At 42.6% G+C, this 117,751-nt stretch overlaps 4 protein-coding genes and 10 non-coding genes across 19 annotated transcripts; 3 read left to right on the top strand and 11 right to left on the bottom strand.

Moving 5' to 3' along the window:
• Window positions 1–17,921: 17,921 nt before the first annotated feature.
• On the top strand, window positions 17,922–24,694 carry ccn2b (cellular communication network factor 2b). The gene is made up of 5 exons (XM_058618293.1): window positions 17,922–18,175; window positions 20,770–20,986; window positions 21,513–21,764; window positions 21,933–22,189; window positions 23,330–24,694. Exons 1-5 carry the CDS (start codon window positions 18,122–18,124, stop codon window positions 23,630–23,632), a joined length of 1,083 nt encoding a protein of 360 aa, XP_058474276.1. The 5' UTR covers window positions 17,922–18,121; the 3' UTR covers window positions 23,633–24,694.
• Window positions 24,695–28,882: 4,188 nt separating this feature from the next.
• trnaw-cca (transfer RNA tryptophan (anticodon CCA)) lies at window positions 28,883–28,954 on the bottom strand. Its single transcript has one exon. It is a non-coding gene; the product is annotated as a tRNA-Trp (tRNA).
• Window positions 28,955–29,588: 634 nt separating this feature from the next.
• On the bottom strand, window positions 29,589–29,660 carry trnaw-cca (transfer RNA tryptophan (anticodon CCA)). Its single transcript has one exon. It is a non-coding gene; the product is annotated as a tRNA-Trp (tRNA).
• Window positions 29,661–30,293: 633 nt separating this feature from the next.
• On the bottom strand, window positions 30,294–30,365 carry trnaw-cca (transfer RNA tryptophan (anticodon CCA)). The gene has a single exon. It is a non-coding gene; the product is annotated as a tRNA-Trp (tRNA).
• Window positions 30,366–30,999: 634 nt separating this feature from the next.
• trnaw-cca (transfer RNA tryptophan (anticodon CCA)) lies at window positions 31,000–31,071 on the bottom strand. Its single transcript has one exon. It is a non-coding gene; the product is annotated as a tRNA-Trp (tRNA).
• Window positions 31,072–31,705: 634 nt separating this feature from the next.
• Window positions 31,706–31,777, bottom strand: trnaw-cca (transfer RNA tryptophan (anticodon CCA)). Its single transcript has one exon. It is a non-coding gene; the product is annotated as a tRNA-Trp (tRNA).
• A 634-nt stretch (window positions 31,778–32,411) lies between these two features.
• trnaw-cca (transfer RNA tryptophan (anticodon CCA)) lies at window positions 32,412–32,483 on the bottom strand. Its single transcript has one exon. It is a non-coding gene; the product is annotated as a tRNA-Trp (tRNA).
• A 631-nt stretch (window positions 32,484–33,114) lies between these two features.
• trnaw-cca (transfer RNA tryptophan (anticodon CCA)) lies at window positions 33,115–33,186 on the bottom strand. Its single transcript has one exon. It is a non-coding gene; the product is annotated as a tRNA-Trp (tRNA).
• A 634-nt stretch (window positions 33,187–33,820) lies between these two features.
• trnaw-cca (transfer RNA tryptophan (anticodon CCA)) lies at window positions 33,821–33,892 on the bottom strand. The gene has a single exon. It is a non-coding gene; the product is annotated as a tRNA-Trp (tRNA).
• Window positions 33,893–34,525: 633 nt separating this feature from the next.
• Window positions 34,526–34,597, bottom strand: trnaw-cca (transfer RNA tryptophan (anticodon CCA)). The gene has a single exon. It is a non-coding gene; the product is annotated as a tRNA-Trp (tRNA).
• A 634-nt stretch (window positions 34,598–35,231) lies between these two features.
• trnaw-cca (transfer RNA tryptophan (anticodon CCA)) lies at window positions 35,232–35,303 on the bottom strand. Its single transcript has one exon. It is a non-coding gene; the product is annotated as a tRNA-Trp (tRNA).
• Window positions 35,304–44,605: 9,302 nt separating this feature from the next.
• On the top strand, window positions 44,606–56,272 carry LOC131447847 (protein 4.1-like; the record flags this gene model as incomplete). Its single annotated transcript, XM_058619929.1, has 3 exons — window positions 44,606–44,739; window positions 53,619–53,983; window positions 56,138–56,272. Coding segments are annotated over exons 2-3 (492 nt in total), but the record flags the coding sequence as incomplete, so codon positions are not given.
• Window positions 56,227–103,641, top strand: epb41a (erythrocyte membrane protein band 4.1a). 6 transcript variants are annotated; one of them, XM_058618536.1, is made up of 19 exons: window positions 56,227–56,473; window positions 56,669–56,773; window positions 57,632–57,674; window positions 57,744–57,819; window positions 57,913–58,131; window positions 59,052–59,139; window positions 59,765–59,917; window positions 60,045–60,142; window positions 60,729–60,904; window positions 61,980–62,227; window positions 62,617–62,691; window positions 63,858–63,905; window positions 65,008–65,070; window positions 69,680–69,850; window positions 83,398–83,526; window positions 85,322–85,423; window positions 86,628–86,708; window positions 86,956–87,075; window positions 100,843–103,641. In XM_058618536.1, the coding sequence occupies exons 1-18, from the start codon at window positions 56,420–56,422 to the stop codon at window positions 87,052–87,054; spliced, it is 2,028 nt and encodes a 675-aa protein (XP_058474519.1). In that variant the 5' UTR covers window positions 56,227–56,419; the 3' UTR covers window positions 87,055–87,075; window positions 100,843–103,641. The 6 variants fall into 6 exon arrangements, with proteins under 6 accessions (XP_058474519.1, XP_058474514.1, XP_058474516.1 ...); XM_058618531.1 differs by lacking the exon at window positions 63,858–63,905 and having other exon boundaries at window positions 56,314–56,473; window positions 85,307–85,423; window positions 100,843–103,638; XM_058618533.1 differs by lacking the exon at window positions 65,008–65,070 and having other exon boundaries at window positions 56,314–56,473; window positions 85,307–85,423; window positions 100,843–103,638.
• LOC131447846 (uncharacterized) lies at window positions 89,691–92,139 on the bottom strand. Its single transcript, XM_058619928.1, has one exon. It carries the CDS (start codon window positions 92,137–92,139, stop codon window positions 90,079–90,081), a length of 2,061 nt encoding a protein of 686 aa, XP_058475911.1. The 3' UTR covers window positions 89,691–90,078.
• Window positions 103,642–117,751: the final 14,110 nt, after the last annotated feature.

Below are 117,751 nucleotides of genomic sequence, written 5' to 3'. Positions count from 1 at the left end.
CATTTACAGAATTGACATCATGTTTTACCGAAGAAGACTTGAAAGGAGAATTTGAGACCATGAACTCCTCATATCACGTGCTCATCCCTTAGACTTGAGTTATTTTTGCAAGCAGAGAAGTCGCCCCCTGGTGGACGTAAACTATTATTTGTGGCTGGAACCCGAAGACTATTTCCATTCTTGGCGGGCAACCTTTGGAATGAAAAGAGCAATTTTGTTCCTTCTCCACACTAATACAATTAATCTGCCGCTGCAAAAAAACCTATTTGACCCTTAAAAGGAAGATAATATCATGTATAAATACATTATACATATATACTATATTTAAGGAAGTGCAGTTGGTCGCATTTATGAAATTTAAGAACTTTTAAATTAAATAAAACAATAATTGGAAAGTACGTTGATCCAAAGATGGACGGGACTCCACAAATGTGTACTTCTTCATGTACACATTACTTCATTTAAGTGTCGAGATTTTTCAATTTCGCATTTGACGTAGACGTTGGACGTGATGCACGAAACATCAAAACACTTTTATTTACACCTTCATATCTGTGAAAAAGAGTGAAATAAACACTGTTTAGCTTTGAAGACATTCATTCAAAGCTACAAGGAGCAACTGCAGACACGCTGAAGAGCCACGTGAGGCTCTAGAACCGCAGGTTGCACACCCCTGCTCTATGGTTTGTACGAAAGACTGCAAACAAGTGGTTAGCATCGCTACATCACATGCTAACATTGATTAAGTGGTCATGTCGCTATGCTAACCACACGTTGCCTCACAAAACAGAGGCCTCGGGCTGAAATGGGACCGAGCCCAAGTGTTCTCATGTGCTCTTGGATCGGTTCTTCTAAATTTATCACATTAGTCTGACTGTAATGTTTTCGGTCTCCATGCAGAGCAGGTAATTGGGACCACACCCACTGCCACATTCAATCCCCTGCGTGTCCTGTAATCCCGCAGAGGTGCGTGAGAAGGATGAAACACTGGCGGAGACGGAGTTTGACGACCTGGGCGAGCTCACGTCTCTCGGCTGTGACTGGCACAGGATTTTTGGCATGCTGTGTTTTGTTTTTTTTCCCCCGTCCCTCTCACTCTGTGACTTGTTAAATCACAGATATGGATATTTGACTCGGAGCAGAGCGGTGGCAGGAGCTCCCGCTATTAATGTCCACTCTTTTATTAAATCCAGCTGCTGCTGCAGCAACTCAACGGCAGCAATACGGCTGATGATGAGCCTCTGCAGCAACCCAATCATAGACTATACTGTATATGGACACTATCTGGAGATTGAAGCCAACACAGAAGTGTCTGGAAACTGTATTCTCTTAAATGGCCACCAGAGGGCGACTGCAGTGATTGATTTATAACACTCGTCGGTCGGCTGTAGCCACCTCCCATTTCCAAGAAGCGTGACTAACAGACGTAGATCAAAATGCTACTGTGTGCAATTTGTAAGACGTACAATCAATCGGACCAATGACCCGGACGATTTTTACAGAGCGATGGAAAATGTGTCAACAAGAATGCGTGTTGTGCGGCTACCTCGTAATGGTGAATAAGAAAAACGCTTCGACGGCTGCTCTTTAGTTGCCTCTCTGTCGTCATCGTGTGTTGCTGTGTTCACACCAGACGCAATTTGTCACGCCTCTCCACGCCAACCGCGTATACCGCGCCGCGGGATCATTTTGTGACGCGATGGGAGCGTCAATCGCCATCTTTTCACCATCAACCAAAGCATCGTCGCACTCTATGTCTGCAGAGAAGAAACCTGTCTGCTTGTGTGATAGACGTGATGGGTGCTATTTCGTTGCGTCGCTGTGCGTCAATCGCGCCACGCACGAATACCTGCGCATTGACTTTGTATATAAAGTTGTCGCACAATAAATTCGCGTTTTTTTTTTTAATTATCTGAGATTCTGTTGTTCTTGCCAGACAAATCTGCAGAGCGAAAAACCAAATCGCGAGCAGATCCAGCAGGATTTATCCAGGCTATGGTCTTAGTGGACGGGAAGTGGACGAGCTCTCGGTCAGTCAGACCCGCCAATCAAGAATTACAGTTCAAAACCGAAATCGTCCTTTTAAGTTTATACCTGTTTTTCCTATGGACACAGCCAGCAGGCGAGCTGTTCCCTCAGGTTCCAGTCTAAACCACGTCTCGCCTCTAGTTCTGAGATTACAGCACACAGACATGCAGTTGACACAGATGATAAACGACTTTTCCCGAGCTGATACCGTATTAGTTTCAAAATCAGGACACATATGCTGAAGACACGGCTGCGTGAAGGCGAAAGCAGCAGAAAGGGACCGTGTCCGCGGAGGCTGGCGCTGACGACTGTTTTGACTGCTCCTCGCTGGCAGGAGGCGACGTGTCCAGTTGGATTTCAAGTGGAGCAGGTCTGAGAGGAAATGCCGCTGGCACAGAGCGAGGGCAGACATACCTCACCTCTGACAGTCTGGGTAAAACACTTGAGCGAGGCGGCGGCCAGCAGCACGCTGCAGCACGTTGCTGCACGCGCATCGCTGCGAGCTGACAACGCTCAAGGACACGAGGGGGGATTTTCTGCGAGAAATCCCAAAGGCTCTCTCCAGAGTCTGTGGTGGCATATCACATTGCCCTCCTGCCAACCCCATTCTCTGTTTCCTGAGTGCATTCATCCACACCCAGACAGGAGAGGCCCTTGAAGGCCTTCCAGCCTTAACATTCGGCCGTCTGGAAATAATTAAAGAAGGGAAAACGCTCTGGATAAGTCGGTCTGACCAATTTTCCCAGAGTCCACGAGACCCACCCCAACTCTGCACCGTTAGCGCTCACTTCTCTCCCCACAATCCTTCTGTCACGCCGCTCCTCGCTCGTTTGTTTCCCCTCCTCTGCATCACGCCATCTGTCTTGTCACCAGCTCAGGCAGGGTTACCTTTCAGAGAACATGTTGTCCAGAACTCAGCTGTGTGATTGCTCTACCATGCCTCTGCCTCTGCCTCTGCAGAGCACGTTCACATTCAAAGCTCATTCAGAAGACGAGCTTCACGCTGTGTTTCCATCACTGGCTCAGGCTTGTGTTGGTGCGGAGCGTGCGACGACGAACGATGACATCAAACGCGACACATAAGACAACAAAGGAGGACGTCCAGCAGCTCATTTCTCCTGCTCAGTTTGGCGTCAACGCTTTGTTTGAGAATACGTAGTCCAAATGTAATAAATAAACAGACAGACAGACGACTTTATTTAAAATAAATAATGTAGTCCAAAGTTTAGTTTTGACTTTTTGTTTTTTAAAATTTGTTAGTTGTAATTAATTTTTAGGGCGTGTTTGCTATTTTTTATTTTTGTAAATGCTTGGTTTTTTGTTAGTTTGAGTTTTTTTGTAATATGGAGTATATGCCAGGTGGTATTGTGTCATAAACCCCCAACAAAAGATGCCATTTTATGCTGAGTTTATTAGTACACATGAACAGTCTACAAGAAAGTAACCTGAAGTGTGTGACAGGTAAAAGTCAAACAGACAGACAGGCAAGACGTAAATAATAATAAATAACCCTCATGAGACACATCACATTGTTTGTGAGCGAGGAGGCTCAGGAGCTCAATCTGAGGAATAACCTGAGCAAAATGAATAAACCCAATAAAAGACTAAATATTTGATTCACTTAGATGAACAAACTCAACCCAATTAACAAAAACAAATGTTTATTATGAATGAATGAATGAATGAATGAATGAATGAATGAAAAGGCTGCCTCAAATACAACTTTTCAAAGTTGCCGCTTCATATGAACCCAAAAGGATTATGTATGAAATAAATGTACAAAGATCAAAACTAAGCACATTTTCACTACGACTTTACTTAGTTTTATAAACACACAATTCAGTTTCAGTTAGTTATCTGGGTTTTTTAAACTCTAGTTTTTATTTTTATTTATTCTAATGTTAACCTTGGTCAGTGGCATTTTCAGCAACCTAATTTATTTATTTTTTAAATCTGATTTAAACTGAGTTGTTTGTTTTTTTTGACACCTGTGTCACACACATGGAGGCAGCTGAAGGTCAGAACCCTGATTCTCTGTTAGGACTTTAAATCCAGTGCAGATTTATTATTATTTATTCATTCATTTCAGTGTCAATAAAGTACATCTATGTGTGTTTTCTAGTTTCATGAGCATCTAGTTTGGACTCTGTGTTTATTATAGATTCCTCTTTCATGCTGAGTGATGAGCTGCAAGTTTAAACTGGCTGTGGCTTTGGAGGCCGAACAGTTTGTCCACTTTTATTGGGGGGTGGGGGGTGGGGGGGGGATGATGGTTTGATTCCCGGCTCTTGCTTCTCCTCCTCTTTGCATGTCAAGGTAAGTGCAAGTGAAATGACACCAAAACCCCCAGAATTCCTCCCGACAGCTGTGTTCTCGGCGTGAATAGGACGGTGTGAGTGAATTCCCAGCATCCCGGGGCAGAGTTACTGTTGCCGGTACAACCGCAGCTGCACGTCCACAGCAGCTTGTTACAGACGGAGAGGACACACTGACACACATCACTTTTTTTTTCTCTCTCTCTCTCTCTCTCTCACATGGACACACACAGGTCCCTCTCTCTTGTGGAAAAATCATGAGTGCCGCAGTTATTTGCATTCCTGTGGGCTGACTGGCACTTCCTCTCATGAACGAGAATCACGGCTGCAGTGAAGAACATTCCTTCATCCTCATCGTGATTTTTTTTTTGGGAATATTTTCTCCGACTTGTTTTCTCGTAGCGCTGTTGCAGCTAATTAAGATGTGACAGAAAATAAATGAGAACTGCTGTATCACTGTGTGATTAAAGAGACTAGATTTGGCTTAAAAATAATTCCGACCAGAACCAAATAGGGTTCAGTTGAACAGTTTGAGTTAATGTAACGCTGAAATTGTTCCTTTTGAAACTTGAATTGTATTGAAGTCTTTTAGTGTTAAATTTAACACTACTCCATCGGAAATTTGGTGCTAATCTGAACTGGTGTTGCACTCTTATTTAATGCAAACTTCACTGTGTACAGATGTAGATGCGTCCTCTTTATAGAGATCTATTTGTGTGCACACAAGTTTGGTTTCCCCATGCTCAGATGGTTAAATGTAGACTGATTCCTGGACTTAAATAACCCCGAACCTTCAAGGTTTATATATTTTGTACATGCATATTTTTTCCTATCGTAAAAAAAAAAAAAAAGGTCCACTTTCTTTTTTTAAAGGAATCTGGAAGTGGATAAAAAATACAATTCTTTACTTGCAGACATGGTTGGAGGTGGGCCCTTAGTCCAACTGGGTCTCAAACCCAGGTCTAACCACCGCACCAACCATGTGGCCTCATGTGGCCCAATTTATCTTCTGAAAACCTTCATTCCCAGCTCAACACTCACACTTTTCATACTTTTACCTTAACGGTTATCAAACACCACGTGACCTTTCACAAGGAGGCGCTGTAGACTGAGAATGTCACAGAGAACGATTGGTGAAACCATGTCAACAGCTCCCGTCCTGGTGTCTGATTGGCTGAAGTTGGAATTGTGGATGAGAACACTGTAAGGAGACGGAGGAGTGGCTGTTTCTAATAAAGCCCTCCATGCTAAAGGCTCCTGACTCCCTGCATGCATTGCTCCTGCACCCAGAGAGAGGTCGGATGACATGATGAACAGGTCAGGTCTGTTACAGCATCCAACATCCCCCATTTCTGTCATCATGATGACCTTAATACGCTTACAGTACATAACTTTACATTTTTAATTTCCCATCTGGTCTAAGCACAGCAGGAATGTGTGTGTGTGTGTGTGTGTCACAACAATGGAAAAATGGAGAGAATTCTTCAGAGGGAGGATTTTTTTTCATTTTTTCAAGATTAGATCATTAATAGAAGTTTGGGGTCAGTGATAAACACTGACTAATATGTGTTAATCAGTGCAATACGGGAAATTGTTTACTAATGTCATAAATCAAGGGAGAAGTTGGCTCAATTTCTCACAGACTTACATTACAAACCAGTGCAGTCGCCCCCTGGTGGACGCTTTTCGAAGAGAACACAGGTTTCAGGCTCAATACAAACTAAAATGGACCACTGTTTGAAAAACTGAAGTTGCATGTGAATGTGTCTCACCTCATCCTTCCCTTCCGAGCATGTACCAGAACTTAAGGTGTTTTCATTTAAGAAGAATTAATATAAAGGGCTGATTCTGTGGTAATGAAAACTTTTCTCACAACCTGAGAAAAATCCCCTGAAATTCAGGATCATTTTAGTTTCCATTGGTGCCAAAATGGAAATAATTTCACCAAACTAAATCTTTTAACTGCCATGTTGAAATCACACTTTTTCCCAGCCTGAAATTCTGGAGAGCTTAACTCGTTTTTTTGTGGACGTATGAGGCTTTTTTTTTACGGCCTTTAATATTCATCACATCGTAAGAGGAACGTTTTTTTAATCACACGTGGTGATGCATTTACAGCATTGTTCAATACATCAAGCATACACGGACATGTCATAAACACAAGTTCACCAATTGTTTGTAGGAATCTGAGTAAAAACAAAATTTATCGCAGGCCTGTCAGCTAAGACTGCAAAAATATCTTCTTTCTCTGCTTCTTTGGGTGTGTTTTACTGCAGTTTTACTGCAACTTCATCTCCGTGCTGCAAAAAAACATCTGAATGACAGAGATATTTGTAAATGTGAGCAGACGATGCCTCAGAAGCGCTCGGTGCAGCTGGTACGTGTTCTACAGCCATGCGAAGGTGGATGGAAGAAAACAGTGGGAAGGAGGCAAATATGCAGGCTGGCTAAGTGTGTAAGGAATGTACCAGACTCAAACAACATCCTGACTGAGCAGAGAAGGAAGGTTCAGTCCAGGAGCCCTGGCTATTTTTAGCCCCCCCTACCTCACCTCATTAAAGACTAGCTTTTTTTACAGGTGTCCATGAGGACAGACGTTTGAGCACAATAACCCGGGCTGTGTGAGATTAACAGTGCTCCAAAACTCCAATTTCAAACACTCTGACGACAACAATTATGCAATGAAGCCATAGCCCAAGTTCCTCAGGAAAAGGTGGATTTTCTTCTTCTTCTTCTTCTTCTGACTTTGCTTCTTGTTGTTTTTCTTGAAGAAGCTTCTTCATATCCATCCGTCACCACTTTCACGGTGTTTCTGAAGTCTGCATGAGCACACATACTGAGTCCAGAGGACCCCCAGTGGTACGCAAGTTTCCTCTGGTGGTAATAACATAACAAAGCAGCCGAGGATGAAGTTACTTATATCTTCTATATCAGATTTGTGTCACTTCATTATACGGCCTGGATTAGATGTCCCACATGTGGCCATGTAATATGAATAAAAACAGTTGTGTCAGAATCCATACGCACCAGGCCCAGCCCATGCTACACCATTACCATTAGCCACCAGGCCCAGCCCATGTTACACCATTACCATTAGCCACCAGGCCCAGCCCATGTTACACCATTACCATTAGCCACCAGGCCCAACCTATGCTACACCATTAGCTACCAGGCCCAGCCCCAACCCATGCTACACCATTAGCCACCAGCCCAAACCCATACTTCACCATTACCCACCAGGCCCAGCCCAGGCTACACCATTAGCCACCAGGCCCAGCCCCAACCCATGCTACACCATTAGCCACCAGGCCCAGCTCTCGCTACATCATTAGCCACCAGACCCAGCCCCAACCCATGCTACACCATTAGCCTCCAGGCCCAGGCAGCAGCAGGTGAGTTTGCCACCTAAAAGAAGTGTTGTCACTGATGAGGAAGTGGAAGATATAAAAAAAGGTCACTTAACTTCATGTCAGAAGAAATAACAACAATTTCAAAAAGTGATTATGGACTTAATGTGAGAGATTAAAGACCTTTGACTTTAGAGGACACTTTTTGTGTTCAGAAGTGAGACACTTAGTAGTTATGAATGTGAACTGTTCATATCTGATTGTAGCCTACGTGCATACACGTCTCTTTATTAATGAAAGGTCTGAAACTGAAGACAGGCGATGGCAGCTGACTTTATGGTGCAATGACTTGTTAGGAACTGGCAGCAGGAGCAGGGTTCTTAAAAGGTTCTGATTAGATGATCTCCAGGTGTTCTTGATTGAGCAGAGCAGTTTCCTTGCTCCCACACACCTGATTCAAATAAATGGGTCATTATCAGGCTTCTGCAGTGCTCACTGATGAACTGACCATTTGAATCGCACGTGTTGGAGCAAGGAAATACTGCCATAATGAAGGCCTACAGGTAAATAACTTCAATTTCTCTAAAGTACAAAAACAAAAACTGTAATTTCTGCTATTTATTACCACAATCCACCAAAGCTGTGTATCAACTACACATTTAAATGAGATACCACAGTGAGTTCTTTGTGTCCCACAAACTGGGTTTTCATTCAAAACATATTTCTGGTTATTTGTTATTGCTATGGTAACCTCATGAGTACAATACACCCGGGACAAACCAAAGCAGTTGTGGCAGATCCCTGAGTCTGCAGAGGTGTTATAAGTAGATTATTATATTCAATTGCAATTAATTAAGGGCCAAAATTAACAAGTTAAGTTTTTTTTCCCCATTCAGTCATCTGTCCAACCCATTCATAATATAACTTTTTCTTGCATTAATCAAAATCCCAATGAAGAATCAATGGCAAAAGCTGCTTTGAAATATTAATATGGACTTTTGACATTTGACAGCCCTAGTTTTAAATCCTGGCCCTGCTCACTACACTACACTACACTACATGAATCAGTGGCTCACACACCCCCACATAACAAACAGAACTATCCCTTTAAGGACATGAATGATATCTAAGCTAAGTTCCAGTTTATACGACGTTTAGCAGCATCAGCAGAAACATTCCCAGCAGGATCAGCTCACTGGGGCAACACCTTCAGTTCAGACGTGCTGTTTTCACTACTTCATGATGTGCTTTGATGTGTGTTATGAGATGAAGTCATGAAGTGGAGCAGAGGGGGTTAACAGCCCCACACTCCCATTTCACAGACCTGGAAATAATAAATATCAGGATATAATGAGACTGAAGTGCTGAAACCATGTCTCTTCAGAGGGAGGAGGTTCAATCACCTCAGCACGCTCTGAGGCAACTTTTGCTGACAATATTGACATGAATTAGCAGTGGAGGTTCAAAGAACTGGTCCACATCCTAACCAATGAGGTCTGAGAGGCTGAGGTGAAACATGCTGCAGGACAGGGTTGGACAGTTTCTCATTTTTACCCCTGAGACTTGAGGGTTAGTGGTTAAATCTAGTCCTGCACATATGTGACACCACTTCAAGAGGGTGAAAGTCATCACTGAAAAGTCTTCAAAGCCTGGGAAGACTATTTATGGTATGTGCAAGAGACCGCAAACACATTTAGTTGTGGTTAGCATAGCTACACAACCTGATAACCATTTTTGGATTCAGTTAATCCAGGAAAATATCTCATAATCCTCTGTGTCTCTCTATTTTATGTCCGTCTGTCCCAAACACTATCACCGTCACTACCCGACATACTTCCACGCGTCTTTTTTTGTACGGACGTTTACGCAATACTTCCTCGAGAGGGCAGTGCCGAGTCCAAAGTGGCAGCCATCAACAAACATGGCATCCACGAAAGAGGTTATTTTATTATGCTTGTTACGAAAAAGACTGAAACCCAAGTGGATTTCCGATGAGAGAGATTGCATTTTCAGTATTTCCGTATGTCCGCTGCGACTTTTCACGACTTGCTTTACCAGATAGACCCTCGAATCCAACATGCCACGCCCCACAGTGCCAGAGGGTATATTTTACGTAGAGTATATATAGGCCACGCACCACAAACTACATCATCAACGCAGTGCATGCCACCCAGATTTTGGAACTGCTTGGACAGCACATGCGCACACTGAATTTCCGCTCCACCGGTAGGTGGAGTATTAAGCCTCGCTCACCAGGCAGAAAAAAACATTTCGACAACAGAAGAAGTAGTCACCAAGGATAGTCATCCGAGCCTCGACCTGGTGACCCTTGAACCGGTTGACACCCCGAACCCCCTGCCCAATGGTCCTTTCATCTGTGAACCACTCGAACCAGACGTGTCCGAGGGAGCTGTGGCATCATTCTCTTCCTCTTTGGTAGGAATGCATCCTATTCCCTGCGTCCACGCTTGTACTGCCACCCTATGCTTAAGTGGGATACGACAGGACCCTGACGCGTGAGTATACCAGGGTCCGTGCAATGCAACGCGCACTGTGGCATGTGTGCAGAAGTACTCCAGGGCCTTTACACTTCACTCTACACTCTACCTCAACAACAATCGCAACACCCTACGTGAACATGTGAACTCGTGAAATGCAGGCGTATGAGTAAGTGGTTGGGGCAAGGGGTGAAATGGGATTGAGCCCCAGAGATATCAAGGTGCACATGAATGCTGTTGGTAAATTATATGCCGGCACTCACTGAGCTGCCGAAGAGAGAAACCTTTGTTCATCATGACTTTCACTCCACAGTCACTGCGTAGGTGTGCACTGTTAAATCTCAGTGCTCACTGACATGCAGGGAAAAAAAGGGAGACAGCTGCGTGAACCACACATTCCCGTGGCAGCAGAAAGATCTGGTGTTGTGCGCAGACCATTTGGTTTGAGGCAAACAGTCATGTGTGAAATCGAAGCTGTTATTGTCTCAGTTGACAGGTCGGGTAACTCAAAAACAGATGATGAAGTCTGTCTGTGTGTCTTCTTGTATTTGCTCCCTCTTTAGGACATTGTCTGGCATTAAACACCGACCTTGTCGGGACCAGTAGTCCACTTGGAGACCAAAACCTGGTCCTAATGATGCAAGTGTTATGTTTAAGGATAACATTTGAATTGCGGCTAGATTAGGATTAGGCATTAACTGGTATAGGGATAATCCTTTGTTTAGGTGGTAAATGCAATGTCTTAAGAAGAATAGCTGCACAAACGTGTGTGTGTGTGTTGCAGGGAGAATATAGAACATTCTGTCAGGTTTTGTTGTTGCAAGACAACAAAAATGCAGACACCAGCACATTTGGAAGGATGAATTATGTTCATGTCCAAACTTAAAAAGGATGTGAAGTAACAAATCTGTGGGCACGTGCGCTTTTCCCCTGTTCCATGCATACCCACGCTATCACGTTAATCCAGTGTGCAGTATAATGCTTTGGATGGGAAACAGTTCGAAACTGGCTCAGGGCTTGTTGGTATTACACTAATCCTAAAACCTTGGTTCAGGGGAAAACTACAGAGCTCTTCCCTCTTCTGAGGGAAACAGGTGGTAAAAAAACCCACAGTCATGGACCTGCTTTCATTTCCTAATACTTCAGCAGGAAAGTTGCCCAATATAATCAGTTTGTCTGGCCCAGTGACACTTGAGCCCAATCACTCCACCCTCCTGGGTCACGCGCTAATCTAGCTCCAATAACATTAGTCAGCGCATTAACTGTTGAGGTCATCGCACAGAAAAACATCGCACACAAGTCAGCTGAGATAAAAGCGCAACGGATGGAAAGACTGTGACCTGGTCACCAGGATGTTCAGGCGGTGGACGATAAGCCTGTCGGGCCTCACACATTGTGTGTGTGTGTGTGTGTGTGAATCAGTGAAGCGCGAGTGTACGCACGCGTCTGTCAGAAAACATGTGTTCAGACATGGTCTTTGATCGCAGTAGCCTTTAATAGAGGGATGCGTTTACAGAATGTTTAATATCTATATATAACCACCTTAAGGTAAGAATCAAAGGAAAACCTGGCGCGTGTTTGTCTGTAAGCGTTAAAGCCAACGATAGAATACATTTAAATAACTTGGGCCGCAGTCCGACAGGCACAACTTCCAGAGTCTGAGTACATCTGACTCCGCCTCCGTAGGTGGTGCTGTATCAAACTATGGGCTAGCGAGTATTGAATCAGTTTCCTGTTGACCTTTACGTCGCAGAAAAACTAACAGCGAGCGGTGAGATGGATCTCGTCTCTGTAACTTTCGCTCCCGGATTCCAACTCCAGTCTGACTAAGCGTATACATGCAGGAGTAATCAGACTATGCATCACGTTATCCAGGTATGTTAGTCCGACTAAGACTATAGTTCGATTTCAGTCGGCCTAACGTGTTTGCATAACTTTAAAAAAAACAAAATCTTGAGCAATCTTCTCAAGATCTCTTGAACTACTTCATCCGCATATCTGATAAAATCTGTTTCATAGCTAACAATGGGCTTGGTATTTATTGTTCACATGTTCCTTCACCCGCGTCTGCCACCCCAAACAGGGCAGTTAAAGGGTAAGAAGGGATTTCCTGCTTAAAAGCCTGTTTGAAGGAATCAAGTAGATGATGTTTGTAGTTACGGTCATTGAGTGAATAAATGCGTTAAGAGTACCTCGTTATATTTGATAAAGAACAAAAGATTTGCAGCCGGTTTCACAGCCCATCATTGAAACCTCTTATATTGATTGTAAGTCAGTATTAGTGCAAAGTATGGAGACAAATTGAACCCTTTTTTTTCCTCCTGGGAAATCGTAGTATGTTGTGATTATACAGTATTCCTGCAAAGTATGCAGCCCTCTTGAGAGAGAATGGAAGAAAAATATACACAAAGGGGAAAAAACGATACTGTACATGCACACAGATAACTGTACACAGTTACGTATATATATGACAAACTTTAAATAAACTTATATTCCTCAAAAAAGCCCGAAACGACAACGTGAGGTACTAATCCTGAACAACCTGTTCATTGTTTGTAACGCCAAAAATAGAAGCACATCTCTGAATGAATGAATGAATCTCTGAATACCGTTTGTTTTCCTGCCTTGAGAAGAACTTCAGTCAACCGTCTGGAAGTGACTTATTATTGGCCTCAAATATTATTTTGTGGTAAAACAAATAATCACATTTCACAGAATATGGGAGCATCACAATTTGACGTCATGACAGAAATGAGTTCATACGGCGCTACACACGCTACACCCGACTACGCTCCTAACTCGCTGTGAAGGTGATAATATATCATGTATATGAAACTCACTCTCAGTAAGTGGACTAATGTAAAGTCAACAACACTATGTACTCAGGGTCTGGATCTCGCTCCACGGCCGCAGCCAAAAGCACCAAACTGCGCTTTGATTCCGCTCAAACACCTTGACTGACTTCAGCTGTCGTACCGTAACACAGGATGTAATTAACGCTACGTATCCTGCTGTGACTAACAAGCTGTGGAGTCAGGTGGCTTGTTTTTCACTTCCTCTTCACATGAGCAAAGAGTCCACGTTCAAAGCGCTGCTAATCACCAAAGGGAAAGTTATGAAACGACGCACTTGATTACTCGTATGACTGAAGCAGGGCGTTGTTCTGCTCGACTGCAGCCTGGACGAGGATTTACTCCCCAGTTTGAGACTTGTGGTGATAAACACCCAAACACCACCACATCACTGGGATGTGTCTTGAATGAATGATGTTCTGACAGTCCAACTTTTTCAGGGAGTCCCACTGAGGTTCTCAGCATGGTGTCCCAAAACGAAAAAATTCCTGAAAACCATGGGAAATGTTTGTTGATTTCATACAGATTCAGACAGGGGTAATGGTGCAGGAGTGGTAGAGTGAGTTATCCTTCAACTGGAAGGTCAAGGGTTTGATTCCCAGCTCAGTTAGTCTACATGCTGATGTGTGCCTAGGCGAGACACTTAACCCCAAGTTGCTCCTGAAAGCTGTGCTGGCAGCGTGTGACTATGAGTATGAAGGAAAAAGTGATGGAAAAAGCGCTGCACATACACTATATGGACAAAAGTATTCGGCCACACCTGTTTATTATTGAATTCAGGTGATTCAATCAGGCTTTGGCTCCAATGAAGGACGATCCTAACGCTTCAGCAGCGTACCAAGACATTTTGGACAATGCTGTACTTCCAACAACCTTTTATATTCCAGCATGACTACGCCTCAGTGCACAAAGCAAGGACTATAAAGACATATTTGACAATTTTGGTGTGGAAGAACTTGACTGACTCGCGCAGAGCCCTGACCTCAACCGCATCGAGCGCCTTTGGGATGAACTGGAACAGAGATTGTAAGCCAAGCCTTCTCGTCCAACATCAGTGCTTGACCTCTTAAACGCTCGACAGAATGAATGGACACAAATCCACATAGAAACACAAACATAGAAGAAAATGACAAAAACTGTAATTTAAAGTAGCTTTGACTGGTCATCAAGTCTAGAAAAGTGCTATGTGAATACAGAGCATTTGACAAAATCGTATAATATGTGTCATATCAACATATCTATAGCTGTGTAGTTCAAGCATGTGTGGCAAAATGTTCACCGGTAGAAAGAGGAGTTGCTGGTGGTGTGTCATATACCGCAAATATGTCTAAAACAAACCATATCTGCACTCACACACACACACAACTTCAATTCTTGATGGTGGGTGGGCCCGATGCTTGGTAATGGAGGTCGCTATCGCAGGTTAGCTGAGCTGAATCTGTCATGGCTGACTAGAAGAAGTTGGTAATGTTGTTAATGTGATACAGTATATTCATTGTTCATTGAGGTGCACTCTGTCCAACACAAACACCAGCCACAGGAAGAACAATCAGGGGGCGATTCCACAGTTTTGCCCAAGGACTGGAAGAGTAAGGAATCAAACGCAGACAAAGACGACCCGCTATACTCGCTAAACCACACACTGACCCATGTTTGTTTGTGTGTGTTTAGAGATGGAAAAATGAAAGTGATTTAATACACAGGCCAAACATAGTGTGCTGTTCCAGGCCGGTGCAGATCATCCTGCAGGCACCGTTTCACCTGCCGGGACACGACTACTGTGGTCAGTGTTCAGGTTTTTTGTTTTTTTTTTGCAATGTTTTACGTAATGTTTGTGGCAAGAGAGCGAAGACGAATACCAGTTAATTATGTGGTTGCTGGAGAATGGCAGCTGTTTGCCAGTGCCCTTAACAAAGACTCACTGTTTTCATTTACTTAACCAAACCCAATAGTTCCTGTCTTGTTTTAATAAAAACAACCTTTGCAGTGATATAAGATGTTTTCAGATATAAAGAAGCAAGACCTCATTGTACAAATGCTCAGTTCAAGGAAAAGGCACATTATTGTGTTTATGTGTGTGTGTGTGTGTGATGTGCATGCATTAGCTTAACTTATACCTCTTACAGTGGATCCACACGTATGCGTTGCTTTAGCATTTGTCGTACTGGGTGCTGGAGGAGGCTATTAAAGCCCATTCATACTTAGCGTTCATTTCGTCCATCATTGTGCGCTATGTCGCTATGTTAATGCCTGCAACTTGGTATTCGGCACTGCCCTCTAGAGGAGGTATGCGGGGTGGTAACGGCGATAAGCTTTGGGACAGAAGGACGTAAAACCTACAAAAATAGAGTATAAATGGGCCTTTAGAGGTTAGCGGAGCAGTGTCTGTCATGGCTAACTATGTAGCGAGACTTGCTAATGTTGCTAAAGTGATAGTGATGTGAATATTTTCCTACTAAAATCATCAGTAATGATACGAAGAACAACCATATAACAACCATATAACACTTTTTTGATGTATTGAACATTGATGTTTACATTATGTCACATATGCTAACATGGAGGTGGTAGGTTTACCTATACTGAATTTAGCCACCAGGGGCTTAAGACCTGTACATACTCTGCAAGAACACAGAAATTAATTCTCTCTCCATTCTTTTCTCGCAACCCTGGTTTGGGAGTTCTTGCAGCTTCTTCTCGACAAATCATCAGGACAGAACTTTGTGTCCAACAATTATTGTGTGATGGGTCACAAATTTGAAGTGGGCATAGTTAATGTGGAAAACTTCCCTGGAGTTCTGCACTTGAGTTTTCTCATGAAGTATGAAATGTCCTAACCTTGTTCTTGTTCCTTTCCACCTCGAGAGAACAAACACACTGCTATGTTCTAGCTGAGTATGTACAGGCCTTCAGTCGGTCAAACAAAATCATCCTCTCTCTCGTTCCACTGAAACTGAGCTCAGAAGGTTCATGAAAGCTTTTTCGTCTTAAACCATTAACAATGTAATAAGAACTGAGTGGTATGTTAATCCCTGTTTAAGACATTTGCATAATGACAAAGCTAACAACTGCATATGACAAAAACAGCACATGGAGAATACTGAAAGTTGAATTTAGAAGAATTGTGAGAAAGAAAGTGCATCGGTGGGAAACAAACAAACAATGTAAAGTAAGCGTTCCCATCAGAAAATGCAGTATTCACACTGCTGCCTTTGATCGGCCTGCAGTCCGACGTGCACAGATCAAACGCAGATGTGATTCCCTACCACAGTTGTTGCGGCAACGTGGTACAGATTAAAGGCAGATGAGGCCATTGTTCATCTCTGTTCATTTTCAATGGGAAACAATTGCAGAAAAGGCCTAAATATTTTTGTAAACTGAAAGGAATTTCTCTCTCTCTCTCTCAAGCTGAACGAGGTTCTTCAAAAACACCGTAAACACTCTCTCACATGTTTACTCCTGCACTTTCCCTCCTTTTTCACTGGTTTATGCTTCTGTTTAATGTCGTCACTCTTTGTCACCTTCTGCCTCAAAATCCTTAACTGTACACTCTGGCTGCTATAAAAACTTGGCAGTATTAAGATGGCACACATACAACCAAGAAGCAACTGCTAGTGATGTCACATGTAAAAATCTTAACGCCTCAAAAAAACCTTGAAAGTCATGATTGGGTCAGCGTCGTGTTTGGGACTTGCAACTGAAAATGAACAGACACCTGCAACTAGACACCTATTATTGGACGATACCACCCACATGTGCTGTGCTTCACCTCTAAATTGGAACATCATTTCCAAAATTGACACAAGATTTCACTGAAGAAGACCTGAAACTAACTCGACAGTGTTTCCCAATCCTGGTCCTCAGGGACACCCGCCCTGCTTGTTGCCCCCTTTCTCCAACACACCTGATTCAAGTAAATAGGTTTGTTATCAGGCTTTTGCAGAGCTTGTTGACGAGCTGACCATTTGTCAGGTGTCCCTGAGGACCAGGATTGGGAAACACTTAAATGTTTTGTATTGAAGTTTTCCCATAGACTTCCATATTACTCCTGGTTGTCCTCATCCACTATACGGAACATTTTGTCCATTTCTTGTGTAGAGTCTATGAGTTTAACCCTTGCTTACAGTGCATAAAGTGTTGATGATCAAGTATATACAATTCCTGCCAATATAGCCACCTAAAAGCTACACACTGCACCTTTTAATGGTTAGGGTTATATTAGGGTAAGGGGCTGGGGAATGCACTGTCTATGATGTGTCTTTACTAAGACATAACAACATGTTGATGTGAGTTTGTGTGTGTGTTATTGTATGGCATCTTTGTGAGGACATTTGGTACATTCTGGGGAGGAAGCTGGTCCTCACGTTCTGTCACCCATTAAAGTGTTTTTTTGAAGGTTAAGACCTGGTTTTAGGGTAAGGGTTAGGATAAGGCATTTAGTTGTGTTGGTTAAGGTGAGGGTAATGGGCCAGGGGATGCATTATGTCTATATAAGTGTCCTTGCTGTGCAAACGTGTGTGTGTTGCTCTGCAGTCTGTCAGTGTTTGGCTCACATCACCTGCTTATTTTCCACCATCATTACCTCTGCTGTGTGTTCCTCAGATTCCGTGAAAACATTCCCCACATTCAGACTCACACACACTGTCCTGTGTTGAGCTGCTGCTCGTGGCTTTGATACAGTCACACACACACACACACACTGCAAACTGGAAAACTGGCAAATAAAGACTCCAAAATGACCAGACGAGAGCTGCTGTCAGTTACCTCAAAGTCAACACCCTTTGTCCTTTGGCAGTTTGTCCACTCACAGCTCTGTGAAGTGATGTTGTGACGGAGGAGGAGGAGGAGGAGGAGGAGGAGGCTGCCTCTGTGAGAGGTCCGTTTGATTTGGAATATTTTCACCTCACATAGCAGAGTGGTGGCATGGCTCTCGTTTCTCCGGCTACACCCACTGGGCTGGTATTTAAGCCACTCTCTCCTCCCAGGTCTTCATCAGTTTACTGCAGAGAGAAACACAAGAGTGAGCCTCACACCCCCTTTGGAACCGCAACTACTGAGTGAAGTGTCGCCTGCAGAGCAACATGTCTGTGGAAACTTCAGCCACGTTCCTCTTCCTCCTGTTTGTTGTCCCATTGGTGAGTTGGTTGTACTCTTGTTGTGATGCTATGTTTGAAAAGTTGGAAGTTGGACTATGTTTTGTAAGTTCCGCAGCATGTGGATTAGAGCGTCAGAGGGAAATGTCTGGATCTCCTGCTGGTAAACAAACTGGTGAACATGCTGTTCCCTTTTTGTTGAGCTGATGCTTATCATAGGGAGAGAGGCAAAACATGGACAGTGTGCGCTGGCCTGTGGGATCACAGATTGGTGTCGCCATCTTGTGGCAGTCAGTGTAATCTCTACTCGGGACCAAAACAAAGTGTTCGCTGCTGGAAATTGTACTTTCACTTCATACATCACAATGTTTTGGTATTGTTTTAATGGCACATTGGAACAAACTCGTATTCTTCTGCAAAAATGAAGCTCTATGTGTGAAGCTAGTGCTGCAGGTTTGCTTTTATGTGCTATATCTCCATAGAAAGAAAGAAAGAAAAACATATGTAGCTGTACAAATACTGTAAAAGACCAGTCATTCTATTAAGTAGCTGTCTGTCAGAGATTGTAGCCAGATATTAGCGAGCAAACCACGGGAAAAAAAGAAGAAAAAAGACTTGAAAAGTGCAAAATTAACGACAGACAATGACTTCCAGTGTTTTGGGTTGGAGCATTTAAGACATTAGGCTCACAAGTCTTCACTTGGCTCTCCTTAAAGCTGCAGTAGGCAGGGTTGCTGGAAAAAGTAGTTGACTGTTGAGTTTTATCTGTAGGTCGGATAGACCCACTTGTGAGAAAGACTTTCTTTTATTGCACTTTTCACAATTGTATAGTTGTAGCACGGCTCAGAACGGCACGGCACTTGACTCTACTCGGTTTGGGTCGTTTTCCATTACTATAGTACCGCCTGAACGTGGGTGGAGTCATCGTGACCGGAGTACGGCTAAAATACGGCTGTTGTGATTCGGTCGCTAAACACACCAGACTCCTCTGTTAAATATTAACATTTTAGAAAAGAAATGTCTCTCAGACTCTCAGAAATGTCCTTTGCTAAATATTGGAGATTAATGCATTTCTTCAGGATTTTTAAAGTCTTTTTAACCGATCTACAGTCTGGCATTGTTTGGTTTGATCTCTCTGTCGGACGTCGTGCTCATGACTCTTCCAGTGACAACCCTCTCTGGCCAATCAGTAACATCACATTTAGTATCGGCTCAGCTCACTTGGAACCTCGCCAGAGCAGGTACCAAAAAAGTACCATTAGTACTATTGCTAATACAGATTAGTTGTAGTGGAACAGCCAATAGGAGCATATTCTCTTGGTCAAAGCTTCCTGGGATGCTACAGATTTAGTTATGAGGGTGTAAACAGTGTTTTTTTTTAAAAGGTTATAAGGTTATATAATGCCCTAAAGATTCTGCCTACTTCACCTTAAACAACCTCTACCTTATACGTATTTCTGGTGTTGTCACTTCAGCTTCGATGTGCTGTTCGTGTTTCTTTGAAGTGCAGAATCGGTTCAACAGAGTGTTTTAGAGCCTTTTCTGCCAAACTGTGTGTGTGTGTGCGTGCATGCGTCTGTGAAACCATTTGCTCTAAATGGTCAGTTACAGTTACAGTCAAGACTGAACTGTGGTCTCTGAAACCTAAGTGAGACACCATCTGAAGCACCACAATGTCATGTCACTGTCCTTTGTCACATGTTTGTGTGGCGTGGAGACACACAAACCTTCAGAGTTCCTCTCTTACTCAGCAGCTACTTCAGCCAAGTCCTTGTAAACCTTTAAGCCCTGAACCCCTCATGGACTTTGAACATGTCAGCAGCTACGTGACTGAGTACAAGTGGCTGCGACAGTTCAGTGAAGAATAGAAAAAGGAAAGGGAGACACTTTATGCTGTGTATAATTTTACTTTGATCACTTAAAGTCACTTAATTTGGCCAGTTTGGGACTTTTAGTTTTAAGCTCTTTACCTTCTGCTGATTTAAAGGTCATTTAGATTAAAAATCTTTTGGTAATTTTCTGAGACATTGAATTGAGTTTCTTAAACATGGTGAAAAAAAGGCAGCTGCAGATTCATAACTGTCCCTCTTTATGAACATTAAACCACTTTGGTTTACTTTCATTTGTCAGCAACGAGATTGTCCGTAAAGTCTTCAACTCCCTTTCAGCTGTCTATATTTTAACACACCTTCACTGCTGACCCTCGTTCTCCTTCTCCTTTTGCTTGTTGAGACTTTTTGAGAGGGGTACTGAGGCTAACATTGCTGCTACGAGATTGCATTATTGGGTGGGTAGATAAGATAGGTACATAAGGGGTTTATTGCCTGCAAATGTCCATTCAAATCGTGAATAATCGGATGACACCTTTGTTATCGCTGAAGCTATTGCTTAACATGTATCTATAACTTCCTATGACACATCCTATTTTTCGAACATATAGCCCTTTTAAAGAGGGTTATTTAATGTACTTGTCCTCTGTCCTCAGTGACTTACCATGAATGTGGCTCACAGTGTGTGGACATTGGAACTGGGCCATCACAGTGGAAAAAGTGAAACTGACATATTTGCTCTGCGACAACTTACTCTGTGTGATCTTAACGTATGGTTGTGTGTGATGTGTGTGTTTGATGTTGCAGACAGTGGCACACGACTGCTCCCAGTCCTGCGCTTGCCCCTCAGAACCTCAGCGCTGCCCGTTGGGGACCAGCCTGGTCCTGGACGGCTGTGGCTGCTGTAAAGTGTGTGCCAAGCAGCTTGGGGATCCCTGCTCCCTGCACGAGCCCTGCGACCACCACAAGGAGCTGTACTGTGACTACTCTCTGCTGAGTGACACTGAGACTGGCATCTGCATGGGTAATACTTTCTTCCTATTAACACCATATAAGATCAGTATGTTTAAATATATAAACACGTGACTGACAAAACCAGAGGCATGACACTGCACTAGAGACAAGGTCCACAAAACCAAAATCACACACTAGGAAATCAAGGGCTGTGAAGACAAACAAGGGCAAATATGGTGTTTGGTTTCAGGGTGGCGTCCTGTTAGCGTGTGCAGGAGAATGTCTTACAAACGTCATCAGCAGGATGACGTCCATTTAATATCCCGGTGCAAGAATTGTACATTAGTGTTGATCACGCACGACTCCGGGTGTTTTCGACTCAGTGCAAACAGCTTTTGGCTCAGTCTGTGAGTCTGGCATCGCTGCCAGAGAAATGCCCCACGATGACGCTACACAAACGGTTTGCGTCAATTCGTTGGCCAGCGGCGGCGCTCGACTGACCCGTGGTGTAACCTGATCACTGACTGACTCACTCTCACAGGGTGAATCGAAAATGACTAACAGTGCTGCACACTTTGCTTTGTGTCTGTCTCCAGCTCAGGAAGGCCAAACATGTGACCTGGGCGGTGTCATCTACCGCAGTGGGGAGTCATTTCAGCCCAGCTGTAAACATCAGTGTGTGTGTATCAATGGAGAGATTGGATGTGTGCCCATGTGTGCCAGTGACGTCCGGCTGCCCTCCCCCGACTGCCCGTACCCACGCCCCATTCAGATCCCAGGGAAATGCTGCGAGGAGTGGGTGTGTGACCAGACGCCTCCGGACCACCTCTACCAGTCTGTGGTTGCCGGTCAGTGTTACCTCTGTCACTCTCCTTCACACAGAACTTGATATCAGATATGGTAAAGTAGAAACTTCAGGGATAGTTTGTTTCTGACAGATTTGCTGACAAAAGAAAGAGTGAATGATGTTTTACAAATATGCTTTTTAACCATCTCGTCTCTCCTAACCTTTGCAGGGGCGTCTCAGATTCACCCTTTGCCCTCTTCATATCCTATCTCAGTCTCCAGACACGCCATTCCTCACGAGCCGCCGGCCGAGAGTCCCAGAGATAACTGCATCGTCCAGACCACCGAGTGGAGCGAGTGCTCGGCCACCTGCGGCATGGCCGTCTCGTCTCGCATTACCAACGACAACCAGGGCTGCCAGCTGGAGAGGCAGACCAGGATCTGCATGATCCGACCCTGCAACAACCAACTAGAGAAAGAAATCAAGGTCAGATTCCAGAGCAAAACTACAGCACAGCAGTGTTATTGTGAAAGACCAGCCCTAGTTCAGAGGAAGGGTTGGGGCAGTGTTTCTCAATCCTGGTCCTGGATGCCCTGCATGTCTTAGATGTTTTCCTGCTCCAACACACCTGCTTCAAATGGTCATCAAGCTCTGCAGAAGCCTGATAACGAACCATTTATTTGAACCAGGTGTGTTGGAGAAGGAACTTCTAAAACATGCAGGGAAGTGGATCCCCAAGACTAGGGCTGAGAAACACTGGGTTGGGGGACAAATGGATACTGGTTTATAGGATGGGGGAATGAAGGATGGAGGAGGTCATTGTTGGGTGAGGAAGTTTCCCTGTCTGGAAGATGATGGAAGAAGGAATGATGTGAATCAGGAAGTCCATGAGCAAGAAGCTCTGCACCTCAATTTCTGCCTCTTCCAGTCGATGTGCTTAAAAGTTCTGGTTTGTGTAAGGTCTTGTACGTTACAGAAACCTTTCATTAACTTACTGAAATGATAGTGGGACAAGACCACAGTTCACTTCACAGTACAGTTTTGCAGGGTCAAATGGACTTGGTGGAAGATCTAAATGGAAAAGGAATGGCTGAATATGAGGAAGCTATAGAATGCAAGGACAGGGAAGTAAAGTAAAGGTAATGATGGGCCATGGCATGGAAAGCTTCGATGCATTCATCTGCAAAGAAATATACCATACCATTACAATTAAAAAAAACTAACCCCCCCAAAAAATTAAACTTGGTCAAGCACTGAGCCTAGAATCACTTCAAAGCACCAAAAACCAGTGATTTTGGATGTACCCAGTACCTAAATACAAGCTTGTGGGTCACATGGTATGTTCAGTCTTTTAAAAGTCTATCTTAAGTACAGTTTAACCTCAAGTCCTCAGAGGTTTGCCTCACGTAAATGATATCGTCCGCCAGTTTCTGCAACGGTCATGCGTACACGCTCCCTGTAGTATGATACATCTGAAGGGAGCAGAATGTATGGTCAGGTAACCATGCAGGGAACAGTTTATGTTTGACTGGAATGTAAAGGCACAACTGGTATGAACTGGACTCAGCATCCATATGTGTATGACATTGATTCTAAAATTCAATGATGTTTGCCTGTGTCTCACAGAAGGGGAGGAAATGTATCCGCACCCCAAAGGCCCAGCGAGTGATGCGCTTCGAGCTCTCGGGCTGCTCCAGCGCCCGGCTGTACAGACCAAAGTTCTGCGGCGTCTGCACGGACAACCGCTGCTGCACACCGCACACCACCGTCACGGCCGAGGTGGAGTTCCGCTGTCCAGAGGGCGATTTCTTCACGAAGAAGATGATGTTCATCAAGTCCTGCTCCTGCCACTACGACTGTCCTCAAGAGAACGACATCTTCTTGGCGTCCACCGTCCGGAGGATGATCGGGGACTACGATAACATGTGACGGGAGCGCTGTGCGCGCACACTTTGACACTTTTACATCAGGAAAGCACCGCTTGAACAACCGACCCCGTCCTTTTAAATGTGCACTCTCCTCACGGTAACATAGCCCTGCAACAATGGATCCCCCCCTTTTTTTTTTTAATTTTCTAACTGAATTTGTTTGTTGTTTTTATTTTTATATAAGGAAAGGTGATCAGACTAGACCTTTCTCTGAACCACTGAGAGGGGATTCAACTTGAAGATGGACTTTTAAAACAAAGCCATGTTTGATTTTGTAGGGTATCGACAATGTCCACGATGTCACCAGCACAGAACTGTACAAGCAAAATCAACTGTCCTTGCTTCTGCTCGCTCTCACTTAATCCTGCCAAGTTAAGCGATGAGGAAGGAAACAGGAAATAGAGTATTTCACTTTCTTTGGTATAGTCTTTGTTTTGTGGATGTTAAGACACAGACTGATGACACGCTATAGACGAAATATGTGGAAACATTTGAAGTCTATCAAGCAAAATACAAACTGAGCATAGGGCAGCTCTGGTACTCAGGGTAACAACATTGCATTACCGCTAAAATATTCCGTATTATCGTTTCCAGAGACTGAAAAGAATAATTCCCCATGCTCAAAGATTAACACATGTCTATGTTTAATGACAACAGACCTGGATACGGTGCAGCTGTGTGGTGTATGGTATTCTGTTTCATAGGATTTGGTATGTTGACTAAGTAGGCACGGCTGCAGTTATAGATTCTCACAAAATGAAGAGTCAAGAGTCTGTTTTTAAAGATATTTTTCTTCTTTCTAAAGGTTTTTTCACTTTCTGGAGAAAGTAGACATGACCAGCACTGACCATTATTTATGTTGAAACGCTAAGGTTGTGTAGTTGTTATGTAGGAACACATCGACGGCACTATTTTATAGCTTGAAATAACAATATTTCCTTAGTTATTGATGATTAATTAAGAGTGACAGTAGCTGTTTTGCACTTCTGTGGCAATTAGCGGATAGCACGACGTTAGCAATCTGTCTTAGTGTAAAGTCAATGACATTCTTATGAAGTTCTTTTAAAAGGCAATTATGGATTATATATACATTTATGTATATGAACTGCATGTACTTTTCATTTTATTTTTAACAAATGTGTCCTTACTTTAAACTACGGAAGATAATAAGGACCAAATGACCTTTTTCTATGACAAGAATTCTGACCTTTTTCTGACAATTCTGATCTTTTTCTCAGAATTCTGACTTTTTTCTATAACAAAATAGCCAGAATTCTGAGATTAAAGTAAGAATTCTTCATTTTTTTACAGGCTTTAATCTCAGAATTCTGGAGGCTTTTTTTGGGCCCAATCCACTTCTGTATTAAACAAACACGACCAAGTTTGGTTGGTGCATCAGAAAGTGTATCTATGACTGCACAGGTTGACACAACCTTGCTGTAAATTAATAATAATAATTACAAAATCCTGGGGTGAGATCTGATTTCCCGGCGGCGACAGAAACTGCCCACACTCAATGTGTGGGAAACAAAAGGACTTTGTGAAGTTCTGACATTTCTGCGTTGTACTTATTCCTGAGCGTAATGACAGTACGGTTGACCGCTGTGTTTGTATTTTAACACGATATCGTACATTTAGTCTGTCTTTAGTCTATTATGACGTTGGTATGCAGAGGCTGGAGGTTTCTATACAGTAACAGTATGCAGTAGTTTTCCATTGACGCCATGGTCTGAAGACCAGTTGAGGGGAAGAAAAAAACCATGTAACATGACTAAAATGACTGTTATCATTTACTGTGTATTTAAGGATGGACCAATTTAGCATTGGCTAAATGTAACGTGTAAATATTGTAAGACTGTGTACAGTTTTGTACTGTTATTTATGCACCTCTGTAACTGTATCATAATGCATTACCGTTAGCCCGAGTTATTGTCTGTTGCACTTTTGCCTCTTTTCAATAAACACAAAGTATATTTTTTATATAAAAAAAAACAACAAAACTCTGCACACGTTGGTCTCGTCCCTGTCGCTGGAAATAGAACGTGCAGAGTTGCCAGCGTTCTAAAAACAGCAGCTGTGGACTTCTTTTTTCGATGAAACGGCAGCAGCCTCACGCGGCGTTACGTAAGAGCAGCCGGGAATAGAGAGCATGGAGAGCTGCAGGCGAGTGATACAGAGAGCAGGCTCCACTCTGTCTGTTCACACACACACACACACACACACACATCAGTATCCACACCAGATATGTCTGACTGACTGCAACAGCAAAAGTCTTACTAATTGTTTTAAACCGTGTGGATGTAGTATTATTCCTTGTGCCCACTCTTGTGTCTATGTTTAGGCGTGGTTCCAAATAAGACCACATTGGCAGGATGAGTAATGTTACACAGGCGTGTAAGACGTGTAATTCCAAGGGAATCGACTTATATTTCAACACCAAGTCGGTAATGTTTTATTTCTAATTTTATTCACATGTCATTACAATCACAGAGCGTGTCTGCTCCTCCTCCTGGAAGAAAAGCCGTGTGCTCGAGCCAGCCTGGTCTGCCAGTGATGTGTTGCTCTTTTATTCTTCCACAAACCATGGGGGGAATTTTGCATTTTGTACATTCTGTACTTTTATTCTTTATTTTTCTTTGTTTCACACCTTCCTTATCAACATTTTGGAAAATTTCTCACTGAGACTGAGAGGAAAAACACGTCCGTGAGCACAAGACTATAGTTTGAGTTGACTTTACTGATCCCACGTGGAGGAAATTCACTGGTTATAACAGGTGGCAAATATAAATACAGTAATAGGATAATAATATAAGAAATAAGGACATTTAGGTGTATCTTCATGGAGAGGATGTTGACTCTAAGGACAAAACTACCTTTTCTTCATCCCACACGGATGATTTTTATGCATAAATCTAACTACAATCATAAAGAGGAAAGGCCAAAAGTGTCATAAGCAGGTAAAACACTTATCATGTTGGTGTGCACGTCAGTATGTGTACGTTGTGTACGTTGTGGGCGAAGGAGGACCAAAATGCAGAAATAAAACTACACAAAAAAACAACAAAGCAGAGCAGAGCAGAACAGATCTTAGCCTATAGCAGCAAAGAGGAGTCGGAGGAGCACATGTGAAACTCATAAGACAGGTGAAACACATCAGGGGCGCCGCAGACAATCACACACGAGGGGAAAAAAGGGACACAGACAGGAAGTAAACGAGACGAGACCCATTTGGAAGAGACTACAAAATAAAACCGGGAATTGACAAGACGCAAGGAAAACAGAGAGTCGGGGAAAAAAGATCAACAAAATCAGCAGTCAGTGAGTATAGATCAGTTGTCCTCAACTAATTTCTGTTTAAATAACACATAGGTGTTGCTCAAGCTAAGGAACTACATAAAATTGACATGATTCGAACACGCAGCCTTCTGATCTGGAATCAGATGCGCTACCGTTGGGCCACAAGGCCTTGGTTTATGTCTGTCCCTATTTGTTTCTGGTCACCTGGTTGTGACCCGGTTGCAATGTTTAAATAATAACTCTTGACAAAACATGTATGTAACAGTTGAGCATATGTATTATGTAGCTTCATCATGGAGGGGGTGCTACTTTTAAGTATCAGGGATATATAAAGGCATTCAATGACCTTGACATTTGAACATGCAGCGTTGTGATCTGGAGTCAGATGTGCTACTATTGTGCCACAAGGCCCAATGGTGTGGTGCTTGGTCACCGGGTCTAACTCAGTTTCAAAGTACAAATCATTTACTAAAGATGGCTTCATTGACCAGGTGTTTGCGACCCAGTCAGAACAACGGCCCGTATGTGTGTGGGGTTTCTCTGGGTTCTCCGGTAAATTGGACACTCTAAATTGACCTTAGGTGTGAGAGTGGATGGTTGTTTGTCTCTATGTGTGTCCCTGTGATGGACTGGCGGACTGTCCAGGGTGTGACCCCGCCTATCACCCTATGTCAGCTGAGATTGGCCCCCACCGTGGGTGCTTTCTTTGGGTGCAAGTCAGTGTTTTTTTTTTTGTTTTTTTTTTGCATTGATGCTGTTTTGGAAATGGCCCGCACTCCAAACAATCACGTTTGTTCTGTGTGACGTGGAGAGGTGGAGCTGTAAATAGTAGAATTTCGGAGCTTGTTATGGCATTAGAGTTCAAAGTTTTATTGAAAACACAGATGAGAGGAAATGTTGGTGGTTTGAGCTGGCAGAGTGCACACACGCACGCAGTGACTGCTTGAAGAACGCTCTTTTCTTCAGCCAGGGCCTCGTCTAGTTTTACACAGGGACGGCTTCGCAGCAGCGGACTCATTACTCATTTAAATCCCCAGATGCAACGACGGGGATCATCAGGGTCTAACTGTAAGTAAAGTTCTGTGTTTTTCCCCCAGCATTGGACAGAAAAGCTTTTACCTACAGACTTTAAAACATCTGCAGTCATTCGGTAATGAGCTTTGAACTACTCCGCCTAAACTGTCAGGATTACTTGATCAAAGGCTGCACATCCAATCAAAACCATCAGAGTAGTAAAAAGACATATGAACTCATCTTTTCTGGTAGAAACCACCTCACCATGGGGACCAAAAGCCCTGTCCTAATAAGGCAGAACCTGGTTTTGAGTAGGCATACAGGCTGAAGTGACTCATATCCATTTTTCATTCTGTTGATGTGACTCAGATCTGATTGTTTTCAGGCTTGTGTGGTCACAGAAACCTGATTGCCAATTCAGATATTCAGATTTGTGTCACGTCAGTGTGTTTGTTCACTCACTTAACCCTAAGTTACTCCTGACGGACTGGGCCGGCAGAGCGGGAACTGGTATGAAAGTGGTCACGACGAGCAAAACAGTATATGAGTATAAACCATAATACAAGACCCTGACATGAGCTGAACACTCAGATCTGGAGTATGGAGCTGACCACAAGGTTGTTCCTTCCTAGAGGACATGAGGGACAGGACATGATCCGCTGTGTCGACCTATAAAGTGGGAAGCTGAATGAGTTTCTCTAAACAGTATCACTTTTTGAAGTATGAGATATTTAATATGTTTCTATAGTAAAGGATTTACATGATTAATCTGGACATCAGGTCTCAGGAAGTTCTGCTAGGTTCTTGTTGCTGGATATGACTCAATATTTGAATAATTAGGTATCAGAAAATCCAACATTAAGTGTTAATGCATCACATACCTATCAGTCTGGCATGGGAAGGAATACATGTGTTTAAAGTGTCAAACATATCAATTATTTGACCTTGACGTGATTTGAACACGCAACCTTCTGATCTGGAGTCAGACGCGCTACCATTGCGCCACAAGGTCCTTGCTGGAGTACTCCTAGAATCAAGCATGAGGGTATGAGATATACTACATAGATTCACGAGGGCATTTCTTTTTAATGTTTTAGATATGGCCAGTTGGTGTAACAGAGGAGGACATAAGGGATAGGACAAGATGGAGGGAGATGAAAGAAGAAGAAGCCTTCTGATCTGGAGTAGATCTGCACTACCATTGCTCCACAAGGTCTTGATAGCCAGGTCTAACTCAGTTTCTAAGTTCAAATAATTTGGTAAGGATGGCTTCTCTGAACTACCCAAGTATTAGAATATACTATGAAGCTTCACAAGGGACCTGCTCTTTGAAGTAAGTGGACACGAGGGACAGGACATGATCCGCTGTGTCGACCTATAAAGTGGGAAGCTGAAAGAGTTTCTCTAAACAGTATCACTTTTTGAAGTATGAGATATATAATATGTTTCTATAGTCGAGGACTTACATGACTAATGTGGACATCAGGTCCTCGGAAGTTCTGCTAGGTTCTTGTTGCTGGATATGACTCAATATTTGAAAAGTTAGGTATTAGAATACCCAACATTAGGTGTTAATGCATCACATATCTATCAACTTGGCATGGGAAGGATTACACGTGTTTAAAGTGTCAAACATATTAATTACTTGACCTTGACGTGATTTGAACACGCAACCTTCTGATCTGGAGTCAGACGCGCTACCATTGCGCCACAAGGTCCTTGCTGGAATGCTCCTAGAATCAAGCATGAGCGTATGAGATATACTACATAGTTCACGAGGGCATTTCTTTTTAATGTTTTAGTTATGGCCAGTTGGTGTAACAGAGGAGGACACAAGGGATAGGACAAGATGGAGGGAGATGAAAGAAGAAGAAGCCTTCTGATCTGGAGTAGATCTGCACTACCATTGCTCCACAAGGTCTTGATAGCCAGGTCTAACTCAGTTTCTAAGTTCAAATAATTTGGTAAGGATGGCTTCTCTGAACTACCCAATTATTAGAATATACTTTGAAGCTTCACAAGGGACCTGCTCTTTGAAGTAAGAAGACACGAGGGACAGGACATGATCCGCTGTGTCGACCTATAAAGTGGGAAGCTGAAAGAGTTTCTCTAAACAGTTACACTTTTTGAAGTATGAGATATATAATATGTTTCTATAGTAAAGGACTTTCATGACTAATCTGGACATCAGGTCTTTGGAAGTTCTGCTAGGTTCTTGTTGCTGGATATGACTCAATATTTGAATAATTAGGTATCAGAATATCCAACATTAGGTGTTAATGCATCACATACCTATCAATCTGGCATGGGAAGGAATACATGTGTTTAAAGTGTCAAACATATCAATTATTTGACCTTGACGTGATTTGAACACGCAACCTTCTGATCTGGAGTCAGACGCGCTACCATTGCGCCACAAGGTCCTTGCTGGAGTACTCCTAGAATCAAGCATGAGGGTATGAGATATACTACATAGATTCACGAGGGCATTTCTTTTTAATGTTTTAGATATGGCCAGTTGGTGTAACAGAGGAGGACACAAGGGATAGGACAAGATGGAGGGGGATGAAAGAAGAAGAAGCCTTCTGATCTGGAGTAGATCTGCACTACCATTGCTCCACAAGGTCTTGATAGCCAGGTCTAACTCAGTTTCTAAGTTCAAATAATTTGGTAAGGATGGCTTCTCTGAACTACCCAATTATTAGAATATACTTTGAAGCTTCACAAGGGACCTGCTCTTTGAAGTAAGAAGACACGAGGGACAGGACATGATCCGCTGTGTCGACCTATAAAGTGGGAAGCTGAAAGAGTTTCTCTAAACAGTTACACTTTTTGAAGTATGAGATATATAATATGTTTCTATAGTAAAGGACTTTCATGACTAATCTGGACATCAGGTCTTTGGAAGTTCTGCTAGGTTCTTGTTGCTGGATATGACTCAATATTTGAATAATTAGGTATCAGAATATCCAACATTAGGTGTTAATGCATCACATACCTATCAATCTGGCATGGGAAGGAATACATGTGTTTAAAGTGTCAAACATATCAATTATTTGACCTTGACGTGACTTGAACACGCAACCTTCTGATCTGGAGTCAGACACGCTACCATTGCGCCACAAGGTCCTTGCTGGAGTACTCCTAGAATCAAGCATGAGGGTATGAGATATACTACATAGATTCACAAGGGCATTTCTTTTTAATGTTTTAGATATGGCCAGTTGGTGTAACAGAGGAGGACATAAGGGATAGGACAAGATGGAGGGAGATGAAAGAAGAAGAAGCCTTCTGATCTGGAGTAGATCTGCACTACCATTGCTCCACAAGGTCTTGATAGCCAGGTCTAACTCAGTTTCTAAGTTCAAATAATTTGGTAAGGATGGCTTCTCTGAACTACCAAAGTATTAGAATATACTATGAAGCTTCACAAGGGACCTGCTCTTTGAAGTAAGTGGACACGAGGGACAGGACATGATCCGCTGTGTCGACCTATAAAGTGGGAAGCTGAAAGAGTTTCTCTAAACAGTATCACTTTTTGAAGTATGAGATATATAATATGTTTCTATAGTCGAGGACTTACATGACTAATCTGGACATCAGGTCCTCGGAAGTTCTGCTAGGTTCTTGTTGCTGGATATGACTCAATATTTGAATAGTTAGGTATTAGAATACCCAACAATAGGTGTTAATGCATCACATATCTATCAACTTGGCATGGGAAGGATTACATGTGTTTAAAGTGTCAAACATATTAATTACTTGACCTTGACGTGATTTGAACACGCAACCTTCTGATCTGGAGTCAGACGCACTACCATTGCGCCACAAGATCCTTGCTGGAGTACTATTAGAATCAAGCATGAGAGTATGAGATATACTACATAGCTTCACGAGGGCATTTCTTTTTAATGTTTTAGATATGGCCAGTTGGTGTAACAGAGGAGGACACAAGGGATAGGACAAGATGGAGGGAGATGAAAGAAGAAGAAGCCTTCAGATCTGGAGTAGATCTGCACTACCCTTGCTCCACAAGGTCTTGATAGCCAGGTCTAACTCAGTTTCTAAGTTCAAATAATTTGGTAAGGATGGCTTCTCTGAACTACCCAATTATTAGAATATACTATGAAGCTTCACAGGGGACCTGCTCTTTGAAGTAAGAGGGCACGAGGGACAGGACATGATCTGCTGTGTCGACCTATAAAGTGGGAAGCTGAAAGAGTTTCTCTAAACAGTATCACTTTTTGAGGTATGAGATATATAATATGTTTCTATAGTAAAGGAATTAGATGACAAATCTGGACATCAGGTCTTTGGAAGTTCTGCTAGGTTCTTGTTGCTGGATATGACTCAATATTTGAATAATTAAGTATCAGAATATCCAACATTAGGTGTTAATGCATCACATATCTATCAACCTGGCATGGGAAGGATTACATGTGTTTAAAGTGTCAAATATATTAATTACTTGACCTTGACGTGATTTGAACACGCAACCTTCTGATCTGGAGTCAGACGCGCTACCATTGCGCCACAAGGTCCTTGCTGGTATACTCCTAGAATCAAGCATGAGCGTATGAGATATACTACATAGTTCACGAGGGCATTTCTTTTTAATGTTTTAGATATGGCCAGTTGGTGTAACAGAGGAGGACACAAGGGATAGGACAAGATGGAGGGAGATGAAAGAAGAAGAAGCCTTCTGATCTGGAGTAGATCTGCACTACCATTGCTCCACAAGGTCTTGATAGCCAGGTCTAACTCAGTTTCTAAGTTCAAATAATTTGGTAAGGATGGCTTCTCTGAACTACCCAATTATTAGAATATACTATGAAGCTTCACAAGGGACCTGCTCTTTGAAGTAAGAAGACACGAGGTACAGGACATGATCCGCTGTGTCGACCTATAAAGTGGGAAGCTGAAAGAGTTTATCTAAACAGTTACACTTTTTGAAGTATGAGATATATAATATGTTTCTATAGTAAAGGACTTTCATGGCTAATCTGGACATCAGGTCTTTGGAAGTTCTGCTAGGTTCTTGTTGCTGGATATGACTCAATATTTGAATAATTAGGTATCAGAATATCCAACATTAGGTGTTAATGCATCACATACCTATCAATCTGGCTTGGGAAGGAATACATGTGTTTAAAGTGTCAAACATCAATTATTTGACCTTGACGTGATTTGAACACGCAACCTTCTGATCTGGAGTCAGACGCGCTACCATTGCGCCACAAGGTCCTTGCTGGAGTACTCCTAGAATCAAGCATGAGGGTATGAGATATACTACATAGATTCACGAGGGCATTTCTTTTTAATGTTTTAGATATGGCCAGTTGGTGTAACAGAGGAGGACATAAGGGATAGGACAAGATGGAGGGAGATGAAAGAAGAAGAAGCCTTCTGATCTGGAGTAGATCTGCACTACCATTGCTCCACAAGGTCTTGATAGCCAGGTCTAACTCAGTTTCTAAGTTCAAATAATTTAGTAAGGATGGCTTCTCTGAACTACCCAAGTATTAGAATATACTATGAAGCTTCACAAGGGACCTGCTCTTTGAAGTAAGTGGACACGAGGGACAGGACATGATCCGCTGTGTCGACCTATAAAGTGGGAAGCTGAAAGAGTTTCTCTAAACAGTATCACTTTTTGAAGTATGAGATATATAATATGTTTCTATAGTCGAGGACTTACATGACTAATCTGGACATCAGGTCCTCGGAAGTTCTGCTAGGTTCTTGTTGCTGGATATGACTCAATATTTGAATAATTAAGTATCAGAACATCCAACATTAGGTGTTAATGCATCACATATCTATCAACCTGGCATGGGTAGGATTACATGTGTTTAAAGTGTCAAATATATTAATTACTTGACCTTGACATGATTTGAACACGCAACCTTCTAATCTGGAGTCAGACGCGCTACCATTGCGCCACAAGGTCCTTGCTGGAATACTCCTAGAATCAAGAATGAGCGTATGAGATATACTACATAGTTCACGAGGGCATTTCTTTTTAATGTTTTAGATATGGCCAGTTGGTGTAACAGAGGAGGACACAAGGGATAGGACAAGATGGAGGGAGATGAAAGAAGAAGAAGCCTTCTGATCTGGAGTAGATCTGCACTACCATTGCTCCACAAGGTCTTGATAGCCAGGTCTAACTCAGTTTCTAAGTTCAAATAATTTGGTAAGGATGGCTTCTCTGAACTACCCAATTATTAGAATATACTATGAAGCTTCACAAGGGACCTGCTCTTTGAAGTAAGAAGACACGAGGTACAGGACATGATCCGCTGTGTCGACCTATAAAGTGGGAAGCTGAAAGAGTTTCTCTAAACAGTTACACTTTTTGAAGTATGAGATATATAATATGTTTCTATAGTAAAGGACTTTCATGACTAATCTGGACATCAGGTCTTTGGAAGTTCTGCTAGGTTCTTGTTGCTGGATATGACTCAATATTTGAATAATTAGGTATCAGAATATCCAACATTAGGTGTTAATGCATCACATACCTATAAATCTGGCATGGGAAGGAATACATGTGTTTAAAGTGTCAAACATATCAATTGTTTGACCTTGACGTGATTTGAACACGCAACCTTCTGATGTGGAGTCAGACGCGCTACCATTGCGCCACAAGGTCCTTGCTGGAGTACTCCTAGAATCAAGCATGAGGGTATGAGATATACTACATAGATTCACGAGGGCATTTCTTTTTAATGTTTTAGATATGGCCAGTTGGTGTAACAGAGGAGGACACAAGGGATAGGACAAGATGGAGGGAGATGAAAGGAGAAGAAGCCTTCAGATCTGGAGTAGATCTGCACTACCATTGCTCCACAAGGTCTTGATAGCCAGGTCTAACTCAGTTTCTAAGTTCAAATAATTTGGTAAGGATGGCTTCTCTGAACTACCCAATTATTAGAATATACTATGAAGCTTCACAAGGGACCTGCTCTTTGAAGTAAGAGGACACGAGGGACAGGACATGATCTGCTGTGTCGACCTATAAAGTGGGAAGCTGAAAGAGTTTCTCTAAACAGTATCACTTTTTGAAGTATGAGATATATAATATGTTTCTATAGTAAAGGACTTACATGACTAATCTGGACATCAGGTCTTTGGAAGTTCTGCTAGGTTCTTGTTGCTGGATATGACTCAATATTTGAATAATAAGGTATCAGAATATCCAACATTAAGTGTTAATGCATCACATATCTATCAATCTGGCATGGGAAGGATTAAATGTGTTTAAAGTGTCAAACATAATAGTTACTTGACCTTGACGTGATTTGAACACGCAGCCTTCTGATCTGGAGTCAGACGCGCTACCGTTGCGCCACAAGGTCTTGACAAATGACAGTATGGTCAGTGGTTCTGAATCGATTTTAAGGTACAAATTGTGGCTTTTTTTTTAAAACATGTGCAAACATGTATGCATGAATTAGATACTCTGGCCCTGCATGTTTCAGATGTTCCAACACACCTGATTCATGTGGCCTGCTCGTCACTGAGCTCTGATAACGAGCCATTCGTTTGAATCAGGTGCGGTGTAGAGGGCCAACTCAATCTAAAACATGCAGGGCTCGGGGTTCCTGAGGACAGGGATTGGGGAAACACTGACTGAGATATACTAATGTTGCTTAAATTCAGGATTTACACAACCCTTCCCTGACATGATTTGATCACTCGTTCTTGGTCGCTGGTTTCTCACGAGAGGAATCGACCTTGAGAGAATGATTAGAACGTCCATAGGTTCACCAATGTTCTGCGTTGTTGTCAAATTTAAGAATTTAATGAACCATAAAATGTTCTTTTGTACCTACACCTTCCTGGATGTACTGTATGTGTGTATTTATATATATATACACACACACACATATACATATGATGACCCATTTCCTGCATCTGTAATCACCATCATTTCCCCACCTCCTGCACAAACAGCACTGTTGTGTGCAGTGTGAGGCGCACACGCGGGCGACTTGTCTGCTGTAACTACTCGGGGACTACAGCAGTTCGTGGGTATGTGAGGAGGACTGCGCTCATCATGTTTCCGGTGTAACGGTGGCAGCTTGACGCAGCGTTTTCCTGAGCCCCGGGGTGCCACTCCTCCGCGGCTCCGCGGTGCTGCCTCCTCGCCTTGGCCGACCCCCCCGGCAGCAGACGCGACGATGCGCTGTTGCTGCTGCAGGTGATAACGTTGTCGGCGACATCCACACCAGCTGAGGCGGATGGAAAGACGCGACGCCTGTCAGCGGAGAAGCGGTGCAGAGCCACTGTCGCGCTCCCAGGTGCTGTAAAACTTGCTCAGCCTGAAAACTGCTCCATGATGTGGTGCTGTGTCATATTCTGCTGGGTCTTACTGTACATATGCAAGTGGTGCAGTGCTTTTGAAGGCAGCCAACAGAATGATCTACCTCAGGCAGGGGGAATAGATCTTTTTTTTTTTTAAACAAACAAACAAAAAAACATGATATAAATACACATGTAGAATATAATTATGCCTTAAAGCTGCGTCAAATTTTTTGTCAATATTGTGTTATTTGGCTTAGGAGCATACACTTAGTAGTGAATGCATATTTTATGAACGTTCCACAGCTTAATGATCCAGGGAGGACTTGTTGTTATAAACTTTGAACCAAATTCCATTGAAAATGTTGCTAAAAATAATTCGAATTGCCTTTTTAGCAAACCCCACATAAGAATACAATTTCAAATACTTGCATTTAAGTATGATACATGTGTTCTGGTGAATTCGGCGCAGTTTTGATAACAGTGGTTTATGTGTTTCCCCCACAGATGCTGTCATATCAGTGTTGACATGGTGTTCTGTGATTGTGGGGCATCACAATGAGCTTTAATGGCCGCGTATGAGCGCACACACAAGGCGTTAGACTCTGGGTTTTCCATTGAAACAAAACTGATATGATGTGTGTGTGTGTGTGTGTGTGTTTTTTTTGGTGAACAGCAGATGATAAATGCTGAGTTGTCATCCACTCACAGTTTGGACAGATCTCCATCATATCCAGAATATCCCCCCTCCCTTCCCCTCCCCTCCCACCCTGCACCTCCATGATCTGTGTCTGCAGACCCAGAGCCTGGCGTTTGTGTGGCTTGTGCAGATGTTAGCACTGCAGACATCACAAGTGGAAAATCTGTAGCCCCGAGACTCAGCAGAAATTATTTTTATTGTCGGTGATTGTGACAGAAAGAAAAAACTCGGTGCTGATTACGTTATTTGCAAAGACTTGAGTTCCAGTCACTGTGCTGCTGCTGCTGCTGCTGGTGTACAGTAAACACAAAACACAAGTCATCTGAATTAAGATGTGTCCCAGTTAGAGCCTCACTCTGGTGACGTACACACTGAAGCTCCTCCTGAAATGAGAAGGTGTGGCCTACAACCTCACTGTCAACTTAGAATAAGACACTAAGAATGTGTCCTGAATAGGTCTCAATACAGAAAATGACAGATACAGGTCGTCGAGGTACTCGTCACCAAGCTGTGCGTCCCATGTCTGACCCAACTAAATTCCTATATCGTATGAATACATTTGCCACTTTATCTCACCAGGAGACAGCCAATGTTTTACGATTATGTATGTTTTCGGCTTTATTTTGCTCACTGACAGCCTGCAAAAATGAAGTTTGTGTTACTTTGTAGACCCGAGTCAGGAGAGACATTCGACTGCTGCCTCTATCACTAATTTCGAACGTGTTACTTTGTCATTTTGGTGTTTTAAAATCCCATTTTTTCTAATGGGGAGATAAAGTTTAATTAGGCGAGTCTGTTATAATACGTGTCCCCACTGGTTTTCCACTGAGAGCGAGTCTGTCTCATGTCTCACAGCAGCGGGGACAAACACTTTTTGACACTTTAGCAATGATCATGATGTACCTCCAATAACAGTGGCTCTATGTTGGGTATGAGCAGCATTGTTATGGCATTATTTGTCCATTAGGGGACACTGTGAGTCCAGTGGCAGCACACATGCAGCTGAGCTGACTGCTGCTGCTGCAGAGCAGAATGCAGCAAGCGTTCATGGATCTGTGGCTTTTAGATCATCCGCCGTGGCTGAAACTGAGGTGAAGCCAGTCGATAACTTTATGTTTTATTAAACGCGTTTGATTGTAATCAAAGTTGTGTCAGTTTGGCCCAAGACGCTGTCGTTTCAGACCCTTGTGATATCTTGTTGGAAATAGAGAGTAAAATAATGAAAGCAGACTTCAGATGCTGTACTGACCATGTGTGTTTGATTTAATCTCTTCATGCTCCACAACCTGGACCCACGCCCCTCCTCTGAACTTTGGTTCTGCTGTGACGTCACATCACGGTGAGTCTCTCTCTCTCTGTGCTTTGGAGTTTGCTGGTGTGTGTGTGTGTGTGTGTGTGGCCTGCATGTGTGCGTGTGTCCACCAGAGCGCAGCAGAGAGCAGAGCAGCGGAAACGAACAAACAGGTGGTCGATGACTCAGGGCGGATTATCATCATCATCATCATCATCATCATCCAGCGTCTGCGTGCTGATCCAGAGGAGAGAGCAGAGTGTTTTGCTCTCATTCACATGTGAAGGCAAACACAGTCGTGATGGACGTTGTTTGTGTCACAGAGGAGAAGATGACGTGTTTATGAGCTCACAGTCGTCTACAGCATCTTCTCCTTTATGGTACACACACATAATGTGGATGTATTTTTCCAGTTCTCCAGAGGAAGCCAATGCGGAAGTAAAAATATATTGACTTGCCACTGGGGGGGCGACCTCTTTAAATGAAGTGTAATGCTGTGTTTCCATCATGGTACAGTTAAGTTTGGTAGAGTACGATATGGTTTGGAATGGTAAAGTCCTGGTTCAGGCTTGCGTTTGGACTGACAGCAGTACCTTTACTCTGTAGACGACAACGGACAACAGCAAACCTGTCTCAACGAGAAGTCACGCTGACTGTCGTGGTGGAGCCGGGCTAGCTTCACCCATGAGAATAAAGTCATCATTTCACAAGAATAAGTCATAATTTTACAAGAATAAAGTCATCATTTTACGAGAATAAAGTCATAATTTTATGAGAATAAAGTCATGATTTTACAAGAATAATAGTCATAATTTTACGAGAATAAAGTCGGAATTTTACGAGAATAAAGTCGGAATTTTACGAGAATAAAGTCAGAATTTTACGAGAATAAAGTATTAATTTTTCAAGAATAAAGTCGTAATTTTACAAGAATAAAGTTGGAATTTTATGAGAATAAAGTTGGAATTTTATGAGAATAAAGTCATAATTTTATGAATAAAGTCATAATTTTATGAGAATAAAGTCATAATTTTACAAGAATAAAGTCATAATGTTATGAGAATAAAGTCATAATTTTACAAGAATAAAGTCATAATTTTACAAGAATAAAGTCGTAATTTTACGAGAATAAAGTCGCAATTTTACGAGAATAAAGTCATATTTTTAGAAGAATAAAGTCATAATTTTACAAGAATAAAGTCATAATTTTATCAGAATAGTCGGAATATTATGAGATTGTTTTTTGCCATTATCTAATGTATTATCATCAAATAGCAACAGAACGCAGATGTATCCTTACAGTCGACCTCTACCAGCTATTTCCTCCTCCAGTCCACAAGTCCATGATGTGTGATTCTTTCTTCCAAACAACGTTTCTTTCACAATCTTTTCAAACTCCTGATGATAAAGATAATGCGGTGCTGATGTGACAAAAAGATGAAGTATTTCTTTATTTGTAACTTCACAAAATGCTCTTATCTTGACGCAGGTTTGTAGCTGATTATTTGAGATTTTGTTTGAATAATAATTACGGCTTTATTCTCATAATATTACGACTTTATTCTTCTAGTTTGGCCCTAATACTCGTAATTGTACCAAAGAGTGGAATGGAAATGGAAAAAGTATGTACTGTACCGTACCAAACCAAACTAAACCATTCCACTTGAAACGCGACATTAGAGAAAATAATTTGTGACTTTTCAGTCTGATATAATGACTTAGGGCACACATGTTGGTCCAGTGGGTAGCATTGTTGCCTAACAGCGAAAAAGGTTGTCGGTTCAGATCTGGGGTTTGACGAACTGCCTTTTTTTGTGTGTGTGTGTGTGTGTGTGTGTGTGTGTGTGTGGAGTCGGCACATTCTTCCCATGTGTGCTTGGGTTCTCTTCAGGTACTCTGGGTTCCTCCCACAGTCCCAAAAACATCCCATCAGTCCATCCTCTACCACTGTGTCATCCACATGAGGGTCACAGGGGGCGATAGGCGGGGTCACACCATCCACTCTAAGTGTCCAATTTACCTAATCCCCATATTACATGTTTTTGGACTGTGGGAGGAAACTGGAAAACCCGGAGAAAACCCCAAAACATACCCATTATGGATGGTCCTGTGATGGACTGGTGAACTGTCAGGATGTCCCCTGCAACCCTCATGTGGAGGACAAAGTTGTGAATAAATGACTGAATGAATGACTTATGCTCTTTTACCTAATTCACTTGTTTTTGGAGTGGATTTTATTGTCTAGAGAAAATGGTTTAATTCATAAAGTGGCTTTTTGCTGATGCATTGTGGGATTGACGGCAGCAGATTTCCTCTTTTTTTTGCAACAAAATTAGTGACAGAATCGGGGGTATTATGGCTTATGTAATGAGGTCATGGCACATTTAATTAAGATTTGACATTTTTTAATATTCTTTTATTGACACACGACTTTAACGTGACAAAGATTTCGATCAAATAAAGCATCAATCCGTCCCAATACGAGCAGTGTCACAATGAAAGTCTCATTTCTGGATTATATGTGAATGATAAAAGCCTCTGAGGTGATTTGTCTTCACAGAAACACACTGGCAGAGCTTGTTGTGCCCGCGGTGTTGTGACCGGGTTGGTGACCATTGTTACTTTGGCACTGAGGTAATTGAGTGGAAGTCAAGGAGGCAATTAGAGAGCACATGCTCAGCTGGAGGCCACGGAGCAGATGTCAGTCAGAAAGAAGGAGAGAGAGAGTGTGATAGAGCGGTGTCTTTGTTCACTTTACATTCATCTCGGTTACAAGGGAAAAACCTGGCGGCACAGTCACGGTAATTGACAAAAAAACCCCCATAATTTCACATATAATTTGCTCATATAAAACACTTGAATGCCGAGAACCTGGACTCCAAAATCTTTACATTTGATCAAGGTTACTAGGTTATGAATTTGGAGATCAAGTGTCAGACAGCTACTGAAAACCTAAACAAGTTCTTTTTCACTTCAGTTTGAACAAATCGCATAAAAGTGAAATTTATCTAGAAGGAATTTTGACCGTGTATGGTTCTGTGGATAAACACGCAGCAGTCACTGAGGTGAAAGGAAAAGAAAAAATCTCAAAACCAGATGAGTCGTTTTCAGAGACTCCTGGAGAGTCCACAACCAAGGAACGGAGTGGTTTTTGTGTGCGTGTTCCTGTATTTTCTTGCTGTTTCTTAATAAAGAGACGGAATATCTTTGCTGAAGACTCCTGCGCAGTCCTGCTGTCGTCATGTTCTCTCTCTCATTATTTATATATGAGGCGTTTTGTCTGAACACAGGTGGTAAACGTCAGGGAGGGACACAGTGCTCACGTGCTCGTGTTAGTTTTGGATCGCGCTGTTCCCTCTGCTCCTCTCCGGGGGGGGGGGGGGGGGGGTAGAGCCTCCACGCCGTGTCTTCACCTCAGCAGACAGTCTGGCTCAGCACCTGCTCCTCACACTGGGGGGAGGGGGCGCCCTCTGTTAGTGATAGTGTGATGGAGAGAGGAGGGGAGGGGAAGGGGGAGGCGGGGCCGTGCGAGGGCAAAGGGCGGCCTTTTGTGTAGTGATGGAAGGGGGGAGTGTGTGAGTGACTGTACAGGGAGCTCTGTGCCGAGCACACCCCTCCCAAAACACAAAAGCTCTCAAAAGTGGCTTAGATATGCCGATTATAAACATGATGACGCTGTATTCATGGAGAACCACGCGATGTAGCTGCGGGTTGAGACTAACTGCTGAAGATTCTCTGGTGGTGTTTTGTTTTCCACTGAATAGAAAAACTCAGAGACGTAGAGAAACGGAGCTGTGCCTCAGTTACTGTACGACCAACATGTTCACCGTTAAAACGCTTATTAACACATTTAGGTTTGAAATACAGTCGTACATTTAAGTCGTACTTTCTGCATACGCTTGTTATCCAAACATGTCCATGTGGGGACCTTTATGGACAAACGCGACGACGCCGACAGTTTGAGTCGACGTGGACCATAAACACTTTCCCCTTCAAGTCGGTCATGTTTTGGTCAAAAGAGGCAACGAGGAAGACGAGCATCAATCAACAGCAGGACATTAGGGTTATGGACAGTAGGACATTAGGGTTATGGATAGTAGGACTTAGGGGTTATGGACAGTAGGACATTAGGGTTATAGACAGTAGGATTTAGGGGTTATGGACAGTAGGATTTAGGGGTTATGGACTGTAGGACATTGGGGTTATGGACAATAGGACTTAGGGGTTATGGACAGTAGGACATTAGGGTTATAGACAGTAGGACTTAGGGGTTATGGACAGTAGGACATTAGGGTTATAGACAGTAGGACTTAGGGGTTATGGACAGTAGAACATTGGGGTTATGGACAATAGGACTTAGGGGTTATGGACAATAGGACTTAGGGGTTATGGACAATAGGAGTTAGGGGTTATGGACAGTAAGACTTAGGGGTTATGGACAGTAGGACATTGGGGTTATGGACAGTAGGACATAGGAGTTATGTGAAGAGGTCCACTGATACAGAAACAAAGAGACAAGGAAGAAGACAATGATCACCATGGACAGTAGGACATAGGGGTTATGGACAGTAGGACATTGAGGTTATGGACAGTAGGATATTGGGGTTATGGACAGTAGGACATTGGGGTTATGGACAGTAGGACATAGGAGTTATGTGAAGAGGTCCACTGATACAGAAACAAAGAGACAAGGAAGAAGACAATGATCACCATGGACAGTAGGACATAGGGGTTATGGACAGTAGGACATTGAGGTTATGGACAGTAGGATATTGGGGTTATGGACAGTAGGACATTGGGGTTATGGACAGTAGGACATTGAGGTTATGGACAGTAGGACATTGGGGTTATGGACAGTAGGACATTGAGGTTATGGACAGTAGGATATTGGGGTTATGGACAGTAGGACATTGAGGTTATGGACAGTAGGATATTGGGGTTATGGACAGTAGGACATTGAGGTTATGGACAGTAGGACATTGGGGTTATGGACAGTAGGACATTGAGGTTATGGACAGTAGGATATTGGGGTTATGGACAGTAGGACATGTGTGCATGAAGAAAACATTTCCAGAAACTATGTTGTATTTATGGAGATTTTACGCTCACTTTTACTGGGATCTTCAACACAAAAACATGGAGAACTTTCTCAAAACGACAAAGAAAAACGATTATTCACGTTTCCTTGCATGTGAATATTTGCCTCAGGAAACAACTGCAGAGAAGAGAAACCTGTTTATACCAGCGTGTCTTCAGGTGTGTTAGTACGGAGGCAGATTACGTCTACACACGCGCATCTGCACGCAGGTCGTACTGTATGTGTATGAAAATAACACACTGGCTGTTTGTCGTGTTTGTGTGAGAGTGTTATTCATGTTCTCACACTCAGCTCATCACCTGTTGTCTTGTAGCTGACATCCACAGCACCTTTATTACATTATTGTTGTCCCTTATCCTCCGTGTTATTAGTGTTCATTGTTAAAATGTTGTTGTTGCCAGATCTCGTCACACAGAAGCCTCTTTCACAGGCACTTGTGTGGACGTGTGACTACTACACTGTTATGTAAGATGGTGTTGGGTGATTGTAGTCAATAGTCATTCTCATATAAAAAGAAAATGTATTATTACATAAAAACACAGAGCTGAGGCTCTTGTCGGTGTATTTGAATTCAAATAAATCCATTCTCCATCTTTTCTCGCTCATGCACTGTTTTGCAATCGCTGTGTAAAAAATGGAGGCATTGATTTTCTTTTTCTTTTTTTATGGCACAGGGAACCTTGGTTACTGATTGTGGAGGTTTGCCACGAGCAGCAGCTTTGAGGGCTGTGATTGGACGAGGCTGCTGCCTCCACTGCTCCCATTGGTCACTGCCACAAAATACACTTGCCTTATTACATACAAGGCTCCACCCTGCTGTACAAAGAAGGGGGAGCCAAGGGGGAGGAAGGGAGGACGCCTGAACCCTACGTGTTGTCTTACAGGCTGCGTATGTTCAGCCTTGCTGGTTTTTCAATTCAACTTTATTGTTGTCTGGAATATATATGGAAGAGGATAAGGGCCACATGTAAAAAAAAAGAGAAAGAAATAAAAAATTTTAAATGGCATGAATTCTGAGATTAAAGTAAGAATTTGGAAAATCTAAAAAACTTTTTTCAAACAGATAGCGTTTGAAGATAAATGTGGCAAAAAGTACCTCAAACATATATATTTTGTTTCCAAAAATGTGCACACAATCCTCTTCAGTACCTTTACACGCTTTTGCGCCAGCATCATTGCGCACACGACGCAGCCACCGTCACTGCGCCTCCGCTGTCTGCCTGTCAGACCGCGCTGAGGGCACACGGATCCCCGCACGCTCTCCGTTTTGCTCCTGGTACCTAAACACATTGTTAACGTTCGGCCGCCGGAGCTCGCGCTCATCAATGACTGTGTGAGCGGCGGAGAGCGGACAATTATCTGACCCTTGTTTCTTCCGCTGCATGATTTGAGGTGGAGCAGGTGAGTGACTGAATGAAAGAGTGAAAGAGTGAATGAGTGAGTGAGTCACACGTGAAACTGTGTCCACTGGTGTTGACACTTTCACATTCAGCGCCATTTGCAGACAGGTACACCTACCGCCCCTTTATTGTCCCCGCTGGATTCTTCTTTTTTATTATTACTAGTGATATTAGTAGTAGTAGTAGGCTTGTTATTATCATTATTATCATCATTTTTCTTCTTCTTCTTCTTATTGTTGTTGTTGTGGAATAAATGGCTCAGGAAAATCCACATTTTGAGTGTTTACATGAGTAAAAATAGCTGTGATGATGAGAGACAGAGCAGATCTTCTCTGTAAACAGCGCCACTTTGTGTATTTTTTGATCATATTATGGTCGAATAATCGGTCGCAGAATCCTCTGTCAATATTAGCAATGATTAGCACCGTCTTCATGTCTACAGCTGTTGTGTCATCATCATCCACGGCCAGCAGGCTCTAGTCTGTCTGTGTGTGTGTGGACATTTGATTTTCTTACCTCTTTTTGGACCTGACACTGACTTTATCAGCACCTGCAGTCCTCATGAGAACCTAGACCTGGTCCTAATTGGACAGAACATTCTCTCTGAGGCTCTGTAAGGTTTAAGGTCTATGTCTATGTGTTATAATAATAGTGTATATGTCTTTTTAAATCCAAACTTATAACGTATTCATTCAGAGAGGCTTTTAATACCCAGTATCATGGTTCTTGTGTGTTTATAATTGGTACTTTCACGCTTTGATTTATGTTTCATGAATTTGTTTTTTACCGTCTGTTTTTTAATGCTGTGTGTCTGTCGTGCTTTTATTTTGTAAAGCATTTGGCCACCTGTGGGCTATATAAATAAAGTATGTTACATTACATTACATACAGTTTTGCCTCGGGCGTCCATTCATAATCTGGGGTTTCATGATGGCAGCAGATTCATATTTTTTCACTCCCTCTAAGGTCCTTTCAGGACACTTCCCTTTACTGTAGTTGTAGTGGCTCTAGCAGCTCATCGTCATCAGTCATTGCTCTTTTTGTCTTTTTTTCCCTTGTGGTGATGTTGTGTGACACGTGTCATGTGTCCCCCTGAGGTGAGCGGGAAAGTGATCTGATGTGATTCTTCCTCCCGACTGAGCACAGAGATATGACGCAGATGTGAACTGAACGGCAGCATCTTTGACCCGATCGTAGACTAGCGAGTATCAAAAAGGTCCAGTATGTGACATTCATTATGTTTATGGGAAGTAAGTTCCTGTGGGTGTATAATCGCTTTAAAAAAGCAAGGCCCTGGCATGACACAGGCCGCCATGTTTCTACGGCAGCCCAAATGGACAAACCATCCAGAATTAGTATATTTTAAAAAGATTGACATTAGAGTTGTTCCGATTCCGATACCAGTATCGGAAATGCCTCCGATACTGCCAAAAATGTGGGCATCGGTATCGGCGAGTACTGGAGTCCATGCACCGATCCGATACCACGTAATGTATTAGAGCTCTGTTAGCTCTGACGCGGTTCTTCATCGCCGCTCTTGAAACAGTTGCGCTGTGCTGTTTTAGAGATGTGAAGAAGAACTGATCACCCGACACCTGTAGACAAGGAGCTAACGTTAGCTCATCATGTCTGCGGTTTGGCAGTATTTACCAGTTAGCTCCATTGGCGTTGTTAGCTGCGCTAGCTTCGTTAGCGCGCCTACAGTCAAACTGGAGCGGCCCGTTTATTAAACGAAAAGAACAGCACTACAACTAACCAGCGTACTTGTGTCCTGCGTATGTATGCCTTTTTTTTTTTAAAGTTTAGCGTTACTTCAGAGACTCATTTTATCTGGAGTCATGTAAAAAAGATGTCACACGCGTCCTTTCCCGGTCAGTCGTCATGGAAACATGAAGCTCTGCCAGTGCTGCGTTGTTTGGACCAGAGTCAAAACAAACGTACAAGCTGAAAAACGAAATAACATATCACTGGTAAAAATAAATGGTGTCCATTTGCTGTATTCATAATCATATCACAGTCATGCAGGCTGGTTAACCCGCTGTCACTTTTCATCCCAAACTGTGATATATGTGCAAAAACATTTAAACCTTTAAAAACATGATATTAAGCCTAGAAGTACATCATACTGTCTGAAGTAATCACCTTATGCTCCAGCAGAGGGTGCTGTGAGCAGAGGGTGCTGTGAGTTTAGAGAATGAGTTTACAACGAGATAATGGTGGAGAAAGCTACGTTAATAGATGCCCCATCCACCTGCAATACCTAGACTTTATGCACTTTGTTCTCTTGGAAGGACGTTTTGTTTTCGTCAGTTAGACAGATGTTATAGCACTATATTGATTTTCACAGAGTCGTTGTATTGTAGCGATAATATTGGTATCGTGGACCATGTATCGTATATCGTATTGTGAGACAAACTAATCTAAAAGGCGGCTCACGGGAGTAACATTGACGGCAAAGTAACAAATTGACCAACTCACCTGTTTGCTTCACTTGAACAAACATGCAGAGCAACAAAAGTTAAACCTCAGGTGACTTATAGTTAAAAGTCAGTCAGTCATCATCTACCGCTTTATCCTCCACCAGAGGGTCGCAGGGGGTGCTGTGCCAATCTCAGCTACATCGGGCGATAGGCGGGGTAAACCCTGGACAGTTCGCCAGTCCATCGCAGGGCCACACACACATAGAGACAAACAACCATTCACTGTCACACTCACACCTATGGTCAATTTAGGGTGTCCAATTTACCTAATCCCCACATTGCATGTTTTTGGACCGTGGGAGGAAGCCAGAGAACCCAGAGAAAACCCACACAAACACGGGGAGAACATGCAAACTCCATTCAGAAAGGCCCTTGTTTCACACTGAATCTTTTAAATTCATGTGTTGTTTTCCATGAAAATGCTGCTTCGGTGCTGCAGGAGTAGATGTTTGGTACCTGCTGTGCTACCTCTCTCTGCCACTCCTTCTTCATGGCTATATTTATCTCTCTCCCCTCCTGATTTACTTGTGAACGTGTTCGTCGTTTGTTCTTTCTGGTCTTTCTGGTCTCAGGAAAAAAAAAACACCTGTTCACCTCTTGTCTTGTCAACTTGAATAAACATTGACATAAAAGATGTAGAGGAAGAAGAAACAATGACGTAATAATAACTGGAAAGTAAAGGAAAAAATAGTGACTTATTCTTACCTGCAGTTAAAACCACAGTGTGAAGGAATTAGTGACATCTCATGATGAGACTCTAGATTCAGGGAACTATGGTTGCTGTAGAAACATGGCCGCACAAGATGGCTGCCTTCGTAAAGCAAGACCCTTGTCTAAAGGACACGAGTGGATATTAACCCTTAGGTTCGCCTTCAAAAAAGTTACGTTAACACACTTAGAGCACCAAAATGTGTTCATAAAAAATTTATAGTTTAAATTTTTTAACGTTTTAAACCAACATCAGTCCTTTCCTTATCATATATTAACAATTTCTTTGAATTTTCAACCCCAAAGATTTTGTCATGATGCATCAAAAATAGTGATTTGAACGGGTTTCAATGTGCACATTTTTGTACTTAGGTGTGTTAGTGTGAGTATTTTAATTAACGTTGTTTACAATAGACTAAAAAATAAATAAGAAATACATCTTCAACTTTGGTTTATTCGTGACCAAAAATCTATATTACATTTTAAATATTCCAATATATATTTTAATGAAGAAACCTGTTTTTTTTTTTTATTCTTTATGTACAGGAAACAATTCTTAAACGGAGAAACATTTAATACACTTTGAGGCAAAATATTGAAAATAACGATAATCTTCATACGTTTAACCTTTGTTATATCGATAATGAAGAATATTATATCACTGCGTCTAATGTTACAGCATTATTGCTCAGCCTTACTTGCAGAACTGACTCAAAAGTCAATTTGCGATCACTTGAAGGAGCTCAAACATCTCCAGTTCGTCTTCTGTGACATTTGCACAGTTTACAAACACATTGTTAATTTTTTTTTTAGTTTTCACAGCATCTTAAATGTGATTATTTCATCACCGTCTCTGATTCCATGTCTTTACCCTTCGGGTGTCGTTGGCAGAATGACCCTTCACTGCCCTCTTGCCCCCGCACAGATTCTGTGATATGTGGTTTTTTTTCCCTTTAAATATAATTAAATATGCGCCTTCATGTGGGTCAGGCCAATTCTCACTCTCTGGGTAGTTGTCGGAAAAACTTGTGCTAGCAGAGCAGCTGTGTGTGTCCGTGTGTCCAGCAGTGACTGACCGACATCCGGCTTCCTCTGCACAGCAGCACACAGCAGCTTTTAATCCCACACAGGGCCCCGATTAAATTTAAAGCCGCTTTCGAATCCTTAAGCTCACTTTCAGCACAACTGACACAAGACACCACGTAGTCACAAACACAAAATATGCTAAAGTGTGGTTTTTTTTGTTGCATTCCACTCTTAAACTTTTGAACCAGTTCTCAACCTGAACCTTCAAACTGCTCAGGCATGATTTTTGGTTTTTCTATCACAAATGCCAATCTTTTAGAAATCGGGGCAGTGTATGATAATATTAGTGCTGGACAATGAATAATTTACTAAATATGAAACAGCACATTTTAGCAAATTGCAAAATTGGTGATTTAACCTTTAGAACTCAGAGAATTAAGGCTGCTTTTACTCTTACCAAGTTTAAACTTATATGATTGTTATTATACAGTTATATAAGCAGCTGTTTTCTGCTGAGGACAGATGATTGAGAAAGGATAAATAATATTATATTCAGGTTTGCACACTGTATACAGTCATGGCACATGCCAGATGTTCATGTAGCAGCTGGGTAAGTCTGTGACCTTTGACCTCATAGCAGCTCAATGGGGAAATAACATTCTGACCTGTAGAGAATCGTGCAGAGTGAAGCAGCAGAGCTGTGTGTTCTGTTTGGACGGTAAAAAATTACAAATGATTTGTGTTCAGCATCAGCAGAATCTACTCTATGTGAATGTCTTCACACTGTCAATGGATTTATGGTATGGAGTGATGATGTATAGAAGATGATTATTTATGATGTTGGGTAATAATAATAATACATTTTATTTGTAGGTGCCTTTCAAGGTCACTTCAAAATAAACAGACAAAAGTTAAGATAAAGTTACTTTTTTAACAAGATTGGGCTTCTTTCACCTGTCCTCATCATTCATCCGTCCTAGTCATTCACCTGTCCTCATCATTCACCTGTCCTCACCATTCACCTGTCCTCGTCGTTCACCTGCCCTCTTCGTTCACCTGTCCTCGTCGTTCACCTGCCCTCTTCGTTCACCTGCCCTCTTCGTTCACCTGTTCCCATTGTTCACCTGTCCTCGTCGTTCACCAGTCCTCGCCATTCACCTGTCCTCGTCGTTCACCTGTCCTCGTAATTTTAAGGTTATGATATTGTTTTTAAATCAGTGTGATATTTACTTCTGAAGCATAAACATCTCATTCCGCTGACGAGCAAACCTCCAGCTCAGAGCGGTGCTGCTTGGTGCTGGAGTGAAAAGCTGCAGACGCTGGTGTTATCTGTGACACCTGCTTCAAACTGCTGCTCAGAAACATACGGCCACTCAACAATCAGCCACAGGAATGTGAACCACTTTTTGTGTGTGTGTGAGCTGTGGATTTAAAAAAAAAGAAAGAAGCACACCTGGAGCTGTGGAGCCCACGTGTTCACTTTCCCCTGCCCTGTCAGCACTAATGCCGCTGTGCCAGCATCCACGCTGCACCACAGGCTGCCAGTAGCTTTTGGAACTTCACGTGGCGGCAAGCTGTCCACCCCTCAACCTGCCAGCTCACCTGAAAGTGTTGTCATAGGAGACAAATGGTGAAAAAGTGCTTTGAGAAACTTACTTTACACCCTGTCACCTTTTCACGACAGCGTTTGCTCTGGAGCAGATTGTTAAAGTTTCTTAAACCCCTGAAATATCATGAAGACATAAGTCCAGTCTTCTTGGTAATTGATGAGACGGTGTGTCCAAACTGTTCATTTGATTTTCAAAATAAAATTAAAAATTAAAAAACAAAAAGAGATATCAAGCATTTGGTCCAGTTTTGATTTTTTGTCCATCTAACGCAAGTTACGTGACTTATGCAGTAAAGTTTACAGAAAGTTTGATGACACTACACTGTATTATGGTGAAGTCACTGAATGTTTTTTGATATCATTTTTTGGGTGTTGCACTTTGTAGACGGTCCCTTTACTCCGGGCCCTCACTGTTGACTGCACATAGAGATCAATGGAGTTTCTCCAGCTTGATAGAAGGCTCTTTTTCATAAAAACGATGTTGTAGCTTGTTGTCCACGTTTCTATTATTCAAAATATGCCTCACATGTGTTTCACTAATGTTTTGTTTAAATGTTATTGATCGCAGAAGTTCCAATCTGTGATGATCAGGTCACGTAACTTGCGTCAGATAGAAAAAACACAAAACTGGACGAAACAGGAAACGCTCGTTTTTGAAAAACAAATGGAAGGAATGATGCACAGATTGACTGGGTTCACTTTAGGACAACGATAGGTTATGTCGAACAAGGACAATCACAGAATAAACCAAGTCACACTGTACTGTACACACACACACACACACACTTCGATCTGTGATGATCTGTAGGTATGCAGTCATTGTCTTGTTAGAAGCTGAACCTGAAGGTCTGAAGTTCAAAGCCCCATGGATTCAAAGACGTCTATCTTGTAGAACCAGAACCAGAACCTGAAAACCCCACGGATCTCGATTGCGTGCCCAATTGTCCACTTTATAACTACTTATTAAACTCATTTGTGTTTCACTGACACAAGTGGAAGCTTTTTGTTGTTGTAGTAATGTCAGAGTCCCTGTTGTTGCAGAACCTTTTCTTCTTTTTTGTTGTTGAAATAATAGAGCAGCTCAGGACACAATTGACTGTTGTCTGTTTGTCTAATTTCACCTCTGACTGACCATCTGTTGTCATGCTGTCCATGCATCACTCAGACAAACAGTCAGACGTGAGACAAAACTTTCTGTTCCTGCTTGAGTGTAAACGAGATGTCAGTGAAGATAATTTAGCTCTTAAAACTCAAATATGACTACTTCTGGATCCGGGATCCAAACTGGATGAATTCTGTTTTTCCTCTTAGCTTATTATTTTTGCATCCATCTGTAATTTCTTTCTACGATACTTTAACCGTTTAACACCTAAGCCTCAAAATGTCCCAGGGACAGAAAATGTCCTGTGAGTTAAGTTCTTTTGCCCATTTTTCCCAGAATGTCTTCCAGTATTTGGCAGTTCTTTACAATTTACTGCATGTTAAAATAGGGTTTTAACAATTTATTAACTGTAGTTGTACACAAACACCAGATTGTGTGTGTTAATTTTGAAATTTGAACAGTGTAACACATATTTAAAACAACATTTGTTTGAGTCTTAACCATATATGACTTTGACGTGCAACTTCTCAGCTTTCAGAAACTGTTGGAATTTTTACGATAGCACAAACCGTGTTATCGCGCAATTACGGTAATGCAACGTGCGCTGCCTTGCGCGAACGTGCCGTCTTCTGTGCGCTTTTTTTACGGTTTTAATTGTCATGAGAAACTTGGACCTTTGTGTTGGTCTTCAGGTTGTTTATAACACAATTTATAAAACTGAGTACACTGCCTTGTGGGATCCCACAATCAATTTCCCTCACAAAAGACATTGTCCCACCCAGATAAAACTAATTCAATTATGTGTGAGATCATTTTGATGTCATCACATGACATCATTGTTACAAAGGCTCTACAGCCCGTGTATTAATCATATGGACAGTAGGTTAATTAGAAGATCAGCGGTTCAGTGTCCGCTCCTCATGTCCAAGTGTCCTCCTGAACCTTAAATTACCCAGATGGATCTGCCATTAGTGTGTGAGTGGGACATGATAAAGGAGCTCTATTTATATCCACGAGTGACTGTGACTCAGAGTGTAAAGTGCGTCGAGTAGTTGTTAAGACGAGAAGAGAGCTTTTGAAAATCCGGTTCACTTCTATGTTATCTTTACTCGGGGCATGGTTTTTCATTTAAATTTTTGTTTGAATGGAATTGTTTAACTTTACAGAATCGAAGGAATAAATACTTTTAATATTTGAACTTGAGAATAATTTCAACCGGTGTGGCCTCTTTTGAAAAAGACACCACAAAACACTTGACCTTAATCAAACTTGAAGGAGAAATACGATATTTGCACAAGCTACAAGATACAGTAACGATTCAGCAGTTACAGGGGGGGAAAAAAAGCTGCTTATTGTTGCATAGATTTTCCCCACGCTGCCGTCTCGCTTTTCCTTAATCTTCCCCGCTGACGTGGTTGTTGTTGCCGCGGCAACAAGATGTCCGACTGATGTGGTGTTCCAGGTGCCAGCTGATGCAGCTGATGCAGCTCGTGCCGCCACCCACCTTTGCTGCTGCTGCTGTGATGTAGTGAGTGACTGTGTGCAGCAGGCGTGAGGCTGTAAATATCATCAGTCTGCTGCTGCTGCTGCTGCAGGGTGAGGGGCCGCGATGAAGAACAAATGACTCTGACACACAGAAAACATGATGCATGTGTGAGACCAGCGAGAGTCACAGCGGGCTCAGGTGATAAATGTTGCCATCAGCACCTCGTCTCACTGAGACACTGGTGTTTAACCCTGTGGCAGTAAAGACACGAGGGAGACACTGAAGTGTGAATATCTGGCTTGTGCAGCTCAGGCTGCCGTTTAAAGGTACAATAGGCAGGATTTTTTGAAAAAAATATATAATTGCGGGCAAAGGTCCTCCTCATATGTGATCTCTCGCTGTTTTTATAATAGAGAACTGTTTCTTTCTTCTTTCTCCTCAACTTGATCCTGTCCTCTTACCTCCACAGCCGTTGCCATGACAACAGACGAGGCAGAGAGTCACCAGAAGAAGCCGAGGCAGCAGGAGGAAGCCGGCCAGGACGCCCGGCCGCCCTCACCAGAGGAGGAGCAGCAGCAGCCGCAGCAGCAGCCGCAGCAGCAGCCGCAGCCGCAGCTCAGGCCTCGCAACCGCAACTCTGCCAGCCGCGGCCTCTCGCGCCTCTTCTCCTCCCTCCTGAAGAGGCGCTCGCAGTGTGAGAGCGAGGGGGGCGAGAGGGAGGACAAGCAGGACGAAGAGGAGGCCAAAGCGCCCATCGCCGACCCGGAGCCTGAACTGAGGACGGAGGGCGAGGTGGCCCTGGATCAGCACTCAGTAAGCAGTGCTGAGGCTCAGGTCAGCCTGTATGCTCTGTATCTGTGGGCAAAAGCACTTTATCTGGTTTCCTTTCTAATGTTCTACGCTGTATATACGCTAAAAATCTGGCAGTGAGCTTTTTCTTCTGGGTTCAATCCCTGGATGAGCCCGTATTGATGAGCCCCCCCCCCCCCAAAAAAAGGATAATTTAAAGCAGGGGTGTCAAACTCAAATACAGAGTGGGCCAAAATTTAAAACTGAACAAAGCCGCGGGCCAAGGTTGAACAAATTAACCTTTTAATAGGGACCCAAACAAGTTTTGCATTGAATATTGAACAAGCAAGGCTTATAAAACTTTATAGTGACATGCAAAATCGAGTTTCAAATAATAATAATAGTAATTAAAAAATATCAATGGCATATCAAATAAAATTTAAATAAAAATTGAATGCATCCTAAATACAGGATATGCGGTAGATAATGGATGGATAAAAATTGAATGCCTCTTTTCTATTTGCAGCCTTCTGAGGTAAATATCAAAATAAACTTTTTCCACAGGCTAATAATACATTTGAAAATAAAATAACAATAATGAATGAATCAAACATTCAAGCCTTGAAGTAGCAAGAGAAAGTGCATGAAAAAAACGTTAATTATTGCTCAGTTTGCTACACTGATTTGTTTTAACACTGAATATGGAACAAGCAACGCTTATATAACTTAATAGTGAAAAAACTACTTTCAAAAAAAACGAAAAAACATCAATGGCATATTAAATAAAATTTAGATAAAAAATTGAATGCCTCTTTTCTATTTGCAGACTTCTGAGGTAAATATCAACATTAACTTTTTCCACATGCTAATAAATTTGAAAATAAAATAACAATGAATAAATCAACCATTCAGGCCTTTTTACTGCTCAGTTTGCAGTTGGCGGTGCCGCTGTATAATACCGGCGGGCCAGCTCTAATGTTAATTTGATATTGCCTCAAGGGCCAAATGAAATTACACGGCGGGCCAAATTTGGCCCGCGGGCCAGAGTTTGACACCCATGATTTAAAGTCACGTTGCTCTCTGGTGCCACAAGGCGAGAAGGCAAAAATGGAGAAGGAGCGATGCCTGCAGAGCAGAGCACACCGGGCTCCGCACCTGGTGCAGTAAAGCCCGGGACACACCGCCAAGATGGTCAGCGTGAATTCTCATGTGTGGAGGCAAAAAAGAAATTGCTTTTGCACACACACACACACACACACATGGCACGTACAGTATAAAGCTGTCTGTGAGGCTGCTGTCGATGCTGCTCAGTGCCTGCACACACCAGCACCAGCTGACCCTCGAGACCGTGTGTCCCCGGCTTAAAACTCACTCTCATCTGTTCTCTGTTCATTGACTAAACCTCAGCACAGTTTAATATACACACAAAGAAAAGTGCATGATGTTTTTGAAATGTGGTTTTATGAGGCACTCAAACACTGATACAGACAACTTTAAACTTTGACTTCAAGTAAGTGTAGTAGGGTTTTCTTACATCCAGCAGCTCCCTGCGCTCTCTGGAGGAGAGAGGCAGACACGTGCTCAGGGGAAATAGGCATCAGGAAAAACTGATTTAACCACCTATTGACACCATTTAGTTGGCAGCCTTTTTTCCAACAGGAAACTGAAGTTTGTGTGATGCTGCCTCAAATTATAACAGACCAGGAACTCCAGCGTGTGACACTTATTTTCCTCAATGGACTTTGTGGCAGGAAAGTGAAGCGTTAGAGAAAAACAAACTTCTGTTTCCTGTTGGAAAAGGTTTTTTTTATGGAGAGCAAGATCACAAACATATTCTTATGATAGAATTATACTCAAAGGTGCTACTTTTGATTGTTACTCCAGTAAAAATCACAACAAATGTATGCTGGAAACAAAGTCTTCATAGTTTCTTGGTTTATCTCTCCAAGATGCTTACACATGCATTACCCAGAATTCTCCCACGACAGTGAAATATGTGGCTCTGAAAGGTCAGGTGTGTGTGTGTGTGTGTAATAACAGCTGATGAATTTAAACTAAAAATAACCATGTTGCTTCCGTCCCTGTCGCGTATGAAGGCGCTGGAGGAACAAACACAGCGTTTACCTGATCCCAGATTATTATTGCAAACCGCTGCGTAATCTGTGTGATTGTGACGTGTGATTGCACTGTCTCCGTCAGGCTGTCCAGGTAGAGAGGAAAGAAGCCGAGGAGCAGGAGGAGGAGGAGGAGGAGGAGGAGGAGGAAGAGGAGGAGGAGGAGGAACAAGAGAAGGATAAGGAGGAAGGAGAAGAGGCTATCCTGGAGAACGTGGAGGACAAGGAGAAGGAGGGGGAGAGGGAGGAGAAGGAGGAGAAGGAGGAGAAGGAGTCGGGTCCTGAAGGAGGCGGTGAGGTGGAGAAGAAGGAGAAAATCACAGAGGAGGAGGCCAAAGCTCCCAAAGCACCACGTCGACCCAAGACCATGCAGATCAAAGTCACCCTGCTGGACGACACTCTGTTTGAGTGTGAGCTGGACGTAAGAGCACTCTTCACTGAAGTTAACTTAACTTAACAAATCCTCTACTTCTTCTTCTTCTTCTACTTTTACTTTTGGATATTCACTTTATACAAATACAAATGTATATAAGTGATAAACTACCGCCTATGTACGTGACACTGTTAAATGTTTTATTATACTCACCGTGTCATGTCGTCCCTGTCCATGGATCAGAAACATGCCACAGGTCAGGACCTGTTCGCCAAGGTGTGCGACCACCTCAACCTGCTGGAGAAGGACTATTATGGTCTGGCCATCTGTGAGATGCCTGTTGTGAAGGTGAGCTGGGTTCGCGTTGGGTTCATGGACAACACTGTGTGATTGACAGGTAGCACCGTCCGACGCGGGGATGTCAAACTCAAATGAACCTGCGGGCTGATGAGCATCTAGTCTGGTCAAGAGGGGGCGGGTCTAGAGAAACCTACCTTGTTATCCTCCACATGAGGGTCCATCGCAGGGACACGCAGACACAACCAACCGTCCACTCTCTCACATTCACACCTACGGTCATTTTTTAGAGCATGTCTTTGGGCTGTGGTCCACGAACCCTGGTCTTTTTGCTGCACGGGTAACAGCGCGGACCAACACTGCAACCGTGTGACCCCCGGGTGGGCAACACGAGACCTAGACTTATTCAATTATAATGTGATATTCCATCACGGTGTCTTCAAGCCGAGATATTTCACAAAATTTCAAAGTAAAAGTGTTTGTTTTGATATGAAATGACGTAAACTTCACAATAAATCTGTTTATATATAAAAAAAAAAAAACAAAATAAATCTAAAACTAAGTAAATAATAACATAGACAAAAAACCTTTTATATACAGTATATATGTAATTTGATGTTGAATGTATTACATTTAACCAATTACTATGATAAAATCATTGCTCTCTATTCTACCACCACATGTGTTTAAATGAGGAGGAGGTCGCGGCCCATGTTGACATTTAACATCATATTAAATGGTGGGTCGCATGTAATCGACTGGGGGGGGCGCATTCGGCCCGTGGGCCACCAGTTTGACACCTCTGGAGGTGCATGGTTGTAGGTGCATCAAATATGGTTTAAAACAAATGAAAGGAAATAGGAGTTTGCAAACTTGTTGAGTTAATTCGTCTCTCACTCTCTCGATCAGACTTGGTTGGACTTGAACAAAGAAATCCGCCGGCAGGTACAAGGTGAGCTTAACTTCACCCACAAACACACGCTCTCAAGTTATTTCCTCTCACGCTGTTTCTTTCCTTCAGGTGTCATCTACAACTTCACCTTCAACGTGAAGTTCTATCCGCCGGACCCAGCGCAGCTGTCTGAGGACATAACAAGGTATCAGAAAAGAAAAAAAAAGAGTCTTTTCTGAGGGCAAGCGCTCTCCCTGATGTGGAAAGCCTACATGTGACCCCTGTTTGTGCATTGAAGGTACTACCTATGTCTCCAGCTGCGGAAGGACATCCTGCAGGGTCTGCTTCCCTGCTCCTTCGTCACGCTGGCGCTGCTGGGCTCCTACGCCCTGCAGTCGGAGCTGGGCGAGTACGACCCCGAGGTGCACGGCAGCGAGTACGGCAAGGACATGAAAATGGTCCAGGGTCAGACCAAGGAGCTGGAGGACAAGATGATGGAGCTGCATCACACGTACAAGTGAGGGGCGAGACGTTTACTTTCAAAAGACAGATGACGACTATCACTTTATATGGACCTAGAGTGAATCGCATCACCGGTTTCTGAGTCGCACTTTAAAGTCAATACGTGGTTTTTACAATAATTTCACGTGCGTGGTCGCAGGAAGACGGCAAATCAGCGCCTTTGTTGCCATTTGTTGGCCTGTTTTTCAAATTTAACACGCAAAATCTGGCGTTCGTGTACTACAGTGTTTTTGTCTAAATTAAATTGTTAAGATGCTTTTTTAACATGGAGTAAATTGTAAATAACTGCCAGATATTGAACGTTATTCTGGAAAAAAGGGCAAAAACGCGTACAAGATGGTTTCTGGCCCCTTTTACAGTTAAATGTTTTTAACTTGTTTGTTGAGGAACATACTTAAAATGAAGGATTATTTGTGGAGCAACTAAGTCCTGTACTGTATTCTTACTCAGTGTCTGAAATGATATCAGCGATTTATTTTCTTCCAATGTCCACTTAATTTTTCCATCTCCAACATTTAAACAAATCGAAAATGTTCAGTCAGCAACACCTGAGTTTAAGGACAGGTGACCTCAAATAACCCAGCATGACCCCGGGCCCTGGGCATCACCCTCAGGCAGAATATAAGAAATAAAACACAACCCCAGTGGTTGGGGGTAAAATCTCACAAATAAAACAAGACATGGCTCCTACAATTAGATTTTTTTTATTTTTGAATAATTGTCGTGAAATTAAAATTGTGAGCATAAAGTTAACACAACCGGCCAAGTATGAGAATATGAAAATAACAGATGATTCAGGGTCAGGAAAAAGAAAGAGTAAGAGAAAGAGAGAGCTGCTCTTCCTCTGCACTCTCTCTTAAATCTGCCACAGTAACTGCAGCTTCTCTTTTGGTTCCTCCTGTGGTGTCGTCGCAGGTCAATGAGTCCGGCCCAGGCAGACATGATGTTCCTGGAGAACGCCAAGAAACTGTCGATGTACGGCGTGGATCTCCACCAGGCCAAGGTGACGACAAGAGCTCCTTTTTATCTGCTCTACTTATTACCTCGTTTTTGGACACAGATGCAGACACGTAAGAAATCATACGTGTCTGTTGCTGTGTTCAAGCAGACTGAGTTTAAAACTGCATTTTAAACTCTAAACATTCAGAAAACCTGAAGTTAACAAACTGTGTCCATGGCAGGGGCAGGTTACATCGGTGATAGTTGTTTCCTGATGTCTTGTTAGGCAGAATGTTGTTTTGTGTTTTGTATTTTGTGCATGTGTGTGTTTTTTCATGTGTGCAGCAGGAAGGAGACATGTGACATGTCAGAAATCAGGTCAATCTGTTTATATCAGAGGAGGGATTTAGATCCACGGTGTTAGAGGACTGTGCTGCCACCTGGTGGATGATTGTGAGCAGTACAAGGAAGCTTGAGCTGCGGTTTTCTCACATATAGCTCCTCCTGACAGATTAAGAGACATGTCCAGACATCAACACATCTTTAGAGTTGTTTTAAAATGATAAATAATAGACATTTCATTTTCTTTCTTCTCTTCTTTGGACCATTTCACATCTACGTCCAGGTTTCCTGCAGGTTGTGGTCACTTTTGATGGAAGTCTTTGTTTCTCTCTGTCTCTCTCTAACAGGATCTGGATGGTGTTGACATCATGTTGGGCGTTTGCTCCAGTGGTCTGATGGTCTACAAAGACAAACTGAGGATCAACCGCTTCCCCTGGCCCAAAGTCCTCAAGGTCTCTTACAAGCGCAGCAGCTTCTTTGTCAAAATAAGGCCCTCGGAGGTAAATGAGAGGATTTTTTTCATATCAACCGACGTTCAGCCTCCTCTGAAACTCTGTGGCAGGATATTGAGCTCAGGCAGACACGTGGTTTAATTCATTTGCTATTTTTATTACTTTCTCAACCCAGGTAGAACAGTATGAGAGCGCCATTGGCTTCAAACTACCCAATTACAAGGCAGCCAAGAAGCTGTGGAAAGTGTGTGTGGAACATCACACCTTCTTCAGGTGGGTTGTCGTGTTCACACACCACACACAAATGTTTGTGCGTGTGTAGTTGAAGTTTCCAATAGCGTTCCACACACGGCCCCACATTCATGTGCAGTCGACGCACACAGTCACACATGTTTGGACGTGGTGACGTCAGTTTGTTCTTGAACCTTTGGAGGGTGAAGATGTACAGAAGATGCTTCCAGGATGTTCGGTGAAGGTTTTCAGTCATCCGCACTCTTCTTCAGTAGTTAGCTGTGGGCCACTGGACTTGAAGAACTGAAGAAGAACTGAAGAAGAACTGAAGAGTCAACAAGTCCAGTCGCCCACAGCGTACTACTGAAGAAGAAATGCTTCCAGGATGCATCTCAATGCCAGGTGTTAACAGTCATATTCAAGGCGGTTCACTTAAAACCGGATCTCCCAGGATGGATGGTTAAGGACCATGTCTGAACGGGGCCTTTCTCGCGCGGTGCCCTGAGAAAACCAAAAGTAGAAGGTTTAATGAGTCTTGATGAGAGAATGGCTGGGGAGTTGAGTAAATGCTTCAGAATTCAGCCACATGGGAGTCGAGGATCAGTACTGGTGTGTTTTTTGTGTACAGATTGACCTCCACTGAGATGGCCACCACTCCCAGGAAGTTCCTGGCGTTGGGCTCCAAGTTTCGCTACAGCGGTCGCACTCAGGCTCAGACCAAACAGGCCAGTTCTCTGATCGACAGACCGGCTCCTCTGTTCCAGCGCTCGTCCAGCAAGAGGAACTCACGCAGCCTGGATGGAGGTACTCGACGTGTGTGTGTGTGTGTGTGTGTGTATTTACATTTAACTTTTATCCAAAGCCACTTACAAAAGAGGACTAAGCTACATAGAAGTCTCCACTAGATAGGAACAGTAGCCTGACAGAGGGTGCGAGAGTGCAGAAGTGGATCTAAGTGCAGAAAGAAAAGAGCCTGGAAGAGTATTTGTTCCATCTTTAGGACCTTTATCTGCCATAATCACTGACCTAGTCAGGACCAGTAGATGCAGCGAGGAGCTTTAGCGATGTCTTTTGAAAGGGTCAGATTGTGACCAGTTACGTGAAATTGGGCATCTGTATGAAGTCTTCTTGTGGACGTGCTGTGATTGGACACCACACAGTCACATAAAGTGAACCTAAGAGAGAGAGACAGTTAGTGTGAGTTAGAGCTCATTTAGAGCTCATTTAAAATGATGTAATTAGGATTTCTCTTCACATATTGCAACTGCAATTTGATGTCAAGGTCAAGGATATCAGACTCAGGGATTAGGTCCTAACGATGTGCATTATTTGCTCAAACTAAATAATAATTGGCCAGCATAGATTTTTTCTGTGCTCCATAATCTCGAACTGCTCATTAATTAATGTGCAAAAAGTGTTGTTCCTGTTCGTTTTATTCTCAGCTTCAGCCGTGTGTTTTCGACTGTAGCCCGTACGTAGGTGTTGTGCGTCCATGCAGAGAACGCCCAGTCATTAAAGCTCTGTAAAGGGAGAATTGTCATCATCACCAGCGATGATGGAAGCTCTTTGTGCAGCTGAGAGCAGCAGAAAAATCACTCTTCTTGGTGCTTCTTGTGTAACAAGAGATGGCGTTTGCAAAATTGCACAACTGTGGGGTTTTCAGTCCTCGAGCAGCAGCAGCGCCAACGACTCCGCGTCGATGTCTGTCTGAGTAATTGGGTCATCGCACCGGAGCAGCTCATTAAAGGTGTTCTTTTACCGTCAGTTATTAGGAGCTCTCTTTGTGTCCTCGTGTGGCCTGAAAATCTATCCTTCAAAAACACACTTGAACTGACATGAAACAAGTCACTTCCTGTAATGTGAGATCTGTCTGCTTCAGCCATGGCGTCCACACCCGACAACAAATCCACCCGCCCAGTCAGCGCTCCAGTCATGTCGCCGGCGTCCCCCGGGGAAGCGTCGCCGTCACCGCTGCTGACGATCCTGGCACGCTCTGACCGGCGTGACGGCAGCACGCCGAAGAGCCACCGCTCCGCTGACAGGAAGTCCGAGTTGAAGAAGGAAAGCCGCGGGGGCGAGCACGCCAGGAGCCACAGCCCGAGACCAGACTCCACTCCTGAAATCAAGGTAGCGGACACACACGCACACGCGCGCGTGCGCGCATCATCACGTCACTGCATGTGTTTTTATGTAGCAAACAGAGGATGTGACAGGGTGAATCAGAGACACTGGTGTTATCATTATGTCCTGAGTGTCCAGACTCCAAATATGTCCTGAATGCATCTCTAGATCCTGTCACAGAAACCACATTGGTCTGGGATGCAGGAAGGTCACATGCCCTGTTGTTTCAAATAGAAATTGAAGTCCCTGCAACAAGAGACGCATCCAGAACATGGGACACTTGTTGGACAGATGTTTGGACAGATCTTTGTCTTTAGCGTCTTGTGCTCTGTGGAAGTTTCTTTTAATCCCTTGGATCTGATCCTGACGCGTGAGCTTTGTCTGTGCTGCTGCAGACAGTAGCGAGGCGAGAGCGGAGACACTCCCCCTCTGTGTCCACTGCCAACGGGGAAAGAGAGAAAAGGAGCCAGGTTTGTTTTGCCTGATGCATGATCACACCGGAGTAAACCAGTCAATACACACATGTTTATATATATATATGTATATATATATATATATATATATATATATATATACATATATATATATATATATATATGTATATGTATATATATATATATTTATATATATATGTGTATATGTATATATATATTTATATATATATATATATATATATATATATATATATATATGTGTATATATGTTAGGGATGGCTCCAAACCAGCGATCTACAGATACTGGTATCAGTCTGATACAGATTTTAAAGTTGGTGAAGTTACTGTAACCAGCCATTTTAAACTTTATAATTCTGCTTCTATAAAGGCAGAAAGAAACTGCAGCTTCTTTTTATATTCATGTTCTTCTTCAACAACATTATACATCGAATGCTACACAACTCCTTATATGGACATCCTGGGGGGCGTGTCACATCCTGAGGCTTCCTGAGGCTTTAGACGAGACACATGAGAGCAAAACATGGAGCTGCGTCAAATCCCGTCAGTCTTTGTTTTTTTTTATGTAGTTTTATGTGAACAGTACGACAGTATCTTTTGGTTGTGTTTACCCACAATGCATTCCTGCATTTGGTTCACTTGAAGCCCAACCGAGAGTACCTCCAGTATGTCAGAGCAGATGAACTAGGGTTCGATTGAGAAGGGCTGGCGTGATTGCACCCTTAGCCACCAGGGGGCGACTCCACTCTTTGTAAAAGAACTCGGTTTTAGTTAGCGATGACTCGATCGCACCCTTTTTTGATACCGTTATCAGTCTGATATGGTCATTTTAGACCTTTTAATCAACCTTTTTCAAGGATTTTTTTCTGTCCCATATGCGATGGTGCTGTAACTGTGACCAGAGAATGGAGTTTATTTCTGACTTGATTTTTTAATTGAGTTAAATTATTTTTCCCATTTAGAGAAAAATAGATAATGAACGAGTGGACACCAGCTGTGAGGGAAAGTTAATATCATCTCAACAGGCGCCTGTTTTCTGTCAGATTTCCCTTTTTTTCCTTTTTCCAATCTAAGTGACTTTGAGTCAGACTGATACCAAGTATTGAACCATGACTCTCACGAGTGTGAACCTGAGCAGACCCTAACTGTGTCCCTTTCCTTTGACGGGGGGGGCGGGGGAGCAGCACTCTCCTCAGGACAAAACAAAGGCGGAGGTTGCACGAGTAAGAAAGGTTAGCATGTCCCTGAGCCGCCGTCCCTCCTCCACGTCATGACACTTTTCCCTCTTCTCTGTTGCCTGACGGCCGCTGCTTGTCTCCACACAGACACCGAGTGCTTCTCCTGAATGCTCTGTGCTGGGTTTTTGTTTTTCTGTTTCCTTTCCCCATCAGCTGCACGAGAACTCGCTGTCGGGACGACGGAGAAATCGGGTTTTTTTATCTTGTTTGGCTTTTATTTTTTAGTGAAAATGTGGTTTCTCCTTCTCCAGACGCGGACAATCCGTTGCACTGGTTTGTTTGACAGTGACAGAATGTGTCCCTCCAGGATGCTGATTGCTGCTTATTTATGATTATTGGATTTTTATTTTTTTTTTGCATGTGAATCAGTTTAAGAGGCACAAATAAATCGGGGGTTATTGTCGAACGATACGGAACTGAAGAAAACAAGCCTTCAGCCGGTGTAGGTACAGTACATTTATGGACTATAAGTATAAAACCTTGAGATTAAAAACAAGTTCATCTGCACTAAGAATAAAAATATTTTGGTATTTTCAGAGAGAATGAGCCTCTTATACAAAAACCCTTAAATATGTGGAACACCAATGACTCTAATGACACGCTGTGTGTGAGACAGTAAATAGACACATTTCACTTGTGTGTTTTTGTTTGTATTGTGTATTTCAGGCCGAGCAGTTGTGTGTATTTGTAAGTTTTGTCGCACAAAATCACCGTGTTAAGGGTTCGTGCTAAACTAAAGGTGGTTTCTAAACTAAACTAAAACTCACGTAGAGTCACTTTTAAAATGTTTCCATGCAGACAGGATAGGTTGTCACACACACACACACACAAACAGAAGCTCCACTGCACTGCAGCAGCCTCTGCATGCACAGCATGTAATATCTGCCTGGCTTCTCTTATGCTACGTGCGTGTGTGTGTGCGCGCGTGTGTGCGTGCGTCTGTGTGTGTGTGTGTGTGTGTGTGTGTGTCGCTGACGGCTGACGCCGTTTCCACTGCTAATGAAATATTAAGAATGTTTGGATGAGTTGTTGCTTCTGCTCGCCTCCAACCAACTCCAACTCTCCCTCCTTCCTTTTTTTCCTGCCTTTTTCACAGAAGAGAGCAAAGAAACTTGAGGGAGAAAGTATTTATATCAGACATAGCAATTTAATGTTGGAGGTTTGTATCTTTTTTGAGTTTTTTTTAAACGTCTCTTTTGGCTGTAGTCGTCGTCATCTCCTTCTTTTTCTTGCATGCCGTTTCATTGTCTTTCTTTCTTTCTTTTTTATTTCCTGCCTTGTTTTCAGCGTAACCCTAAAGGCTTCGCATGCACCATGTTCCTCTCTGATTCTCATGCAAGTAGATGCACTTTACTTTGACATTGTCTCTTTGCCCTTTTTTTGTGTTTTCCTTTTATGAAACACGATTGGGAGCGGTTTCATAGCAATGACGGCAGATATAAGCGATATAACAATATATAAAAGGTGTTTTTATATATTTATTGTCATTTAAAAATGCACCTGCCGTTAAGGCCGGATGTACTGGAAACACGTGGTATTTATTCTATAGGGACAAAACATGTCAACATCTATTTACAGCCCTGTTTGGGAACAAATAAATAGTAATAATAATAACAACAATAATAATAATAGTAATAATAATATATAAAAACAATTAAATACAGACAATCAGACTGATTACCACAATAAACATACACGGCATTAAAAATATGAACAACAATGTGTAAAGAAGCAGCAGTTTGTGCCTTTGTTGAAGCCAGAGTTTTACCGTCGATATAAAAGCTTTCAAATTTAGCATTGAGCCATGGTGGCTCAGTGGTAAGGCGAGTTGTCTTTCAATTGGAAGGTTGTGGGTTCAATTCTTGGCTCTGCTAGTCTAATGTGTCCTTGAGCACTTTAAGACACTTAATCCCATGTTGCAGCATGTGATTGGCTGAACACTGTGGCTGAGTAGAGAGTGGAAAAGCTCTGTATAAATACAGACCATAATACCAACTCTTCTTCTTCTTCTGATTTTATTTGCTAGTAACGAGTCACAAAGAGAGTTAGAGGAAATATAGTGGAGTAAAAGTACTAGAAATACAAATAAAGTAAAGTAAACATACGTGAATTTTGTACTTAAGTACAGTAACCAAGTATTTGTACTTTGTAGCTCATCTTCGACGTGACCTTTAATTAACCTTTAATGGGGGCAAACTCTAAACCAGAGGTGCCAAACTCGCGGCCCGTGGGCCACATGCGGCCCGCCACTTTGATATCAAGTTATAATGACTTATGCCCGTCTACAGATTCATTTTTGCACCATAAATAAGTGTTTTATCGTGAAATTTATGTATCAAAAAAACACATTTATGTGAAATATCATCAACCTTTGACCTTGATGCTCATTGGCTCTTCCAAACCCCTGCAGTAAATGATGGTTTCACTATTTGTCAGTATAGGATCATTTAAGTTGTTTTAAATTGATCATAACTAACTAATTAGACCCAGGACTGGTTAGAGTATAATGAAGGGGAGTCAGTGACAGTTTGGTGAAGTTTCAGTCGAAACTTGGCCAAAAAAACAACAACCTTCTTCCCTGCAGACATTTTGAATGACTTGTCAGTGCCTCCGGATATTTTATTCACACTGATTCGACGTTTGTGATGTTGAGTTCAGGAGGTTTCAGGAGTTTAGAAACGCTCATGGCATCATTTAAGTCCCCAAAAAAACCTCCAGTTTTTTTTTCGCCTGAACAAACAGAAAGTGAGACTCTCACTTTTCCTAATTGGTTCTCATCATCAGTCACGGCTCGATCGACAGCAGCGTGAGTGTTTCTGGTGTTAGATTCTGCGTGTGAATATGCACAATGTGAAGATTTCCCTCTCTAAAAACACACCGATATATATATACACCATATTCATAAAGTCTCAAAGTGCTACACAAGCAGATTTAAAAACAAACATCAAAACAGACATTCAAGAAAGTCCTAATGCTTTTGAGTCCACAGTCCGTGGTGTGAAGACTCCGACTCCCCATTAACACATTCAATTAAAAGACAAATGATCAAAACAAGGATGATGATGATGGTGGATGATCAGCGCTGCATCTTCCTCACAGCAACTTTGCTGCTCACAAAAAAGAGGAAAAGAAAAGTGTGTGTGTGCGTTCTCTCCTTCACCAGCTGCTTCATGAGCTTTGTCTGATCGATGGAGGTTCAACGTTTATTTCAGAGACGACGAAAAGACCAGTTTGAGCCACTTCTGTGGTCAAAGCATGAGGAAAAATTGAGATATTTATTTTTATTTAAGTATTAGGGCCAAACTGAAGGGTAAAATAATGATTTAATCTATCGAGAATAAAGTCGCAATATTCCGAGTTAACCCTTTAACACCTAAGCCTCAAAATGCCCATGTGGACTTTTTTGTGTGCTTATTTTAACCATAAAAGGGCCAGAAAATGTCCTGTGAGTAAGTGTTTTTGCCCAATTTCCCAGAACATTTTTCAATATCTGGCAGTTATTTTCAGTTTACTGCATGTTAAAGTAGCGTATTTACAATTTAAAATGAAGAAAAAAACAAAAAGATAGATTTTTGCGTGTTAAATATGAAAGTTGAACAGTATAAAACATATTTAAAATAACGTTTGTTTGATTCTTTGTCTCAATGAGCAAAAACAGGCCAAAAAAATGGAAACTATGTACTCTTTGCAACAGCGTGAGTGAAATTACCGTAATAACCACACGCCGGCTTTAATGTGCAACTTCTCCTCTTTAAGAAACCACAGAATTTTTTTCCAAATAGCTCACACCGTCGTGTAATTAAACAAAGTCGTAATATTATCAGGTTATGAGACGATTTCCTCCAAGTCTGTGTGTGATTCTTTCCTCAAAACAGACTCAGTTTCTCGCACAGTCTTCTCAAAAAGAAAGGGAACTTGGCTCGTAACCGGAGGGTTGCCGGTTCGAGTCCCCGCCAGGTCAAAGGGTTGGGTTACCTATGAGCAATGTACCTAACCTCCATTGCATTGGAGAAAGAATGAACCCAAGGGCATTAACTGCATATAGTATATAAAATAAATCCAAATAAAAAAAGGTAATGTGGTGCTAATGAGCCAAAGGATTACATATTTCCCCATATATGAGAAGCCCAAAACTTCACAAAATGCTCGGCATTTCTCATTTTGACGCATGGTTGCAGCTGAACATATAGATTTTGCTTAATAATTATGTAAAAAAAATAACTATGGCTTTATTCCCGTAATATTATGACTTTATTCTCGAAAGATTCTAAAAAAATGTCTTCAGTTCGGCCCTTATACTCTGTCGTAGTGTCCATAGAAAATAACAGATTTGGATGCACAAAAAAGTCTTTTAAACAAAGCTCCTTATAGTGTTTGAAGCCAATGTCTGCATTTTACCTCATGCAACATGAATTGTCTGTATGTTTTGTCAGAACATATACGTATATATATGTATATATATATATATATATATATATATATAATTGTCTGTATGTTTTGTCAGTACATATATATATATATATATATACTGACAAAACATACAGACAATTCATGTATTTGTATATATATGTATATATATGTATATATAAATGACACGCAGCCATAACTGCTGTCATTAATTCTATGTCAAAAAGTCAAAGTGTCTGCTGTGAAAAGGGTTGATTAACACAGATTAGAAAAAAAAAAGAAAAAGCTTTTTTGCATTATTTTTCTCCCCCCAGTTGTGTCACTCACTCTCATTCCAAACGCTGCTGCTGCTGCTGCTGCTTGTTTGTTTGTTTGTTTGTTTGTTTGTTTGTTTGTTTGTCATGGATCCTCGTGGCTTCTGATGACGTCATGAAACCAAATCACCCATGCTGTGTTTAAGTGTCTGTCTGTGATTGTGTGTTTTGTGTCGTCTCTGTGTGTGTGTGTGCGTCTCGCTAAATGATTTCAGAAGAGTGGAAATGTAAACTACAACCAAATGAGTTAGCTCAACAGTGACGTGTAGATTCAATACGGAGAGATTAAGCTGTATAATTTGCAATTTTTATGTGCTGAATCCTAAAAAAAAAAAAATGTTCTACCCCATTATCCTCCACATGAGGGTCGCGGGGTCACACCCTGCACACATCGCCAGTGTCCAATTTACCTAATCCCCATGTTTTTGGACTGTGTGAGGAAGCCGGAGAACCCGGAGAACAACCCATAATGAGACAAAAAAGAAAACATCAATACACCATGGTGACCTTCACGTTCTCTGTAAGGTCAACAGCACTGTCTGTAAAGAGCAGGAGATCCACCGATCGTGTATCACTAAAATGTTTAAATTAAGTGTTTAAATAACACTTAAAGAGTCTAATTTGACTCAGTCTAAATGGAAATTGGTGTTAAATGGACTTTGTTGTGTTTTTCACTTTCCATGTAAGCACCAGTAAAACTTTACGAGTAACTCGTAACTAATCTTCTATATCTGGTCGTTTATATTGTGACGCCAATGTCAGCGTCTGAAATTTGGATCCCAGTTTGAATTTCTGCCTCCCTGACCGACCTCAGCATGTCATGGAGGACACACTTTATTCTTCTTTTCCATGCTTTTGAAATCATTTCCAGTCTGGCTGATTGATTGTGTTTTGGCCCTTTCGTCTTCTCCCTGTCATGTAAACGTGCTGCTCTCTCTCTCTCTCTCTCTCTCTCTGTCTCTCTCTGTCTCTCTGTCTCTCTGTCTCTCTCTCTCTCCTCACTGTCGCTGCGTGCGTCTCTGACTCTGACTGCGCTCTCGTTTAAAGGACGTGGACAAGACCCAGACGGAGATCATGCGCCACCACACGAGCATCAGCGAGCTGAAGAGGAGCTTCATGGAGTCGGTGCCGGAGCCTCGTCCCAGCGAGTGGGACAAGCGTCTGTCCACCAACTCGCCGTTCCGCACGGCGAGCTTCAACGGCAAGCTCCAGCCAGCGGTGAGTCCCCCTTTGAACCTCCCAGACGGAGAAGCAGCAACGCGACTCTCACGAGTCGACGTCATCCCATCCATTGTAGTGGCTGTCAGTGAGCGAAGCTTCCGAATAAGCTGAGAGGTGTCGTCGTTGTCCCTGTTGTAGTGTGTTTGCTGGCAGCTTCCCAGGACTCCATCAGTCTGAGACGTGCTGAGCGAGGCTGAGGCCAAACTGGTGTCACTTTTCTCTGACTCGCACGTGACACGTCAAACTTACCTGTTAAAATGGGCGACGTTTGACAGGGAAACAATTAGTTTATGGGACATTTGACACTTTATTGTCAAACAAATTCGAAACCTCAAAACAGGGTTTTTACCCTTTCTATTTCAAACTGTAGCGCATGGTTTTCAAACATAAACAAATGTCTTATCACACTCTCACAAATACCACATTTAGTTCATCACAACTTCCTCTGTGTATATATATACATATATATGTTGTCTTGTGACATTTCCACATCTTTATAATAAGAAGTTAAAGTGAAAACTGGTGAAAACATAAAGAAATGCCCACAAAAAAAGTTCTACTCCCCAAAAAACACACTTATTTTAATGTGATAAATAAACCCTGTGCTGCTGCTGCTGTATACGCACAAACACTCCCACCGTCAGGTCTGATAGTATTGCCAGACAGAGTCAGAATAATAATAATAATAACATCAATCACAACAAAAATCACCAAAGGTTACACACGTTTAAGTTTTATGCGTCTATAAATTTCTTGGCTGTGACCTTGGAGCCGCTGTGACGCGCTGCAGCTGTTTCTCCTCGAGTCCTTCACACGATTTTGATGGAAACTCTTTCATAAAGTAAAACACTGTTTATTTTACTGCGCCGTCAGTTCTGTGTCCTTTTCAAGTCCTCTAAGAAACACATATTTAACTGTCAGCGTGACTGAGCAGAAGTAAACACATCCAGACTATTTTTATTTCTCTGATCACTACCTTGAACATTTGGAAACTAAGCTCTTGTTTCGACTGATTCAGATTCTGACTGATTTATCCTCCACATGAGGGCGGGGGGGGGGGGGGGGGGGGGGGGGTTGGGTGTCACACCAGTTGGCCAGTCCATCGCAGGGCCACATACGTAAACAAACAACTAGTGCTGTCAGTAAAACGCGTTCGTTATCAACGGCGTTAATGCAAACCCATTTTAACGCCGTTGATTTTTATCGCGAGATTAACGTTCTTTTTGGCCGAGCAAAGTTTGTAGTGTAGTAACGTTAGAAAAACTTCTCCGTCTCCAAGCGGACATTTCTCGACGCACTCCCCACGTCCACGTAATGATGTACGCAGTGTTACCAACCAAGCTGGCAGACCCCCGAAGAGCGCTAGCTCCTTTAGCTCGGATTAGCTCGTTACGGCAACAACACATTAAACCTCTCTTATTATTGTGCGGCTCTAACCATAAGAGGAATAACTCAAAATATGCAGAGTGACAGAGATATTGTCTCAATAAAGCAAGACGATGCACTTCTACTTCTATGTCGATAAGAGCATTAAAATGAGAAAAAAATAACGTGACAAAAAGAAATCAAGGGACATATAAAATGTGCGATTAATGGAGAGTTAACTATGACATTAATGCGAGTAATCGCGATTAAATACTTTAATCGTTTGACAGCACTACAAACAACCACACACGCTCGGTCAATTCACAGTGTCCAGTTTACCTAATGCCCCATATTGCATGTTTTTGGATTGTTGCTTTTGGAAATGATGACGCAGTTATTAACAGTCATTTCCTGAACAATCCATTAACACTTACACTTTCACTTTCTCTCCCTGTTTTGATTTGAAACTAAGCAAACAATCCAGAACTCCAGTTGTGTAATAAAGTTTTAAAAAGAAAATGCCCCAGTAATGTTGATGTGACAGCGATTAAATCTGACGTCAAGCCCCCCCCCACTGTGATCTATGTCCACTGTCACTTCTTAATTATTGGAGTTTGATCGTTATTATATCATTTATGCAGATACAGACGCCGAGGGCTCTATGTTTGAGAGAGAAAAAAGAAAAAGAGAGAAAGAGAGTCGTGACTTTAATTTGAGAAAAGCTCAGCAAGAAATCAAGTGGAGACAGTTTTATTCACATGGGCTAGAACCTCATAATTCTTTACAGTGTGTTTCACTGACGACAATCAATCAATCAATCAATCAATCAATCAATCAATCAATCAATCAATCAAACAGCAGCAGCAGCACAGGGAAGTAAAAACACTAATGTTATTAATGCCATGCATGTTCCCACTCGGCTGCTTCCGTTTCAGGGTTTCAGGTTTGTGTGTGTAAAGCTTTTCATTACATTACTTATAGCAATGCTCTTATAACAGGGTTTCCCAACCCCCCCCCCCCCCCCCCCCCCCAGGCCACGGACTAGTATTTTCTATATATATCTATTTTTACTTTGTGTGTGTGTGTGAAATTGTATTTTCATTTTTAATAATCTCTGACAAGGGAATTTGATAATTTACCAAAAGAAATCAAGGCTCTCCCGCACAGTGGATATTACACACCATGCTCTCACTCCTACACATACTGTAGTACCACACATATATAAAACATGCTCAGGGCTCACACTGATGCTGAGATAAAGCTGTAGTGCGTAAGTTTTCCCGGCGAATGGCGCTTGCAGACGCAGAAATGACTCGCCGTACCTTTAAGTACTCATTTGCTTTGTGTGTTTTAACAGTGTTTAAGGCAGAATTATGCTAATACTATTCATTATGCTGGTAAATATGGCGCCTTTCCACCAGCTCGACTCACCATCGCCTCGGCATGGCACGGTTATTTTGTGTTTCCACTATTGATAGTACCTGATACTGTTTTTTAGTACCTGTTCTGTCGAGGCTGAGGTGACACGGCCACGGATTGGTCAGAGAGTGTCGTCACAGGAAGAGTCACGAGCGCGACATAAGACCAGAGAATCAAGCCGAACTGTTGATCAGTTAAACAGACTTAAAAATCCTAAAAATACGTGGGTTAATCTCCAACAATTACCAGGGAAATGTCTAAAATCTCCATATTTAACAGAGGAGTCTGGTGTGTTTATTACGGCTGTATTTCAGTCCAGTGACTGTGTCAGACGGAGTCTGTGCTCCGGTCACGGACGAAGAACTGAACAAAAATGTTGAATCAATTGATTCGAACGATTCAGTTACACTGAAAACAACTGCTTTACAAGTCACTCGTGTGTGTGTGTGTAAAACAAAGTCATGCAGACGTGCAGTGATGACTCCGCCCACATTGAGGAGGTACTATTTTGTAATGGAAACACCATCTAAACCGTGCCGAGGCGAGTCGAGCTGGAACCATAGGTGAAAAAAAGTGACCTTCGTAGTCGTCCAGTCGTTGTTTTCGCTGCACTGTAACTTCCTGTTTTCACTGTGCTGTTTTCCACCCTGTGCTGACTCGGTTCACTGACTCTTTCCTCCGACTTCACGAGTACATAATGCATGAAGCGTCGTCTGCTTTCGGCAGATCTGCTAATCAGAGCACACCGGTCTCCCGTTCTCTGTGCAGAAATATTGTGCGTCTATTGCATTTTAACAACAGTGATGAAATATTAATAACACTTCTAAACACCCCGGTGGCACTAATGTAACCCGCATCAGACGAGACTTTAAAAGCTATTAAACGTGGATTTCATCACAAGGGTCACACTTAAAAAGACAGATTGAGTCACTGAAGAGGTTCTGTGACACCGTTGTCGTCTAAAAACCAAAGTGTTTGATTGAGGACTGTACACGGACCCTCCATGTGGTGGTGCTGTTGCCTCTCTCCATATCATTCCACTGCTTCAGCATGAGGATTCGACTAAAGCTGCAGTGACAGACGGAGGAGAGAGAGACACCTATAGAACTGTTTTCATTGCTGTTTATTTTGTGAAGATGAAGGCATGTGTGTTTGTGTGTGTGTGTGTGTGTGTGTGTGTGTGCAGGGGAAGATGTCCTCCGTTGTGCCTGCACACAGAGTAGTTGATGGCGTGTATGAGGTAAAGGTGCTCTGATCATCTCCTGCTGCAGGTCGCAGCCAGGTCCACGCTGACCGGCCTTTTCTCCTCCATGGGCAGTGTAACGAATGGCGCCTGGAGGCTGCTGTGGCCTTTCACCCCTGTTGTTTACGAGCAGCTTTCCCGACTTTTGAACAGATTGCGCGCTCTGCTGCAACATTAAGGGCTCAGTATGCTTCAAACCTGCCAGTTTAAACAGCACAAGCGCTGCCAGAGAGAGAACACGCCCCCCGAGGGCAGAGGCGTTTGTCCTCGGAGGTGACAAACTCCTCATCATCATCGCCATGATTTTCATGAAAGTGGAGACAAGGGTGGACACTTGCTGTATTTCACACAACGGGTGGCAAAAAAAAAAAGAGGGCACAGTGAAGTTGGTTTTGAGGAAAGTTTCAAAAACTGTAAAGAAAAAAAAGAAAGAGAGAAAATAACGCAGCCCCCGTGAGATGAAGCCGGGGGAAGTGTAGGTGGCAGGAAGGAAGGTAGGGTTCTTGAGGTGCTGACACTTTGTTTTGAAGCATACTTGTCCCAGATCCTACCTCCTTCAGCGCTTCACGTTTAACCCCTTGTCACTGCTGCCTTCTTGCTCTGTGAATGGCTACTGCGAGCTTCTCTCATGCTGCTTGATCAACCGCATGGCGAAGGTCAAAAAAACACAATCGACCCACGACGATGTACCTGCATGATGTCTGACTCGTGTCTGCCTGATGTAACCAATGATGAGCAAAATGAACTCACAGGGAAAAAAAGAAAAGAAAAGAAGAATGATGAGTCGTCAGATGACTGACAACCACCTCCTCCCCTCCCCTCCCCCCCTCATCTGTCTCACCCTCCACTCCTCTTCCCTGTATCCACCCAAACCAAACCTGGATGTCTTTATGTGTTTTTTCCGTGTCTCTGTCGTGTATCTCTGCCACTCCCCCTCCCCCCTCTCTCTCTCCCCCCCTCTCCCTCTGTCTCTCTTCTCTCTGAAGTGTGGGGCTGGTTGTGCCGCACCGGCACCATCACCAGCACCATCACCATCACCATCACCATCCTTCCCCATGCACTTGCACAATGACAAAGAAGGTCAAAGAGTCACTCAGTCCCCCGCCCTGCCGGCGTCTCCCCCCGGCTCTTGGCTCTCGTCCGCTCACAACTTAAAGACACAGTTTCTGTCCCAGACTCTGGGTCCTGCACAATAATAAACGTACAAATCCAGCCATGATAGCACCCCCCCACCCCACACCCCCCACTGACAGCAGTGCAGATCTGTCTCTTTCAGACTCGCTGTCATTCTCCAGCTGACGGACTGATGGTGCATTTATTTTTAAAGCAAATGACACGACGATGGCGTCGCCAGGCCGTCCCAGTCCATGTGTGTGTGTGTGTGTATTTTTTTATTCTCCCTGTTGGCATTTAGACAACTTTGCACTGCCAAGATAGTTTGCACTAGCCAGCATTTTAGCTGTCAGAGGAAGCCCCGTCCACGGAGGAGATATTAACAAGCCTCCGTACTGTCCTCGGGAAACCAGATTAGACCACCTCACTGTCCCTATAGCGTTATTTTTAGAGGACGTAGTGCTCATACTGTAGAACTATGGCTGGGTTTAAAAGTGTTTAAAATGTACATTTTTACAAACAACTTGTAGTGGCAGAAAAAAAACAAACCCTGATAGTAATTCCCTTTATTCAGCCCCAGCGTCGCGTGTTTACCGCGACTGTGGCTGTCGGTCTTTTCTCACTAAAAGGTAGAGTCACTACCTTTTATGATTCCAGCTGCATTAAAAAAAGAAGACTTTAGTTACCGCGTAGAATTAGCTCCCGATAACGTGTGGAAAAACCTTTTCAATGTTTTTTGCCTGACTTAATAAATAAATAAATAAATATCAAAATAAGGACTTAATCAAAGCTTATTCAATGTGCATTTGTTCTTCTCTTGGTTTCACTCCCCCCCCCCAAAAAAAGCTCCTCTTATCAGCCACGTCTGATGATCAGTGCATGTTCTTCTTCTTCTCGTCAGACTTTGTAATAATGAGCTGTCGTTCTGAGTCCAGGTGATTTTGAGGAGAACAGTGTTGCAATAAATATCTTCAAAGGTGAATTTCAGGGTTGGTATAAATTCTTACGAACATGTTCAGGCAAAAAGTAAAATTCTGAGTTACAGACAGGTTTTTCACGTATGCCGTCGCTATTTTAACCACAAAGGAGTAGAAGCCAGATTTAGATCTTACTGGAGCTTATTATTGTAATTGTCTAAATTACAGTAATGGTTCCCCAAAGCTTGCAAAAGATGGTCAAATCCACCTCAGTCCCCAACCTGCACAACATCCAGAGCCTCTTGTCGTCCACCTTCTTCAGCCTCCTTCATTTCTTTACCTCAATCCTCTATCTCTCCCCCCTCCCCCTCCTCCCTCCTCCCTTGTGTTGTCAGTTGACCATATTCCACTTCTTTGTTCATTGTTCTCTGTCTCTCTTGGTCTGCTGCTGCTGCTGAGCACAGCGAGGGAGGCAGTCGCGGTTCGGACCAAAGGTAAGAGCCTATAGTTTGTCCCCAGTGCCAGGGAGACCGCCGCTGTACAGACAGGCCTGCCTCCTGGAGCAAGACGAGGAGGACACTGACGTTGCTTGGGTTGATGAGGATGATGATGATGAGGAGGACGAAGGCGAGGAAGAACTAGGTCACGGTCGCACTCTGAAGGTAGATATTGACGTGCCGACTGTGGGGAGGAGCTTGGTTAACCCGTGCGAGCTAAACCCGGCGAGGCTGAAGCCGTCGCGGATGTCCTTGGTCCTGTCAGGACTGCTGCTGATGGCGCTGACTATGCTGTGGCTGGCTTTTATTTGAAAGCTTCTTGAACATTAAAGACTTCCCCGTGGAGAGACTGAGAGACTCGTCACTTTTACATTCTCCAAACTTTTATCGCCACCGTTTCCTTCCCTGTGACTAATTCCAGCCAAAAGTGGCTGAAGTTTAAAAAAAACAACACCTCTTTACTCTTTACACTTTTTGCTAAACAGTAACCACACACAGCAGTCGCCCGTCACGACGCGCTCCATCCTTTGCTAATTTGGTTTGTTGCTATGCTGTGCCTGTCAACATGGAAACAAGTCAATGAATCACAGCCTTTGTCGTTTTGTGACATGTTTAAATGTTAACTGTTAGGGCTGTCACTTTTAATCTGAAATCTCTTTTGAATCGCATCACGACTTGATCTTAGGTCCAGCTTGAAGGCCCTTAAAACCAAAAAAGTGATGTTACGCTCATGACACACCACCAGTATGTGGAAGAATCTCTGGTTCTAAACCATAGATGACAAAGTAACACTATGTTTGAAGGTGTAGCGCGTCACCATTTGAGTTAAAAATGACAGCCCGATCAAAGTTACTCACTGCAAAGACCACGGTGTAACGGGCAGACTTGATGGCGGACTCATCAACTGTACCTCAAGTGCTCAGTGTCTGTGATAGGATCTGTCACGTGCTGCCATGATGTGTGCGTTTCTGCAAAGTCAGATCACGTTCTCTGATCCAAAAGGAAATGTGACACTTATTTAACATGTCCGTTGACTGAGAACGAGCCGCTCGTGTTGCACCAGAGTGCGTCCTCTTCAGCTTACAGTCTCCCGTGTTGCACTGCCATCTTTGTCCTGAAAGGGATTCAGTTCATTGAAAGATGCAACATCTCCCACCCACTGAATCTTAAGCCCCTTTTGTCCACCTATGGTCCCGACTCGCCTCGCCTCAACTCACCTCGGCACGACACGGTTCAGGTTGGTTTTCCACTACAAAATCGTACCTACTCCACGTGGGCGGAGTCATCACTGCTCGGCTGCATGAAACTGCCGTGACACAAACGAGTGACTCGTGTCTTGGAAAGCAGTTGTTCTCAGTGTAACTGAATCATTAGAATCAGTTCATTAAAAAGATTTGTTCAGTACTTCCTCCATGACCGGAGCACAGACTCCGTCTAGACTCCTCTGTGAAATATTGAGATTTTACACATTTCCCTGCTAATTGTTGGAGATGAACCCACGTTTTGAGGATTGTGAAGTCTTTTTAACTGATCTACTGTTCGGCTTGATCTTCCTGTGACGGTACTCTGACCAGGCAGTCTGGCGACGTCACGCATAGTATCGCCTCACCTCACTTGTAACCTCCCCTAAATAAAAGGACCAGGTACTATCGCTGGTGGAAACACAAAATAACCGTGCCGTGCCGAGGCGAGACGAGTCAAGGTCGAGGCGCTGGACACACGCCATTACACAATGGTCCTTGAACTTCTTTTGGGCACATTTGATGTGAGCAATGATGATGACGATGATGATAGTGGGGTTTGTTGCACATCTCAGCTTTTACGACATCAAAATAACTTGTGGTTGGGTTTAGTTGCACTTTGTTAGGGCGTGGGGGGAAAAGAAGAGCCTGTCTTTCCCTCATCGTGTCGACATTCTCGTCATAAAAACACACTGGAGTCCCCTCACCATCGCTTCTCCTCCCCTGTTTAAGGTGTTGAACTGTGGTCTGCTGCTTGGAGATGTGAGGTCTAAATGATTTTTCCATTTTAGTGGCGTGTTCACTCTGTTCCTGCTTTCTTCTCAAAGTTAAGACCTAAAACATCTAGGCAGCCTTTTGTTTTGGACTCACTTTTTATTAGGGCTATTTCTGTAGCTTTTACTAGGGTTTTAATGAGCTTTTATTGAGGATGTTAAGTGTTTTGATCCACAGCATAGAGTCAGGAACACTGTAAGGAATACCTCGAGAAAAAAAATGTTGGCACACACACACACACAAGGCTTTTCCGGGGTGACTAAAGTGCAAACATCGAATATCCTTTAAGCTGCAGGACAGAGACAGACGGAGGCATCGTCACGTCTGGGACCAGCTTTTGTCATGTTCTGCACCCTACGCTTTATGCTCTTGTGTTTCTGGATGAAAAAAAACCCAAACAAACAAAAGAGAGCGAAGTGTGTGCTTCATCATGTGAAGTCTAAAGGTTAAGAGACCTGCCTCCGGAGTTACCGACGCGTTAGACTGTCGACGCCGTTCAAGCAAAAGGTCAATTGCTAGTGTAGAGCAAATGTTAACGTACTACAGATATGTCGTGAAGGGTTTGCTGATAATGACACTTTCAAGAGTCTCATACCAGACCGAGTGAGTCTGAAGCAGCAGCATTCTTCAGTTCAGGAGGGGTTTTTACTGCCGAGGATTTATGTTTTGTTGTTAGAGAACGGAGAGCTTTTTTCCTATTTTAGAATTTACATTCTCCCGCTCCAAGAGTCGGCCAAACAGCATTTCGTGCGCGTTCTCGTAAATAACACAGAGACAAACTTATACACTGCGGTTTTTAAAATGTCCTTAGATTTATGTGTCCCCTCCGTTATTAGCCCCGTGTTAATTCTCCAAGGACCAAGTATCAAAAGACAATCAGGCTACGTGAGATTTCGTGAGTGGAGTTACTCAGGAATGCAACACAGGACTTTTCTACTTTTACACGCAAATATATCGCTCCTGACCTAAAGTGTGTAGACGGCAACAATGAAGACACGGCAGTGACGCGGCGCAAGCATGAAGCTTAGGTGTAACATAAACTATAGAATCAATGTAGAGCCGTAGTCTTTCATGCGTAGACGTAAACCAACCAAGTAACTGAGCTGTTTTACAATAACGTCATAAGAAACATGTATTCAAGTCATTTAAATATCTGTAGCATGTAATAATCATCAACACATCTAAATCTCTCATGTACCTTCCAATGCCTTAAACTGAAGCTGATGCACTCCTTAGGTGTGCTTGTTTACATCACCTCTGGGTATTAAAAAAAAATGACTGCTGATGGCATCGGTTTCTATGTTTAGCCACGATATGCAACGTTTCTCTTTGGCACCGACGACGCTCGTTAAGTAAGATGCTGGAGTCATCTTGATGAGTCGTACGCCACCGTTTGAAAAAAGTTCTGCCCTGAAGGCCAACGACGGCAACTATGAGAGCACGTTCTTTGAATGTGGCGGAGAATTGCTGCTCTCAGAACATCACCGTTAGTAGAGCAAAGTAAAAATCTGTGCACATCTCAGACACAGTGCCGGTGATAGACGTAAACCCAAAGTTCTGGAGGTCCAGGAGGTCCAGGAGGTCCCAACTCTCCTTATGAAACACCTTCATGGTGCTCTGGGGGTGACACTCTTGGAGTTCAGGACCTCCCAGACCTGGACGATGGAAGCTGTTCACGACATAAGTCCTCTGTCTCATCCTCTGGTCATCCGGTTCTTCCATGAGAACACTTCCTCGTTCTATGTTCATGAAGACGCACCATCACGTGTGAAACCATAGAAATCTCCCCAAAGAGACCTCTTCTTGGGTGTCAGTCTTTGACAGGAATGATTGACACATAGAGTTGGAACCACAGCATTGAGTCGTAATGGCCCCTCATTAGTGAGAAGTGAGTGAAAGATGTTGGATTTTGGAGAAGCCTCCTGTTTATGTGAAACCAGCCACTGCAAAATAATACGGGAAGTTGCTTTTTTTCTGTTTTGAAGTTAGTGCTTGGCAATTATAATATATTCCAAGTCTGAATCACACTGTGTCTGCATTCCAGCTCCAGACAGTATATGTAATATACAATATATACAGTACCATATGCCAGTACTAATCAGACTGTGGCTCTTTTCTTACTACATCGTCTTCTTCTTCTTCAAAAACGGAAGCAATTACAACCTTTACACGTCGAGTATTGTGTAAAAAAACACACATCTGAGCATTGCAAGTGTCGACTGACTCACACGTGTTTTGCAGCTGCATGAACTTGCCGCTTAAACTGTCCGACGTATGAAGGAGTGTGACGTGTCGCCGCTTCCTTCGCCAATCAATGATTCAGATACTGCCTTCTTGTGCTCATCGGGGTTCTGTAGATACACATATTTGACCGATCTGGAACCCGTCTCAGCTGTCAATCACGGCATTGCCACTATTTGTAGCACTAAATAACAAATTAAAGCCAAACTTGCAAGAGAAATTAGCACTCGGAACATTCATCAGAGTGATGAGGACTACGTGAGTGGACAGAAACTAAAATTGAGCCTAAGTTTTGTCCAGTCAGACAGAAATATTACTTTTTTGGTGACCTTGACATGTGTCGAACCACTTCCTATCTCACCCCTGGGACGCTGTCCCCAACAGGACAAACCTGTATAAGACAGAAAGCAAGACACGTCACGGGAGTGTGTCAAGGTCATCAAGAACGTGACTTATGCTCAATGAAGACGGCATGAAACGTTTTGGACGTAACTTGGGGTGGTTACATCCTAGGGATGGCACGATACCACACATACAGTCTTTTTTAGAACTTTTTAAACTATTTAAGTTGCTAACAACACTTTCAAAGCGATTTCAAAGACACAATTCTCTAACTGTGTCACACATATTCGAAGAAATAAACAGCCCACAACATGACTCGGCTAAAATGCTGATTATTAGCGACCGTACAAAAAGATAGAGTCAAAGAAAACAACAAGAGCCGCAGACAAAACACGGGGGAAGGAGAGGAGGCGGCAACGCTGCTGTGATTAAGGGAAGAGTAAACAATGCATTTGTGGCTAATACGACACAGGCGAGAGCAGTGTAGACGGGCGCTTGTAATCAGGCCGGTGGGAGTGGACCCATGACAGGAAGTCATCAGATCTGTAACGGGAGACGACCGCGCGTTCAAAGAAAAACAGGAAATGAAACAGATGTTGAAATAATGACATTGAGTCAGGCCCGAGAAGCGTAGTACCATCTCTGCTCATTATACTGTTGTACTTCCATGCCTTTACTTTTGCCCCTTAATTTACAGTCGCGTTAAATGTTAAAGTAAAGAAAGCGACTGTTGTCTTCACAGTTTAGGTGATGCTCAGAGTCTGCATTATAAATGTACATTTAAAACAAACAAACAAAAAACATTGAGGAAGTGTCCTGTTTACTCTTTGAATGATGTTGAGATGGTTACTAAACACGCTCTAAGTTGTCTTTACTACTTCTACAACACTGCTAATTAATGAAATAAATACACTTAGTGTAATTGATAATACTGCGTATGCCTCTCATCTGTTTGACCTGCTAATCATTTAACGTCATCCAATGACTCTGCCTGTACTTTTCACTGTGTCACTAAAAATAAATGAAAACAACACTTTTCCCACGACTCTCGATGATTGTCAACGATCAACTTTGTTGTTGTTTTTTTCCTCGATCGGTTGCTTGATGTGAAATGTCCTTGTTCTGTCCACAAAAACCAAAATAATTCAGTTTTAATGATTTCTTTGTGATGTGAGCAAAGAAACCTGAAAATATTCACATTTAAGGAGCTGAAAAAGCACAACGCTTGTTTTAAATATAGATTAAACACATCCACAAAGTAAAGAAAAGCTCCTTTTTCCCCCCAGACGTTCACCACAAACAAACTGAGCACACTGTTAGAGTGGAGTCTTGGAGTTTTGTGATAATTGACAATCTGTCAGTTCAGCACAAACACTAATATACTATAGAACTATATACTGTAGGGTTTTGTTTCTGCTCTGGGTGTTTTAATGTTTTCATTTTCACTGTGTTTCATATTATTTTCAAAAAGTTTCACCACCACAAACAAGAGGTCTCCTATTTTGATAAAAGTCTATTTCCAGTGTGTGTTTGCTCAGTGGAGACTTCATGTAATCCCCGTTTACATACGTACTGCACCACAGCTGTTTAACCCCTAAGCCTCAAAATGTCTGTCTGCACTTTTAGACTTATTTTAACCATAAAAGGGCCAGAAAATGTCCTGTAACTATGTGCTTGTGCCCATTTTTCCAGAATAACTATAAATATCTGGCAGTTATTCACAATTTACTGCATGTTAAAGTAGTGTATTAACAGTTTAAAACGTTTTATTTAGAAAAAGAAACACTGCAGTTGATTTTGCGTGTTAAATTTGGCATTTGAACAGTACAAAACACATTTAAGAGAACATTTTGTTTGTAACCCTCCAAAAAGCTACGGAAACTATGTACAGGCACTTTTTCCAACTCTCTCCTCTGGTGACAAAGTCGCTGATTCGCCGGCTTCCTGCTAAAGCGCGTGTACAAAATTACCGTAATAACCACACGTTGGCTTTGAATTTTTCCGTTGCATAATTGCGTTCATGCAAAGTGTGTCTGCGATACTCTCTGTGTTAAAGGGTCACATTTGACATCTCCTCCCAAGTGAAAGTCAAACATCTTAAAACAGAATTCCTTTTTTGTTTGGAGGAGAACGTTAATAAATGTTCTTTAAACACCTCATGAGTTCCTTCTTCTTCTCTCTGAGGTCGTGCAGTAACGCTGCGGTCTACTACGTGAGCAACGCACTTCAAATGTCGATAAAAGATTCATTTTTCTTGTGAATGACTTCAATAATTAAATAGGACCAGACCCCACGTCTCATTTAAACTACATAGGAACTGTATCATACCCACACGATGAACCCTGTTTTTGTTTTTTTTGTCATCACTGATTCTTTTCTGTCTTCACTCCAGTCTCCCGTGCTGAAGACCCAGACAATCACCATCTCCGACGTCACCAACTCCCTGAGAGGACACGTGACCTACAAGGACATCCCCATGGTCCACACTGAGACCAAGACCATTATGTATGAGTCGGCACAGGTGAGGGGAATTCTGGGAATCGTATGACATGATGCTGAGGTTTAGAGTTTTGGACATCGCTGCGGCACCAAACACAGTAATCCAATAACAATACACATACAACTCACGTCTTCAGAGCAAACCACTTGCTCCAACTTCCTTGCCAAGCTCTTCCTCAGTGTGCACACATACAGCAACGATAGCTTAATCCTCCATTTCTAATGTAATGTGCGGATTTTGGAATAAATATTTCAGTGTCGGACTCAAGTCGGACAAAATTTGCATCTACTCTTGTCTTTCCATTGATGTTGTCGATCATCTCATTGCTTGAAAGTCGCTGTAGAGTCATGTTGTTCGTCTTCTTAACCGACCTCAGGTCGTACTCGAGAGCAGCGGTGTCCAAACGAGGGCCAGATTTGATAATGTGACGATTTTAACACTAAAAGTTACACACAAATGATAAATGTATGTTCATTGTCACCACTTTCATTTTTAAATGGCCATGTGACCAAATCTGAGCCACACAGGAGTGAAATAATGAAGAACCCAAAATAGACAGGGTTCAAAATGTCAATTTCGTTATTTAAAAATATTTTGTAAATATTTTTGTATTTTATTGTTTGAAAATACGCTTGTTCTTCGCGCTCCCTCACACTTGTTCCAGACGGATATTCCGGTCCATTGAGCTGTCGCTCCAAAATTCATCAGCCAATCAGCAGGCAGCTTCCTAAGGCCCGCCCACAAACAAAAAAACACAAAGAAGTGTATTTTCAAACAGTAAAAAACAATATTTTTGAATGATTAAATTGATATTTTAGCTGTTTCGTGAAAGGTGTTGCTTGAAAATATTCACACAAATGTAAATGCCATAAATAATACATTATAAAACCAAAGCTGTGGGCTGTACCACATCTGACTGTGGGCCATGACTTTAGACATGCCTGCTCTAGAGGATAAAGCATGAACTACATTGTTTTTAATTTACTTTTGCTGCTAACTCACTCACCCACTTGACCACCACTGCTGTCTGTCTCTCGGAGGTCTAGAGGTACAAGTGTCTGGTTCTGGTTCTGCTATAAACCCATGTTGAGAAAAGTCTTGTTGTTTTTAAGTGTTCACATCACGAGTGCAGCATGAGAGAAAGTACCTTATTATAAATGGATCACCTTATTTTACGGGGGGAAAGCACTGGCCCAGATCACGGGCCCCCTGTCTGCTTCTGCCAATTAGCGGAAATCCACTCAAATACAAGTTAATTATCTGGTTATTACAGCCTTTGCAGTTCAGGACCAAATCCTGCACACGTCAAATTGCCCTTGGTCACAGCTCATGCTTCCAAATTGCTTCTAATGATCAGGAAAAGTCTTTGCATGGCTGCTCGCGGCCATCAGTGTAAATCGGCAATTTTGGAAAGCAGTTCATTTGCCAGTTTACATCAAACATGGACAGCGTTCTGTATCTTGGATGCTGGGGTCACGGGGCAGTTCCTTTTGCCCTGTGAAAGCTCTATTTTTAACATTTAGGTAAGGTTTACTGGCAGATATGTACCATCTTTACTATCCTTACGGTATCTACGGTTATGTAAATCATTTTCTATTAGTTCCCGGATTTGTTTGAAGTAGAAATCCAACATTAACGTTAAAGTTTAAAGACATAATGTAAAGAATGATAGTGAAGATAAAGTTTGAAATACACATTTCCAGTATAGCATGACGTTGAAAGTCCTCCACTTGCACAGATTTAGGATTCTACCATATCTTCAAAGTGGATTCATGTCAGATTGTTGTCTAACACCTCAAAGGTGTCTCTCCCACAGCCGGTGGACAGCCTGGCAGAGAGGGACTCAGGAGTGCTGCTGAGTGCCCAAACCATCACCTCGGAGACCATCAGCACCACGACCACCACCCAGATCACCAAGGTCTGCTCGCTGCACTAACACGCGGTCGATACAACGCCAATATGCTCATTTGCCGCTATACGCTGTGATGGATAGAAACTTGTGATATTGACTCGCTGCTTAAGTGCCTGCAGGACGGGAACTGATGTTCCCCTCCAGCCGTGTGTCACCGCAGATACTGACTTTTTAATGCAACTAGAACCTACCAGCGTGTGGAATACACAGTAGTGCAGGGCTGCTTGATCATGGGAAACATTTACTCATTGACTTGAACCTGAAACAAATTGAAGAATTGGCTTTAACCCTTTAACACCTAAGCCTTTTTGTTTTTTTTGCTTATTTTAACCATTAAAGGGCCAGAAAATGTCCTTTGAGTAAGTGCTTTTGCCTTTATTTCGAAAAAAACAACACTGTAGTTGTCCATGAATAAGAGATTTTGCGTTTTAATTTTGCAATTTGAACAGTATAAAACATATTTACCATAGAATATTTCGAGTATTTGTCTAAAAATGTGATATTTGGTCAAATGTGCTGCATCTTCCCCCAGGTATTCCACTGAATACCTGGGGGACAAACGGGACAGGAAGTCAAACACCAGTACAACATTAAAAGCGTTAAATCATTTTGTAAGAATCCTTTTGTTTCAATTGTTTTGTTTTTCACGTGGGTTGGGGCCATGACTGTAATTACACGGCCCCGCAGTTCATTATCGCTAAAGATATAAAGGACGTCCTCTTGTTGCCAGTGTTTTTTTGGTCGGACTAAGAGTCTCTTGCTTCGATTTTGGCAGCGGCCGACGCTCTCCTGCTAATTTCCGTCGGCCTTCTCCAGCAGCACCGAGCACGCGCCCAGCAAATGACAGCTGTTAAAGTAATACGTATCATTAAAGGGACAGAGAAACTCAATCACAATACCGGCATAGATCAAAATCAACAGAAGCCGACGGAGGTTGCCAGTTCTAACAGTCCAACACACAGACTCTTGTTATTTGTTCATATATGTATATATATATATATATATATATATATATATATATATATATATATATATATATATATATACAGTATGTACATATATATATATATATATATGTATGTATATATATATATATATATATATATATATATATGTACTGTCAAATATGTCATAAAACATTAGTGTATCAAGTATGAGAGTCGTGGGTTCAACTTCTTTACTCAACAGTGAATCTCTGTCTGTGTTGTAGACGGTGAAAGGAGGAATCTCTGAGACTCGCATCGAAAAGAGAATCGTCATCACCGGCGACACGGAGATCGATCATGACAAGGTGAGGGAACGCCATGTTTGTATTTTCTCCCCCAAAAGCTGTCGAAGAAGCCGGCGCCGGCTCATTCATTACCACTGAAATCTGCCCCGTGCACCAGTTGGAATTATTTGTAGATCTAATTTGCCTCGTCGAGGAGCAGTTATCGACGGAATAAATCTGTGCCGCGGGTGCAAGTCGCTTTAATTAAACCCGTAAATTTTGTCCTCCTTAACAACCCTGTGCTGATGACCGGCGTTCATTTTCTCAGGCTCTGGCTCAGGCCATTAAGGAGGCGAAGGAGCAGCACCCGGATATGTCGGTTACCAAAGTGGTCGTGCACCAGGAAACGGAGATCGCACCGGAGTAACACGGACTCATCCTTGGCGAGGTGAGTGTCCGCCCATTCCTAACCATCGTAGCATGATAACATGCTTTACTTTACCACAAACAGGATCATGTGACCAAGGTATTTTGACAAAAATAAAATTGCAATTTCTGTAGTGGCAGCTGGTCACAGTGACTCACTACCTGCTGCTGCCAAAGCATGGAGAGGTGGATTGTTGAGGTTCGGCAGTGGATCCCTTATACGTTATAGAGGTTACATTATGAATGTCAATCATATCATTCAAATCTTCACTAAACTGTAAGGACAACAGAGAATACAGAGACAATTATACTTATTATCAGGGGAAACCTGTTCAAATGCATGGTTGTATGTACATATATATAAATATATATATACATATGTATATATATATGTATATATATATATACATATGTATATATATATAAATATATATATACATATGTATATATGTATATATATATATATATATGTATGTACTGTATACTATATGTATATATATATATATATATGTATGTACTGTATACTATATATATATATATAGACACTTAAATGAAGTAAAGGTTTCTATAATTTTTGGAACAAAAATGCAAGACCCTTGAAAGGTTTTGAAAATCACCCTAAATAGACATGGGTCATTGAAAGTGCTTGAAGTTTGTGCAAGAAAGAAGTGAAGTGTATATTTAGGTAAACCTTCTGTTTCATGCCCTGCATTGTTTGTCGTGTGTCGACTAGGCCTACGCACGACAAACGTCAAGTCTTAACAACTAGCGGTGTTGTGGATTCCATGCAGAACAATGAGCGAGTGACGTTCAGCAAGAGAGAGCAAATGACTCGATGTGATGCCTGGGAAATGCAAATTCAAAGGTCTCTGTCTCGCCAAAGAAAAGTACAAAGATTGACTTTGACCAAGATCCCAAGGACTATGACAGATGCAGATACGTGCTGTAAATCAGTAAAAGTCGACACCACCATGGGCGAAACGGGTCTTACAAGCTGTGTCAGCACATTAGGCCTTTGAATTTGAGGGTATTGGTCCTGGAAAGTCCTTGAAAAGTCTGTGAATTTGATGTCAACCAAGGCCTGTGCAGAGCTGAGCCAACTCCTGATTGAAAAATCTGAAAGGCTGATTCTGGGGCAATGAAAGACAAAGATTGATGCAGTCAGCTGATAGGACACATATTCTATCTTCAATTCCTGCCAAATGAAAATAATTTCACTTACAAGAGAGTCAAGAAATACACCAGTAAATCACAACATAGTCATGATAGTGAACATATCGTATAAAAGTGGCTTTAATTCATGAAAGTAAAATTCAACACTTGCCAGATGAACTGCAAAAAGCTACAGACAATATTGCAGAGTATTATGGATTTTTGCAATGTCTGGTTTGACTTTTTAAGGACAGTCTTGAATTGTAAATCAAATTCCCAAGGAACATCACAGTGTTTCAATATCTTCCAAATATCGTTCTATTCTCTCCCCATTCATCTTTGAAATGAGCCGTGCAGTGATCAATCACTTTTGATCTGGCTTTATGAGTCGATCAGTGAATCGAGCTGCCGCTGATGTTGGATGCGATTTGTAATTTGACGTCTTTCAGAGTGAATTAGAAGCTTTTCCGTTGACGCCTCCGCGGTCGAATCCACTGTAAATAAAACACTGCAGACACAACATGGGTGCAGCAGATCAGCAGAGCGCTGCACAGGCATCCAGTGAGGCCTTCAAAGAGGCAGAGAATGTTCACAGCAAAGCTGATGTGCACTGTCACCTGCAGTTCTGCAAGGTTTCACCTCTACAGCACTTTCCCATGACTGTATACATAAGCTCACTTAGCCTGTGTGCTTTTCTGCAGCAGGCAGTTTGCAGTTTGTCCACATACCACGTTATTGCAGGGGGAATATCATCGAACATGAAGAGACTCTGTCTTTGTAACCCTGACTCTCTGCATGCAGCATCTATTTTGTGCACAAATACATAAAATGGAGATCTGTCATGGCAAAAACAAATCACAAATGAGAGCAATTAGGGCTGAAACTATTATCTAATTGATTATTTTTCATCATCGATCAATCTGTCGGATCATTTTCTCGATTAGTTGTTGTCGTAGTGTTTTCCAAACCTGGAAATGATGATTTTTCAAATGATTTCTTTGGGAAACTGGAAAATATTCACACTTAAGAAGCTGAAAACGTCCTTAATCCTTTTGAAAAAACACTCAAACCGATGAACCGACTATCAAAATAGTTGGCGATTCATTTAGCAATCGATTAATGATCAAGTCATTGAGAGCAATTCGATCTGAGATGGTAAAGTCTTGCATCTTTTGATACTCGTGGACCAATGACGTTGGTCAAACTGGTCTTCGTTCACTCTGAAACAACCTTTGAACGTCCATCTCGGATGAATCAGTGGGTGAAGAAGAGGATTCAGAAAGAAAAAGTTGAGGGATGTTAATCCTTCGTCTTGGTTTTTGATTTGGATTTGATTAGACTCTAAGTTGAATGTGTAAGTAGCCGTGTCTCTATTAAGGGTCTGGATCCTGTGAAGTGTGGATTCCTTCTCATGCGGCCGACATTTGCCAGTTTTTGAAGGAAACAGAGAACTAATAAACTGGTACAACACAAAAAATCGAAGGGTTACTCAACGTAACCCCGGTTCTTTGATAACAGAGTGAGGTGTTTCACTATGGGATATCGCCTTGGCATGACCAACCAGGGAAGCTCCAATGGCACCACGTCTGTCAGTGACAGACAGGTCGAGCTGTGCTGGGGCACCGCCCCCTTCATACTATCACAGCCGACCCGCCCCTCAAAATCATTCAAGACCGGTTTCTTTCCGTGCCTCATGCAAGAAGGGGCGTGTGGTGAAACACCTCACTCTGTTATCAAAGAACCGGGGTTACGTTGAGTAACCCTTCGTTCTTTTTCTAACTTCGTTCGGTGTTTCACTATGGGAGATATAGACCACTCCCGGATTGCATATGACTCCCGAAGCCTAACTACCACAAAAGGTTGAGTGACAACATCACTCCAACCCCGGAGCACCGGCACCGAGCACCACCTGGGCCAAAGAAGGACCAGAGACATCTAGCCTGTAAAACTTGACAAAGGTGTGAGGCGTAGCCCAGCTCGCCGCAGCACAAATATCCTGAACAGACACCCCTCTAAACAGAGCCCAGGAAGCAGCTATACTCCTGGTGGAATGAGCACGCAAACCCTGGGGCGGCAGCAAACCTTTGCAACTGTACGCCACAGAAATGGCCTCCACAATCCAGTGAGACAGCCTCTGGCGGGACAATGGCTTGCCCTTATGGGTAGTGGACCAGGAAACAAACAGCTGGTCAGTACGCCTGAAATCTGCCGTCCTACTCACGTAGGACTGCAGAGCCCTCACCGGACACAAAGTGTTAAGCCTCTGCTCCTCCGTCGAGGAGAATGGAGGCGGGTGAAAAGCCAGCAACTCTACTGTGGGACACCTGTAAGCCGACTCCACCACCTTAGGCACAAAAGCCGGATTGGGCCGCAAGCAAACCTTGGAGAGTCCCGGACCGAACTGTAGACAGGAAGGGCGGATAGACAATGCCTGAAGGTCGCTCACGCGCTTCGCCGTAGACAAAGCCAAAAGCAGCACCGTTTTCAGAGACACAAACTTCATCCCCACAGCCTCCAAAGGCTCAAAGGGATGCCGAGAAAGGGCATCCAGCACCACCAGAAGGTCCCACAGTGGAACCAGGTGCCTAGAAACTGGGAGCTTTCTACGTGCACCTTTCATAAAGCAACAAACCAGGGGGTGCTGTCCCACCGGTTTATCACCAAAACCCACGTGACATGCTGAGATGGCAGCGAGGTACACTTTTACTGTGGAAAAAGCTCTTCCTTTATCCACCAGCTCCTGTAGAAAACACAACAGGTCCACAACTGAACACTGAAAAGGGACCGTGAGTCTAGACTCACACCATTCCTCGAAAACCCGCCATTTACAGCCGTACAAAGCACGGGTGGAGGAAGCCCTTGCACTCTGAATGGTGTCTATAACCTGCGGAGGCAGTCCTGCTGCGTCCAAATTAAACCTCTCACGGGCCAGGCCCAGAGCGCCACGCGGTCTGGGTGGGGGTGGTAAATCTCCCCGTGTGCCTGGGACAGGAGGTCTCTGCGTATGGGCAGAGGCCAGGGGTCGCCCGCCAACATCTGAACTATTTCCGCCACCCAGTGTTTGGACGGCCATCTTGGCGCCACCAGTATGAGAGACAGATTCTGCTCCCTCACCCTGGCCAGGGTGGGGGAAATCAGACTGAGGGGAGGGAATGCGTAGAGCAGCACGTTTGGCCACGGGTGAGCCAGAGCATCCACACCGAGAGGTGCAGTGATGTCCGACAGGGAGAAAAACAGCGGACAGCGGGCGTTTTCCTGCGAGGCGAAGAGATCTACGGCGGCTCGGCCGTATCTCTTCCAAATCTGGTCCACAACCTGCGGGTGCAGAGACCATTCTCCGTACAGAGGATTCCCACGAGACATCAAGTCCGCCCCTCTGTTCAGAACTCCCGGCACATGTGTTGCCCTGAGTGATAGGAGCCTGGTGCTGCTCCACAGTATCATCTCCCGAGCCAACTTGTGTAACCGTAGTGAGCGAGTGCCTCCCTGACGGTTGACATAGGCTACCACAGTGGAGTTGTCTGTTTTCACCAGAACATGACGGCCTCGGAGAAATTGCAGGAAATGTTTCAGCGCTAGAAACACTGCCCAGAGCTCCAAAACATTTATGTGAATCTGGGCCATTTCTGGACCCCAGGAGCCATTCACTGCTCTGCCTGACATCGTTGCTCCCCACCCTGACAGGGAAGCGTCCGTCGTCATGGTAACCCTGGACGTCACCGTCCCCAGCGGGACCCCCGTGGTGAACGCCCCTGCGTTCCTCCACTGACGGAGAGACTTCACACAGGTCTGAGTCACTTTCACTCTGCGGTTGAGGTGACGGCGCGGGCACAGGCGCAAAGCTGCAACCCACCGCTGAAAATCTCTCATCATCAACAGACCTAAATGCACCACAGCTATCACTGATGCCATCAGGCCGAGCAGACGTAGGCATAGTCGAAACGACACGACTCTCCCCATCTGAAAGAGGGAGAGACACTGTGTGAGAGATTTTATTCTCCCGTCTGATAGCGTGACGCGATATGACAGGGAGTTTATTTTCAGACCCAGATACTCCGCACACTGTACGGGCTCTATCTGACTTTTTGTCCAGTTTATACTGAACCCAAGATCCCTGAGATGATTTATCACCACAGCAGAATCCATGACCGCCTGCTCGTGCGAGCCAGCGCATATCAGATAATCGTCTATGTACGAAAAAATTCTGATGCCTTTGCTCCGTAATGGAGACAGAGCCCCCTCCACACACTTGCTGAATACCCTCGGAGCTAACGACAGCCCGAACGGGACAGTTTGATACTCGTAGGTTTTGCCTTGGAAAGCGAACCTGAGATATTTTCTGTGTGCAGGGTGAATGGCGATGTGAAAATACGCGTCCGAGAGATCGATCGTTACAAACCAATCTCTCTGACGGATAGAGCGACAGAGCACTTTGTGTGTCAACATCCTGAATGTGTATTTCCGTAGGTGTTTGTTTAGCACACGGAGATCTAGGATGGGGCGAAGGGCTGTGCTTGCCTTCTTGGGAATGAGGAAGTACCGGGAGTAGAAACCCTGTTGTGACTCCTCGGCCGTGACAGCTCTGATAGCTCGTTTGCTCAGTAAAGACGTTATTTCGTCTTCCAAAACCCGTGCAGCGTCCCCCTTGGCCACTGAAACTAACACACCGTTGAACCTGGGTGGTTTCATGGCAAATTGAAGTCTGTATCCGTGAGATACAGTGGATAGAATCCATGGGTGAACTGCGCATGCGCGCCACCTGTCCGCTCTGACAGAGAGAGGTCCTGTGTCGAGCTGTAGTGACGTCACCCCCACGACTCGGTGAGAATCGTATCTCGCCAGTGGAGCGTGAGCTCCCTCTGGTGGCGAGGGGGGTGCATGACATTGATTTATTTTTGTGTTTTTTATTTTGCATCTCGCCCTTGGCTTTGTGCCTGGCTGCGAAAATGCTGTTTTTATTTGCAACAGGTTTGGACAGGGTGGAAGTGTTTGGTGACACATTAACTTGCGGAACCCCTGTGTCTTCTCCCCGTGGGCCTGCCACATGGGAGACTGAACAAGGAGCCCTGGAGAACAAACAACAGCCAGGGTTCCTGAACCACACATGACGGGGTCCTGGTGGTCCCCCTCCATGACTCTTAACTTGACCGGAGGGGGAGATGGAGAAGCTGGGGTTGTTAGGACGCCCGCTTCTTCTTTCCGTCAGTGGGGTGAGACGGGCGGTTCTTTGCTGCGACCGCTGCAAAGGAGTGTTTGCCCCACGGTCTCTGGGCGTCAGACCTGGGCTGCTGGTTGCCCTGCTGACCAGTCTGCCTCTGAGGGCGGGCACTGCTCTGACGTCTCCTCACTGCAGCAGCTGAGGCTGCAAAGGTGGGCTTGGCGGCCTGAGGGGGGCGAGGGGCTTGTCTCCTGGGCAGACAGAGATCAAAGGCTTCTCCCTCCTGCTTTCTGAGGGTGCTGGTTTCCCTCATCCTCTCCAGAGCTGGGCCAAACAGACCTTTGGTGGGGTCGTACGCGGCATCCATCACATCCGACTTCTGTGCATCACTCAGGCTCGAGTGGTTCAGCCACAGGGCCCTCTCTCCTGAGACAGCGAGGCCCATAACTCGGCCACTGCCCTGCACTGCTCCCCGTGAGGAGCGCAGGATGAGGTCATTCACCACACAGATCTCGTCCCAAAGAGCTGGGTTTGGTGCTCCAGAGTCCAATTGGCGGCCCATCTCCTCCAAAATCTCAGCCAGGTACGCAGACAGCAGTGTAACTGCATTCAGAGAACAGACTGACTGAGCTGCATATTTATACATCCTCTGGAAGATGGAAGATGTGACGCGTTCCATCTTACTAGGCAGAGGGATGTTAGAGGAGGCCGAGACAGAGCGGCGATCAGGGTGAAGGTGATGAGCCACTGAAGACTCCACCACTGGGGGTTCGGACAGCCCCAGTTCCTTCATCCCATGGATCTCCAGTTTAGAACATCCTTTGGCGGGGAGCTTGTTCTTAAAGGGACAGGACCAAAAACGGCTCATTTCCCTCATGCACGCAGGCACGGCTGGAAGGAGCTGTTTGGCTGGTGGTTGAGCTGGTGGAAGTCTCTTACCATCATAAAGGTCCCTCTCAGTGCCACCTGCGTCCTGAACTGCAGGCCACTGTATGCCCAGCTTAGAAGCAGCTCGTTTACAGACCTCGTAAAGGCTGCTGTCAGCTGGAGGAGCGACATCAGATGCACTGGAGGGGCGAGAAGGCACTGGAAAAGTGGCATCGTCCTCGTCCTCCTCCATATCATCCAAGTTGAGAATGTCTGAGTTGGCATAGCCCTCAGCATCCTCCTCTGGCTCTACGCCAGGGAGCTCCTCAAAGAGTGGTGGCATGTCTGTATATTCCTCCTCCATCATATCCGCCCAGCTCTTGGTAGCTCGCGGTACATGGGGAGTTTTAGCCACAGCGGTTTCTCCTGACAGACATGGGTCCTGAGAATTAGCCACCGCCACTCTCAGTCTCCTCTCCAAAATTTTCTCTGGCATATCCGCGCAGTGTGGACATGACTGCGGGTCAGCCAGAGACGCCTGTGCGTGTTTAGCACCCATGCACGTAATACACATGGGATGAGGGTCCCTGCCTGAGATGGATGAGCCGCATGACGCGGGACACAGGCGGGATGCAGCCTCTTTGACCTTCGGAACCGGCCCTTTGGCGGGGGTTGCGGTCGAGGACATGGCAGTGGGCGAAGAGAGAGACATTTCGTCGCGCACGGAGATCGCTCACCAAGCACCGTAAAGTCAGCTCGCCGTAATGCGTTAGCTCTACTCTCGGTGACTGATGTAGCTTGTCGGCTAAGACACCGTGCACCCGGCAGATTAGCTGTGATGCTAAGCCCTGCTCGGTAATTAGCGTTAGCACCCGGAGTTTAAGGTCCTAGCTAACGAAACACCGAAGAGTTAGCTCGCCGCGACACGTTAGCTCCGCTCCCGGTAAACACACAGTTAACAAACAAATGTCAACCGTATCCACGCTGACTCGCCGCAACGCGTTAGTCTGTGGGTAACTGATCTACAGTTAGCCGACCCCCGGTAGATAATACAGGGTGGCCGGTGGAGCAGCTCGCCTTGACGCGGACACTACACCAAGATCAAGTGGAAAACTTCTTGCGAAGAACTTACTCAGCAAATCCAGACGTAAGCCAGGGACTGCGTTCGGCGACGAGGACCTTAACGGCGCGTCTGCGAACAGTTTAGCAAAACCAAGCTAGCCCGAATAGCTGAGGGAGCTTCCACAACAGTTTCTTCACGGGAAGAAAGCGAGAATGATTTTGAGGGGCGGGTCGGCTGTGATAGTATGAAGGGGGCGGTGCCCCAGCACAGCTCGACCTGTCTGTCACTGACAGACGTGGTGCCATTGGAGCTTCCCTGGTTGGTCATGCCAAGGCGATATCCCATAGTGAAACACCGAACGAAGTTAGAAAAAGAACACTCATTCTACTACTATTATTACTTCTACAACTGTGCTCAAACATGGCTGCACACTTGGGAGGATCCAGATCCCGGCTAATGGCTTTAGTGAGGCAGCAGCAACTCCAGTCGTCTCAGCGGCTCCCAGGTTTTGGTTGCTTAGTAACAACAGACCTGACAGAAGCGTAGCCGCACGTGCGCTGTAGTTAAAAAACGCCTCTGGGTTCATCCATCCACATGTGTTAATGCTACACATGAGTGCTCCCTAATTTTCCCCTCCGAACATACCTCAGGTGGTGTTGAACAACATGGCGTCGACTTAACTACGGCACATAATCAGTGTCTGTTTTATGAGCCCGCTGTGGTGTGAATGAGTGAACTCTCACTGCTGAGCTGCACTTGTGAGCTGCGTGATGGAGGGCGGCGTCAGCCACAGTCCACAACCTGACTCCGTATTGAGCTGCTGCCGCTGTTGGAGTAAATCACCGTTAAATACGTGCGTGCATCGCAGTTGCCAAGTCATCAGAAAGTTGCAGTACACAGTCGCTCAGCGCTCCGTCACCCCACCCCCACCCCCAGCAAATCTGACCCCGACAGCTTTGCTATAGAAAACGCCTACAGGCAAGAATGCACTGTGATAAATAAAACCTAATCTATAATGAAGCCACGGGACATAATTACACAAGTGCTGTAATTACACCATTACTAGTGACATGATAATGGTTATCATTAGACACTGCGTATACACGCTACAACCTTATGTATTTGCTGTGGCGTCACTTTAATAAGCTTATGGAGTGTATTCTGTGGATTTCAGTCCACAGCTGATATCACCACAACCTTGTGTTGATGACTGGAGAGTCCGTCCTCCAGCACATCCCGAACATTCTTTGTGGGGCTTTGTGGGGAGAGTTCCGATTTTTGAGCATTAAGTTGTATGACACAGACCCTGGGGCCACACGGTTGGTGCAGTGGTTAGCACTCTTGCCTTTGCAGCAAGAAGACCCAGGTTTTGGAACAAGGGACCTTCTGCATGGAGTTTGCATGAGTGTGTGTTGGTTTTCTCCAAGTAGAGTGGATGCATTGTTGTTAAATCATTTAACGAGGCTTCAGTTTGGAGCCGAGAAAAGTAGTTCCGAAAGAGAGCTTGGGTCACATTACTAACCCCTTAGTTAGGCTAGTTAGTTAGTTAGACTAGCATCAGAAATTAGTGTCAAACTTCTAGCTCGATCTGACATACTGATGGGCAGCGGTTTTATTGTTGTTAGCATACAGTATGTATGCATGTTTGTGGTTTAAAACCCGTTATTACTTATGTGACCCAGGCTCTCTCCCAGAACCGGAGGTTCATTAATTGATTTAACAACGTTGCATCCACCCTACTCCGAACTTCCAACTATCCCTGTAAGGTCCGGGACTCTGCGATGACCAATCTGAGTGTGAAAAATGATGAGTCATGCTCCCTGAACCACCATTTCACAAGTTTGAGTCCAAGGAGTCTGGACATCCTTGGCAGCCCATGGCCAAAGAGGAAAGGAATTGGGAGGGTGCTGGTTCAAATCCCGGGAAGGGCCATGATCAGAGGTGCCCCCTGAGCAAGACGCCCAATCAAATTCACTATTTGTGATATTGGAAATGAATGTATGACCTTTTTAGACTCTGAGACTACATTATATTGTCACATAAGTTCCATACAAATGCTAAAATGTATGAAACTCTGGAAGTGGAGCGGGGATGTTTAGTATCACTTTGGTTGAAATTACTTCAACGTGAAACCAGATGCCTCCGCAGCGTGAGGTATGTTAAAGTTATGGTGCCCATGAGGCTTTCATCGTGCCCTTGTTTATGTGATACACAGGGTCCAGACTGGGAATCTGGTGCTGTTTAGCCAACTGACAGCCTGGTATGTAAACACTGCTCTCCTACCTCCCAGTCTTTCCATGCAGTTGTGAGGTGGGGGCAGAACTGAAGCGAGCCCTCAGTCATGTCTGCCAGGCCGCAGAAGTCTTTGCTGTTCCTGTAGTGCTCCAACATCCAACATTGTTGTTGTGCCAGTTTGAGATTTGGGAGTTGACATATTGAGTATTGAAGGTTTGATACTACCAAAAGAAAAAGTCTTTTTAATTTTAACCTTTTAATAGACTTTTATACGTCATTTAGGCAAAGATCTTCTGTCTCCATGTGTCCACAGCAGCCACAACAGACAAGTCAGCAATAAACCAATAAAGAAAGGGGAGGAAATAGCAGAGAGAGTGGGGAATTGGATGCAAAGAACACCATAGTTCCCTTGTTGCACTTGACACTGGACCTAGTAGTAGTGTTTTTGTTTTTGTAGTGTAGTGTTGGCAATTTGTTTCTCAAACACCCGCCTGAGTGTTTTCTTTTTTATAGCTGTTTAAAGCTGTGTTTGTATCGTCTCTTCCTCGGTGGTTGTTGTGCTTTAAATCACTGAAACAGAAACAGCAGGAAGCGAATCACAGGAAAAAAAATGGTAGAGAAGGTGGCGTCCTGTGTTGTTGGAGGCGGAGCTTTGACCAAAGACTTGGCAGGAGGGCGTGGTATGTGTAGCCTGATTGTTTCCAAACTTACATATCCTAGCTTTAATACAAATATCTCAGCTTAATCCTTCAACTGTTATCCTTTTTTATTTTAAATCTACTGTTGTGTAACCAAATATAGTTTGGATGCCATTTTGATTTCACAGTTTTTGGCTTAGAGCTGAACAATCTGGGTAAAATATTTTTTTTGGGGGGGACAGTGATTCTGACAGATATTGCAATTGCTATTTGATTTGAAGATAGCTTTTTTTTTTTTTTCGGTCAAGCATCAGTTCAGTATTTATTTAATAATAATAATTGGTTTAAAAATGTGACCGAGCCACATTTACCACATGACACCATCAAAACAATAACTACTTTGTATTCTAACGCAAGGCTGAGATGGTGAAGATACCATTGTTCCCAACATGTGTTGTTATGGACAGAGAATCCAGAACAGACGTGGCTGTTAATCAGGAGTGATTGGCTCCACCTGTGTTGTTGGAACACAGCTGAGGGTAATCAGCCTGGCTCGGAGGTTATTTATACAGGCTGGAGATGCCGTGCTCAGTTGGTTTGGTGTCACCAGAGGGTCAACGCCCTCTGTTGACCTCCTCTTTTGAAGGATTTACTTAGATGGGTGTGTTTCCTCCTTTGGGTCATTTATTTTGTTTCTCCCCCTCAGATGACTCCTATTTCACCTATAGTTTTGGACCCAGTTTTTATTTTCATCTATCATCTTGATAGAATAAGTGGGCAGCTGTGGGACGTTTTATTCCCACTGCCATATTTTAGAAAACCCAACAGCCCACTTTTTCTTTTTACTGTATTCTATTATTTTGTTGGCTCCCAAAATTGCAAAATCTGACCGTCAGGTTTTGTTTTCTCAGGCAACTCAACTGCATTTAGTCCATTTATTTCAAATTATGGTTGATCTTTGCATGCTCTGTAAAGAGGAAGCCGTCATTGTAGCTTATTAACAAAATTGTGAAGCATTACTTGTTAGCAGTGGAGATTAGCAGGCCGCAGTAAAGTAAACACAGCTTGGTATATAATTTGTTGTTCATGGCTGCCTGTTTCTGATCAGATCCTCTCGTGTATGAGAGCAGAGCCTGTGAGACCTCGCTGAGGGCCTTCACTTCCCCCATATACATCTGCTTAACTGACATATTCATTCAACTTCAGTGTGTTTAAATATCAGAGTGGCGCCTGAGAGCAGCCATCAACGACCCCCCCCCCAACCGTAAATACTACATTTTTTATCAGAGAGTGCCATGTTGCGCCGCTCTGCCACACATGTTTGTACATGAGTGGAAATCAGAGCCTGTACTCTTCATTTATAATAATTCCGGTGAACCTAAATAGAAGCTGCTGTGACAGGACGCCGTCCCGGTTTTCATAAACACAGAGTAGACTCTGGCTGTAACGTCTCTGCCCTGCTCATGCCTACGGCTCAGCTGAAGTCAGATGCAATGTTAGTGTTGTGTGTCTGTGTTCGTACCATATTAAAACTATATTAAATTATGATCATAGCTTTAGATGTCTGACTAAACTGATCGTTTGATTCTCTTACATTATCAGTCCAGTTCTAAATTTACACTTTTACACAATTATGCTCTGAATCAGCCGTTCGTGGGGTTGTATGTGAGATTCTTCTACATGTGGCGTGTTTCCACCGAGTGGACCGGTTTGGTACGGTACAGTGCGTTTTACTTTTTTTGAGTTTCCATTACTACCAAAATAACCGGCGCCAACCATTCCATATCTTGGTACCCTTCCCTTGGACTACCAGAGTAATGGTGCAGTATGGTACGGGTGGAGCTAGATCCAGGACCGCCAGCTGATTGGGCGACAGAAAAGCGTCACTCCCTTACTCAACTCATACAAAGTTTGACATCTTGTTGAGTCTGTTGTGTCGCGTTCGATGTTGTTCGTTGTCGTCACACCGGTACAACGTCACGCTACGTATCTTGCTTACATGGCCATTGGACACAGTGCACACCCCGTACTGTTGCCTGACCGATCGAGGGGCTTTACCATTCCAAACCAAACTGTGCCATGATGGAAACACGGCTAGAATCACCTCACACCAGTGAGTCCATTGGGAAGAAAAGTGCATTTTATCCTCGTAGGACACATCCTTGTTGGGCTACGGCTGCTTCCGTCAGTTTCCTGTTGAAATATAGAAATAAACATGTTTTTAAAAACAATGTACACAAGGCTACATGGTTCTGGTTACTAACATTTCTGATGGTTTTGCCACAGTGTCCGCCAGTGAGTTGACATGGATGGGTCTTTTATCCAAGTCACAGTAATGTATGATCAGAAGAACCTCCCGAGTAACGGACATTGATATGTTGAGAATGACCAACCAGAATAAAGCTGTGTAATAATGTTTCTTATTTAATTTGTGGTGTGTGGGTTGTTTTCTGGCCTTTCTGCATGAAGTTTGGAGTCCAAAAACATGCAGATTAGGGGATTAGGCATATCGGACCATGTAAATTGGTAGTGGTAGAAGCTGGATGGATCGATGGGTTCTATTCCCATGTGTGTGTGTGTTTTTTTTATCTGAGGTTTTGTCCAAGTTTGGCTGTTAAAACTTTAACTTTCTCTTTTTTTCCCCCCTCTCTGTCCAAATCTCTTTCCACCCTTCAGACCTCTCACCTGCCCCCCTTTCCTTGCGTCTCCATCACACCGTGTTACCTCAGCACCCCTCCCCCCCCACACAAGCCATTGCACCCAAATGCACTGCCTTTCCGACGTGAAACTCCAGACGACATCAGAGGGAACGAGCGTCAACGATGAACGAAGAACTTTTAAGCTCCACAAGTATGGAGTTCGGCCTGAAGGAGACAGAAAATTCCCAAGAACCATCGCAGTATTCCCCACAATCCCCAGCTTGTTCCACTCACTGCCAAAAGTTCAACCACTGGACTGACAAAAAAAAAGAAAAAATCTTTTTTAAAGAGGAAAAAGAAAGTAAAGTACAGCATTTGTGGATTTTTCCCTCTCCGTTTTGTCTGGAGATTTTAAGCAAATTTTCATGGGCATTTGGTCTTTTAATCTTGAGATTACTGGTACTTTATTTTTCTACGGTTTTTCTTACCATCAGAATTGGTTTCCAACAACCTGGACGTGAAGTGTTTTATAAAACGTGTTCCAGAAAAAAAAAAAAAGCGTCAGCAAAAAGGGATTGTGGGTGATCTTTCTTGGGATTGTACACAATTTACGAGTTGATGAGGATCCCTCTCGAATTTGAGCACGAGTTTGGTGTCATTTCTTGTACAGAAAATATTTATTTTCCCTCTCAATGTGAAAAAAATATTTTTTCAATTCATGTATAAAAAAAAAAAAGAAGATTGATTTTACCAAACCGGGGCGGGGGGGCAACTACTCCTTTCACCATATTTAAAGCTCTGACTTGATCATGTGTTGAGTCATTTTGACATCTTTTTGATTGTTTTAGTTGTTGTTATTGTTGTAGTGCTTGTGTCACTAGAACAGGGCTTAATCAGGACCAAGGAGACAGCAGTGTAATGAAATGATCTTTTCTATATTTATTCCCATCCCCTGTCTTCTTTTTGTGTGTTTTTGCATTTTAGTTAATACTCATCAGCACAGTCGTATGTAGCCTCGAGCTTTTTGTACCAAGCATTCCAGTCACCACATACAGTTTTAGTCATTTATACTCACTGATATCAGCATCTACAGTGTTTCTGCATCATTTTTCACTTTCTACTTTTCTACTACATGGGCAGTGTGCTATCGGCCAGAGGGGGATTCAAGTGGCTATTGTGATTTCATGACAATCGGACGGAGGCAGTACTTGTAATTAATGTGTATCATGTCATTACGCTCATTAATGACACCAGTTTCTAATGTAGTGCAATCAAGTGAACCTTTTTTTTTTGCTCATGCTTCAAGGGGAATTCCACGTTTAAAAATGGGTCTGATGATGCTTTCAAATGGGATTCTATAATTGTGTTTATGATGTTTGGCATCCAAAACACCAGAGGTTACATTGAAGTGCAGAATATGAACAGAGGAAATACTAGTCCATTAAGAAATCTTTCTTAATATAAATGAAATAATTCCAAACTCTATACAACTAAAGTAATATGAACAGATCTGGGAGCATTATGACATCAGAAAACGTCAGTATTATAACAAAGCTCATGCAGCTGATCCACGTTTAGTATATTTGAACAGAATGCTGTTCAATAATGATAAAGTGGGGGTTGTTTTATATTGCTTTATAAAAAAAAATCAGACAAAATACATTAAAAAGATAAAAATCCAATGTTCAGATACATTTGGGATGTAAGGTTACAATTGATAATGCTGGAATAAGTGTCTGTTTACATTGATATATATTGCTTTTGATTCTATTTCGCTGTTGTTTACAAGTAAACAGTTTACTGAGGTCTTCCTGAATGCAAAGAATGATCACACACAATGAAAATCATGAGCAATAGTTACTTACTAATAGTAAACTCAACCCATATTTTAATAACCTGTCCAGATAAATGGTCTTAGAACAGTTTTTGTATTTTGCGATAAGTAAAATGATTTATTAATAATAATCAATTTTGATGATAACTTACCTCAGGAATGTGCACACAATTAAGATTTCACTTCACATTTCACACCAGTTTGGATATCATGGGTTAAACCGACGAACACAAACAACCTCAGCTCTGCTTTTTTATTTCGTGGTGTTGGTCTTTGGGGAATTCATATGGTGTTTTTTAGTTAGTAATCAGTGGCATAATAGTATCTTATTATCCGCATAAAAGTACATTTTAATATTTTTTATACATAGTTAATGCTAGAGGGCCCAGGATATAACCTTGTGGAACCCCTGTACCTTAAGAACGCCTGACTGCACGGCACTGCTCAAATTAATGAACTGTAGTTCTTTACAGAAATGTTTCTTTGAATGTTTTATGTGTTTAATACATGTATAACATCATTTTCAAACTATCATGTTAACCTGTTTTAGTCTAAGAATCAGCTCACAGGTGTATTTATACGACAAATGTGTCCAGATTCACCCTCCTGCTTGATACACACTGCTCATTCCAGACACTTTTTATGACATGTAATTAACATGTTTTGTCCATAATTATTATTATTATTATTATTATTATTATTATTATTATTAATAAATGCAACGCTTCTTTAGACCATGACATTTTGTACAGTCGTCCAAAAATGTTATAGTTCCATGCTGTTGTATTCACTGTGGCTCTCCCTTCTCTTGTTGGAAACATGCAAGCCAACATTTCACAGTTGTTTCTTGAATGTGAAACCCTTGTTTTACCGTCACAAGAAGACATGTAATAAAAGAGCACCACACACAGAAAAGAAAACAAATGTAGACATTGTCTTTTTTTTGACTTTGCTGTGCTTCCACCTGGTGTCATAATTATGGTTTCATTGTTTCTTTCTGTAATAATCATCATAATCAGGTCGGCTGAGGAGAAACCAGTCTCCGAACACATCTAGTGACCAATTAGCCTCTGGGGGCAGTGGCCATTATTTTAGGGCTTCCAGTGGAGACTGCAGATAGCCCTCTGTTTTCTATTAACGTTAACAGTCTGAGCAACATGAGACAGGAAATTGGAGTTGCAGCTGAGAGACTATATCTATGAATAGATTTTTTATTTTCCCCCCAAATAGTGAGTTTAGTGAGAAGTTGAGATGAAAAGCTGAAAGCCGACGTGGTCAAAATATTCCACTTCTTTTGCTCTCCACGTTTTACCATGTTTACCTGTGAGCAAACATGAGTGGTCAAAGCCCCCAAAGCCTTAAACATCCTTCTTTCCTACGGATGATGTACATTTATATAAAGAATCTGTTTATAGAGTTTAAGGTGCAATCTGACAGAAATTGCTAGGCCAGTAACTCAAAGAGAGGAAAGTCAAAAACACATACACACGGTACTACCCTAACTTAGAACTCAAAATATTGACAGCTGAATAAAAGTAAGGGAGCTGAGGACAAACGTACCAAGGTGGATTATTTTCTCCCAGACATGGAAACAAAACCAGGAGCTTCAGCCACGGTTTGCTAACACTCTCCCTCTCCCCACCTCTTTCTTTCACCTAGTCAGTGGATATTAAACATATTTAATAGCTTTATGTTCTGTTACTGTTGCCTTGTTGTCTCCTCTCATGTGATAAATCTCTAAAAAGGAGAAACACATTCACCTTAAATCTCCACCTGTCACCGACCCGTGAAAATGAACGAAATGCATTCAGTGTTTCTCAAAAAAAAAACATGTAAATGTGGATTGTAAACATCTTATTTTTACATATTCCGTATACTCCAGAAGGGTTTTTAATTGAGATTGCTGTAACAGTTCTAAACACATAATGTTTCACCCTTTCTCACTGCAGTGTTTTCAGGTGGGTATCAACCATCAAACAACCATTATTTCTATTAACTGGAAATAGCTGCAGTCTGTCATGATTGGAAAAGTTGTGTCGAGAGTTGCATTAAAATATTTAAAGTATGTGGCACTGATCCCTGTGAAACCCTGTGTCAGACGCTGAAATTGCATTGTGATGTTATTCTGTCCTTGAATAGCTTATAAAGTGATGCTAATCATTTCCGGGGGAAGTCTTCCAAGGCCAAACGGAGGACAGACAACCTTGTATAATCATGTGTGGAGAGCAAGGGAGTAAATTGAATTAAACCAGGGAAATATCACTTTCACCAGGTTCAGACCGAGACAGAATACAAACACGTCGGTCACATGAACAGATACCGCGTATATTCAGTATTAAAGTAAAAGAAAAGGGAATAATGAGCTTCAAGATGTTCATGAGCAGCAGTTGCACAGGATGGCTTAACGATTTCCTGCTTTTATGTTCCAGTAACCTCATTACAGCACATTATTGTCACTATCACGATCTGTCACTACACTGACATTCGGCCAAAAGCTCAATTAAAGAATCCTTAAAAGATTCAAATTGTTGATGGATGTTTGGGGGTTGAGGGAGATGGGATGATTGTTTGCATGGTTATAGCTGTTTGTCCATTTTCTGTAGCTGTCCTGAGTGACATTAGTATTCAGCAGAGTAAAGAATCACTAACCCTTCAGTGAGGCCAGATGGATGCTCAGCTCATTCAGCTCGCTTTCACATTCTGCTCATGATTAGCCTCGACTGGAGGAGCATTCTGAGTTTAGGAGGTTTAGTTCAGCTCTGGGAGTTTTCCTGAGATCAAAATCTTAGAATAGGGTATTAAAACCAAAAGAACTGAGTCTGATATTCATCTCTGTAAAAAAAGATTGCATAATAAATCTGACCAAACCAAAAGCAACAGAGGAGCCATTATGCACTGTGTTATTTTTAAAGGGTGTGTAACGCAGACTGTTTCCCTCTTCACACGTTAAATACACTATATGCAAAAAAATGAATACATAAAAAATACACTATATGCACCAAAGTATTCAAACGCAAAATGTTTTCGGCCGTCGCCCTCAACGTCTAAGTCTCGCGGGACGAGATTTCACGAGACGAGACTTTGCGCTTGTATGCGAGTAGCAATTGTACTTTTCGGAAAACCTGTAATAGAAACACGCTCACTGACAGAGACAGAGGGCGATATAGAGCAGCAGTATGTCATTAAACTGCGACCAAAATGGTGGAAATGTCACTTCTCTACATGTTTGTTGAACAAGTGGTTTGATGCTCATGTATTCATGTTTATTTCCTGTACAAACATCAATGTTCACCTGCTTTGGTCCCCACTAAAATGTGTGCATGGCTCCTCCAGCATGTGTAAAGAATTTTACATGATTTAAAACTTTAAAGCACATTTTCCTAACCACAAATCTTTATGTATCTTCATCGATGACATTAAGTACATTCAGTAAAACGTATATGGGCTACAAAGTGTTTGTGGAAGATAAAATATCACTAGTTTGGGCTTGTGGTAAAGAACAGAAACAAGTTGAATCACATTCTGGCAATTGTTCTCTTTGTGTGTGCAAAGAAAAATCGAAAAGAAAACTAAATTCTAGTTGCAGTTCAGTGTGTGGTCACCCAGTGTGACATTCATACTTTCTACAAAAGAAAAGGAGCAGCAAACCAAGCTGTAAAAACCTATAAAAACATTGACTTCAAACTCTGATATTCATTGTCTTTTATAACAATCTAGAAGAAAAATAAGAGCTTATTGTGATGCTTTATTTATAAGCACATCAATACTTCAATAACAAGGTAGAGAGCCTCAGTGAGAACCCCACTAAACTGCAGAGCAGTTTGACTGAGTGCAGGGGAAGTAAAGCACGTCAGATAAATCAGACCTGTTGACTCGACGTGACAGTCGATAAGTTTTATCTACACAAACGGTTACACAGAGCTCATTAACACGAACGCAGAGAGACAAAGTGCTTTGTTTCTTCGCCTCTCTGTGTGTTTATTTCTCAGCTGAAAGGGCCGTTCACTCTGATCTCATTAAAATTGATGAAGTGAGAAATTAGCTTTTCTGCGCGCCAAAGTTTTTGCAGAATCTTCAAACTATACTTTCAGACGCGGTGGACGTTCCGTCTCAGTCAGTCATTTTACTGCTTTTTCATTGAGGGCTGATCAATGATCATGGACTTCTTTGTCTTTCATGTGTGAAGAACATTGTGGGAGAATGTCTGGGTGAGGAAGAGTCACAACAGCAGGAAAATATCTGGAATATTCAGAGACACATTTATGATATTTATCCTTGACTTAGGCAGGAAGTGTCCCATTGAGATACAAGATCTCTTCTTCCAGGGAGTCCTGGTCAAGATCAGCAGCATAGATGCTACAAATAGTTGCAGAAACTAGACAATTTCAGATATAAAACTCACAATAGAATGTAGGAGGTAATTAGGTAATTAAAAGAGAGTAAAAAAAGAGAGATATAATAAAGTAAAGTGCAGAAGTATTCAAGATTCTTAATCCGAACCCCTCAAAGAGGTTTGGCCCGGAAATAAGAAGATATTGAACAGCCACTATAGGAGGCTGGAGATATATGGTACAATTAGACCATTTTTGGAACATTACCCTGAAGAGTTAATAGTCTCTTATAGACACTAATTTCAGATCTTCTTCAATAGCAGATGATGTCAATTTTGTAAATGTACAAAATGTTTCAAAAACAGTCCTTATACTGTACAAGGCCACAATTTGGTGTGTGTGTGTGTGTGTGTGTGTGTGTGCGTGTGTGTGTGTGTGTGTGTGTGTGTATGTGTGTGCAAACAAAGTTTACATTATTATTATTACACACAAAAGCGGGTCATTGTTTTTGTTCTTTTCTGTATAATGTGGATTTTGTGTTAGGACGTCCTACAACATCAGATGATTCATCTCAAGGGCTTGATCCTAATAAACACATTTTACAACCAACTTGGTTCAGTTCCCGTCTTAAATCCCTGTGTTTCTGCATTTATAGTGAAAGCTTGTCACATCATGTCCCGTGTGTATCTTTCCTTTTGTTTCTTACCTGATTAGTAAAGTGTTTTCTTGTCCATGACTCCCTTTTTGTGCCTTAATCTTGCCAAACTGAACACACATACACACAAGCAGAATAATGCAAAATCCACTCTCATGCAGCTCCGTGCCACTTTAAGTCAATAATTCATGTCACGTACAAGTTTACATCCAGAGCAGAGGCTGCAGTAAAGCTATGCACATGGCTTCAAACTCATATTCAGCAAAGGAAGTGATTATTATTTTTAAAGGCAGCTGGTGCACCATATGTGGCTCCATCCATCCATGAAATCACGATGATCATTTCAGCTTTTTCTCCTTTCCAGCTTTCTTTCCCCCAATGTCTTTATTCGTGTAGTCATCTGCAATATCCCGGTCGACTACAACCACAACCATATCTCTTATTCCGGCTTTTAAAGATACCAGTCAAACTGCCTAAACGTTTTCTTCTAATGTGACTGGTATCAAGAAGAATAATCAAATCATCTATGGGTCATTAAAATATCTTACATACTGTAGGTCAATGTCCTTAAACTCATGATTATTTGAAGGCCATTCTTCAATGTAGAATCTGTAAAAATGCCTAAATGAGAAGGTTCAATTACCTTTTGTTCTAGAGTTCTGACTTGTTGTTTACTGGCTGGTTCTCCTTTTTAAGACTAAACTCAAATGACCTGCGGGCCAATGAGCTTCTAGTCTGGTCAAAAGGGGGCTGGACTAGAGAAATAGTGTTGTATAAAATAATACCACAACATTCCATCATGATCGGAATAAAGACATTAATGATGATATTTCAAAGTAAAAGTGCTTGTTTTGATATGAAATGATGTATACTTAACAATATTAGCATATTGGTGATGCAAAATGAATTAGCTTATATAAAGAAACAGAAAAATAAATCTAACATGGACACATTGGGGCGGCCAATTTGACACATCTGCTTGAAGAAAAGTAAGTACACAGGCACAGAAGTGTAGTGTGGTCTACTGTACTGTGGAGTGGTCTACTGTAGTGTAGTGTGGTCTGCTGTAATGTAGTGTGGTGTACTGTAGTGTAGTGTGGTCTACTGTAGTGTAGTGTGGTGTACTGTAGTGTAGTGTAGTGTGGTGTGGTCTACTGTACTGTAGTGCGTATACTGTCATCTTGCTGTAGATTTGGGACCAGTTTGTTAAATGCACTCAGATGTGATGCTTTCTTCCACTTCAGTTGTGCTCGAGCAGGTCGTGTTCAGTCCACTCTGACCCCGTCACAAAAAAACTACACACTCAAAGCAGCATGGGTTGCCAGACCACCAGCACAACTGAACAGTGAACACAAAAACAGTGCACACATAATGAATTTTATTGTATTTAATTACTTTTCAAATGAAAATTATCAATCCCCTCACCTTTTATTGGTAAAAAAAAAATGGTTTGCATGCAAGTTCTGTCAAAGAACAGTGTTGGTATGTGTCATTGGCCATTTTAAAGTAGTTATACATAAATACAGGCTCTTTTATAGTGAATATACGGTGTATACCTGCATATTACCTATACACACCACTGCACAGGCAGTACTTTGTAATCATGGGTTACTCTATAAAGATATCGTAGATTTTGTAAGGTGCGTCTTTTCTACAGTTTTTCCTTGTGTCCCCAGTGTGGACCATATTTGCAGTGAGAGCGAGCATCCGTGTCTCAAAGACAGTGCTGACAATGTGCCCATGCCTCATACAGCCACACTCCCCGCTAAAGTTATTGTTGGTAGAAACTGCACCAGTTCACTCAAGTGGCAACTGCTCATGCTGTCACTGGAATGTGAACTTTAGTTTAACTCTACGTTGAAACATCATTTATAAAATTGGCATTATGTTCAATTGAGGAAGACCTGAAACATTAACTCTTCTGGAAAATGAAGAAGACTCATTTCTCCATACACTTCCATTTAAATTGAATTCCTTTCACAACCAGCATATACTGTAGGTGATTCCCACAAAAAAAAAACGTGAACTATGTCTTTAATTCTTTATTAAATCTACCACACATTGTAAACTGTTGCAAAAATAGTATTTGTATGGTTATGGCCTTTGCTTTTCTTTTATTTCATTGTGTGTTCATTAGTGGGGACTCTAATGCTGGTGTGTGGATCTTTCTAGGTCTCCCTCTGGTCTGGATTTAAGGGGCGGGGCCTGAGCAACTGTTGTTGGCGGGTTGGTTCCATTACCGATCAGCTGAAATTCAAAAGAGCAGCATCGCATTTGTTCTAGTTTTTCGGTCTCTAAACTTTGACTATATTTTGTGTTGTGCAACTTTGTGTTTCTGAGGTTAATTGCTGCCATTTCCCCTTGTTTTGATGCTTTTAGGGTTGTATTTTATTAGTTTTTAATTTTATGTTTTTTGCTCTTGTTAGTTTTTATGACTCAAGTTTACCCTGAAGATTTCGAAGTGCACCAATACTTTTTTTTTAATGAAAATATCAACAAAACTAAATTTGATGGAAAAAAAAACCTTGGGGCTACATTAAGTGCATGATTAGTAGAAATGACTGTGGCATGTTCTAAATGGATTTTTTAGCACTCTGGTTAATTTTAAAAGCTTTGTTGGGAAAGCAGCTGTCGCTGAGACACTGCTGTCTTCCTGCAAAAGACACTGTTTTCCTGCCACTTGTGCATGTAGTGTTTTCCAAGAGACCACATTGAGTCGAGATGATAAAGCAACCTAAATATAATTGTAATTTCACATTACTATATTAACCATTTCCAACGTCTAAAGGGAAACAGCAAAAGGCAGCAGAGACGGGTGACTGATCATGAAATATTGATGTGTATAAGAAATGGTCTGCCCCACAGCAATTTCACGTCTAGACTATATTTCATTTCCTCATTTGAGGTAATCTTATGAGTCCAATTGTTTCGCTCCCCCAGCACTTCTTTGTCTCTCTTCTTTAGTGTCACTAGTGACTCTTTGAGGCTTCAGTGGGCAAGATTACACTGTAAAAAATGTCACTTAGAGTACAGTGACCAGTTTCCGTTAACTCTACAACACACCCTGATTGCACTCATTACATTTGGATGTTTGTTTTGTCACTTTGGACAGCTGTTGACTTCCTTCAATTTCTGACAAAAAATACAGAAACGAGCATGGTAAAAACAGGCATACACTGCAGGGATATACTGGGAACATATGTAATGCTTTCATTGTTTGAATGCACAAATATAGTCTTATTACAGCACTCAAACTTTTCCATGGGACAAAATAACATCAATTTATCTTAATTGTTAAGTTGCTGGATACAAGAGCTAATGCTAAATGTCTATGTTTTCATTTTTTTTAAATGAGGCACTCAGAACAGATTATAGCATTACTGCCTCTTGGCTCCTCACGATGGCAGTTATTTTACAGATAAAGGGAGCACGAACTGGCTGAAGAAGAAGCTGTCAGAGGGATAATGGCAGACAGTGCATGGTGAAATGAAAATGACTCATCCCAAATCGTGCGCCAAACACTTTAGAGACACTTTATATTCACTCACACGGATATTGCGATGCATGATTGTTTTTTGCGACATAGGCATTCGAGTCTTCTCACAACAGACGGAGGGGACAACAACAAACAGAAAAGAGAAATGCAAAGATACCCAAAAACAAAAGGAGTGATAATGGTGTCGGCTGAGGCTGAGCTGATAACGCCCACCTTTATCACCATCATCACTCTAACTCCTCCAGACTTATAAATGCAGCACAGTCCCATTAATGATTACAGATCACCACCTTACGGTTCTTATATCAATCCTCAAGTCACTCATATTTATCAGTTACTCTATTTTTAAACAATCTGAATGTCGCCCACACGTTTACTCCTCATACGACACTAGTTCTTGGCCCTGCTGTCTCATTTTACAAACGCATTTAGAATAACGTAATGCGATAACAATTTGCATGCACTTTATACATCATTTAGCCAAGCGTATAATCAATTTAATTGTTGAATTTCAGTGTCCGTGATTTAATGAACAGGTAATTACATTGTTCTCCATAATGTGATTCTGTGTTATTGCTCATCGCTGCACGTCTCTGTTAAAATGCATCGAATTTGAATGGAATTTGATGACTGCCCTCCCCTACTGTACCGTCTCCATAGCTCTAACCCTGTTACTCATTTGATGTATGAATTCTCATAAAAGTAGTAAAAATCTTTAGTAAAAATCTACCCACTGATGACGTCACAACAAAAATAATCACATTTTCAAGAAATCCTATCTCTTATAATGGCCACAAATGTAAAAAAGATCAAGTTTCACCCTGTCATCCCCTACTATATCTATAATCCTAATCCTGTATGTTTGGCCTTCTGTTAGTGACTTCCTGTCTACACTATTTGATGGATCTTTTTTTGTCATGGGCTGGAAATCACCCCAAGTATGTGACTAATGACGTCACATAAAAATAATCACATTTTCTAGAAATCCATATGTCTTATAAAGGACCAAAATCTCCGACTTGAATGAAATTTGGTGATTCAATATAGGATCAGACACTCCACCAACAGACCAAGTTCCACCCTGCCATTCCCTCCTACCTCCATAACCCTAACCCTAATACCTAACCCTAATTCTGTACATTTGGCCCCAGTAACTGCCTGTCTGCAGTTTCTGACAAATCAATTTGAATCTGAATCTGAATCTTTCATAATGGGTAGGTAATCACCCAATTATCTTCTTAATAGATTTTAGTAATAGTCTACTCACTGATGACGTCACAAAGAAATGATGAAATTTTCAAAATCCATCAGATCTGAACGAAATTTGATGATTGTATATAGGATGAGACACTCTACCAAGAGACTAAATTCCAATCTGCCATCTCCTAACATCTCCATAACCCTAATCCTAATTTCGTACATTTGGCCCTCTGTTGGTAACTGCCTGTCTACAGTTTTTGACAAATCAATCTGAATCTTTTCAATGATCAGGTGTATGTGTTATAGTTATAGTATGTTCTCTATAACTTTTAGTAAGAAGTCTACTCCCTGATGAGGTCACAAAGAAATTATCAAATTGTCAATAAACTCTTCTCTTATAATGGTCAAAATTGTAAAAAAAAAAAAAATCCCCTACCATCTCCATAACCCTAACCCTAATCCTCCACATTTGGCCCTCTGTTAGTTACCTCCTGTCTACAGTTTTTGACAAATGGGCAGGTGATTACCCAAGTATGTTCCCATAAAAGTTTGGTAAGAATCCACCCACTGATGACATTACAAAAAGAAAGAAATCCCTATTTCTTATCATAATGTAAAAACTAAATGTGTTTTTCACATATATGGAACAATATAAAATATGCATAGTGATGTCACAGCTCATGTATTGTGTATTGATAGATAGATAGATAGATACTTTATTCATCTCAGAGAAATTCACAGTTCAGCAGCTCCAGAATATGTTACAAGATAGAAACATAAGAGGCATGCAAGTCTATGTACAGTCTAAATAATAACTGAAACATATGTATAAAAAGGAAAAAAGAAAAAATATATAAAAAATATAAAGGCATTAAACAGAATGTGTGCTTGCGTGTATGTGTCATGTATGATGCAGGTTGAAGAGTCTGATGGCATGGGGGAGGAATGATCTCCTCAGTCTTTCTGTGGAGCAGGACATTGACAGCAGTCTGTCACTGAAGCTGCTCCTCTGTCTGTGTATGGTGCTGTGTAGTAGATACTTATTGTATCATAAGTTACCCTCTAGTTCCAAATGTGTTATCAAGAAAAACAATAGAGACCTATTATAGGTTTTCAGAACAACTGTTGTGTTCAAGTGTAGTAAAAATGAACAATAATCCCCACATGCAAACGGTCCGACATTTCCAAAGTCAGTAGCCATAAACATTTTATTTCCCACGGGCTGCAGAACAATGCACATACAAACACACGGGCAGACGAGCACAGTGAGAGTGTAAGAGGGGACACAGATAATGGACAGGATGGGTTTCACTGTGGTTTCATCCAGAGTGGCTTAAAAAGCCATTGTGTGCTTATAAGAGCCAATTAGAGCCGACAGCTGATGTCCACAAAGTGATGTGAAATAATACATCAAGACCGACAGGACCGTTCAAATGTAGCCACATGCTGCGGAGTTTTATGTATTTTAAAACCACATTAAAGAATATCAGAGGGTATATAAAGGAAAAATGTAATCCATGGTTGATTATGGAAGTAGCTGCCCGTGGGCAGAGATCATGGTCTGTACTGTGAAGCAGGATAATAATGGTCTTGTTTAACACCAGGTTTTCAATCCTATGAAGAAGGCTCACTTCTGAGCGAGGTTAATCACCATGGTAACTAATGCCGAACCTGTAACTGGATCCGGAACAGTTCCAGTTACACATAATCAGTCATATCCTAATAATACAATATTACTATAAACAACAATTATACTAATGAACTAGGTAAAAATTCAATAATGTCTTGGGTTTCATGAAAGGCGCTTTATAAATCTAAGTCATTATTATTATTATTATTATTATTATTATTAATTTGATGGGGCAAATTTAACAAAAAAGAGTTTTGCTGTTTCTAAATAAAGGATGATGATGATGATGATGATGATGATGATGGCATTAAGTCACCAACTTTACTGAAATCATGGTTCTGTAAATGTTGTCTTAAAATGACGCTGGATAATTACCCAGGACTTAACCAAACTAAACTGTACTATTATGGAAAGAAACGCGGCTATAATCCCATCTGGTCTGGAACGTGAACACCTGTATTCTCTTGAATGGCCTTTGAAAGGGCAACCCCCAGTTGTTTGTAGCAGCAGAAATGCTCTGCTTACAAAAATGGCAAATGGAAATCTTGAAGGTGTCATCTGTCATGGCTCCTGCTGTGGCTGGCCTTTGCTTCCTGGTCTGTTTGTTTTCCCCTCATTACGGGGCACGGCCTGAATCACCTGGGCTCCTGTTCTCCACACCTGCAATTCATCCACTCATCACTGGGCCTCTACAAGAGCTGCTGCTCTGCAGACTCTCATTGCCTGAGTGTTCCGCGCAGGACTCAAGCACACACCAGCTTCAGCCTTCTTTTTCCTGCAGAATATCACTCTGAAAACAGCGGTTTGACACTTACCATGGCCTGGGAACTGTGAGCAGAGGCTGGAGATCGGGGGCCTCTGCTGACAAGAGGCTGACTCTGACAAAATGTTTTGTTGAAACAAACCACAACTCATCAGCTCTTGTCATTCACTGAATAAAATATGTCCTCTACAGTAACACAGCGCGTGGCATTTGTGAGTAATTGGGCAAACCCTCCTTACATTTGTTGATTTCCAGAAAAGCTCGATGCAACGCGCCTTGTGATCCGTCAGGATGTTGACGGGCAGCCAACGGAGCCCGAGGCACCAACTCCCACATGAGCTAATCGAGGTGGTAATAGTGGTATAATGGAAATAGCCTGCAACACCTCCACAGACCTGTCCTGTCTGACGTTAATGAGGCAACTAAAACATGTACGTACACCAGGGGCTATAGTTTAAGCTACAGAGTGTGTTTCAGCATCTTTATGCAACAGTCACACAAGAAAAAGGTGCAGTGCAATTATACACATTTACCACTCAGTAGACCTCTGGATCTGTTCTGAAGCCAACCAGGAAATTAAAATGCATTAAATAGCCACTAGAGGGGGTTAAAAATAACTCAATTTGTATGAAACCCTTTGGGAAATTGAATCCACTACCCATTTTCCAGAGGAGTTAATGGTCTCAATGACTAGTTTCAGGTTTTCTTCAATAGAATATGACGTCAGTTTATGTTCCCATTAAGAGGAAAATAGATTACGGTACATCGTGGCACATATGAGTGGACACCAGTGTGACTGACGCCTCTGAACTTGGTGATTCTGGAGGCTTCAAAATGTCTATTCTTGTGGGTCACGTGGGTGGAGAAGCAGGATAAACCTTGGACAGGTCACCAGCCTATATCACAGGACCATCGTAGAGAGACAACCATCCATTCACACTCACATTGTCCACATCTGGAGTGACCTGATCACGTGCAGATTACACTAATTCTAGGTCTCGATGCTCCCAATCGCCTCTGAATGTCCTCAGATGACAACAATCATATTTAGAGGTGGTTTGTGAAAACATGTCTCCAACTGTTATGCTTTGTTTCTGTCAGTGCTGTCATTTACTGCAGCTCTCTTGGTAACTGCAATCACTGTAGTAGCCTGAGCATTCTGCAGGAGTGAGTCAGCATTTCTTTTCACACTCTGGGCTTTTTGAATTTGATTCTGGATAAAGACAAAGAGAAAATGAGATTTGGGATTTAAACAAGCTCAATCATTTTTCATGTTATACCCTCTGAGATTAGATTGCAGGGTTTTATTAGGAATATTAAAAAGGCAACAGACATTTTTTGCTTTTGGTCAGTGTTGTAAATATACAGCAGTAGCAAAAAAACCCAGTTCAGTTCAGTTGACTTTTGTTTGCCGTGAACAGGGGTGTCCATATTTCACACAGATAAAGACAAAAGTGCACTAGACATATGGGGACACATAAGTACTCACAAATGATTCCGACTCACAAAGAAATGAAAACAGAATAAAAGAAGATTAAAAAAAAGACCATAAAGAAGCCAGCAGAGTGCCACAATAACAGACCTGTTCAGGTCTTATTTATAAGGATTATTGCTGCAGGGATGAAGCTGTTCCTGGACTCTTTTTACTGGATTTTAAATCTCCAAACAGAAGGACAGGGCTGAAATTCACTCAATAAGGGGGTGGAAGGAAGGAAGGAAGGAATTCGTCATTACAAATAGACTCTGGATACAGCTGTGACTCCCCGATCAGACAACCGGACCATTTGACAATCTGGTTCAGTGCGTTCTTGTGTCTCAAAGGCAACTTTCCAAACCGAGACACGAGACAGAAGCCAAGTGTGACACCTGTTTCCTAACAGGTGCTCAAGGAGCAGATTAAGCAGAGTGACTTGTAGTCTTCTCAAAACTGGACTTAATTGTTTTGCACAGGTTTTAGAAGGTTGAAGGTCACACTTTAAGTCGCCAGATGTTTTTGAACGGCATGGATCACAGCACTCTGTCGTCGCTCTGAAAATGGCAAACTCACAGGTGGAATTCAGTAGAGAAAACAGACTGACTTTGGAGAGTGCCAGGTCGGGTGAGAAAGGTGCACTGGGCAACAGTTCAAAGCCACATTTTGCTGCTTCTGCTGCCACCGTCCCTTCTCTGGAGCTTGAAGCTTCCCTTTCCTTTTTTTGCTTTGATTGCTTGCAAATATGTTGTGTTTTTACTCCCCCCTGTGAGCGTATACCTCCACAGATGGTCTTTTTTTTCCTCAGAGAATAAGATAGTGAAAGTAGGGCTGAAATAAACATGGACTGTATTGGTGTTTTGTTATTTTTTTTTCCCCCCTTAAGCTTTATAATGGCAAGTTTAAGGCAAAAATAAAAAAAAGGGTATCTTTCTGCACATGAAAAACCAATTTGCTGACTGTTCAGTTTTGCTCCCCACACCTAACTTTCCAAGAGCGAGGGACAATGAAGTCATGCAGTAAAATCCACTTTTCACTCCCTGCCCACTGAATTTAGACTTCACGCAGTCGTAAAAGTGTTTTTTTGTCTCTTTCCAGGGATTATCTCGCCATTAAAGAAAAGAGGAAAAACCCACGTGTGTCATAAACTTTTGATTGCCACGTCGCTATTTTTCTGCAGTAATGCTCAGGGAAATGATGCTAAAGAAAATAATTAGTCCTGGCAGCGTTGTGTTTTGTTTGCATTATTCAGGCTGTTTAATGTCATGATCCAGATCCTGTTGGACCATCTCCATCGTCTTCGTCTTCTGACAGACAGAAACATAAAAGTGTCTGAGTTAAGATTAAACGATTGACCCCAATCATTTAATTGTTGTTTTACCTTTTAATTTCGAGACTAGACTTTGATTCTAATTTACCGTGAGACACTGTGTGAGGACGGATTCCCTCTGAGTAATAATCTCACTCTCCATCCAGCTGCTCTCTCCACTGTGGATGTCGTTAATATGATTAATCTACCACTAGACACATAAAAATAGATAATACGTCAATAATAATCATGATTCT

Source organism: Solea solea, chromosome 20 (assembly GCF_958295425.1).
Source record: "Solea solea chromosome 20, fSolSol10.1, whole genome shotgun sequence".
Taxonomy (NCBI): Eukaryota; Metazoa; Chordata; class Actinopteri; order Pleuronectiformes; family Soleidae; genus Solea; species Solea solea.
This window is presented reverse-complemented; position numbering and strand designations above follow the sequence as displayed.

Excerpts from the sequence above, each read along its gene's own strand:
- LOC131447846 (XM_058619928.1), bottom strand. The coding sequence starts at position 92,139 with ATGCCTACGTCTGCTCGGCCTGATGGCATCAGTGATAGCTGTGGTGCA.
- ccn2b (XM_058618293.1), top strand. The coding sequence starts at position 18,122 with ATGTCTGTGGAAACTTCAGCCACGTTCCTCTTCCTCCTGTTTGTTGTC. Across the intron at positions 20,987-21,512 it reads TGAGACTGGCATCTGCATGG|CTCAGGAAGGCCAAACATGT; the intron begins GTAATACTTTCT and ends GTCTGTCTCCAG. Across the intron at positions 22,190-23,329 it reads AACTAGAGAAAGAAATCAAG|AAGGGGAGGAAATGTATCCG; the intron begins GTCAGATTCCAG and ends TGTGTCTCACAG.
- epb41a (XM_058618536.1), top strand. The coding sequence starts at position 56,420 with ATGCAGATCAAAGTCACCCTGCTGGACGACACTCTGTTTGAGTGTGAG. Across the intron at positions 59,918-60,044 it reads TCAAAATAAGGCCCTCGGAG|GTAGAACAGTATGAGAGCGC; the intron begins GTAAATGAGAGG and ends TTCTCAACCCAG. Across the intron at positions 62,692-63,857 it reads AAAGAGAGAAAAGGAGCCAG|CACTCTCCTCAGGACAAAAC; the intron begins GTTTGTTTTGCC and ends GCGGGGGAGCAG.